Source organism: Mastacembelus armatus, chromosome 18, assembly GCF_900324485.2.
Source record: "Mastacembelus armatus chromosome 18, fMasArm1.2, whole genome shotgun sequence".
Classification (NCBI taxonomy): Eukaryota; Metazoa; Chordata; class Actinopteri; order Synbranchiformes; family Mastacembelidae; genus Mastacembelus; species Mastacembelus armatus.
Genome location: NC_046650.1, coordinates 8,495,807 through 8,639,985, shown reverse-complemented (window position 1 = coordinate 8,639,985; position 144,179 = coordinate 8,495,807). Strand labels below are relative to the sequence as shown.

The window sequence follows — 144,179 nt, the reverse complement described above, 5'->3', positions numbered from 1 at the left end:
CAATAAAGAAAACTGTGGGATGTAATTTATAATATATATCTGTTGTTATGCGTTTGCCCTGGTAAAGTATGACATCAGGGTCAGGAGCCTAATAAGAAGCGCTGAAACTGAAAGACAAGCGGGAGGGAGAAAGTGAGATAGCATTCCTCCTCAGCTCCAGGGTGATGAAGAGGTTAACCCAACCCCTCTGTGCTGTTCTCCAACCCGAGCAGTCCATCAGTCCAGTGCTGCCTCCTCCTGCAGCTCCAAACCCACTTTACGCAGCAGCTGAGTGCTGAACAAACATGGACACATCCGAACTTTAACGTTCAGGTCGTCTGTCTCCTCTCCTGGTTGCTCTGCTCGCCTTTCTCCTCCCGCTGAGCTCCGAAGGAAAAACTGCGGACGCATGGAGATCTGATTTTGCTCCAATTTTCGGTCAGTCGGTCAAATCTGTGGAGGCTGTTGTTGGCTGTTGTTTTGCTTGTCCCTTGGTTTAATGGTCTACTCATGCGTCGGGAATGCCATGGCCACTCCGAGCGCACAGCAGCAGCAGCAGCAGCAGCAGCAGCACCAGGATTATTTCAGATCGGTGAGCAGCGAGTCCACCACCTACATGATGGTCCCGGCCGGCGGGCCGAGCGGGACAGGGCGCAGGGAAGCGCCGTCCAAGATGTGGGTGGCGATGGTGGTGATAGTGGTGGTGGTGCTGCAGATAGCCTCCACCACCGGGCTCTTTGTCTACCTGAACATGTCCATATCGGAGGTAAGACCTGTTTCCACTCGCTTTAAGAGTTTGCATGCGAGTCTTTGGTCTACATGTGGGAAGTTGGGTGCCTTGTGAGAGTGAAACCATTACTGAGAATGTATTTTTTCGGGGGGGAGATGAAGCGAAACCTCAGTTAGGACTAGTGATCTTCGTTACTGACAGAGTCTTGGAGAAGTTTGCCGCCGCTTTCTGGCTTGTCAGGCGCTTGGGAAACAGCCTCGCCTGATAGGACTTGTTAACAAATGCAGTGCGGAATTCACAAGCAATCGAGACAGAGGGAACAATCAGTCTGTCTGTCCGGCAGCGTCCATCGACCTAAACAGGTTAAACTGCGTGCGTAAAGAAACATATTGGAGCCATTTGGGTATAAGCAGAACGCAATCTGAACCTGTAGCATAGGATTACGTTCTGCCTGAATACAGATGTGTGCAGATGTAGAGTCAAGCCGTTATTATATACTAAAGCGATTACACTGTTACTACTTATACTAAAACTAATACTAATACTGTGAAATGATGTTCACTAGGAAAAAATACTTGATGACAAGAGAACAGTCTTCATCTGTGATGATACTGCTCAGGGCAGGAGGCACAGGGAAGCTTATCAGCCAGACTGAGCCTCATAGCTGCCCTACTCCTTCCTCTGCTCTGTATCTGGTATCAAGGAAAAGCTACCTGTCTGATCCGCTGTTATGTAAAGACAGACACATGGTGCAGTTTGTCTTTTGATGAGGTTTATCGTGATAGGCATCCAGGTTATTCTGCAGAGAGCGTACAGTGTACTGTGTGTCTCCACATGAGAGCAACCATGTGTAAGAAGATGCCAAACGTGTGACACTTCACCGTCCGTGGTGGAAGTTGAGGCTCTAAGTTACACAGGTGTGGATTGTTGAAGTTGTCCATGAAGCACATGCCCTGCACCACAACAGAGGACGGTTTAATCCTAAAACACAAAACCTAAGCATCTGTGTCACACTTACTCAGCTGGGTAGAGACTGAAAAAGAAGGCTAAGAACAATTCCTCTCGGAGACGAGGAAGAATAAAAGTTATATTTTTTGTTTTCTTAACTAATTTCCATCCATGGTGCTGATATTTAGGTGCAGAGTCCTTGAGCTAACAGGACAAGACAGGGGAAACCTAGGCAGGAATAGTGTATAATACTATACACTGCCTTACATAGTTAAATCTACTTGAGATATAAGTACTTTTCTTTACTAATGATGCTAAAACTGTCTTTCACTCCTTTTTGGTGTAGAGACTTAGCAGGATAATCAGGAAAAGCACACACAGTAATCATATGATCAGTGTGTAGATAGTAGGTCAGTTTACATTAACATATTAACATGGAAACGGCAACTGGAATTGCGGTTCACATTTATCTGTTCACATTGAATAAGAAATCAGTACCCTCGCTATACAGGGTGGCTTTAAAAGATTTTGATAATACTGTATGTTATGGACCATTTTCCTGCTACTAGTGACTAGATACATCACTTGATTACATCAGAAATGAATCAATACTTTGATTAATGTATTAAATTATTAATTTAATTGGCTGATTTCAGTTTTTCTTTTCTGGCATGTCAGAGATTAAAGGAAATCCCAACAGGGGTGGTTCAGAGATGATACTAGACAGAGACTAAATAAAAAGAAAATCTTGAAGCTATGCATCTGCATGTGGGGAATCCCCTGGTTCTCATGTGAAGGCCAGCTATTTTTAATCAGGAAACAGGCCCTCCTTTGAATTGCAGTGGAGTTACACCCCATGCCAGCCTGACTAAAACAAAAGACGCTAAGAACAATACATCACAAAGAAGAACTCTCCAGTGTAGCCTTGGTGGTGCATCATTCACATACACATGTAAATACAGAAGCTCCTGGTACTGTGGGTGCAGGCCCTTTGTTGGCTTTTGTTTCTGTAGCTGTTGGATGAAGTAGCTTTTTACCAAGTATGCTCGCCAACATGACTGTTTCAGGTTCTCTTGCTATCTGAGGCTTTTTTTTTTGTATTATCTGCAGTGCAATTGGTATTCTGTTCATTGCCCTTCACTGGTCCACTCTATTATTGTTTGTGTTCACTGATCCACCCCCTGTGTGTGTGTGTGTGTGTGTGTGTGTGTGTGTGTGTGTGCGTGTGGTCTGATTCAGACAGAAAACTTTTGGTTAGTTTGCTACGGGTGTTTGAAGCTGTGTGTGGTCTGTTTAGCCTGACAATTCTCCATTTTTACAATGCACATCCAGTTTAGATTCACATCACATTTTGGGACACAATAGGTGTAACAATAGACTATAGATGGAAAAGGTCAAACCTACACAATATAAAACATAGTGAAATCAGGTGATGAACTGTCTGTCTGCTATACAGATGACCTCGCTTCTTTGGGGTTGGAAATGTGCAACTAAGCTTCTCGGTTTGGTGTTTAGATCATGTGAGCTTGTTTTTTCCAGTGTGGCATTTTTGTTAATTTTTCAGACATTTTAAAGACAAAACAAAAACAACTGACTGAGGAAACAACTGTGAGGTGTGTTAATAATTTAAACTATGGTTGGTTGCATGTGTCTTTGTTTTGTGGCATTTTCCTTTATTAGATAGTGACAGCTTAAGAGTGAAACAGGAGGCACGTGGAGACAACAGGGGCTGGACCTGACAACAAAAGTCCTTCAGCTGGCTTAAGCCAGGGACGCAGCAGTAGTATGGTATGTGACTTAACCACCAGGTCACACATTGTTTGAATTTTTGAGCTGGAATTACACAATCTCAAGTGTTTTGGCCTTCGTGTTTCCTTTAGCTCACACAGATCTGTGCATATCAAACTGCAAAACTCCAATAGTGCAAATGAGTGATGTAGAAATCTCATATTTCTGATGACTTGTTAGCAATTCTGAAGCATTTCCCCTTATTTAATTATTTGAGATCAACTTATTCAATATTTTTAAAAAATAAGTTAGCATAACAGCCATACTCTAATAATGACAGATACTGACAGTATTAATTGGAGTATTTTTACACACTTCTTATGAACTGTGCATGCCTGAGTCGCTCACTGGCTGCCATAGGGTCCAGTCGTAGGATCGTATGGCACTTTGAGTGGAAGCGAGCCATGGGATCTCTGACACGTTCACACCTCCTAAAAGCATCCTGCTACACAAACAACCAACACTTTCATTGTAAACACGCCCGATTCGGACAAAAGCGTAGACATGTAAGAAAATACTGCTGTTTGAATGTTAATGCCAGGTGATTAACCTCTTCACACACACAGCCGGTTCTCAGTCCAGCCTCCCTGTGTGGCCTCAGCTGTTGTTGCCAAGACTTTTCTGACACAGTGTAGGACACTGTGCTGTGGGCCAGTTGTTCCACCAGTACATAAATCTGCTGTATATTTATCCAGATTTTCACACTGGATCAGGTTTTACTGGTGAAGGTTAAGGTTATAGTTGCCATTCTAAAAAAAATGAATGGATGCCATAACAAGTATGGCGATGTGTGATTTGTGTTGAGTGTGTGGACATGCAACACGTGTGCATTACAGGGGGTTTCACATCTCAGAGGGGACTAGTGTGTTTTCTATGTGTATGTGCATGTGAGAGAGAGAGACATTTGAACTTTGACCTTTCCATCACACACACAATCACACGCTCATCCTTAATAACCAAAATTGAGAAAAAATCAAATAAAACACTACAAATATTTAGTTTTAATTCAGAGCTTCCGACATTAACCTCCCACACTGAACTGTGCTGCCAAAATACACAATGACCTCCCTCCATTTCTATCACACCTTCCTTCTTTGTGTCTCCCTGCCTGTCTTTTCACCTCCCGCCCCCCTGCAGTCTCTGTGTTATGGTTCAATTCCACGTGGGAGAGTCGAGTTACAGTCAGTTTTAGGGCTCGGGGGGGGGGGGGGGCGAATTTTTTAGGAGTGACACAAGCTGTTTTTCTTTTTTCTTTTATGAGGTAGAAGTTTAGCAGTTTAGTAGTTAGTTGGTCCTCTGGCAGTGCACGTCTCTCTCCAGATAAACTGGCCTTGGGCATAGGTCCAAAGTTTTGCAGAGTATTTACATATGGAAAGAGCAAGAGGGAAAAAAATGTGTCTTTGTAATTAAATGTCAGTTAAATTACCCACTGGCATTTGTGAATCACGGACACACAGATGCACCAATTCTGACCGTTTGTAGTCAAGAGGTATTTGTGCCTTGTAACGCAGAGTCAGGTATGTGATTTTAACCCCACAAAAAGGGAAACTTCCTGACCCAGTTTCCTGACAAGAAAGCAAAGTCTCTTTCATTGCCAGGTGATTTGGATGAAGATGAAAAGGAAAGGCGGGGCTCACAGAACAGAGAGGACAGATGAGAAAGTGTGCATGAGATTTGAAAGAGAAAAGTGAAAGGGGAAGACAGGAGGAGATACTGATGAGTCTTTTACTGGAAAGAAACGAGGCCCAGAAATATATGCAGTTTGCTGGTTCTAACAAATTGTGCAATATTATACTGACACTCAAGAGACAAACTAAAAGTCCAAAATGAAAGCAGCAGAGCCTGAGATAAGACTTTTAGTCTTTATGGGCCAAACTCCAAAAAAACTCTAAATTCTAAAAAAAAGCATTCATTTTTGTTCAAACCTCAGAGCCAGAAAATACATAATGAAAATGTTTTCACAAGAGAGAGGTCATATTATGCAGCTGACGTGGGTTTAAACCCATAAACCTGTATTTCAAATTCTAACCAAGTTCCTAAAATCCCCCAAAAACACAGTCAAACACCTTCACTGTAAAACATGAATTCAAATGCAGTCATTTTAGTTCATCATCACACTGTGGTTTCTGTGTTTTTGAGCCCACTTTGCAATGTTTCGGTCATAATCTTTAATCTGAATCTGTCCTATCTCTCTGTAGTGATAAAGGGCAAAACACAAACAACCTTGGTTTAACAGCATGTCACCTGAAAGCGGGATATTTGCATTCTCACGTTGGACTGCTCATTAGGATGTGGCTACAGCTGTGCGTGTGTGCACGCAAACAGCTGGTGCCGTGTTGTGTGTTATCACTTTGCTTAGTCAACATGGCATTAAAGTGCTGATAAAGGCTGTTCCTAAGATTTGAGGGCACAAAAGATACTAATGGGCTTCTGCTGGTAACTAATAGTAACACTGCTCATCTTTCTATCCACCTGATAGCAATATAGCATTTACCATCATTAGCTTCTTTAGTATATGTCATCAGATTTTGTAAAACCATCACCCAGAAACTCTTCATCAAACCACTGTAGTGGTAGAAAAGCGTGCACTTCCTCAAGCTTCCCACAAATCCTATAAAACCAGGAAGCATCAAACGCAACATTCCAGTCATGCTAAGTAATGGAAATAGCAACAAAGATATAAATAATGAGTTCCTTCTAAAAACCTTTCAGTGTGAGAATGATCAAATTTTTCTCTCGACCGTCATCACCACTAGATCTGAATGGAATAGAATTTTTCAGGCTAAACTAAGAAACATTCCCATGTTCCAGCTCCTCAGATATAAGGATTTTCTGCTTTTCTTTGCCCTGAGAGACAGTTAGTTGCATTTCTTGGTTTTTGACTGCTGGTCAGACAAAGCAATGATATTGTATACAGATGAATTTTGAAATTACAGGTTCTGTTATGGGATGGAGTCAAGTTTAAATATTTTGGCTCTAGTCGTGTTGTAGCCCACTGACACAGCAAACTAAGGGTGTTTTGAATTTCCCCTCATGCAAAAAGACATAATTCTGGTCCAATTTTCTGACTGTTTAATGTCCACACATTGAGAAAGTTATTAAAATGTACACAAAGGTCATTTTTGGAAACAGAGAAATTAACCATCTCATCAACAGCAACATAAATGACTGATATCCAAAATTTACATGTAATTAAAAAGTCATTATGACTTATATTGATAATAAGCCAGTATGTCTGCATGTGCGATACATTTTATTAATTGAGATATTATAGTGTTTTTATATATCGCTGTGTTCACATAGAAGCATGTATGTTTGTGTATTTGTGTGTGTGTGTTACCTGGTTAGCCAGTGGTTCAAAGGGTGGAAGCCTGGGAATTGGGCAGACGACTCTGTCCTGGCACAAGAAGGAGGGCTTATTAGTGTTAGTTGAAATTCTGTCTACTGCAATCTTTTCCTCCCTCTTGCTCTCTCTCTCTCTCTCTCTCTCTCTCTCTCTCTCACACACACACACACACACACACACACACTTCACACACACTCACACTCACACTCTTGTTCTCTCTCTGATATCAGTGTTTTGACTGAATCCAGTAACAAGACCCTCCTGTCCCTCTGTCAGCTCTCATTTCTGTTCCAATTAAACAACAAGGGAACTCTTTTCTTCGCTACCCCCTAATCTCTCCCAAATTATCTTTTCCATCTTTCCGCCCACTTTTATCCCACTTCCACAATAGCTGCCTCCTCCATAAACCTTAGTGTTGGCCGTCCCGTTGTCTCTCTCGTGTCTCATTGACTCTGAACAACGCTGCGGTTTTGGCCTTTCTTGAAAGCCCATTATAACCTATCATCATTGCTCTCATAGCTCAAAAACCCATTTTAAAAACGTATTGGTTGATGTTCCACTTCCTCTGCAATACACTGAGCTCTAGTATGAAACTAATTTTTTGGCTTTGTGTCTCATAACATAACACCACCTCATTAGAAGCTTGCAAGGTCCTTAGACATGTGTGAACGCAGGTCATCAGCTGAATCTATGACTCAGCCTCTGAGCTCAAATTTGGCTCAGTCTGTGGCTGCTGAATGGAAAACCCTAATAAGAAAAGAGGTGAAACTATGAATCTGTCAGGCAGCCCTTGTCCCCAGGACAATAATCCTGTATCTTCTGATCGAAGTTTTATCTGTTAGTAAAACAGATGTTGACTCAGTTCCTAGATTACTGCGCCACAACATCAACATTCGCCTGCAGCTTTTGTGGAAATTAGACATAAAATGAATGAATCACCAAACAGATTATAAAGAGTCATGAATTACTAAATGCCTGGGTCTTGTATGTTTTAATATCTCAGGTAACTTAAACACAGTATCTAAATTCAGATGTCTCTTGCAAGGATCTCAAATCAAACATACTGATCCCAAGATTTCCAACAAAGAAATGGTAACACACCGTACTTGTTTTGACAAAAATGACAGAAATCCTGTTTCCAGAAATAGCTACTGGCATGGCTTGGCCTCTTGTGGAAGAGATAAAAGTTATGCATAACTGTAATGGAAACATGTGTCCAATCTTGGATTGTGTTTTTCTGCAAACTCAAAAACACGGGATCCCAGACCTTGGTGCTTCCAAAATATTATGAAGCAGGAGGGACAGTCGAGAAACGTCTAGATAGAAGTTTAAAGGTTCATTAAGAAGCAATAATAGTTTAATCTTAAATTCTCTTTATTTCTTGGCTTGGTCTTAAAATTTTAACATCTTAGAGTGTCTCTAGGGACATATAATGACAAGAAGAAAAGTTTTTAGTCTACAGAAACCCAAGTACAGCTGAGGGTGATAGAAATGTAAGTAGTTTTGCATAAATTTTGTCATAAAGTATTGGACAAATTGAAATACTGACCTGATGACATGTTAGATGAAAATAATGTGGAGGGGAACACAAAAGTGATTCATCCATCCTGAGGGGCAAGTTAAAGTCTGCATACAATTCCCTGACAATCTACTGAATAGTTGTGGAGGTAATTTACTCCAAACTAAAAATTATGAACCCCATGGTGGCACTGGAGGAATAGTCAGGGGGTCACCAGAGTCATCAAGGTCCGACCACTGGGGACCATCAATGCCACACAGCTAGCATGGCTCAAACCTGGCTGAACCAGATCTTAGTGTTTCTGCCAGGATGTACAAGAAACCTCTCCAGGCGAATGTTTGGAGAGCTCATATCGTCAGCCATACCTTTCTGTAAGTTGTCAGTGGAAATGCTCTAGATTCTCGGAAAGGTGAAGTTATTGGAAACAACACAATGGAAGCAAAGATTCCCATAAGTTTAGGACAAACAGGTTTTTCGGCCTTCAAGAGTTGGCACATGTGCAAGTTGGCACCAAAGGCAGCATTCAACATTCATGACATCTTGATGAACACACTGCACAATTAGACCAGGTCAACAAATACGAGGCACCGGTGCAAATATTAAGTATTGTCACATTGGTTTGGCTTTGGAATTGATTAGGTTTTACCAAAGGCACCTGGATCGAGCCAAGTCACAACCAAAATGAGTACCATGCTACAAAGAAAATATTTTACTCCGAAAATAGCATGTGGGAGTGATCCTCTTGTCAAATTTATGTCATTAGGAAATGCTAAACCATCTGCACACATGCTGAACACTTAACCACTGCTTTTAATGACTTTGCATTGCTTTTATTTTCTCTAATGCAAGTGAACACATCAAAGCTAATTATATTGGTTGCATTCTTACAGTTAGAACCATTAAATTTATTTATGCACCTATGATTTCAAAATTTCTTAGAAAGCCTTTTGACGCACTTCCACTTCCAGGATTTGGAGCCTCGTGATCAGCAGTAATGGCAACTCATGATGAGACTTTTTCAAGCAAAGAAAAAAGTAGAAGGTCTTGAAGCCTGGCTAAGTTTATATGTGGTCTTTTTGGGTTTATCTGATGTACTGGCATGTCTAACAAATGTTTAAACTGTTCGTTACAGTTAAGTTTGACTTGGCAAACGTTGTAGAGTTTTGTCTCAAGTGCCAAGGTCTTATTTAAAAATCAAGCAAATGCAAGTTTCTTCAACTCTGCAAATTCATAATTGAAAACCCACTAGTGAGAGAACATCTACAGGATAATAGCTCAGCAGACCTGATCCCATTAGAAAATGTATTTAACCTATTAAGTGAGGGGGGAAAAAATGGTTTTATAGACGCATGTAAAGCTGTGAACTCTGTCATTCAACTGATGTCATTTCATAAATAATGTCACAAAAAGCCAGATAAGCTAAAAATGTCCTAGTTTAACCCAGAAGGAAGCTAGAATATAGTTCAGACTGGAAGAACAGGCATGTTGGGCTGTGTGAAAGTGCGGAGAGCTTGAGCATTCCCAGAAATCCACATTGTATTTACTGTAACAGCTGGAGACACCATCAAATACCAGAGCAGTAGCTACACTGCACATAAATAAATCCAAAAATAATGTCGCTGCACCTCTTCACCTCTTCGATGTCCAACCATGTTGAAAACTATATGAAGCACTGGTTGCATTTTAGTATCTTTACACCTCTTATGCAGCCATTTTTAAATTTTAACAATATAACATCATTCTAACGTATCCTGACTCTAACAGCCTTTTCAACCATTCAAAGTGCCCACTCTCTCTCTGAGGATGTCTGGACCCCACCAGTCACTTGACTCATATTTACTCACCACCTCACACACAAAAACATATTTATGCTCACATGCCCACCCATGCTGGACATGGCCACCCACAGGCACCTAAGTGACCCCACAGCAGCTCCCCAACCTCAGCTCCTTCCCTTAGCATTCTTTCATCATTGTGTATCCTTTGGTTAGTCATACTTGTATCATCTCTGCATGTAAATGTTCCCAAATACAACCACAAACCATAATTACATCATTCAGACATAGAAAACAACACTGAATTTGAAACAGATTTGCTAAAGTGGTTGTTTAACCTAATCACAGCTACAGTTATAATAATCTGAGGCTACTTCAGGTAAAATATGTCAATGATCTACAGCTGTTTGACCAATTTAGAGTGTTTGTCATGTAGCAACAATTACAATCAGTTGTGTCCCAAGTCCAGACACATTATATCAAAGATAAGAAGCCATCAGGTCCAAATGGACTAAGACACACACCCTCATTTGCCTCCCTTGGTATCCCATCATGCCACTCAATTATAAGACAAAGAGTTGTGCTTGCCAATTTTAGTGATGAAATCTTGTGATCACTTCCTGATACCGTCCTGGAAATGTTATTATTCACTGGGAATTACAGAAAAGTCACGTGGTTATATTGTACATTAACATGTCACATTGTAAACGTCACATCTCAGAACTATTCGAGTCCAACATCCTTCTGGCAAACTGCTGGAAATGATTAACTTCCCTGAACACACCTTATGTTTGCTTTGTGTGAGACTCAACACTTACTTTGTGACGGCCACAGTGCACATCATTTTTGAAGATGCAGCTGCTGAGAGCAGCTCGTTTGTCTTTCTTTTAGTTGTTTCTCTGTCTTTCATGTCAAGTCAGTCACCCGGAGTGTTTCTGTAGGTATGTGTGCACAGGTGGCTGAAACAAACTGGAAAGTCCTGACCTCTTTTTGCTCATTCCTTTACCTCCCTCATCCTTCGTCTATTCTTTTTCTTTTCTTTGTTCTTGGCCAGATTAGGAGAACCAGAAACTTAACCCGTGAAACTAGAGTGAAACTTTCTGATGACATCACACTTGCACGCTCTGTCTCTTGATCAAATCGAATCTTACAGCTCTTTATAACAAAACACTAACATTCGCAATTGTTCTTAGAGACAAAGAAGTTTAAAAGAAACGACCAGAATATCTGCAGATCCACCCTGCTCTTGTACGTCTTTATTTAAACTGGACCAAATCCAGAACAGCAAAATTGACAAAGAGAGGTCATAGTTCCACATCCAAACCCTGGGAGTGGTAATCTGCTGTCTTGCTGTGGGGTTGTGTACATTATCACGAACACTAGCACTTCCAGGCACGTGTGCACAAATGCATACACACAGTCCTGCATACACAAACAGAAAGGACCAGCCATAAATGTGCATTGCAGCTTGCAGGTAACATATTTACCTATGAGCACATACCAAGGCTCATTAGATCAATTACAGCATTCCTCGCCACAAAGAGCAGCAAAGCTGTTCACACAAACACACGCTGCACAGGACACAAAGGATGTAACCGCCTGCCGGTTAATGTCATTAATATCTCTAAGCAGAAGCAGACTATCTTCTGGAGTGATTTTAAAATGGACTGGATGGGGGGGGGGGGGAGCATATGTGAACCATATGAAGCGTTTTTATGTCTGTTTTGGAAGATGAAAATCATTACCTGAAGCTCATTATCAAATACCTCTTGTAAATGTGTACCAAATCCAGTTCATCTGCTTTGTTTTATGCTCCAAAATGGAAATCTTAATGGGGAATTTTGACTTCATTACCACGCTGTGTCAAATTGTACATTTGGTTTTACAGCAGTGTCTGTATCTGATGCCAGGAATTAATTTGCAAACAAAATGAATCTCACTTATTGGAAACCAGAGTTTTCATTATGATAAAGATCTGAGGAAATGTCACTGAACACACTGCACACGTGTTTAGCATTTTATGTCCATACAGTTGCATAGCTTCGTTTGCATTCTTCAAACAGTAATATGATTTGTTTTGATTTTGTGACATTAAATCAGCTTCTCAGTGGAAAAATATCTTTTTTATCTGCACCACTTTCACAACAGTGACAAGTCAAAACAACTCACCCAACAAGGCTCTTAGTTCCTGATAAAGCTGCAGACACACAGCAATAAAACCCTATTTCAACTGTAGCGAGTCCTATGTTGCGCTGGCTGTCTTGCCTGCACATGAGATTGTGTTATATGATCTGCATGTACTTTTGAGTTTGTTTTTTTTAAAGTCTCCACATTAAGACAAATTCTTGTTCTTTGATCACATGTGGTGATTGAAATCAAGATTTCTCAGTAAAGCTCCCTCCCTTGTCACTTAAAATGGCCCTTAAAGCTGCAATCAGAGGAGTTTTGAAGGCTGCATCGAAGGCTCCACTCACTGAAGTAGAAATACAGAAATCAAAGTCGGCTGCACTAAAGCAGTAAGTATAAAAGAAATGTGAGATAAACAGAAGAAATAGAATCTGTAATTCTCTTTCAGTGTTGCAAAGGGTCAACAAAATGCCTACAATTTGGTGTGAAACAGCAATAGCCCCTTAACACAAGATCTTTTTTGAAACAGTTTTTTTTTTATTCAACTCATCAGAAGACTGTTTTTACTGCACGCTGTTGTCCTTGACAAAGCCAACTCATTTCTACATTTTAAAGCACCTGCTGCTGTTATCTGAGGAAATTTACCAAGACTCGTCGTGCATTCCCTGATGACTGGTGTTTTCAAGAAAAGACAAGTGAGCCATTGAGAAAGGGAAGAGGAGGTAGAGTCCGGATGTTAAGGATCAGCTTTGGTCGTTTTAATCACCTTTAGGCCAGGGATGGGATATACTCATGTTTCATGATGAACACTGATTCGAGTTTCCAAAGATGTTTTGATTCGGCGTCAATTTTAATACATGTCTACCGGCTATCCAGAGCGGCACACTAAACCTAGCTAAACCCAAACCATCCACATATTCATTTTCTAACGTTTTAGTTGAAATGGCTCAGATTCTCCTGTGTTTCTTTTACTGATACAAACTGATGCTGGCATGTGAGGTAAGGCCAGGACGCATGTGGTTACATGAACCCATGTTATAAAGAGTGGTTTCTGTTCCCCAATCCTCTAATGGGTTGTGCCTTTGGCTCAGATTTAAAATACTCCCATGAAAGCTGTTGTGTATGTGTGCTGGGGGCTCGTAGGCCTCCTGTGGGGGAGTGCATGTCTTTTCTCTGCAGACAAAAACTTGGCCTCCACCGCGAAGTGAGGTAGAAACTCACAGATTAAACACTGCTCGTAACTGAAGTGGTCTTTACTTTTAACCTTGTACATACCTTTGTGTACGGTGGACGATGAAAACTGTTTGGTAAAAAGTGCCTGCTTAGAAAGCTGTTGGTCATTAAATGTATAGCAGCGATGAATAAGACAGCTTCAACATATAAATCAATGTCGGCACCACCCTGGCTGTCTGCCAACCGCGCTGAAGCCCCAAAGGGTTGATAAACTGGGAGCGACACACACACACACACACACACACGTTTCACAAAAAAGTGCAGACACACATGCATTCACATTAAATACCATAGGAAATCATGGGTGTAAGCCCATACACACACATTTAAAAGCGAGTACATAAACCGACACAGACACTAGCAAATAAAACACTTGAACTGACTCGTTCTCACCCTTGCACATACACGGCACACAAATACCAGAAGCTTGTTTCTCCTGCTTTAGGCTAAAAAAAAGAAAGAAAAAAAAAGACATGCACTGCAGTTTGTAATGATTGCTTTGGGCCAGATTTTTTTTATAAAAATATAAAAGTGAGAGTGAGAGTCCGCATGAACAGCCAAACTGACTCATCTTGACAGTAAAATTGCTGTTGCTTAAGTGCAAAGGTCATAAATCAACACCCACCACACAGCAAATACAATGCACTGGTGTTAAAGGCTATAGAGAAGACTTTCTCTAAATTAGTTCAGTCTGTGTTCTCACCAGGTCTCATAACTTCCAAAAACATAACCACTAATCATTATTAGAAAACATACAGTAATAAACAAAGTGGCATTTTTCTATTTTTATAGACATTTATTGACAAGAATATTAACCAGTTAGTCAAAAAATAATAAGCAGATTAATTAATAATGCAAATAATCATAGCTGCAGCCCTAGCCAGGACATTAAACCTTAGTAAATATCATTTTTATGTTGGCATGATTGTCCTTTTCTTTCTCTGTACCTGTGTTTACTAGCTTCCTCTCTGAAGACACATCACACATCAGCTTGACAATGATTTCCAACAGCACTCATGCTTGTATATTTCTGCCAGTCCCAGCTGTCATCTAATGTGTGGGCTGTGGGATATAGCTGGGTCCACTGTCCACTTACTGTGTTTTACTTTACCTCTGCACTTGTGCATCTACCGGCCTCTGTGTTTGGTGGAAAGTGATTTATGTGCTGTGCCTCTGATAATGAGGCCCTAGCTGTTATTTCACCCTGCTCTCTGTCTTGTCTGTTTCATTACAAAGGAGAGGAAAGTATTCTGAATTACAGCCAACTCTCCCTATGTGTTCGCCTTCGGTTTACATCCCCCAGCACACACACACACACACACACACACACAGAGGGTCGAGACCACTGGCTGGTTGGATTTGAGTTACGTGGCAGCCTTCTCCTCTTCCTAATCCCTTCAAATGAGAGTGTTGGACTGCTTAGGAACTCCCAGAGAGTGTGCACGCGCACACACGCACGCAGAGAAACACAAAATTGTAGCTGGGTTTCCAAGTGGTCCTCTGAGATATCTTTTTCAGGGTTTGTGTCTAGTGAGGGATCACCAAACACACACAGTTCCTCCACTGCACATACACACTAAGGACAGGCCACACACGTAATACATAATATGTACACACACACACACACACACACACACACACACACACACACACACACACACACACACACACACACACATACGTACACACACTACAGGGAGGGAACAGTGAAGCATTGTTCATTGCTTCCTGAGAGATTCGGCATCAGGATCATAGGAGCTCTGTCAGCCTGGACCCTTCCTCTGTCTCTCTCTGGAGCCCAGTCATCCAATTTAACATGCACAGCCATGAGAGACCACATGGATTCTGGCTTAAAAGGGACAGAAATTACATCAAATACACAAAAGCGTGTGCATTTGTATGTGTGTGTCTCTTCTTGTTGCTGTGATGATGATTTCCAAAAGCAAACCAAGGGGGACAATCCCAGTTCAGCTCTAGTATCTGAAGAACAATGGCTAGCCATAAATTATTAAAGTTTGTGTTCAGATGCCTAAAATAACATCCTGACAATTTCAGAAACATTTTCTGATGTTTTGCTCTTTTGACTTTTGGAGCTCTGCAGTTATATCACACATCAGTCTGACAAAGTGATTTGTAGGATGTAAATGTGCAGCAGACACTTAAAACCTAAAAGCAAACGGACTAGTAGGCATGGCTGGATATAGTTGGACCTTTATCTAAACAGGGGTTAGTATAATATATAGTTTAATATTAAAAAAACAATCACAAATCATGTTCTACCCACAATCCTCAACCAAACTATAATCAACTTACTTTGGTGTTTAGATATGTCTCCTAACCAACTACTTGTTACTGGTTAATGAAAATCTTTTCTTCAAGGATCAGATCCGAAATGATACATCAGGTATTGAGTTTAACACAAGAGTTACATCAGATCCTGTGTGTTTCAAATGTTCTTAGCATGTGTTAGCCTGAGTTTGGCCACTGAATGGACTAATTACTTAGGAGCCAACCAAAAGACAAGTCATCTGCAGAAACACAGTAAAAATACACCACTCAGGGGACCGGACGTGTGCAGGGACCAGAGGAATTTTTTACCCCCAGAGTTGGGAATATACGCTTTAAGAGGAATGAAGTGTGTGTTTTCGTTATAAAGGAACAACAGCACAACTGCAAAGCAGATTATGGACAATAAGTCCTTAACCTTTGCTTGGGAATTAAAAGGGAATTCATCATTTTGAGAAGTCATTTCTATTAAAACTCAAGAAGATATGATGTTTTTAGAGTTTTGAGCGCCAAGGCTGACCTCCTGTCAACTTACTGATTTATTGATATTGAATCATCAGGGCGTAACCTGTTCTTAAAATGATAGCTAACTGGGCCAGTGTTGCAATTTAGGGATTTGGCAAAGCAGAGTTGGGATTTGGCAGAGACAAACTGCTGTTAGGAACACTCAGGAGAGGGGGCGTCCTCTGTTCATGTTTAAAGCCTGTGAAGCAGTTCCAGTTGCATGCTCCCAGGGTATGGTAATGATGGAGAAGCTGAGCCCCCCACATCTCAGGAGGCATGCATGTCTCTGCTGGCCTCAGATTTTCCTCTCTGCTTCCCAACAGCTACCCTAAACCAAAAACACAATGCGGGCAGTAAACAACAGATCAAATCATTTATATTAAGATCTGATTTCAGTTCCTTGGCTTCAAAAGGATATTGTTTGGATGCAACTGTCAGTAATGAGAGGAATGGAAAGAGTGCCCAGCTAAAGTAAGGCAGCAGAGGTGCAGAATTTGTCCCGCACGGGTTGGTAGGATCAGGAAAGTAGCAGAAAAAAAAAGAGGAAAAAGACTGTGGAGATGGATCAAACTTGGGAGGAAGAAGAGGCAGCATGGCTCTATTAGTGATGGTGCTGATTTACAGTTAGAACCAGACACCACACTGTTCAGTGTAAAGGGGAACCATTACATTTCTATTAAAAACAGAAATGACCATAGTGAGAGGAAACTGCATATTTTCAGATGGGTGTAAATAAAGTCTGATATGAAACGAATTAGCTCAGACTGTCGCTAAATATGTTCAGTGTGTTTAAATCCAAACAAGCCTGAATCTTATTAAGCTGTTAGACCAGAAAGCATTTTTTTTAAAAATCACTATTGGACTGCCTTGAAATGTCACAGTCCACAGAGGATTAATCCTAATGACTCTGGTGATGCACAGTTTTCCCCGTAGCACCACCAGTTCAGAAAGCTGTAATAAAGTAAACATATGCAAAACTAAGGACATTCACATCAGTATTAACTAGTTGATACAAAATCAGTTTGGGTATTTAGGGGTTAAATACTGATGGATTTGGTAATCTATCATGGTTACTGCTGCCAGCACCGCCCTAATGTTCTTTGTTCCTAATGTTCCTAATGACATACGTTTGCCAGCTTGAACGACTATTACTGATACTGGCAGCAAAGCCTGCACAGCAGAGGCAGCAGGAAATCAAATTTCAAGAGTGAATTACAAAACAGCAGCAAGTGTGTCGTCCAAAGAAAGCTGGACTCAAAGGCAGCAGAAATAAGAAGTGGAAATATGGTTTACTGACTTTATGTTGAATGATATCTCGGTAACTCTCAAAAATTTAATTACGGGTCATTTACTATACTTGGGGACAAGATTTCCTCTTGCAGTCTCAACCTAGAGAAAAGAAATTATATCTTTATGGTAATAACGTTTCTCTACATAGCTTGGTATAGCCTCTGGCCTGGGCCCCATATACTAATGGACCATAGAGTTTAGTACTAATCTTGTTTTCAGCTCAGTGCAGTAGTGTGTGTGAGTTTTATCTCATCGCTAAGATGGACTGTTTCCCACAATAGATCAAACACTCCCTATTGGCCCTGTAGAAACTAAATGGACACGTGCATGTACATGCACAACTGCATGCCATGTAAAGTCTAATCTTTTATTCTCATATACAAAGTCACTCCACAATAACAATTAATCCTTCAACTAAAACCACCAAAGAAGGGAGTGTGTTTTGACAGAGGCGCCAGAAAGCACGAAACCTACTTTCACCCCCAGTCGCTGTGCAGAGCAAGCGCAGATCTACTCATGCATGTGTGAACCTCCCCAACACTTTAGCCAGTGATGGCTGTCATCGCACCCTCACAATAGACAAACTGTCTCTGCCCAGAGTTCACTGTCCACAGCGTTTGTTGGGATGTGTCCTGATCATGTCCAGCTGATCTACGAGGACCTGCCATGCTTCTTTTGTCCAACAGAACAATAAAAAAAAAAAACAAAATATGTTAAATAATTGACACTGAAGGGGAAGATTTGAATTATAAGCACTTTGACCTTTGCTGCATTTAATACATTTTGCAACTAATACTCCTGTATCTTATATGTACTGTAAGTTATCTTTGAAATACAGACTTTTGCTTTTTTATATTAATACACCTTTTCTGCTCATGAAGGACTTTTATGAACAGAAATTAGTGCTGAAGATATTCTGCAATAGCAACACAAAACTTTAGAGTTAAAAATAAGGTACTCAAAAGGGCCGCATCAAATACAAAATTATCGATTTATAATGTCTCAATTAAGTTTTGAATTAAATCAGGTGTGAACAAGTCCAGAGAAAGCTGAACTTCACAACATGAGATATTTTTCCTTTCGATTCCTCGCGTTAGAAAGCACAGCTGTTACAGTTTCATGCTTGAGCATGCTGTGTGCTGTTTACTGACATCACGTTACATAACTTCGAGATTTGTAGAGCATGTAAAGTTCAAATATTTTTTTGGAACTGAACCCCAGAGATGATGAAGCTGCTCAGCGTGCAGCTTTATGCGCGCAACAATTTCACATTATTTTATTCCAAATTGAAAACCATTCAAAGTTGACCTACATCAGGAGACACACTTATAGCTGGAATGTGCACCGACTGGAGCAAAGTGGTGCATCTAATTTGACTCATTCTGATTTTCCCTGAATAGTCATGTGAAGCCAATAAAGACATGAGTCATTCTTTTTGAGACTGGCCTATTGCGATGTGGCCCCATTCTTTTCTAAAGAACCCTGGTGTTTCCCGTAAGTGTCCAGTCCTTCCCACCCAGTTACAGCTAATTTACACACAGTCAGATACACACTCTCTTTACACCACTATCTTTACTAGGAAAGGGGAGATCCACTCATGCATCAACATGACTGATATGAGTAAAAAAAAAGAGGAGCTGATTAAGCAAGAAAAAGAAAGTGGGAAGACAAAGCAGAAAAAAGAAAATGCCAATGGGAGATAGAAGCCACAGGGGGGAAAAAACAAGGAATGGGTTTTATTAGAAAACAGAGGTCTGGTGGAAAGAAATTAATAAAAATAAAGAGAAAGGGTGAAAGAGTGCAGATCTGTAATCTCTACCTCCTCATCAGAGCTTGTTATAGAGTCATTAGCAGGGCTTTCAGACCGTGACAATGACAACCTCCCTGAAGGGTATACACATACACACACACACACAAATTTACAGCAAATCGCTCACTGTGCATTTCAGTTCTCAAAGACATGTTATTTGACCTGTTCTGCTCAAAATTACATGAAAACATTTGCTGCCAAACAGGAGGCGTAGCAAAAGGGAAAAGAAACAATTTCCCCTTCGCCCCCTCAGAGGATTATTTATTTAACTGTCTCTTATTAGAGGTCTTGATATATAGATGTGTGTGCACTCAGTTCGGTTCACTCCAGGAGAAAGTCTGCAATACCATGCATGTATTTAGTAAGTTAGGAAATCCAGCCTACCACACCAAAGTGTTTTGGTCACATTAGGTCTCAGGTCGTTTCAGTGAACCACAGCATGATATCTTTGTTTCATTTTCTTTCTCTTTCTAAAAGTTACTCTAAGACAAATATACAGGAAATATGAAATATGAAAACATCAAAAGGAAGGACAAACTGATGCATTTTACAGAAACACTTTGCAGGAACATGCTAGAGGAAACAGGCTGCCAAATGAGTTGATGCATTGAAAGTGCGGTATATTACTGAGGTGCAGAAAGAGTGATAGCACACGGGGGTTTGACCGAGCATCAGGAACAAATGATGTGGTTGAATGCCCTATGAGGGCTATAAAAATAAGCAAAAGAAGTGACGTTTGTGGGAGTTGACGGATTTTATGAAAGAGCAGAATATTGGCACCATTGCCCTTATTTGACCTTTTGAAATGTTCTAACCTTTGACAGATGTATATGTTTAGATTTTCAGCCCCTTTGTGTAGAATAACCTTCATCGGCTAATTGTGTGTTGTGTATATGTTTCATCTGTAGGTGCGTAGCCAGGGTGTAACAGAGGAGCTGAAGTGCCTGAGTTTACTGAATGCTCTGGATAAAGATCAGAACATCCCAGATCAGCTGGCCCAGCTCTTTGGAGAGCCCTGCATCAAACTGGCTGAAGGCATCAAAGCATATATTTCCAAGGTAAGAAGACAGAATAATCAGAGTAAATGCAAAGTTTCACTTCAAATGTATTTGTTTTGACAAAGAATCTTTGTTAGTCACTATTTATTTGTGATCCCCTTAAGCATAATTGTTTAGTAGAATAAATGGTTTTATAGTCTTCTGCATTATGGAATAGCCCTGTTGGTTTGAGTCCAGTCTTCAAGAATGTGGGTCCAATATTTTTCCAACAAATTTTCTAGTTTCCTGTGATTATTTTGGGAGGAAGCTTGCACATACACTGACATAAAGGAAATGTTTTCAGTAAAAGAGCTTTAAGGGCTTTTTAAAAGCTGTAGTCTGGATTAAATCTATTTTCCTGAGACAAGGTGAGTTTATTGTAGCAGTTGCATAAATCAAAAGCAGAAAATTGTAAATTAAATGTGCCCAACTCCACTGCTCCACTTCTACATTTAGACTTAATGTAATAAACTCACAATGTTAATGCAATAAATCCAGACTATAATCATTACCTCAGGTTTGTGTAGATATTAAGCTTTAATGAAGTCTGTTTGGCCAGCTCTGCTGACCCTGGGGTCAAAAAACAGATGGAGGGAACTGAGAAACTAACTGACTGTGGCTGTGGGACTAATTGGGTTTCAGGTGCCTAATGACTGTTTACAGAGCTGATTACTTAGATGAACACATAATGAAAGCTGGTACACATTTCTGACTTAAACTCTAAGACTCTGAACAGAAGATTCACAGTTTTTTATTATAATAACAGCATATATATATTTTCTTCCTATATTAACTCTGTGGCCTTAATCATCTAATTTACAGCCATAAACTCAAATGTGCTCTTCAAATAAACAATGAGACAGACGTCGAGTTACTGTAATATATGATGGACTGAGTGGAAGAGAATCGCTATTGGCAATGGAAATGAGAGGGGATTGGAAATGAGAGTAAGGCACCTCGTTTGTCTGTGTTTGTACGTCACACTGATGTACGTTGGCCGGCTGCTCAACATGTTGTCTACATTTGGCTCATTTTCTTTAAATTTAGCATCTGTCAGGAGGTAATTGCGGTTGCAATGTTGGTTTAGTGAAGTTACAGCAATGTGCCTGTGCCTGGCCTATGACCTCTCTGCCTGTGAGAGTGCGTGCGAGTATAAACATAATTTTCTGGTTCAGGAGTTCAACAATGTACCATCAAACTAATTTCTAATTGATAAAATCCTGTGTGTGCCAGTGGGTCCTTACTCCTTTTTGTGAGTCTGTTTTGCTACAGGTTCAGATTTATGAGCTCTAACGTGTGTTTGTACTTCAGGGTTTTGTGGCTCTGGGTGTATCTGGGAACATGTCTGTGCACAGAGAAGTCTGCTGTGTGTGCGTACAGGTGTTTGCATGCATTTAAATGAGTCTTTGGCTCAAAGCCGTTTGGCTTTGGTAGCTTTTAAACTGGTGGTTCGGTGGAGCGGTGCCAGACCTCGGGTAAATACACTTTAAATAAATACAGGAAGGTGCCCAGTCAGTCACCTCAGTCAGTTGTTAATGTACACGTGTCTTGGAACGACTCCTGTGGGTCTCAAACCTGCTTCCAGCCACTAGTACATGTATAGAAGAGGTGCTGGTGGAGGGATGGAGTTTCGATAGAGCCAGGGTACTTGTTTATCCCATCTCCAGTCTCCGTGCTGAGCTTGTGCCAGCTGGTTAGCTGTCATACACACGACAGTGATGAATGTTTTCATCTAACTGAAGGCAAAAAGCAAGTAAGAGCATTTACCAAAGTGCAGAACTACTTTTTTTTTTAATGCCGCTGCACCTTCTTTGCAGAGACCTTGGGGATAATAATAATGACTCAAATTCAAGATAGCTCCACTGTTATTTTGACTAGTTCAATTTTGCTTTCAGTTATTTATAGCTGAATTTTTATCTGGTAATGTCATAGTTTGTGATATGGAGAAAAGTATAATTAAGATATCTTTAACTGAGATTCTGAGTAGTCAAAACTACACTGAGGATATCTTGGATGTGAGTGTTTGATTTCACTTTTACTTTTATTTCACTATCGAGCTCATGTCCTGTCCCTTGACACTAAATGATCCCCCAAGGACCTGTGATTGGCCAGGATGCATGTTCTGAGGCTTTTACATTAAAACTCTATAAAAGCGAGACTCAAAAAGAACAACAAAGAAGAACAAAAGTTGAGAACCAAGGAGGCACTTCTCAATTGCACCCTGTCCAGACGCGAATACTCATTTATCACCTCAGCTTCATGCTCCAGCCCTCCAAACAGTCCCTCAGCAACACAAACATATCAGAACTTTGTTTATTTGGACCAAACTCAGCGACCTAACACAAATCCCTGGGGTACACACACACACACACACACACACACACACACACACACACACACACACACACACACACACACACACACACACACACACACACACACACACACACACACACAGAGTCCAGTCAACTTGCTTAAACCGTAGTGCTTTTATGGCTGATAACTTGAATCTGCAATTCACAAACAAGCCGCTGATGACTCACTGCTTCTCAGAGAAATACGTTTCATTTGTCTTTGCTCTTTCAATCCATCACCAAAACACTTTTACATTCTGTTGCTGGTTTATTCACTCACCATAGATTTAATTGTAGTTCCCCCTTTTACCCCCATTTTGTTTAGAATTTGTCACTGTAGTGTTAGAAATTGAATGGACTGAACTTGTGTGCTTGCATCTCACCCTGAAAAGATCTGTACCTTGCCAACAATTAGTATTAAAGAGACTTGTATCCATAATATCATATGTAAAATCATAATTCCATGATCTTGCTTGTTTGGCCAGCAGCAATTGCTATCCTATATAACTACACACACACACGTATCCAGTGTGAGTTCTGGACAGGAATATTTTAAAATTCCCCTCATACTTAGAAACTGTTTAATGAGAAAAAAGGACAAAATTAGGAGCTTCCTGACTGTAGCCTATGCATTGTTTAATATTCTAGTCTCTGTGTTATTCTCTAAGTTAAGTCTCTAAGTTATTCTGGACAGAACCTTCAGTTTCAGTTTAGGCTCATAAACACCTGGTTATACTTTAATACTAAGCGTTGATATGATTATGGTTTTACAATCTTTGTTTTGTATCAAGACAGAAATTTAAAAGGTCTGAAGTTGGGAGGCTAAAGATATGCTCACACATAAAAACACACAATAATAAAGTCTGAGTAAATCATGTTCCTATGACCCACACTCTGCTGCGGTAAGTAAAGTGGTTGCGTCTTGAAACATATTAAGGTCAGACTGCTCTCAGCTGTGGCTCGAGAATCCCCCGCTGCTCTCACACACACACACTCACACCCACACACACACCATCACTCATAAGCCCATTGAGTCACCCCACTGATATAAGTCATCTCCTTGCAGACACAGCCAAAAGGACTTTTCCCACTTTGTCTGAATGTCTGGACGCTCACAGTAGTATATCTCCAGCCCCCTCACTTCCTACCACCTCTACGCCAACACACACCACCGCTGTCCGTCTTTGTTTAAGCCTCTCATTCCTTTTCTCGAAGTCATCCCTCACCTCCTCACCCCTTTTCCTCTCTGCTCTACTTGTATGATAGAATCGGAGATTGCCGCTCCATGCCTTGGTGGTCCTCGGTGGACGGGAACAGGAATGTCTAGTTTTTCTCCGGTGTAACTGGAGAAAAGGCACGCATTTCCTGGTGACACGCATCCAAACAAATTTACATCTCATTACTCATTCCCAAACATTCACACATGTGGACATGTTTTACTGAACTAATCCAAATCCCATTATTGTCCATGCCAACACTTTGTGCCACCATTTTCACTTACTTCCAAACACAGCTTGAAAAGGATTAGCAACCAAAAAGCTGCTCAGTGGTTTCAGCGTTGTGGCTGCACTGTTAGCTGTGAAACGGCTGCTTGGTGTTCAGTTTCTGTCCAAGCTGATTGTAGAAGCCAACACCGTGTTTTGTTCTGCTTCAATTTGCGTCATTGGATTAAGGTTATTTTTTTTTTTTTTTTTGTTGTTTTTTTAAAAAAATAACTGTTGAGTTGAAAAGCCAGAAGTAAATTGGTAAGACTGAACTGGCAGACCAAATAGGCGCCGTCTCTTTCTTTATAAAATGCTTCGGTGAAAAGACTGGAGATCCAGATTCCAAACCACAGCAACAATCTATGTAGCCTTTTGTTGTACAGAGATGAATGAATAAATTATACAGATTGAATTATAATGTGGAACATATCCTTTGGAGCAGTCACAGCCTTAAAAAACTACCAATTGGGAGACAGAGGTTATGTCCTCAGTTCTTTTTCCATTAATGGGACAAATACTGAGGTGAAAATACAAAGCTTCTTAAACTGGAGTCATCTTCCCAGCACTTACGTCAATTTCCTCAGAAACAGAGCATCCAATGGCCTGAGTTCCCACCTCATCCATCCCCTACAGAATGTGTAACGTCATGACAGGACAACAGTAGCTGAGAGGTCTAGGAAGCAGCTTATAACCAGCTGACAGCACTTTGTCTTTACTGAAGATGGTAACTGATTTAGCCACTGATACACTGGCTGCTGTAGGTACATTAGAGGCTGGTGGGAGTTTTACTTTTGGACAACTTGGTCTTTTAAACATTGCTCATCAATTATCTTTTAAAGAAACCAATCAGTACTTGTATATGTATACTATACATACTAATGTATGCTAATACACAAGGCAAAAATAAGGTCGACTGTCTCGTGGCTCCAGCTTCATGTGGATGAACTTTCTAAGTATGTGGAACTATTCCTTTAACCTTCGGCTGCGATGAGCAGAAGTTAGTCAATGCACTGTAGTTGAGTTGGTTCACTTGGTAGGATCACAGGAGCAACACTGTGCAGCATCAAATGACAAATATAGGTCAAATTCAACTGCAGCTACTTGTAAAACCTGTTGTAGCAGCTTGGTGTATCTGTAAGGCATCTCAGCTACTTAAAGCCATTTGATCCATTGCTTTTTTGTGCAATGAGCTGAAATAATGTAACTTATTGTAGTTAAATAGAAATGCTAAGCCTTTGGTGCTTGTAGGGTCATGAAACAGTGAACCGTATTTATTGATTACGATGGTCATGAATCCAAGGCCGCCATTAAAGTCTAACTATCTTCATAAATGCAATAAACATGTCTAACTCGATAGTACGAAAATTGAGAAACCACAGACACAAAGTCACGGCTTTCAGCTCTGGCACAAAACTGAGTCTATCAAGTACAGCACAGATGCCTGGCTACACTGATAAACTGTGGTTTGGATGCACGCTCAGTCTTGCCTGCTCATGTCAGTCTTATAAAACAACAAATGACAGGCAGGGAGAGCGAAAAGGGCAGAGTATTAAGAATGAAGTGAAGAGAAAAGGATGGCAACCTAATAAGTGTGGAGGATGAATAGGGGGAAGCGATAGAACAGTTTTGGCTGCAGTTGATGTCCTGACACTTATATGTGTTGGCTCTGCATAATCCACAAGCACACAAACTCTATTGAGTCCAGTGAGTGATAAATTTTGCGAGTGAGGTCGACAGAGGAAGTTAATAGTGATGATATTGGTGTGGGCATGAAATAATGAAAATGTGCAGCAATTTCAGTCATTCACTGGAGCATACTGAAAGACATCCGGGTCAGCAGCTGGGCACAATGATGGCAAACTGGATAAATACCAGGGTGGAATAATAATACGTCAATGAATGAGAAGGAAAGACCGTATTAACAAACCCATCTGGACAGGAACAAATAAAAAAGAAGGAGATGAGAGACACGGAGGAAAAGTGGCGAAGCAGAAAATAAACATGTGGCTGGAGAAAGATGATTAAAGCAAAATCTGGTGACCTAGTGACAAAGAAAAAAGAAATCACAGTAAGGTTTTAATTATAAGACAATGTGGCGTGGAAAAATAGGAAAATTAAAAAGTTGTGCAGGGTGAGAAAACCTCAGCAGCTCTAAGTAATATCTGTCTGACTCCCAAATAATAATAATAATAATAACAATATCCACAGATATAGAGATCAGATAAACCTTATTGCATAGTATTTTTTCAATTTATATAAGCTCTCAGATTGAATTCATTCCCCTTAAGGAAGCCATTTGTTGCAGCCATTAATGCAATAGACTTCTGTAAAATCCAAAATGGAGTTTTAAGGAGAGAAATGAAAGGCAGATAATGACAGGAAGGAGAAGACAATAAAGCTGCACTCTTGGTTTTCAGTGCTTTTGGTCTTGATGAGCTCCCCATGTGGAGAATTCAGCTCCTCAGACCTTTGATCCTCTACTAGCATGTTTATAACATATATAAAGGGGTGCCCACTCCTCCTTGCACATGCACTGTTATTGCATTGTCTTGCGTGTGCACATTATTGTGAAAATGTTTTAAAGCAAGACAAGGCAGAGGAAGGGAGGAGTGGGATGGATGGAAGAGAGGAGAGAGAGAGAGTACAGGAGGATTTAGGATGGCATGTGTGTGACTAAGCTCAAGTCTTAAGCTTTCAGGCTGAAGCAATTTTCCTTCACTTTTCCACCCTGTTGTCCTCAGTTTAAAGTAAGAGACAAACTGCCACTATGTCAGGTCTCTGAGTCCGAGGCAGGGCTGGGTAACACATCCATCAACCTCACTTAAAGATCAGTGCACTAAATATTCCAGAGTTTTTTCCAGAGTTGGTGTTCAGTCCACTGTGATTGTTTCTCCCTCAAGCAGTGCTTCGAACATTTAGCTTTTGTCACATGTATGGCAGATAACCATTTGCAAATGGATAGCTGCTACAGTGGCTGAGCAGCAGATATTTTGTTTGGTTTAGGTCAAAGGGTGCAAGGCTCCTCTTCACTTGTTCACCATCGACAGCGCACGAGAAAGGGATTTACCTTTTGAAACAGCAACTGAAACCTAAGCCATGCAAGACTTATGTCTTCAAAGTTCGTTTTTAGGTCTTGGACACATCAGTTCAACAATCTCAGAGGTTTATTTCAGAGCTATTGTGGAGTTTTCAACAATATGACAGCATCATCATCATAGGCCAACATAAATGGACCTTGAGCTTGAGGGTGAAGTGTTTTCTGTCAGCAGAGGAGAATATTGTGTGCTTGCCATTGGCTTTATGTCCCAGTTCTCTAACAAGATCCTGTAGAGAAACAACCGTGACAAGGGAAAAATGAGCTGAAACAGTTTAATCCGAGCTCGTTGCAGCAGATTTAAGAGTCAACACATGCATAAACGTACAACTGCGATTATCAACCATCATCTTCAAGGTCACGGATGAAGTTCTAGTACAAGAAGACCTCCAAGTGCTTTGGATGAAATCAAAGCTTCTGAGTTTGCAAATCCACAGATCCACATCAGTGACCACCACACAAACTCCCTCTACTGATTTAGACCCTATGATACGGCTGAAAGAGCCTGATAAAGCTTATTACTTTCTTCAAGGTCCAGAATGAACTTAGATACTTAAAGAAACAATTTCACAACCTTAAACCACATATATTGAATATATTTAATTATATCATAGTGGTCGGGTAATAATCCGAATAATAAGCAGCCAGCAAAATGTGTTTTGTTGGCTCATGCTCGGGTGCATTATTTCTAATCAGAGGTCAGTTTCTGTAAAGAAAAAGTCCCACTGGCCCTACGCAGACACATTGTTAGTGCTGTACTGTATCTCTAAATCTGCTCTGTGTCAAAGCGGTGACGTCATTATCAATATTTGGCTTTGACTGCTGATGCAAAACAGCTGCTTTGACATCAGTGGTCAGGGTGTGGACAGATGCACAGCAGGCTTGAACGTTTTAGCCTACAATGTTAAATCGCTTTTTAAAGCTGAATTATGACTTGTGTTCTGCAATGAATGAGGCATTTGGCAATGTTCTGTTTAAGGGCTTTTTTTTTTTATTTTTATGAATCAATAAAACAAAGAATATGTCCTAGTCTTCAAGTCTGCTCTTATCTATCATCACACACAATGAATCAGTTCCTTTCAGCTCTCCGTCTGCTTGTCTCTTGTTTGCCATATGAAAGACCTTTGTGTTTTAGAAGGGCATGGTTTAAAATCAGTGCTAAAAGGTTCCTTTATTGAGGCAATATTCAAAGACTAATCTACAAATATCAGAAAGTTACTCTGCTGGAATGACCCCATAACACTGAACTATAATATGAATTCATAAAGCTCTAATAGAAGCCAAAGACTCAGAGACACATGACTCTAATAGTTATCAAACGGGAACATTTCTTTAAGTTCAGCAGGAAGCACTTGATTCTTAAATAACTCCTATAATCAATGAACTGTCCAAAATAAGCTTATATTGATAAAGGGCCAACAGCTCTCTAATGCCAAATACTTGACTATAGTTTATTTTACTGTCTCATTTTGTCTCCTTCCCTTTCTCTTCTTTAAGAAAAGTGACTGCCCCATATGCTTTTTGTAACGCTACAAAGGAGCGACACACACAGGCCTCATTACAGGACGGTTCGAATCATTGTCAGGAAAAACCACAACTTTTACCAAAGTCACTGTTAAGATTCAGCATATCTGAGCCAACATACATCAGCTACTTTTTCTGTCTGCAAAAAGTTTACATTGTTTGTTCAGATGACTCACAAATGTTATTGACCATTAAATCCCATAAATCAATCAGAAATATGCAATATTCAACAAACTGTGCTAATGGAAACAGAAAATATTTTGAAGTAGCCTGTTGACCTGTTTAAACATGACAGATGCTTTTCAGTGTCACGATTCTGGCCAGGTTAGTATTGGAACCCAACCCAAACTTCAACAATAATGAAAATAAAAAGTCAAAAGGAGGTCATCTCATTCTCGAATAATGACAAGGAGCTGGAGGGCAGCATGACTTTGCTGTAGCAACGTGGTTATTCAGACTGAAAAACACTTGGTTTTGTCTGAGGTTTGTTTTTATGCCAAAGAAACAAGTTGGCTTGTGGGTAGCACTTCCTTATCTCATTCTGCTCTACAGTTGGCTATTGAAAAGCAAATGTCAGTCAGTGACATGCTGTGTATACACACACACTGTACAGGGAGGTTGGAGGGCTGCAGTGTTGGTGATTTCCAGCTGATACACAAACACAAAAGACCTCTGTCTGGTGCTAACAACCCTCCCTCTCTCCGTCCATTCATCCATAAGGCTGAATTCCAGTCCAACAACCCTCCACTACCATTACTTCCTTCTAGACAGTACTTCATTTAATCAAGTAATACTGTTCTCTGGTACACGTTGTGGATAAATGGAAATGTACCAATGAAAACCCAGCACTTCCAGTTTTATTTTTTTCTGGGGTTGTAATATCGACTTTGACCCTTGGATCTTTATCTCGCTGACCAGCACTGCCAAAACATTTGAAAACCTCATTATAACAGATTTATTTGTGCGAGCAGTCTTTTTTTATAGAAGATAACATTTGGCCTTGAACAAACTGATGAGTGCTTCGCTTTGGAAGATCTGGTGTTTGGACAGTTTTACTATTCTTAAGAGTCATAAACAAATTCTCAAATTTTGAGTCACTGATGATCAACGATGGAGTCAAAGAAAAACTACATTTTTATTATTTGTTGTGAGGACGGTTGAGATTTTAAAGTGAAGGAAGTTAGAGAGTGGATAAACTGTAACCCCAGTGAGGAAAAAGAAGAGGAGTGAAAAACAGGAGAAAAAAAAAAAAAGTTAAGTTGATGAGACGTGACGATACATGTGTGAGCAATAACAAACATCAGGTCGGATTGCAACACACTGAGCTCACACCTGCTAAAGGGAAAGAAAATTCACTGTGTCTCACTTTGGTTTGACGGGGCCTAAACCCTGATTTGTTTTTGATTATTCTGAAATCTTAAAACCTCTACATTCATTCAGATGGTGACCAAAAAAAATTAAAATCTTCTCCAAATCAAAGCTTATTTAAAAACTGTACATTTTGGATCATTTACAGTCTAAAGATTAGTTTAAAAAAAAAACAAAAAAAAAAACAAAAACAAACATCTGTGTCTTCAGCTTTTAGTTTCAGTGAAAAACTCCACTGTAGTTTAGTGGGATAAACAGGCCCAGTGGTAAAACATATTGACATCTTTGCAACCACGTTGCAACCTTGAAAATGTGACATTTTGGTGACTTTTGACGAAGTCATGGTTTTATTACCACAATCAAGGATGTTTTTGAGTTTCTTTCCAGGGAAAAACAAAAAAAAACCCTGCAGCACACCCCCCGGCCGCTGAAAGAGCTTCTGTGAATCCTTAAATTGTTGTGTTCATGTCTAATATCATCTCTCGACCACACTGTCTCCTTGACTCAGACTTTTATCTCGATTTATTTATAGCCATTTGCTACATGTGCATGGACGTCCTGGACCGCAGTCTGCCTCTGCTGTCAGCATGAAAAATAAAATGGAGAAGTTGGCATAAACATGGCTGTGAGATAAAAGAATAAACATGTAATTCACATTAGGTCATCTGACTGAAAGCAGAAAGTCTGTAACCACGCTGTACGTTTGATAAATGGGCTCGTTTTGACAGTCTAAACAATAAGAGCTTGAGGCTCTCCACCTTGCGAACTTAGAAAGACTCAGCTGATTTACTTATATAAAATATATGTCCTGCTGAAAGCTGTGGTCTGTGAAGATGATTTACCACGAACTACAGCCAGACAGGTTTGGGCCAAAATGGATCGTAGTGTGTGTGTGTGTGTGTGTGTGTGTGTGTGTGTGTGTGTGTGTGTGTGTGTGTGTGTGTGTGTGTGTGTGTGTGTGTGTGTGTGTGTGTGTGTGTGTGTGTGCGTGCGTGCGTGCGTGCGTGTTTTGACCTGCCAGATGTACTAGATGGGTGGGGTCATTGGACAATGCAGAGAATTAAGACAAGTCTGTGAAAGTTATTCTGCAGATAAATCAGGGTTTTTATTGCGGTGTAACACTTGACAAACAGAAACAAAAGCTGTACAAAAGCAAAACTAATCTTATCACATCTATATTAAAATACTAGTCATTAAAAACACCACTCCACCTAAAAATACTGAAACTGAATAAGAGAAAAGCTTTGAAAACCCTGGTTTGTAACACTACGACGTAGATTTATCCTAAAAGCACTTAGACGCTTGGAAATAAGACAGTAGTTGTATTGTATTGTATGAACTGACCTCACTGAAGGAGCAGCTTCCTGTGCATTAAAATAACAGACCTAAGTTTAGTAATAAATTGTGATGATAAAATAAGAAATTACTCAACCTGAAGTGGCTGTATCATGGATACTGGTCAATATCTATGGTAAAAGCTCATTGTAATTAAATTCAAATGTCTTGTTAATTAAACTGCTCTACTCACAATTTAAGGAGGTATTGAAAAGGTTAAATGATAGTTTATGTAGCATCACAGCTGCTGACGTGCTCATCTGGAGGATCGAGTTTTGTACTGTAGGCCTATGAATGGTTTTGTTTTGAAATACACATCAGTCCTGTAATTATCTGTTTTGCATCTCTCAGCACCAACCGACGGGGTCGAAGTCCTTGCTGAAACGATAAAACTGACTGTAATTGAGATATAAGGATATGATGGAGGTTAATGTTTGCATTAGCATGCATCTGCATATAATCCAATACACAGAAAGAGAAATTAGCAGAAATAAAAATCAGCACTGATTACTAACATTTACATGCTTTAGTTTTCTAGTGACACGAATTGAGACTGAACTAAATGCAAATACTGTATGTTCCAATCAATCCTTAATTATATTTCTCACTTTGCATCACAGTTTTTAGTTTCTTAAGGTAAAAAGTGTCAAAAACTTCCGTCCAATCATATTTTTCTAATATCTTTAACTACACTATATCAGGGATATGACTGAGAAGCGAGAATCCCCCCCCAAAAAGCTGAAATAGCTTGACCTTAGTGTGTTTTTGCACTACACAAGACGTAACGGCACTACATGTCTTAGGGCGACTTTGCATTGATCGTGACCTACACCTAAAGGGGTTAGTTATTCATATTAGTATTTGCTCATGTGAATGAAACCTAAAACAGAGTGAAACAAACAAAAGGCTGAAGCTGCAAAACAACCCCGCCCCTGGCCTAGTTTCATGCTGTTTGTGTCCTTAGGAGTAAAAACCATGTTGTGAAAGAGATTAAGGGTGACAGACAGATAGAGAGACATAGAGAGAGAGAGAGAGAGGGTGTGGAAACTTCTTCCTCAACTACAGTTTAGTAGGTGTTTGTGTCTTTTTCAGTGAGAACAGAAAGAAACGTGAAGAAAGGCATATAGGAAGTTAAATACACATACCAAGTGAGAACTGATTGTTGTTTATAGTCGTGCATTTGAGCTAATAACCAAACGTCTCTCGTTCATGTGTGCCAAGTAAACTGCCCCTACACAACATTTGTCTGCCAGGAAACCGCCCCAGTGAGCAGGTCAGTTATCGGAGACTGGCATCAGGTCGGCCACTGGTGCGTCACCTGTCATAAAACCTTTCCAGCGATAAACCACTAATGAGGGCTCGGAGAGAGAGACTAAATCACAGTCAGATGGCTGTTCAGACACACACAGTGAAGGCCTGCATTACTAAAATCACAACATCCTTTTGTCTCTAAGTAATGCAATACATCTGACATCTTTTACATTTAAACAACTATACTTCTCAGTGTTTCTTAAGTAAAGTGGGAGAAAAAAATAATACATTTCTTGTTTGACAGACAAAACTGGTTTGTCACCTCGTCACCGCAACACCATCATTAACTGCTGTGAGTCTGCAGGTCTTCTACACAGCAAAGGTGCATTTATGGATGATTATTTTTTAAACCAAGGTCCACTCCCTGAAAAAGTTTTTCCTTTTACATTGCTATTGTTATAGTTTTCAGTTCTGTTTAGTCTACATTGCTGCTGTTTGTGGCTTTGTGGTCTTTATGAAAATATTAAAGTTAAACTAATTTGCATTTCAAGCACATGAATGCAAATTAAAATCTCAGAAAGCCTACAGTAAACCGGGTGAGTCTATTTTCAGTGACTATATTACATACAGAGCAGAATTTACTAGACAAGTACAAAGTAAAGTTAACTGTGCTGTAATGAGGCCCACAGCATTTCAACAAGGAGTGATGAGAAGAGCTGTAACTAATGAAAAACACCAAGAAAACCCCCATAATACCAGATAAACAACAGAAATTTGGAATACCTCCACTGCTCTTTTGGCTTCCTCCTCTACCTACATCTTATGTCATAGATTCAGTGAAGTATTAGATTATTAACCGTGTATAAGCCAGTGTGCCTCTTCAAGACCAGGCTGAATTGGCATCTGTTCAACAAATGCAATAAGGAAAAACATTTCTCCTCTGTACCCAGGTTTACTCAGCTGCTTTGAGGACTCAGACTGCCCCATGAGCCTGCTAACATTTTCAACAAGTGTTTTCAATGTAGATATCAGATCTCATTCTGACACGTCTGTGAACCACATATACATTAAATAGTCCATAAATAGGATCAGAAACACGTTTAGCTGGAGTACATAACTGGGTCATTATGGACTTACAGGGCATTGTAATATTATTGTGGCTAATTCAAATGCTGCTTTGAAGTTTTTGTCTTAACCTTTTTTTTTTTTTATCCTGTTTTACTTGTCTGATCTGGCAGCACTGGTTATTTTAACAGCTGTGGGATTTTAGAGCGTGATGTCGATACACGTCATTTTGGAGACCCCTTTCAAGACGCCACATACTCTGTGTCAACGCTACTCTTGTCAGAAATATAACAGAAGAAAGGTATGTTGCTGCCTCTGCTTATCAACTGGGCAGTGTGCCCTGAGATTGGCCTGGAACCATTTCTCACTTGGTCAATTGTTTAAGTCATTAATCAAGTGAAAACGCCGACGGTTGTTCATTCCAGCATTTTTAAATGTGAATATTTACTGCTTTTCTTCCTGACTTTGACACAACAAACTTTATCGGCACAGAAGTGCTTGGAGAATTACCTGAGGTCAGATTTTCCATGGAGCTGTCAGGCGTCAATTACTCATCTGGTTTAAGGGAGATTTTTAGAAAGGAAAGAGAGTGAAAGCGAAAAACAAGACACTGTAGCAGATTGTTGTTATAGGGCTTTCCAAAGTTCTTTAAGGCAGCAATTCACATACAAGCTCAAAACACACAGTAAAGTTTTAATTTGTGGTGTTATCACTGAAACTGCTGCCAGCTTCCAAGAATGACGGATATCTTATCAGAACCGCTCCCCCCTGACAAGGCTTTACCAGGAAGAACAAAAAAGCTGGTATATAAAAAACTGTTTACATTTTTCTCAAATCTACATATCAATCTGACCTTAGGCTCAGTCTGGGCTACTTATTAATCATCAACTCAGTGCTAAGGTGCAGCATTAGCCGTTAGTATTTTGTGTCCCTCTTTAGTGCTCATGTACTCAACCAGTTGTGTTTTACTGCGCTTTGCTTCCCTGAAATCACATGTGCTTGCACACAAAATGTGGACAACACAGACACACAGTGAGGAATGAGTAGCCTCTGAGACCACATCAGGCCTGATAAGAATTTGTCGCTGTAGCTCAAAGAACTACACAGTGTTGACACACTGAAACACACACACACACACACACACACACACACACACACACACACACAGCTAGTCCAGGCCTGTCTGGGTCGAGCAGCATATTAAAGTATTGGGTTGCAGCTACTGCTAATCTGAAGAAGAAAAACTCCTTCATGTGCATACTTGTCATCCTTTCACCCTCCTTCTTTCTCTCAGTCCTGTCTTTCAATGTTCCTCCTGTTCTTTTTTTCCACACTTGTCCACTCTGAATCTTCTCTGTGTTTTCCCTACGTTTTTTTGACTTCTTTCCTCCTCTCCTCTTGTTTCCCATAATTGCATGCCAGCTTATGCTCCTTGGTTTTCTTTTTTTCCCACCAGTTTTTGATTTTTGGCTCTGTAGTCTCACTTTTACATATTACCATAAAAACCAGCTGCATCAATTTCAAGTCCTGTCCATGAAGTAACAAGGACAAGTGAAGACGCTCTAATAATAAATAGATATACATTTAAAAACAGGGAGCATATATACTGAAGGAAAGGGGCATTTACAGTTCCAAGCTCAAATACTGTTGAGTTGCATTGTGGGAGGTGTAGCATCGAGCATTTTGAAGCTCAGTTCATACTCCTTCAAGTCTCCTAACCAAAAGTGTAGTAGTAAACTGTCACCTGCTGTGACATCAGTATTTGGGTTGTGGCCACAAATGCAACAGGAGGCATGTAATAGAAGAAACCCACTGTACCAAATTTTTTAAGATTTATTCACACCATCTGCTGTTACTGTCTGTCTCTCTCTCTCCCCTTGTATAGTATCTATTTTCCCTCTCTGTCTTATTTATAAGTCCTTTTTTTTCTAGTTTTTGGCCAGACACAGTATGACGTGAAGAAATCAGACTATTTTTGTCTCTGTCTGTTGTTCTAAACAGGGTGAAAGAGGAGAGTTCAGGGTTTGTTTCCTATTGTTATTGCAGCTGTTGACTTTCAAGTCTGTGGTGTTACAGGCTGCTGTAAAGCCCACACATTCAAAGTGCCCTAACGTTAATCTAACCTACATGCACGCATAGGAGGTCACGCTGCCAGTGAACTTGAACTTAGAGGCAACAGGCTGATTTACTGGAAGCAAATGCAGTGCACTTAACAAGGGCAAGAGTGTAATCTTGCCCAGCAAATCAATATGTGACAATCTCTAAAAACCTCATTAAAGGGCAAAGTCTACATATTTATATAGACATGACTTACTTAATGCTGTCAGAAAGCAGGTGCCGAAGACTTTGCTGCACATGAGGTAAAAGGTTGTGATTAACCTGCTGTCAGATGTACAGTTTTTATTGCTTAAATAACAAAGCCTTTCACTGAGTGGTGAATTCTGGCTCTTTTATGGCTATAGGGTCATGATCTGAGTTGAGATTAAGGTTAATGTTAAAGTCAGGGTTTCATTTATTCAACAAGCAACAAATATATAAAACCTTCCTGCAGGATCATGTTTAGTGTCATTGTGTTTTACACTGTGACCAAACACCAAAAATTATGCAGCGGATGCAAACAATACAGAGGGATGTCTATGAAACCAGAGAAAGTGAAGTAGCCCTAATTAAAATTTTTGCTGCCAGTTAGTTAAGTAAGACATTTCACCACCTTTTTACCCAGTTCAAATTTAAATATAAATGATATATGACATATTGTGGGGGCTCTACCTTCTTCATGTTCCTGCCAAAGTAAATTGATGAATCAGGGTGATGACCAGTTTTAAGGTTAGGGTAAGGGTTAGGCAAGTACAGATGTTGGTTAAGACTCTAGGAAATGAATATCTATCCACATGAAGTCGCCATTAGGAAAAAACAACATGCATGTTTGTTGACTTCTGAGAGTATAAATGAAGCGTTCAGATGAGACACTTTAGGAAAACCAAGATAAAAGCAAACATGTTCTTAAGCTCATTAGAGTTGAGAGGACATGCAAACAGCTAACATGAAAAGACATCATTCAGGAGACGTCCAACAGAGCCAGACATTTACACGACCTTGGCCACGTCATAAAAACCACCAGTGGAAGATCAAACACCAACAGCAAAGGAGACAAAGTCTTAGAAAACAGAGACTCCACTGAGAAACACACATGCATCTTTGACATGTCATCTACGCTGCATTCATTCATTCATTTGGACTCATTCGTGGGGAGCTATTTAGGCGGTGCATGACTCAAATGACCATCTCGACCTCCAACATATGGAACCTCTTTCCAGACTTTAGAGCCCAGACAGACGTTAGCTGTAGAGGAAGCTGACCTGCATCCACTTTGACTTCCACATGTTTTCTACATTTAACTTCCTGATCTGACATTCTTACACAAGCTGATATGTCACCCACTTTGGTGTGGAACATAAATGAAACATGCAACTTCTATAGCTGATTTCAGTCTTTAGCAATCCAACAGCTTTGCCAGTGAGGTTTTAGAACAACAGTAGACATGTTGATATTTTGTATACATGCTGTTCTGGAGTCACCCTGACCGAGGCCTATAAGCTCACAGTTCATTTGAAAAATCCCCGAAAATGTTCTCCTCTTTCCATTTTTAGTGTTCAACTGTAATTGCATGCAGTGCAGAAAATCTGTTGGGACCTTTCTCTCTCTGAGTGTGTGTGGTGGTGCTGCTGGTAATTTCCTGGACTTGAAAACTATGAGCTAGTGACAGACACGCTATGCTTAACAAGGCACGTTAGCATGCCTGGGTCCACACTCTGTATTTTGCTGTTATGCAATCCCCTTTAGAGTATATACGATATACACAAGTGTGGGGGTGGGAGGGGCATGGTGGCACTAGAACAGACACACACACACTCGCACTCACACGGCAAACCCCAGAGTGATCATGTCCAATTTGCAGGTTGGGTTGAGTGTTCAGTGCAGGAGAAACAAGTCTTTTGCCAACAACATCGTCATGGTTATATCTGATGACCATCAAAGTCACTAGTGAGATTAATCATGTCCAGGATTTTGGTGTTTCTGCACATTAATCAGTGAGATGTATATCAGTGGGGACTCCTTAGTCAAGCCACATCACTAGTAACAGGTGATTAAACCTGTGACCTCTAGATTATAAGTGGGCAGACATACTGAAATTAAAAAAAGAAAAGTAAAAGGAATGGAGGATGAGAAAATGTGTAAAAAAGAGAGAGAAGGACAATTCCTGAATGTGTGAGTGAAATAATCCATCTGTGTATCTGTGTAGACATGCACTGTATATATTTAGATGACCTGGCTCTATCTGGGGAAGATGAAACAGAGGCGGCTCATGGGAGTAAGGGATCACACAGAGGAGCAGGAGAACTAAAACAGAAACAGGATGGAGAATGACGTGTGCCGTCTTGGAGAAAAGTGCAGAACGTTATATTTTATTACCATAATGATCGAGGGAGGCAGGAGAGATACGATGGGGAGCGTGGGGGGTGGCCTGTCTTTAATTTAAAGTCAAACTTACCTTATTACATATCATTTTAAACTAAAACAATAAATTATCTCACACCCATTCAGTCTGCACACAAAAATGCACAACTACAAACAACCCCAAACCTGGGAGTGCTGGCTACTAAAACAGAACAGCTGGATAATAATTAATCTCACAAAGGTTCAGTAAAACTTTAAGCTGGCTAGAGCAGACACTTTAAACAACAACAGTCCTGGCCTTCTTTCTTCCATCAGATTTTTGACCCCTATTTTAATTTTTTCTTTTCAGGTGACAGAGAACATCATCTCCAAGCAAACCTTCATTGGTGAGCATCTCTCTCTCTCTCTCTCTCTCTCTCTCTCTCTCACACACACACACACTACAAACCAATCCATTTAGAGCTTTGGTTCTGACATTCCTTCATTTCCTCTCTTTCAGAAGCGAGAACCATGCCTCGCACTTTCAACAACTCGGGGTCAAAGTTCATGACCTCGGTGGCCCAGAGGCCGTCTGCCCACTTGACCCTCAGAGACACTGGCTCACAAGGTGAGGCATCTGTATGTCACCACTGGTTCAGGATTATTCCTCTGGGTCAAGGAATTTAGGAAAAGTGTAAAAAAAAAAAAAAAAAAGAATTTGTCAATATGTTTAATAATCTTTAGATACATTTTACAGTGATTGGAATATACCATATATTTTATGCAATAAGAAATAAATCCATACTATAATAAAATGTATTAAAATGTCTTTTAATTCACCCTAATCAGATATTAGTCTGTGCACACAACCTTTCATTTAAATTTTAGGTGTGTGAATCTTTCCATAGCCTTCAGGTTTAGGGAGCAGGTTGCCAGAAATACATGAAATTAAGAGGCAAAATCCATTAATCATGTAAAATCATGTAAGAGAAACCTAAAGTCACAAGCAACACTGGACTTGAACTTGGTCTACAGGGACCATTAAAGTTATTTATGTACATTAAGTACATTAAAGCTACTTAAATCAATAGTGAAAGGTTTAGTTGTAAATTAAGGGATTCTGTTTATGTGTGTCCACCCAGTTGTTCTTCCAATAAATATCACTGCCTGTGTGCCAGAGGCCTGTTTCTACAAGGAAGGCTTTCATGGCATAGCTAAAGGCCAAATCAGAGAGGTATATCATGGTGCACAGCAGTAAAACAGACCTTCATTAGGACAGTGTCATGGCTACAAATAATGGAGTGTGTGTGTGTGTGTTGTTAAAAACTTGGAATGTGTTTCTTTTTTCTTGCATGTGTGTGTTATCCAGACCAACATATCGTTTCATCTGAAACTGGCGTGCAAACTGAAGGGTGTTAACAATCTGGCAAAGGCTGCCTGATGCTATTTCCATTGACTTGACAAAGGGAAAGGAACGTGTTGTATATATGTGTGTGTGTGTGTATGTGTGTGTGTGTGTGTGTGTGTGTGTGTGTGTGTGTGTGTGTGTGTGTGTGTGTGTGTGTGTGTGTGTGTGTGTGTGTGTGAGAGAGAGAGGATTAGGGAAGAAGGAAGAGAGGGTGAGGTTCACACATTCAGCCTGGATTTGTCATAAGGAAGCACAATATTGAGAGGACCTTTGAGGGCTGACCATTGATGTCTCTTCTAAGAAAAAATATCTTACAAATGTGAAGGAAACAATAGCATGTTTGCAAACTACAGCATTTACACACACACACACACACACACACACACACACACACACACACACACACACACACACACACACACACACACACACCCCATAAAATTTCATGACAGAAAGAGCTGATATAATCCACCAGCCACAGCAGATTTTTAATATGTAGTAGTTACAGTATGTAGATGGGCCTGTATTGAAGGTGTAACCTGCCATTTGTAGACATAATGCCCTATTTTTTCTCTGCCTGTTTCCTTTTGAAATTTGTTTCTCACCAGTCTTTGCTGCTTCTCACCCACAGGGTTCCCTCCCTACCCAATCCCCACACCAGGTCTCCACCAGTCCTGCCGTCATGTGGTTCGCTCATGGGCCAATCAGAGCTTTGGAGCTCACCTGCACAACATGACCCTGTCCAATGGGAAGCTACGAGTGCCTCAGGATGGGCGGTACTACCTGTACTCACAGGTGATCAAATTGTACTTTCAGTACCATTATATTGTTTTAATATTCAGCCAACTTAAATAAGTGACTAATTGTTTAAGTTTAGATTCTCTATCACAGACACAAACCTTGATAGTGTGAGTGGAACGACAAAAACCCTCTGTTTTATTTTGACCTCTCTTCCCATCTTTCCTTATCTCTAGGTGTATTTCCGTTATCCGTCCCCTGCAGCCAGTGATGGAGACCAGCGCAGTGTCAGCCACCAGCTGGTGCAGTGCGTCTACAAGAAAACTTCCTACCCAAGCCCCATACAGGTAAATCCATATTCACAGGAATATTATGGTCATGATGATTGAAACACACTATAAACCATTTTTCTGACCTTAATTTTCCAGCTCCTGAAGGGGGTGGGCACCAAGTGCTGGGCTCCAGACGCTGAGTATGCGCTCCACTCAGTCTACCAGGGAGGACTGTTTGAACTGAGGGCTGGCGATGAGCTCTTTGTCTCCGTCTCTTCCCCAAACATGGTCAACGCTGATGACTCCTCCAGCTACTTTGGTGCCTTCCGCCTAGACCTCTGAGAGGAAAGGATGGAAGAAAAAAAAAACATGAAATAATAGATGGATAAATGGGAGGGCTGGAGACTGAGCTTAGGGCCTTTGAATATCCATTGATTGGAAAAAGGGTCATTTAGGCAGAGGTATGGGACGTTGGCCTGGATCTTGAATCCTGTGTTTGCTTGGTTGGATACATTGAAGGATGGAAGGATTGTGGTTTGAAGGTTTCGCTTGAACGACAAAACATGCAAGAGGACAGGGTGAAATGGAAAAGAGAGTGAATTTGTCCTCCGTACTCTCATTAAGTGAAACATAACCATCAAGAGCAAAATTTAAAGAGACACGTGCAATCACACGAAAAGAAATGTGAGAAGACTGATTTTCTGACGCTCATTGAGGAAGGAAATTGTGTTTTGGATGTGAAGTAGAGAAGTAAGCCACAGGAAAAAAAAAAAAACAAACATATTCTGGTCTTCTGATAGAACTGCCCAGAAAATTAGACCACCCTGCATCCCAAAATAACATGAGTCTCAGTGAATCTCGCACATCAATGACCTTTTAGTTGGAAACAATCGAGCCCTTGGATTTGAACTCCAGACCGAAGAATGTACATGCAATAAAAACTCTCCTCTGCATTAAACGTCAGGCAGAACTGTGAAATAGTGGCATCAGCAAATCAATCAAACCAAAGTGAAATTTTTTGGAATCTTACTTTTTTCTTTTTTTTTTTTTTAAGCGGGCCATGAGAATGAACTGCAGTGATGTTAAAAGTAATTCTTGACTAGACTTTAAAAAACACACTTGCTGTGGACTATCTACCTGCAACACTAGAACTGTGGATTTTATGCAAAGACTTTTTGGAAGATATGGATGGTCTCTTTGCACCAGACATTGTACAGTAACAAGACTGTGAGAGGCAACGCAAAGTGTCTTTTGAACAAAGGAGTCTGCCAGGAAAGGAGGGATGAAAAGAAGGAGGAAGAGAAAGAGACATTTTGTAAACAGCGGTAAGAACAAGCCGAGCAGAGGATTAAACAAGGAAGGAGAAAGAGAGGCTGCGGGGAATATGTAGTTTAACCAGTCTGTGTTGTTGATCTCTCCTCTCTCTCTCATTCTCCCCATTTTTCATGTTAAAAATTTGATCTATCTCGACTTTCTTGTCTAACCTGTGAAGCTGCATTCAGTTTCTTTCTAAGGATCAGTTACGCAATCAAGTAGAAGACAAACACGGGAACATTACGACAGATGCATGTGTAAATAGATAGGCTGCACAAAACAACATTTACAGTAAGCATGATGATGGTGAATTTCAGGTCAAAGGTAAAGGGGTTTCTCATCAATATTGAACTGTTTTAGATTTGGTTTAAAAAAAAATATAAGGTTTTTGAAAATCTGTGTTTCATGAAACTGTTGTTTCCAAAGTTATTTAGAGCTGTTTCGCCTTATACTTAGGACCTGCTATATATAATGAGCCAACTAGATGTGTTATTATTATTATAGTAATCATTAGGTTCTTGAAGAACATGATCTAGTTGGACCTTTAGACACCAGCAGCTACTGACCAAAAGATAAATACCTTCACAGTGTGGATGATAGTCCTCCTAAAACACTGGTAAATATGCAAAAACACATGCACACTGAGAAACAACCATATGCTGCGAATATCAAAGTCCCTCAGCAAACACAGAAACATTTTCAGAAAACGCAAAGCAGATTTTTGTAACAAACTGCAGCTAGAGAGGATATTCACAGACATAAGCCATGCCCTGACTAGCACACACTTGACCCCTATGTGCTATTTTATCTGGCATGCACATGTGCATACACAGTATACAGACCTACACATTACCGCACACTACATGCCTGTGCTCTGCAGACACACACACACATCACCGACTGGCACATCCAGTGTGAAGAAACAAACGCACTCGTAGTCTCACTCATTTACCCTGTTTATTATTTCCTTGGACAGTTTAACCTTTTTTTTAAAATATTTTTAAGACTGAACATCATTATTGGGTAACCAGTGATTTTCAGCTCCATTCAGAATTAATGCAAAAACAAAATCTGTCCCAGCTCAGCCAGATGGGTTCAGCAGAACCAGATTTCTCAATCTATGAAGTATGAACATTTTTTTGTTTTTTTATTTTTTTGGTTAAACTGGAATGTCCTGGACTGGCCAAATCTGTCACCTGACCTGATCACATGTTTCTCTTGCTGAACACCAGGTGAAATGCCAAAAGCAAATAAATAAAAATAAAATAAAATAAATCTGACTGCAGTGAAGGTCTGGTAATGTATTTCCAGGGAGAGTACCAACTGATGATTATTTACCTTGTCCAGTTACCTTCTGTTAACTCTCTTTTCTGACTGCATTTTAGTCTCAAACCCACATAAAATCTGATGTAGAAACAGAAAGAATTCTTTAAAAACACCACACCAGAAGTGCCCAGCTGTTTGTGTCAGGTCCAAACCCGAGACGTTTTCTATAATCATTTAGCGGCCCCCCCAAAAAAAAAAAGAAAAAAAAAAACACAGCTCAAGAAAATCAAATTTGACTTTCACTTATATAAGAGCTGCTCTGAAACCTCCCTGTCTCAAAGGTGATTAGGTAATTAAACTCAGATCAACTGGACAAACTATGGGACTGTAGTTTTGTAGTTAGAGGAAGCATGTGCAGTATGTGCTAATGTGTTTGCACTAACTATAAAACGCCCTACAAGGCCAATTTTATTCTATGAAAACAGACGAAAACAGACACTAATACTGTTAACAATTTGAATTACTGAATAATGGCCTTGTTTCATGCATATAAATGTTCTTGTCTCACTGTAATTACCTCGTGTGTTTTTTCTTGCATGTGGCTTTGCACAAAGGCCGTTACGGTGCCTTGTGAACCACAGATCAGTTTGTAACATTGCCTTAGAAATCGCCAGACCACAAGTTGGACACACGGTCCATCATTTATTGTCCGTTACAGCTGGAGAAGGTTATTGAGCAGCTCCCATCCAAGGCTCATGCTTTGTTTAGATTTTGAAAATACTCTGGCTTGGTGAACATAATTATATATTTCCAAGGGAGGTAAATCGCAAGGCTAGTTTCTGTGTAAAAGCCCGATTGTCCAAAAGCAACAGTTTTTACTTTGAAGAGGCTGGAACAACACCACAAACTAGCCACTGCTGAGATGCTGGTAAATGTAGCTCAAGCTGAGAGATTTGCAAGCCATGGTTTGTCAGCCATACATTGGAAATTAAAGGTCCCTGTGAAGGTTTTTTTTTTTTTTTTTTGTAATTTAAGAAATGTATTTACAGTTTCTCACTAAAACACAGCACATATCCTGCTCTAACAATATATAGTTTTTCTGGTTGAGGAGCTCAGTGAAAAAGACATTTACCTGCCTGAACTAGTTTCTACATTAGGCCCCTTTTCTGCTAATGTCTTAAAGTCACCTAACCTTTAGAAATTGATAAAAAGAACTCACTGATTAAATTCTAAATAAAATTATTTAGAATTTAATCATATTTCCTTCTTGGTTGTTCACCTCCTGGAAAAGTGGTTTAACGGCTCTTTGAGGCTCTGCTGAAACAATGAAAGTATTTCTTCTTCCACACCATCTCCAACAAACATCTGTGCCTTATGACATAATTGCCTGTATTAAGTTTGCTTCTCCCCTAAAAACTAAAACGCTTGTTGACTAGTGAAAATGTGTATTGAATTTTGAAGTCTACCCCCTTGGTAGAAGCCTAAGAAATCGCGTTGCAGGCATTGACGTGGACGAACATAACTGACATCCACTGACTATAATGTTGCCAGTTTTCGTCTGAGCACAACACAATAAAAAAAACAATGGTTGTAGCAGGATAAATTAAATTTGTCATGCCTATCAGATGCTGCAACTGAAGAACGTAAACACAAACCAGACCTCCTGGACTCTTATTTCAGAAAAAGAAGAAGAGAAAAGTATCACTAATAAATGCGCTACTATATCTGTGAGAATCAAAGCAGAAATATGAGGATAAGCCAATTTCCACACTGTGTATGAACTTTAGACTGTAATTGTGAGGGTATTATAAAGCGAGTGCTATTTAGTTCAGTTTCGACTGCCTAGGATTTCCCAGGTATTCCAGTGGTTTGAATGACCAGCCTTCCTCTTATTAGCCAACTGTCTTAATCTCAATATTACACCAGCAATTTCACACTTTTATTTATTTTCTAAGCATAACTAGACTTTGCAATACACTCACTATATTGTTTCCTGAGTTACATTTTTTGAAATTTGTACATTTCCTGTCACACAAACCACTCCTTCAAACACTGTCTATGAATGTAGATATTGTCCAATACATATCTTTTTCTTTCTTTTTTTTTTTAAAAAAAACTCCATTTGATACCACTTGAGGAATGTACATGTAAATTTCTTCTGATTGCCTAGTGCCTTTTAAAATAATGCTCCACTGTGGTATTCTGGGCTCAAATAAAGTCCCTATTGTCAGATGGAGGTGTGTTGAGTTTGTGTTTTAATAAATGGCACATTTAACAGAGACAAAAGGGGTTGAATTATTACTGAACAGATGTTTTGGTTTGTTCAGCTTCACAATTATAAGCAAACTGAACTTTTGTTGTTGGGGTTTTCCCTACTGCTCTAACTCTAGCTGTTAGCTCTAGCTCTAACATTTTAGTAAAAAGTGTTTTTTTTGTGTTTTGTTTTTTTTTTATGAAAGGCATGTTTACATATTTATATTATAATATATTAATATGGGACCCAGCTTCAAAACCAATTCAGGCAGCAGCTGTGATCAACCTAAAATTTGGCACCGCAATTATACACTGTGTGAATGGTTTTACTACTTCAGGCTTTTATACATGCAATAAATGTGCATTTAATCAATTTGCCTGGCCAAGAGGTTAATGTAGAACTAAGGCTCACTTGTGTCTTATGCCACATTCATGTAGGAATTTGCAATAATTTTAGCGACTGGTCGTAATTTCTACCCCATGGGAATCTGCCACGTCTGTAATTTGTCGGCTACAAGCTCAAGCACAAATTGCCTGCCATAATTTAGTTAAGACTGGGGTCTCTTGATAATTCGTATCCCGTGCAGACTGAACTCCCAGTAACTGCGTAATTTGGCTTTTGGCTAGATATTTCAGTCCTCATCTAGTTTCATACAGCAACACACGCAGGAGTGAAATTAAGAAATGTTTTGTTTTATAGCTCAATGTGAGTGCTGCACCTCAACATGGGGTCCAGTGTAGGGGGAAGAAGATCAAGTCATTAAACTGAGTAAAGAAATCTTTATCCAATCACTGGAAAGTATTCTCCCGTTATGTTTTTATTCACACATTTATGGCGTAGTCACTATATGTGTATATTAGACATACCATATACTAGAAACACCACATCTGTGGGTACTGTGCATGTTCTAGGTCATATTTTATAAAAAACAAAAACAGGTTTACATACATTCAAATTGCTTATATGGTTTGAGTTTGTTATTTCAGTTTCCATCCTGCTTTGAGTGATATGAACAGTACTGTTTTGTCTGGTTATGGTTATTGTCCATATTGTCATTTACCTATAGCTCTGTATTTCTTTACGTGTGCAAAATAGATCTTGATCTCAACTATCATACAAAAATAAAGTTTGAAGGATGGAAGAACAGCAGGAAGCAGCAGAAGGTTTGGAGGTCAAATCTGTTCAGACATAATGCTGTCAAACTCAATACACAAATTCCTATGAATCCAGTTGTGCGTTATGGTGGAAAAACATGAAGCCAGCAGCTGTGCCTCTGGACTAATCCCACTAACACAGCCCAGTGCTCTTCTTAACATCAGTGTGCATGTGCTTTGCCACAAATCTCACTCGCAGCTATACGACACTGACAGGTAATGCACCGTGACCCGAGCTGACCTTACTGAGAAGCTTTAGAGAGGGGGCCAAGGATAAGATCCTCAGTCTCCATTGCAAATTACCTCATAAATTAAAAGTCACTAAAGGCAGCAGAGGGATCATGGAAATTCCTGTATCCACAGCCACGATGACGTATTTTTTTCTAGAGGGCTCAGTGATGAAAAAAAAAACTCCTGCAAATCTGAGGTTATAGACGCCTGACAGGGTCAAAGTAAAAATCTACAGCAGGCTGTGTTTGAGCAGCCCTCCAAAGTCAGACAAATGGTGTCAGTACTTTAACCCAAAATGTATCATTTTGTACAGTGTGGGATATCACATTCAACTATTCAACTATCACTGTTAAAACTGCCTGGAGCAGGTTTTGACCACACCACTATGGCTACCGACCGAAACACTACGAGCATTATCCATATGACTGCTCAGATCAATGACCGTCTTTAGCAACGTCTTTGTTTTGGTTTGTCACAGAACTTGCTGGTCGTCTGTAGCACGTCCTACAGTGTGTGCTCCATAACAGATCAATGTCAGTGTGCAGGCATCTTCTTTCTGCTACTGGCAGATTAATTAGCATGATTTCAAACAACAATGTGGAGGTAGTGATGCTAATTAAGTTGTTTATAAATGCTATTGGTTATTAGGTATTTCAGTATAAAAAGTGTTCGTGAAGACTTGAGTCAAAAATATAAATTGGAAGGAGTTTAAAACTATTTTGCAATAAAAGAGGCAAGGAAAATACAAATGGAACTGAATAACAGCAGGGGCTTTTCCATTTATGAAATACAGCTTCCTTTGGAAGGAGGCCCTTACACTCACTAACACCTGTTGCCAATCATCAGTGTATACGACCCATCCAGATACTGGTATTCACCATTTTACAGGTTCACAAAAACTCAAATGAAGCCATTAAAATGAATCATGGGGCATTTTAGAGAAAATACTGGCAGGCTCATGATGAGCCCTGAGTGGATCCATACAGACCCTCAGGGCTAAACGAGGACAGTTAGTCTGACATGGTGCCGCTGACATCTGAGATTAACTCTAGTTTAACTTCATGCCCTGCTGATGTATGAGTGATATTAGCATGAACCAGAACCATGCACTGAAGCTACTCTTAGACCACTTGCAGACTGAAGCCACATGAAGAGAGGAAACAATTACAGTAACCTACGTTACTAGTCAAATGCTATTAAGACCATTATATTTACCTGTAATCAAAATTAGATTAGCAGCATTTGAAAAAGCTCTTGTTGGCATAAATAATGAATAAAGGGAGAATATGGTTCTCTGAAACTTAAAGGAAGCATAACCATAAGCATAAGTATGCACTGACAAGATGGTTTACTTATGGTCAGTGGGTAAAACCAACCAGTGATGACAGGACAACAACAATCCAAACAACTATGGTCCATGTTTCACTGTCAGAGATCCAGATGTGACTGAGCCCTAAAACTAATTTCTATAATCTTATCCTGAGTTCACTGCTAAAAAAAAAAAAAAAAAAAAAATTCTATGGGTACTGAAAATATAGAGGAGAAAACACAAAGCTGTTCTTATGATCTCAACAAAACTACAGCTACTGTGTTACGATGGTTATGGTATTGCCTCCACTACATTTTTAAAAAGATCTCTGATTCAGCTTTTACTGTTTACATTACTATATCTAATAATTTAATATCATTATCACATTTATTTGAATGTATGCAAGTTCAACCATCACCTCCACTTTATTTAAACCCATCGTTGGAGCGCAACAAAAGAGCCTTTCATTTCTGGACCCACACTAACATTTTGATTAATAGAGGTCACTGGTGACATATAAAACTTTATCAACTTTTCCCTGACCTACTGTGTTTTCATAGCAGTGTTAACAAAAGATGTATTAGCTTTTTTAACCTGACCTCCTCAATTCCAAAACACCCTTCCTGACACACACACACACACACACCACTCAGTCACCTACATACAGCAATCAACATATCAGCGTTTTCTTCATACTATACCAGCCTTCCCTACATCGCTCTTTCTTACGTACACAAACACACACCAATACAACACATCCATCATAGCGCTGCCACACACCCTTCATATCAGCAGTGCTGGCACTCTCCCCCCAGGTCTCCCGTATTACTACCCTGCATACTGTGTTTTCCTAACAGCCAGCCAGGAAATGAGTTTTAGAAAGCTGGAACGCAAACACGCACGCTTATGCATGTGCACAGACACACACAGAAAACCCAAAACATCCTGAAGAGACTAAGTGGGGCCAGACAAGCGCTCGACATGACAACCACGCGCACACACATACACACACACACTTTTTAGAAGAACAATACTACTGTTTCAACTCTGCTGCCCCGACTACCGGCTATTGGAACTGGGAATTTCAGAATCAGTGGGAGTGGTGCTATCAGAATACCTTGCAGGGCACCTAAACAATGCAGTTATTCCTGCAATAAAGCAACAAACATTATTAAGCTTTGATAAGGTCTTTAAAGGAGCCCTCCTTGGCACAAGGGGTTTGTCACAGGAAGCCGAAGGAAACAGCCTGTGGAGAATGAGAAAATGGAAAACCCTGTGCTTCAGAGTTGCTGCTTGTTCACACACTGTTGAAGAGGTTTGTGCTATCACAACTGATCTGATATGGCAAATGACGGGTGAGAACACACTAAGGAGACAGACAATCTGTAAACAGAACCATTTAATACAAATATCCCCCTAGAAAAATGCCCTTGGCAGTTAACCCTTGGAAATCTAAGAGCACCAACTGTGTGGTACGAGTTAGAGTAAGGAAAACTCTGAAATGGAGTATAATCTTTATAATGATCCCACTGACATGGTTGAGCTCTGAGGGTTTTGGAATTTAAAAAAAGTTTAACACTGAGCATAAAAGTAACATTATAATAAAACATCTGGCACATCACTCACTCAGAAGTGATAAGAAGCCACTATATCAGAGGGGGCCTTCAAAGACAGACACAGCAGAAAAAAATGTCTCTGGTAAAAAAAAATATTAACAGTGAAAACATCAAACTGTATGTTTGATGGTTATAATGGAAATATGGGGATATGGGGTCAAAATGTGACTGCACAGAGCTGTAGGAGCTGTAGTTACTTTATCAATCAATGACAAGTATAACAATAATCTGTCAAATATCAACTGGCCTTCAGCTTCAGCTTCCTAAAACATCCTTCTGCAGGGTGTTCTGCAGGATAAATAACACCCATGCTGTTAATGATCAGTGTGAGGGGAGAATGTCAGCCTTTTAGTAGCATGGTGTTAGGTAACCAGATGAAATCGACTTCAGGTTCCTGCCACGTCAGTCTGGTCCACATTATGGAAAGTTTGAGGAAATTGAAACAAAATATGAAAAATATGCAGCACACATGAAACTGTTACAGCCTAAGATTTCAGACACATTGGAACAAATCATATACGGTTCAAACTGTCAATACTTTGGTTTAATAGATGTTGAAAGCACGCTGAGGGCAGTGCCACAGTAGCTGAGTGGATTGGTCACGGTGGCACTGTTCATTAAATGAGTGACAGGCACGCCCCATTCTGCTAAAAATTAAGGCCACTGGTGGTTTCTGAAACTCATTGCCAGGGCACATTGAACTAAAGGAGGAGATACAGCCCTGAGGGGGAAGCTGAGAGGAGGAAAATATAGACTGGAATGATGAGTAACAGATGTTTTAATGAAAATATGTCATTTTAAGGGATCAGGATGAGTAAATAAAGAACAACAACAACAACAACAACAAAAAATAAATTCATTAATTAATATTTGATCATCGGAAAGGACCATAAGCTGCATGGTAATTTGATCAGTGCCATGGCAAATTTTACCAGGACCACGACACTCACCAAACCACCATGTGCAAAATGAACTCCATATTTATGTGGAAAACACAAACTTTAAACACCCTGCACAACCATATTAAACCCACCCCACATTCCTATAGAGTCACCTTGCATAATTCCCAGAATAGCACTGTCCAGTTTTAACCCAAGTAGAGATCTGACTATAGCCAGAATAACTGAAATCACCTCTGTGGGTAAGGCAGGGCTCATACAGGGAAATGTAAACAACTGTGTGCAATTACTTTAATGGCTGAATAAGAATTACACCGTAAAAATATAAAAACAAGAAATCAATGCAGTAATTGGGTATAAAACGATACTTTAAACACACCTATCATGAAGTTCATGCCTGCTGCAACGTTATTCCCCCTAATGTAATTAAAACATTACAGATCAACCAGATAACGTGAGTATGAACGCATGGTCAATCGAATATTTATGAAATATGCAACACAAGTTAATACAAAGCATTAAAATTTAACTCAGAGTCTCTCAAATTGTCCTAACAAATATTAGAAATGTATTGCCATTGTTCTGGATTTCATTAAACTGTCCAGATGTTTCTGTTTTTCCGCTCAGTGTGTGAAATGTATGTTTTATCATCTTGGAAATTTTTTTTTTAAAATCAAAACCTCCTGATTTTCATTAAGTAACAAAATTAAGCTTCGTTCATCGGTAATTTACATTTATTGATTTAACACAATTAAATTGTGGCAAAGGTTGGGAGAACATTTCTGTAGATGTTTGGCTGCATCACTGGACCCACAGAGGATATCAGGCCATGGGGTCATAAATCTGCTGCAACAATATTTCTACTATTTAGCTACTTGTTCTGTTTAAAATATTAAGAAGACACGTTCAGGGCACATAAATATAATTTACATACCTGAAACGTCCAGGATCTTGGCAGGCTGCTCATTTTGCAGATTTTGCTTAAAGCCCTGGTCCATAAGGGCTGGTCTGCAGCCAACAGACCCTGTCTACAATCCTTGGAAAAGGGACAGTGGTGGAAAAAGTTACTCAGATATTCTCCTTAAGTAAAAGTAAGAACAATGTACTGCAGTAAAAATATTCTCACTAATGCAGAATAGCTCATTTCAGGATAATGTTTATTATATTGCAGGATTTTAATTATGCTATGAGTTTGATGGGCCCTGGTAACCCAACAAAGGCACTCACGTCGTGTTGCATTGACCCCACAAGTCAAATACCTACAGTTTGCATGAACTTACATTTTTTCATGCTAGATAGAAGCTAGAAGCTGTAATGTCTTACCAGGAACGCATACTGGTGATTTAAACTGGTGGGGCTTTTTCACAGTAGGTGGAACACAGGTTTAAATGATGAAGTCGTTCTCAGGGTGCAGGCTTTGTGCAGGCTGGCTCACACCACATCACTGTTTACTGGGACTGAGCCATCATTAGCGTCATTAGTGACACCTGTGCTTCACCTGCGTTTCCACTAAGACGCCTTCACATGTAGCCTGTGAAAAAAAGGTCTGCTGTTCATTCTTATTAAAAATCAATACAACAACATCAAGAGTGGGGCAAACACTACAAACACTACCCCATGTAGATCCACATGACCAATGTTCAAAGGCAGAATAAATGGAATTTGTACAGAAGATAAATTTACAGAAAATCTCTCTCAAACATCTGCAATACTAAACCACATTTACAAAACAACCATCAACGTGACTAGCTGCTATTTTTCAAAATGCTAATATCAGCTCTTTTAATGGGCTTTGGTGCATGTTGGAAAAACACTTTAACAATATAAATCCATGGGAGGGTGAGATGAAACACTCCACATAAATAGATGTGAAGGTGAGATGAAAGGTTTTTGCGAAAGAACGGATGTGGTCATGTGTGTCAAATGTCTGGCATGTGTTTCGTGATGTTACAGAAAGTGCAGGGTTTCGCAGAAAGAGGATTGTATTGCAGCACGGGGACATAAATTGGCTCCGTCGCACTGCATGACCTCAAGCAAGTTTCCAGTGTCCGTGGAGAAAAATTACAACATGCTGTTCAGCAGTGGAACGCCTAGCCTGATTGCAACCATAGATCCATGTTTTTGGTGCGGAGGTTAGTGATGGCTGCCATTACTGAGGAATGGTCTCGACAGCTGACCCTCAGAAGCCCAAAACACAACGTGTCTAGGATTAAATCAACACCACCAGAGAGCATTTTATTTCATGTGGCACTGGTATATTTTAGATTAGCATCAGAGTATGTGTTGGCCCTGTTGAGCTGTTCTTTCATTTCCTACGTCTCTGGACTCACACACATTTTTCACCTCTTTAAAAGTGTGAGTCTGGTCAGTCTTTTTGCATTTTTAGATTTGCAGTTCAGTCACTGTGTTTTTTAATACCACTACTACAAACATCCAGAGAGGAATAGTCATAGTTTATCAGCCTTTCTTGACCTTCCCTTAAAATGGAAACAAACTGAGTTCAGCAGAGGTTTAAACTATTTGATTATTGAGAGGTCGATTCTCTAAAATTCCTTATTAAAATGCAGAAGGTCCAGTCTTTCTGAGCCCTCAAATCCCATTATGACATTAAGAAACTTAAATGTGTATTAGTAAATACTTTGGAACAAAAAGAGGCTGTTTGTAGCTCCAAGAGAATCCTCACTTGCCTCTGCAGTTCCCATCAGCCCTAATGAGTATTTCAGTACCTAAGCTTCTTTTGGCTTTAATGTTGTGTCTTTGTAATGAAACTGATTATGACATACAGAGCAAAGAATGTGCTTTCTCAGTTTGCACAGAAATCCTTGGCAGTGAATCAGTTTTTTGATGCAACACAGTGCCTTAACTTAGCAGAAAGCCCCAAAGCCGTTCATTCACATTAAAGGAATAGTTCAACATTAATACATACTGAGAGTGTTATGTGCTGCACTGTGTCCTGGCCAGGACAGGTAATTTCCTGCTGTTGCCTAGTAACTACCGTATACACATTTCTTCAATAAAGACTACTGTGATAAAAGCTGTGGACATCCATCCATCATCTATACCTGCTTATTCCTAACCAGGGTCACAGGGACCTGCTGGAGCCTGTCCCAGCTCTCTTTGGGTGAAAGGCAGGGGTACACCCTGGACAGGTCACCAGTCCATCACAGGGCCACATAGAGACCAACAACCTCACACACTCACACTCACTCCTATGGGCAATTTAGAGTCACCAATCAACCTGACATACATGTTTTTGGACTGTGTGAGGAAACCAGAGTACCTGGAGAAAACCCACACAAGCACAGGGAGAACATGCAAACTCCACACAGAAAGGCCGGGTTGCGAACCCACAACCTTCTTGCTGTGAGGCAACAGTGCTAACCACTAATCCACAAAAGCAGAATTAATCATTTACATCATCTAATGGGCTTCAGCTTGTTCTGCACATTAGGTATTGGAAGATCAGTGGAATTATTGTGTGGCAGAGCTGTGGGAGCCTCCACCCTATGACCTCAGGTGAGGCCAAGAGGGCAGTGAAGCACCACTGTGGATTGGAGGATTGGATTGCATTCTTTGAAACACACAACCAAATAGGCAGTGCTGGATCCCAAATATCTGCACAGGAAAATACAGACACACGTCATCTCTTTGCAGGCAACACACCCACACAGACGCGCAGCAAGGTGGTGGTGGGGGGTGTAGGATGACACCTTGAAATGTTTTTGCTGCATCGTAATGTGCACTGAGACAATGACAGGTCTGGGAACAGAATGATGACAGTGGGTATGAGAGAGAACCAAGTGAGGTTGGATATGTCGGAAGAAGATGGAACTCAAAGAAGGTTTAAAGAAAAAGGTGGTGGGGGGGGGTGAGAAAAAAGACAATTACACTTTGTGAAAGTACAACCGTTGTGTGTCTGAGTGTGTTTAAAGTGTGAGAATGCAGAAACCACGAGCAGGTTGGTAACTTGAGCCCCATGTGAAGCCTCAGCCACAGGAACTGAGCTCAAAAATACACTGAGTCATTACTAACTAGCTACAATGCACTCAACTCTCCCTAATACACACACACACGCACACACACACACACACACGCAGACACACACACACACACGCAGACACACACACACACACACACAGTTAATTCAGTGCCTGAGATGTGCACATGCAAAAACTGAATCCATATGCAAACATTAATCCACTCATTACAACAGACGTCCTCTCCCTCTTCTCTGCTCAAAATCAATTCTCACAGAGATTATGTGGCCAGAACTAAGCTCTGACCTGCTGTTGGAGATGATGAGTGACCACAGGACACCTTTATCCCCTGCAACATAAACACACACACACCCAATGGTTATCTAGACCTGAGCAGTGACTTCCTGCACATCAGAGCTGCAGCTAATAATCACATTCATTTATTTCAAGGACAGTGTGATAAAAGTCTCAGAAAAAACCCAACAAATGGGTCTTGAGTTATTTCTAACAAAGGTCCCAAAGGGTCCCTAAGCTTGGTGCTGGCCTCTTCTGGAACTTATCCATGATCTTTTGGCTCATTAAATAGTGATTGAGGCTTTTAAAATCGTACATTTGAGCAATTTTAGAGGCCCAAGGAAAACCTTTCAGTATTTCACAATAAAAGAAAATGTTGGAAAAGATTTTTCATTTGTTTACTTCTGACCTCCTCATGCTCAGTTTGTTAATGTGACCCCCCTGGAGAAGGTCCTGACAGCCAGGCTGGGAACTGCAGGTATATACTCACCAATGTTCTGTCTTCAGCAGCTTCTCTAAAAACACACCTGAGATGCAGGAGAGACAGTTATCAAGAAAATCCAAAACTTTCTGACACCAGGTGCCCCCTATCCAGTTCACGGATTGTGAAATCCCCTTAAATGTAATATAGACATTCATGTTGTTTTGGCCAAAGGAAAAGTTTTTGTCTTGCTGCATCCAGGCCATGAAATGTCAACCGAGATCGATGGTCCTGTGTTTAGAAACAAATAATGTTTGCACATGATTTCATAGTTATTAAATCAGAATTTCTTGACTAATTATCTGTATGTGGCTATTATTTACAATGGTTTTGGGGCTAACTGGATCTAATCATCGGCGATGATCGGGCCAATTATCTGAAACGAACACATCTTTGAAAGGATTATTTCTCTGGCAGAAACTTAAAACAATAAATCAGGATGAACGCCAAAACTAATTCATATAGTGGGTTTGTCTCACAGTGACTGTCAACTGGAACCAGATGTATCAATAAAGACATGACAAAATTCTGGCACACAGAGCACAAAAACAACATTCAGCAGGACACAACTGAGAATAGACTATTGTAATGTTACATCTGATTGTGTGCAGTCGCGCTGTATTAATTGGGCTAATTTCAGAGACGAAATCCTGGCTCTTCCTGGTGATGATCTGCCATTGGTTATGACCGCAGTAATTACATCTTTAATCAATCAGAACCAATGGCTGCAGTGTACAAACCAAAAGAAAAACCACTTCTTGTGTGACCTCCATGTTTAAAAACTTGCCCGAATCTTCAAGCCACTGACACTGGGACAGTAAAACGAGCCTGTAAATCCATCAGACTGGTTTTAAACACATAAGGGTACTATATAGACACAGGGTCATGGTGACACTGGTAGAGTATTTCTCAGAGCCCCAGGGTCCAGTTTTGCAATTTGTTTTAGATGGGTTTCTTTAGTAATTTAAACACTTTCGTATTTTCTTTGAGTTTTTCCTTCATCTAACTCGAAGGTCTTGACTCAACAAGGCTAGAGACCAAAACATTGAGCTAAAAGATGCTAAAGTGCTCAGTTGTGGAGAATAAGGTGATAATTACATACAAACATACAAGCAGTAATCCATTGCTAAGGCAAGAAATATTAATTATAACCCTCTTAACATACTCTACAGTAAATATCTCAAAAGATGAATAAGTTACCTCCACAAATTTCAACATCATCGGCTGCACAGAGCAGCTCCCTGGTCTGAAGGAGTAAAAGAAAAAAAAAAAAACTGCAACTAAAGGTTTATGAGTACTGGACTAAAAAATAACACAACTGACTCCCTGGTAGCAAATGGGGCCCAGGCATGCAGACCTGCTGAACCTTCAGTGTTAAAAATACTGCAGAATAATATTATTCTGTTCATGAGGATTACCAGGGAACTGGACTGTGATACAACATCTGAAACATTATGAGGTGCCTGTCTCCCTCAGGAAAACAGGCAGGCAGAGGAGCTGCCAAACTGTCCATGAGTAGGACACCAAATTCCTACCACCTCCAGGGATTTTGCAGTGGAATCAGATTCATTTGGTATCACATTATTCGGGACTTTTTCCTCCCTTTGTGTTCTTAATTGACACTGATATTTTTTTGAACACACGCCAGGGGAAACTGACTTTATAAAGTATTTCCTGACATTAACCAGGGTCTGATGGTATTTTATCAAGACTGAAGCCACTATCAAGAAACACAGAACCGACGAATTACTGTCAAGTGTCAGAAAATAGTTTGAACCTTGACAGTCAAACTCTCACGCTTGAGAGGATGTAACCAGTAACTGGTACTTTTGCTTCAACAATGACGATTAGAAAAGTTATTAAAAAAAAAGACACCACTCCCTTGAGTAGACTAATCATTACAGCAATCCCTAAGTGGACCTGTTTCTTTTAGGAAAATATATAATAACTTGATGTAAATAAAACTTCTAAGAGAAGTAATTAGTCAGATTACTGATTTTCAATAGATCTAATGTTAATAGAAAAAAGTGCAATTTAAAGATTCACTAAGAGCTTTGTTAAAAAATTAACATTACATGAAAAGGATCCAAAAAGAAAAAACTGAGGCAAAACACCCATTTTCATTTGTCAGTGAAATAATTTAGTGGGACAAACAATTTTACATTTACATAAATTATTTTGTGTCATGATTCTCACTTTTTGAATATTTTTAGCCCTTCCACAGCAGCCCAGAAATACTTAGATCCTTGCACATGGCATGACACCTCGTTTTAGTGTTTGTATACGTGTAAATTTTATTTGCAGATATGACGACTGACCATGTTGCCAATCTGAGAACTGGTAAAGGCAACACTGCATGGTTCCCAGGTTATATTCACAGGCCAAGTCTCATCTGGAGTGTCTATGACACAAAGACAAGTGTGCTGTGCTCCCAGGCTGTCATGAGGTCTTTATGGAGTGTAGGTATGTGCCGGTTTCAGATCCTCTTCTCACACTCCTGTACTCTTTGCCCCAAGGCTACAGGAAACCTCACAGACAGAGGGTGGGGGGGGGGGGGGTGTCTGAGCATCCATCAGCCAAGCACAGAGTGCTCTGTCTGGGCTCGCTGTGATGGCTGGAGGGCAGGCACGGAGCACCCTGAACCTCTCTTCATTTTTCCTGATGTCTTTATTTTCTCCTCCTCACCTCTCGTCTTTAACAGAGGATTATCTGCTCCGACCTCCTTTAATATGGTTTGTTCCTGGGTGTTGCAAAGAAGCAAGATGGCAAATGCAGGCGAGAGAGTTCAGAGAGAAGGTGATGTTCACTCCTCTGAGTTGCAGATTTCCCTCTCTCTGTTGAAGAGAGATAAAACAGACCAAAAAAAGCCAAAAGCAAGCAACATCGCATTTCTCTTGTGTATTTGTCCTACATCCTTCTGGGTTGAATCTGAAATTGGGGCCAGCAGTGTCAGTAAGGATGAGTCATTGTTTCTGAAAGCTTTTTTTTTTTGTTTTTTTTTTTTCCAGTGGTGCTTTTTCTTTCAGTTGGCTTTTAGTGAGAAAGCCAAAAACGCCTCCAACTTACAGAGAAAAAAAAAAAATCCATTGTTTTTAACCACCTGTGCAAACGGAGCTCGACTTATTTGGCTTCCTCTGAACAGCCAATACAGGTTGAAGAGGTAAAGGTGCAAGTCATTCGACCCTACAAGCTGGTGTCTCTAGCCCCTGGTCTACAGAGGACATGTTGAAAGGGAAGGTCGGAGAAGTTCAGTTGAAGAGGATGGAGTCTGGGTCTCTATTGGCTATCTGCGCCATGTGTTTCAGTATGTCCTTTTTAGTGATGATTCCCAGCAGCCTCCTAATGACAGAGAGAGACACAAGAGGGGGAAAAAAAGTCAGCAAAAAGCAGATTACTTCATATCATGCTTTGTTTGCTTCATCACGCAAAGTCAGAAGTGACAGAAAGCAGAATCGCACACATCCCTCTGAGGTCTGGCCTCATGTCTCGACACTTTTGCTCAGCTCAGTTTTATTACAGTCCCAGAGGGAAAGTGGCTCGCAGCAGGAGATCCAAGTAACATGAAAGCAAAGAGTAAACACAGACAGCGGAGGAGGAAAAACAAAAACAGCCCTGATCAGTTGAGGCTTCAGACTGGATGCAGCCAAACAAGTGTAGACTGGTTTGTAATGTACAATTAATAATCCTGCAACACTCCCAGAACATTGTATTTTCAATTCAAATGAGGGGCACATTATGGTGGGAACATTAGCTCATATTTAACATGAAAAAACATCCAAATTAGGAACAGCTGAGCTCTGCTGATTTAAAGTGCCACTTTAAAAAAAAGTTCTTCCCCTTACAAATTAAATAAATAACAAAATCCATCTATTTTCAGTTTATGGCTATAACTTGTGCTACTGTACATTATCACTTTTGGCCACAGTGGCTGTAATTCAGAAAACATCCAGCACTGCTGTAAGTTAAAAGCTGTGAAAGTGATCCTTCACAATCATGAAGTTAGTCAATCCAATGTACACCATCCTACTGCAGTAAAAAGTACTTTGTTACTCACTGTCTGCAACAGAAAACAGCCTCCGTCATGTAAATCATTTGTTTTTTATTGCAGAATTTTTGAAAAACTAGTTTAGCTTATTGAAGAAAGGATTTCGCTTCTTTAAAAAAGAAAGTATATATCTATGGAGAGTTTTAAATGCTTTATTCCTCATATGGCTTGGTGCTGGGAACCACAGACACAGAAGGGAAGTAAAAAAAAAATACTTAAAAAAAACTGACATTCATTATTGTCTTTTTATATGATTTGACAGTAACAAAACGAAGAATATCAGCAGCCCAGAGTATATAAAAATCAAACACATGACTTTTAAATATTTTCACAAGATGGACTGTTCAGTCTTTAGAAAAAGATCCAGAGGCCCTTCTGGAATCATTTGTTGGCGAAACAAAGCACAAATTATCCAACAGGAGAGACACTCCTTCACACATGTGAACCAAAAGATATGTGTGTATGTATGTGTGTGTGTGTGTGTGTGTGTGTGTGTGGAAGGGTTTGAAAAAGTCAAGAGTGAATACAATAAACATGAGTAAAACAGATTTAAAGGCTGCGAGGATGTTTTTATAATGTCTGTCATAACGTTCTGAGCAAAGATCTTCTAAAACTCCTGGTCGTGCAAAATTAATAGTAACTAAATTTGACCTGGCAAACTAAAAGAAACAAGTCGAAGGAGGAGTGTTTTCAAGCTTCCAGAAGAAATAGTGGCAAGTACATAAGGCTCCTGCTACTGAGTCGACCTTCATCAAAAAGATACAAACTACCCTGACGATAGTCTGGGAAAATACCTTTGTGGTCAGAGTGATGAAATTAACAGTATCCCTTTTACAAGATGACTGCAGAGATAATACGCTGCACTTCAAACAGCCCCACGGGCTTTCATCTGAGTGTGTCAAACTACTTCATCCCCAGACAGTGAGTGATTTGTCTGATTTAATGCTTTATGTGAAAAAAACAAAACTGTGTGATCAAGCAGACCAGGCAGCTTCTTTCAGCCATTTTCAATCCCTTCTTCCTTCTCATCCAAAGCCTTGTTTCCCCTTTTACGGGCCTCCTCGTTCTCATTTCCCCTGTGTCGTAAATAAAAAAATAAAGTTTCCATCTCGTGTCACACGTGGATCCACTCTGGTACAACCTCAGCCTTATAGTGTTGGCCGTCAACATCTGAAGCAAATATGTGCGAGTCCCGCAGAAGTAACTGTGCCTGTCAACAGTCTTGTGGCTGTCAGGAGTGCCCATAGGCAAGGCAGTGGATAAGCTTTCAGCTGCTCGTTTACAGCAGGATGTTCTGGTGGAGAGCAGTGCCTAAACATATAGATCCAAGCTGAAAGACACGTTTGAGGGTTTTGTCGACAGCAGCTGATTTTCATTCATTGTCTTCTTTGATTTGGTTTGAATTACCACCAATCCACTTCACCCATAAGCTGCACACACTTCAGAGTTCAAAAGACAGACATTTAACAGACAGGGAGAGCAGGACTGTAGATGCTATTCAGTTGCATTGTGGGAAGTATAAGCTCCAGCATATTTGACACTTCCATATTACACTTGCTGAACCCCATGGTTGAAGCCCTAACCTCTGCCACACTGCCTACTCTCTCTTTCCTAATGTCTCAATTTTTCTCCGCTGTTTTAATTTTACAGTGTTACCATGGTCTTGTCTCTGCATTCACATCGTCACTTCTCTTTATGAACACCAGATCCTCAGTAGCTACTTAGTCCACAGCCTTAGAAAAAAAAAAAGCTAGTTAGACAGAGGCTACAAACTCAATAAATAAGTGCCATAGCTTTGGTTAATGAAAGCATCCCCAATGAAAAACAGTGTGAGTGTGTGTGTGTGTGAGAAAGCTGCAATAAGCCTGAGTTTGACAGTGTAGGTAACACACATTCTTTCTGTCTCAAGAAAATATACAAAATTCAACTTCCAAATCCCTAAAAGCTGTGTGTTTGAACACGTCAGATCTGTATCTGAACATCTGAGGTCCGTATGTGTGTGTGTATGCAAAACGGACAGCAAGAAAATGAAGTAGAAAAATGAATGAAACACTGACATTAGATTTATTCTCACTGGGGGCATCTTCTGTGCTGGTCCGTCTGAATGTGATTCTCCAGAGTAGCATCATCCTTTCGTCTTTACACAGACAGATATAAAGTGTGACAGACAACTGGACTGTGTGAAGGGTTCAGCCAAGAAGGTTTTGGTGGATCTGGAGAATGGTTTGGTGATGCCAAAAACTAAAGTTGTGGCAAATATCTTTGAGTGATTGAAACTGATGAAACACAGCAGCTTTAGTTTTCATCCATAACCAGTTTATGTCACGAATACTTTATTACTCTTTGCAGAGCTCAAATGACTGGTGATGGACATTGTTAGTTTAAAGTGACACTCAAATGTTTGTCTTCCATCATCACAACCCCAACATGTCTTGGGTTTGGACTGTGACAAGGACACATACAACCATCCTCCTCTCAGTTTCCCAAACCATCCATCAAACATGCCCAGATCACAGGGAGCAGATTTGACTGAAGAATATAAAATACAGAAATAGCAGGAAATAGGTCAGAAACTACAATTAGAGAACTGTTTTTCCTGCCAGATGCCAAATACAATCCAACTTTTGCTGATGTGTCTTTAACATCTCCATAAATTCCTGTTTAAAAAAACAAACAAAACCTATAGATGAAAGCCCAAACGCCACAACATTAACAACTAGATCATCTAAAAGGGGTTCTAAAAACGTCCACAGCAAATTTCATGGTAATGAGGTCACTGGGTCTTGAGAATTTTCTGTACCATCTAATACGACCCCTCCCTCTGTTAACAGTCTTCATTCTAACACCTGCGCCTCTTTGCTTTTTCTTTAACACATGACCTGACGTTGGAATGACCTCTGGCTCTCCTACACATCCACCTCTCACTCCTCCATGCCTCTGCAAATACAATTTCCTGAAGATATCTCATTTTAATGTCTATAGGAGTGGGAGGTGTTTACTCATCTTTCTTTTCATCTATCAGTCCATTCTGCCTTTCTTTTGTTGGCAAACATTCAGCTTTTCAGATTTTTTTTTCCCCTACAAAACATTTGGCGTGTATGTGCATTTGAGTCTCACCCGTTATGTGTAACTAGACACTGGCGAAGCCCCAATTTCCTGAAAATATCCACAGTGATGTCCATGGGTGTGTGGTCGGTGACCGTGAACGGACTCAGGTCCATAATTCCTCTGAGGCGGAGGGGAGGTGGTGCATCAGGGGCCTGGGAAGGGGCATGCTCAGTGAAGACCACCTGTGAGGCGCTGACGATGCCTTCCTGGCGCTTCCGTGCGTTATCTGAAAGGAAGTGGATGTTGACATTTATTATCTAGAGTGTGTAAGATAAAAAAAAAAAAAAAATTAGATAATTTAAGAAATAGAAAAATGCCAAGCAAAAATCAGACTTCTTAACGTTAATATTTTCAAAACTGTAGCTTGGTATCAGATAATTTCAAATAACTTTACCAACAAAATACCCTGTGATGTATATTAAGCCTTGAGCTAATGTTTTTTCCTATTGCAGTGTATAGCAGTCCTGACCTATTGATATGAGCAGATCTCTTCTGAGAGCAAATCCTACAAGCCTCTGGGATTCCTTTGAGACGACCACAGGAAAGCCACTGTAGTGTGTGCTCTCCACCAAGGCCTGAGGACAAATAAAACTGTGTGTTATATGCAATACGGTACAACATCTACAAATCCACAAGACCTTCTTTGTAAAACCAGTTAACAGGTTAATTTATCTTTATTGCAATCTACACATTTTGCTTATATAGAACCACATAACATTTCCATATTATTGTGTATATGGATCCTTTTGTTTGAGTTTGTGTAATTTGTTTTGCCCAATATGTGTTTGTACCTCCACCTCCCCTACAGTCATGCCCTCCTGCGTGAGAACAGCCAATGCAGGGTCAGACCTCCTTGGCCTCATTACATCCACAGTCAGGCTGCTGTGCTCAAACTCTTCTTTAGGCTCTAGGAACGGGTACCCATTCAGCCTGATATGAGCCTGCAGAACAGAGATGAGTAAAAAAACAAATTTTCAACCTTAATCTCTTGTATTGAAAGCACATTGCAGCACTTTTCTATGATTATATATGCTTTTTGCTTGTGTGGAGCCAGTGGGAAAGTTTGGTCTGTATGCTTACTGGTTGCGGATCTTCCTCTTTTATACAGCAGAGGCTCTAGACACAACTGTCAACAGCAATATCACATAGTAAACAACTCACTTCATAGATGCCCTCTCTTCCAAAAGCATCCGCCACCCATTTGCTGGTCATGGTTGCAGCCATGAGGGGGACGATGTACTCTAGCCCACCAGTCAGCTCAAACATGATGACTACCAGTGACACCGTCATTCGAGTCACTCCACCTGGAGGGAGACAGATGGAAAAAGATTTGAATATCCTAGAATAGACATCTACAGTTGACTCAAACATGACTCAAAAGACTGTCTGATTCATATGAACTGAGTATGCAGAGGAGATTACAATCCAAAATGTAAGTGAAACACTTAGTAGTTGTAGTTCAAGGCAGTGGTTCACCTCTGAATCCAATTATAATGGTCTTCCTCGGATGCGGCCAGAAACCAAGGCTACAGTTTAAACTCGATGCCATAAGTTAGAACTGTGGGCTCCCTTCTCTAAGCAACTGGCTTAAGTCATCTCATTGTATTCTATATTAATTTTGAAGGGACGGAAAAGGGATGAAACACAAGCTCTCTTTTGATCACTATTCAAAAGTGCAAAATGGAGATGATTATATATACTCTCAAAATTGTTCCCCGATGCCAATTGTAGAATAGTTTTAGACAAAACATTTATTAACTACAGTCAAGCATAAAACTAGTGGTAACTAATAGATAAATAAAGAATCCCGTGTTGCCTGTTATACACCAACTATGGTGTATACTGTACATAACGTCATAGTGTCTTATAGATCAGATTGATGACAGCACACTTGTGATTTAGGCTCTAAATGGTCTTTGGGGAAGTGCTGTTCCACTTTAATAATCTTTGAAAGAATTAATGAGGAAATTACAGACAGATCAAGTTCTACTGCAGTAAAAAGACTAAGATCTTCAGCTTTGCTAAGTCTGATGAAATCTACTCATTGCTCGAAGCGATTTTGACCACCTCCCATGATCAAGTTCTCTTTACAGCACCCATCTTTGAAAATAATCAGGCACATGTCCTCACCTAAACATGCGGCAGCTCCAACCATAGCATAGAGCCCTGGTGTGATGCAGTCTGCTCCTGGTGAGCACCACCCTTTAAAGATGAACCAGTCGTGGTTGTAGTAGGCCAGCTGCTCCATGCCGACACCTAGCAGCCTGCCAGCTATGGCTCCAATTGCCATGCTCGGGATAAAGAGACCAGATGGAACCTGGAGGAACAAAAATAAATAAATAAACAAAATAGATGGAGATGAAGAACGTAAGATCTAATGAGCTGTACTGATTCTCTCGGGTCACTGCAAAACTATACACAAAGTTACGAAGATTTGAAGAATGTGTTATTCGTGAAACAGACTGTCCACATGACTAGCACACTCCGGAAAGGTTAACTGGATGCTCGTACAATTCACAACATATCTGTGGTCATTCTTAAGATGCAATGTTGTCTAGAATTTGCTTTTTCTAATACACCAAACCAGCTCTCCTTGTTCACGTCCTTTCTGTTATCCTCGACGGGGTAATTTAGTTGTTTGATAGACAAAATTCCCTGTAAAAATGAAATATTACTAATAATAATTATTCATTGTTTCAAGTGTCTGCCTGGTAAGAATTTTTCCAAATCATATAAACCCATAAGCCTCTCTCTCGCTCTTTTTTATTTTTTTTAATCTAACAACTGGATTCTCCGGTGAGACACAGATAGTGAGTCATCTTGCTGTGACTCAGCATATAAATAAGGCAAAAAGCTTTAGGGGTTCAATTATATTAAATCTGAAAGGCAAATTAGGTGAGATCAGCGAATGAAAGTAGGACACTGCTATTCACTGGTTCCAGACTGTTTTTTTCACGTTATGTTGCCAAAGTTGCATTAATAAGAAACTAAAACCAACATCAGCCAAAAATTCCTTATCAATGACAGTGGTGACACTTTAACCAGATAGATACCAGTGTTCGTTACAAGTATGTACAACAGTGACCTTGAAGATAAACATGTCAGAGAAACACAACTTGCACTGTTTGCATGTGTGTGTGTGTGTGTGTGTGTGTGTGTGTGTGTGTGTGTGTGTGTTGCTCGACTAACCTTCATGCCAAAGGTAATCACAGTGATCAGCATCTTGAAGACTAAGGCCAGTGCCAGCTGCCACAGAGCAGTGTAGAGGCCTTTTCCTGCTGGCCGGTCTGCTAGGCTGTTACCTGCACCTGTGTCTGATGTGTTTGTTGGCTAGAAAGTGTGTGTATGTGTGAATTAAAGTAAGGGAGAAATAAACAGAGATGATTGAAAGAGACAAAAAAAGAAAGAAAAGAAAAAAGTACAGACACATTGAGACAGGTAGAAAAACAAAAAAGACAAAGTATATGAAATTACTCAGCAGGCTAAAATATTTAACTCGTATAAGATCAACACCTAGGTGATCTGTAGGAATCAAACTTGTGCACTTGTTTTCTCTCTATGGAAATAAATCGATCTCATCCATTACTACACATCCAGTCTCTACCACAAACAAAGAATCAACACACAGCAGACCTGTTTGTAGCCGCAGAGCTGGGAGGAGTCAAGCAGTGAGCAGTCGTTGAAGAGTTCAGAAATCAGCTCAGCTCCGCTCATCCTGGTGTAACTGTTTGGAAAGGCAAGCACTGCGGTCAGAGCAGCAACCACCAGCACCTCAATGACAGGGTAGTGACCGAGACGAGTGGATTTACCTGGTATAGAGTCAGACAGACACTAGTTAACAGGAGTACTGGGATGAGAAAGAAATGTTGAATGTATAAATTAAACCAACAAAAATAAACCGTATCAGATTTCTGTTTATGGCACACACACTCCCCTTAATTTCAATACTCACGTCTCCTGCACCAGGCAATATTGGCCCTGATGAACAGCGCCCCCCACAGGCCTCCAAATATTCCCAGTAGGATGAAGGGTGCCAGCTCCACCAGATGCCATGGAGCATGAAACTCCACATAGAACAGCACCAGACGGCTGTTTCCAAATGGGTTGATGGAGCGTAAGGTAAAGGCTGCGACCAGAGCGGCAAAAAACGACCGCCATAGAGTCTTCAGAGGGAAGTAGTAACTCACCTGGAGGAGAGAGAGGATTATGAAGAGCTTAAGATTTTACTGAAGATGGCTTATTAAGATGACCTTTTATTAGGCTTATGAATTATGTGCACCTTCATGCACAGTCACACATTCAAAAGAAATAGTGAACTGGAAAACAACTGAGATCAGTTTATATTAGTTCTGTTCTGTGGTTGTGGTAGTATATAGTAAATAAATAAAAATAAATAACAGTCACCTCTTCCAGGCTGAAAAGAACTCCTCCTATGGGGGCACCAAAAGCCACAGACACACCAACTGCTGCTGCTGCCGACAACACCTACATTCATAACAAAGACACAAGAAATTAAGTGGGTCTGCATTACAGTCCACTACAATAACTGACCTTAAACAGTGAAATGAATAAAAGCTAAGGATTTAAGTTATTATACAGCACATTCTTTATTGATCCATTTCATTGATCTGGCAATTGTGCACTTGTTGAATAAGGGATAATCATATTGATTATTATGTTGATTACACGATCCTTCATTACCTCACCCAAACTACTTCAGAGCATACCTCTCGCCGTTTGGCCTCATTCTTGCGGTATTTGGTGAACAGATGACACAGTATGTTAGCGCAGCAGCAGGCTACATGGACCAGAGGGCCCTCCTTTCCTAAACTGAGCCCAGAGGACACGGCTAAAACCAGGGTGATGGTCTTGATGATGAGGGTCCACTTCCCCAGGTAGCCACGGATGATGAACCCACTGAGGATGGTTTTGATCTGAGACAAAGACAAAGTGTTTGTATGTTCACATATTAGTTTGTGTGTGTAGAGAGAAGCAGGAAATGTTTGTGCTTATGTGTATGTCTGTTAGGGAGGGATCTGTTTAGATAAGCATGTGCAAGAGTATGACCAAGAGAAAACGAGGTGGAAAGGAAAACTGAGTTGGTGTTCTGAACATTTTTCTTTTAAATAAGTGGTTAGTCTTGTGTGTGTGAGCCCTCCAACCACTGTCCGACCTTAAAGTGATCAAACTGTTTGGAGAATAGGATTCAAGTTCCTCATTCATAGTGAAAGCATTTGTGTACAAAGGATAAGTGTGTTTGTGTGTTTTGATCTGTATTTATGAAATGGATGAATCAGTTTGGATATGTTTGTGCTCAGCTAGGTCTCCCACTTGCATTTTCATAAGGTAAGCAAATATTCAGCTTTTCAGTTCCTCAGAAACCTCAGTGAGACACACAGAGCGGAAGAGAAAGTAAACATCGACAGAAGGACAAGGTAAATGGATGCTGTAAGGAAATCTAAGACAGCAACAGCAGGACACATCTACATTTTTTAAAGATAAACAAACCTAAAGGAAAAAACTTCTGACACCAGATAATATCGTCAATTTAATATAGTGAATTTGGAGCAGCATTACCATCCAAACACTTGAAAAAGCAAACATTCCTATGTTTATTCCTGCAAAAATTTTAAATAATAAAACATACAAAAAACATGCAATTTATATGCAGCTAGAAATCCAGTCCATGAACAAAAACAATGCAGTACAAAAAAACAAATCAACAGTGATGACTGAAGCAAACAATGATGTAAAAAGAAATGAATATGTATAACAGAAAAGGCACTGTACACCTCTGTGGAGCTTTTTACAATACATAATTTTTTAGCATGTCGTCTCACCTCTGGTATTCCTGAACCACATGCATACGGAGCAAAGGCCCTGACCAACGTGACAGCCAGGAAAGAGAAGAGCAGAGCCCAGAAAATGTACATCAGGTAGTTTACTATGTAGGCAAACGCACCCTGCATGAGGACACAAAGATACTCATGAAGCAGATATTTATGGTTTCTCAACAAACGAAAATTGTCATAAAGTACATATGTTATTTTGTGTCATGACAGCTTCAAACCAGTAGATGGCGCCAAAGCACTATTTTGACTATTGTTAGTGCCACTGGAAATTGTGTGTGTATGTGTGTGTATGTCCTGTGAATGACTTGTTTTTTGTAGCAATGTTTTGTAACCCTGTTGTACCTCAGATGTTCCTGTTATGAGCTCAGCCCAACTCTGCCACTGTGGACACCGGTCCCTCTCCTGGAATGTCGTCTCATTGGATGTCCAGCAGCAGTGCTCATGGTTGAACCAAAAGCCAATGAGACACACCCCACCCTTCATGTCTGTCAGCCAATGGGCCGCAATGTCAATGCCACCAGCTAGAGCACCTGGAGGACAGGTTTGGACATTTGTAGGGGGAAGGATTTCATTCCAGCTGAACAACACGAAAGCAGAATTTTTAGTGTAGTTCTTCTGCCTCTTTGGTTAAAGGTGTGTTCACGTGCATGGCTCAAATATCCATCATCAAATGCCGTGGTCTTGTGCAACTTATAAACTGAACTCACTGGCTCAACTGGAAAGAAAAAAGACCTTCCTGGATTCTTGGCAATGTAATAAATCACCATTTACTTTAAAATATGTCACGCTTCCTATTTTCAGTGCTATGCTAGTGCTATTTTGTGGGCCTGCACCTGTTTTCAACACATAAGAATTTAATAAAATATTCATTATCCATCACAGATGAAATAAAATAGTGTGTGTATTCACTACCTGACATGAGTCCCACCAGCAGCATGAGCAGCCACCCAGAGAAGGCATCACTGACACTGTGTAGCAGAGCCACAGTCGACTGTCTGCTCTTATTTGTGATCTGGAAAATGAGAAGAAACGATCAATCAAAGTGATTAGCACCATCATTATGTTGTTGTAGGATCGATAGTGTTATCTCATCTAACAGGGCATGAAAACAGCCAACATAGTCCCAAAACATCCACTTCATCAGCTACTTTAGAGAATAACACAACCTTATGTGAATGAGTGGTGCAACAAATACAAGCACCAGGCAGGACATGAACAGCAAAATGTCACACTCTGCAGAAACAGAAGCTGTGGTGGTTAATGGTGACTGCTTCCTGTGAGAGTGCCCACAAACTAGAGTTTAGACAGTAGTTTATAGTTTATACTAGTTTATACAGACTGTCTTCTGTGATACTCCACATTATGGTCGTGTGCATCCTGTTTGCTTAAATTTTTCACAGTACAGCTGTAGCAAACTGAATTGCACAGACTTAAACCCCATAGAACATCTGGGGAGAGACCTGAAGATGCAGTTCACAGAAATTTCCCATTCAATCTGACAAAGACTGAGGAGTTCTGCCAGGAAGACTGGGATAAGCTGCCAAAATCCAGGTGCAAAAAGCTTGCAAGGAAGACTCAAAGCTGTAATTGCTGCCAAAAGGGGCTTCCAGAAGGTACTGAAATAAGGGTCTGAATGCTAATGTAAGCAAGAGATTTCAGTTTTTGTTTTTTAATAAACATGCAAGAATTTATACATTTCACTTTGTTGTTGTAAAGGCCCAAAAAGGAATTCATCCATTTAAAATGACCACTATACAAGAACGTGTGAAAAGAGAAAGGGTCCGACTACTTTCTGAAGCGACTGTACATTTGTAGTTTCATGAAGTAAGATATTTATTCATATGGTGCCAAATTTAACTTATGACTGCATTATGTTTTATCACTTTACCCCAAAGACATTCTTGACCTTGATTAAAGGTAAATTATGTAGGAAGTTCTTTCTGCTAAATAACTATGAGGAACCTTCCTTTCCTAAAAGCACACTCTGCTCTGTACCTCTCTGTGTCTGTCCCGGTCCTTGCTCTTCTCTCTGACCCAGTCAATGGTGTTAAAGTCTTCATAGGTGCCCACTCCAGGCACTGGGTCCTCCAGTGGGTCCACCAGTTTAGTGGGGCCGTTACCGTTCATGCCAGCTGCTCTGCTACTGCTATACTCCTCATAACCTCCTGGGAGGGAAAAATGGGGAACGACAAGGAAAGAGAGAGAAAGTAATTTGACCCACTGTCACACAAACACGCACTACTGCATTGTTCCTTCCTTACTGTTCTTTCCCATGTTGTGTTTTAGAGTTGTTCAAATTCTACCATATAAGTCACTTATTTAGTTTATCATACACAAAGAGCATGGACAATCACAGACACATACCAGCCCTGAGAAAGTGCCAGTGGCAGCAAAGACATTATTATTGAATGCTAAATACTATTGTTAACAAACAAAACAAAATGGAGAGAACAGTTACCAACAGAACAATGTGTTTTCATCTGAGTATTAATGAAAAACATAATACAAATGTAAATAATGCTGGTGGTGGTGCTTCCTGTCTGTATGAAGAAACAAAAGTTTAATGAGCAGGTTCTGAGAAAAGGGCAGACATCAATGTGGATCTACACACAACCCTACTGTACTGTAGATGCTGGACAAAATCACAGCCAGAGCAGCATGTTGGCTAAGTAACAATCACTGTGGAGGCCATCAAGTGTAGTACAACCACAAACGCTGAAATATGTCTCTTCACAAACATCATGTCACTGAGGGAGGACAGAGCATTAAAGCAAATGCATTTGCACATCTGGGCTGATTTGTTCAGCTCATTCTAAACATCAATTAGCTCCAAGAATGTTAAGGGAGGGTGAATAAAATGCTCTCTCTGCCTGGCACAGAGGCCCAGTCTCTTAAAATCAAATTCCCGTGAAATGCTTCAGCACAAAAAACAGCTACTGGGAATACAATAATGTTCATCTATGACTTTACTTAGTGCATGTTTTTATTTCTGTTCCATAACCATTTCCACTGAAATTGAGGCTGAGGTTGATACAGGCAAACAATTATATACTGTGATTTCCAAGTAAGCTGCACATTGTGGTTGTTTCCAGACAAGCAAACTGGCTGTTTTTCACATTTATGGGATATTTCTATAAATCAGACAAAGACAGTGGAGTCAGTATAAACTAAAAACCAAAAAGTACTACTAGTTCCTCATAACTGTGTGTATTTATCCATGTAGTATATATATTAATGCCTAGAATCTTCTCTTTGCGAGCTCTGTTTTGTGCTGGAGCCACTGGGCTTTAAATGCCTTGCTCACAGGCACACTGGCAGCATCGAAACCTGTCTTTACATAACAAACCTCTGTCTCAACTCACAACACATTCTACAAGGTTACAGGTCAGTATTCAGCTGCTTGTAATGAAAACTATGATGTAACAAAACCCAAGTCTTAACAAGTAGAGTGGTGTGACTGTGCCACTGCTGTAGAAATCAGACCTTGTAAGCACTTACCACTAAAAAACCAAGTGACATCATGGTTTCGGTTAAAATGAGCAGCCTTACATTCAAATGTGTGCAGTGACAGGCTGCAGGCCCCTCAAGGCCCTGTATGGAAATGAATGAATATTAAGAATGAATGGGTGGATGGAAAATGTTTGTCTGGTTTGGGCTAATTTTATCCATATTCTGCACAACTCCACACATCAAACTCTGCCTGAGAAGCATTAGAAATGTTTTTGGAGAAATATTTTGTTTTCATACCACAGAAGACCTCCAAGCCTAGATTTCCCTTTGTATAAACACAAGGGGCACATTAGCTCAGAAATTTTCAGCAAGCCATCTTATTTTCCTGAAGCTGTTTTTAACCCACTCATGTAAATCAGATTTAAATGCAGTGGCACATTCAAACATGCTGGTGTTACGTTCAGAGACAACACACAAAGTTCTATTCACACTGTCCTGGATGAAATCAAAACTAAGGTTAAAATGCTATTATCACGATAGTTACAACACAGGTTCAGCCAAGCCTTGAGAAAAGGCTTCTCACATAACCCAAACTTACAGACGGATACAAACATAGGAATTCAAAAAGGGACCCATGGGAGACAAAGTCACACAGAAACATAATTATATTGCCTAACGCACAAAAGGAAAATTTACTATAGATATCTTACACTTGCTCACCACTTTAGGTTAATTTCACTTTGTGAAATACATTGATTTCCACAAACTACCAAAAAGTTGTGTTTCTCTCATGCAAGCAGCAGCACAACACTGATCACATGACTTAATGCCCTATGGGTCATAAACAGTCTTAATGATTAAACTCTGCTGTGTTAAAGTTGAATAAATAACCAAAAACACAGTAAACACATATACATAGGCAGACAAAGAGAGACATGCAGGCAGATTAAGTGAAGGTGTTAAAGAAACGCATACAACTGGTTTCTCAAACATGATCTGTGTCAGCGGTCTAACAAGAGACGACTGCAGCCTTTCTCCAAGCCATCGCTACATTTAAAACTCACATATCTTTCATGACAGCATGAGAGCGGTGCGGCACACATCTTCAGCAAAGAAGAAAAAAAAAAAAAATCAACGCCAAAAAACAAGCTCTCTTTCCAAATCGCTCCCATTCCCAAACTCACCATTTTCAACCAGTTCCTCCTCATCCAGCTGCTTACTCCAGAACTCCCAGTTCATCTTTTATTCTTTTACTCCTGGCTCCAAAACACCCCAAGCTCAGTAGCCACAATCAGTGACAACTCAAACTGGACATGTCTTCCCTCCTCTGTACTCATCTAGGAAGTAAATGCTAACAGACCACTTTCTCAGTGGCCACAAAGCTCTGTAGATGATTGATGATTGGCTAATCTGTCTGAGAAGTAGAGGATGATTTGTCGAGCTGGTGGGGACTGTTTTAATAGGTTGTGAAAGCTTTTGAGCTCTCTCTGATTGGCTAAGGCAGGTCACTGTGTAAAAATGAGGTCTTATGTGTTTATTGGGTCTTTGACCTTTTGAATCTAGTGTGACCCCAGAAACAGAGTGTGTGAGATATACAGTGCTGTATAACAAGGTTAAGGTTTGCAGGTCATTTTACATTCGGTCAAGTTTGTTCTTGGGATGCAATAATTTTAAATATCAAATACTGAGAAGCTCTAATTCTTATTATATTTCCCTTGTTCAGAAGAGTAAATTTAGGATCTTTTGCTCCTAAATCAGATATAAGATCAGAAAAAAAACAAAACACAGTTCAGAAAATACATGTCTGTGATGAAATCCATTAAAATCAGCTAAAGGTGAAACTACAGTGATGTTAACCCTGCTTTGACCCCAGGAGAACTGTTTCCTTACTGTGTCTCACACAAAAGTTCTCCGTCAGGCTTCTCTAAAATATACAGTACAGCATATTTAAAGTAGATAGGGCTAAACCACAGGCAGATTCTTTGGACAGTGGTGAATGCTGCCATTAAAAGGTGGGGACTGAACTGTGGCAATTATTCTGCTCCTTTCTCCTCTCTGAGGAGTTGATAAAGTATCTAAAGTAAAAGCATCATTGACAGCAGAGGAGTGATGGGGTGTTGGCACCTATTTAAAAGGTGCAAGGATAAAGAAAACAGTCTCAAAACTACAGCAGCAACATTAGTATTGAGAGTGTCTTTATTGTGGCGTGTTTTAGCTTGGGGTGAGATGAAAACCTCTAGCAGAGAAGTGTCAGCCTCACAGTGACCTTTTACAGGAAGATCAGATAAATAGGAAATAGCAGCGGTAAGCTGGTGATAAGCAGCCAGAGTTTCTTGAAATATCACACTCAAGCATGTTAATTACTGATGGAAGGAACAAAAACTTTCTATACATTGAACAGGGGTGATGAAGCCTATTCCAGCATGCACAGTGAGAGGGAGTGTATGCTACAAACCAGACAGGTTACCAGACATCAACAGGGTTTACATGGATGCTAACGGAGTCTACGACGACAAAGATGTGCTAATCACCGAGTCACCATGCTGCCACTTTCAAAAAGAGCTTTCCAGGAAAACAAAACAACAACAAAAAAAAAAACAACCTATAACTAAATAAATAGATAGATAACTATATAACATACAACATTGTGGTGTTACTGTGCTTCAAACAAGAATCCTGCCTTTGATTTAAAATACCAAGAGCCAAACAATCGCAGATAAATTTCAATGCAAAATGGGTCAGCAACACAGAGCCCCTGCAGCAACAATGCTTGCATCCATCCAACAAGAGATGTCACGCTGAGCTCAGGACTCTGTGTGCATGTGTGTGTGTGTCTGTGTCCTGAGTGGAATCTTATATTTTCACAGAATATCAACACACACCCACTTGTAATTCTTTACAGCAAACACTGGAAATTTGACACACTCTCCTTGTCATATGACCGTGGCACCGTCTGCCAAAACCTACACTGTCTGTTATCTGCTGGGAAATGATTTGCACACACATGCATAAAAAAAGCTGATAGAAAGACACACAAACACACAGTCTCCAGTCAGGATTTGAACCTTGAACTCTTAATGCCCACTTGCCATGAGAATTGGCGTCTCACGTGACCCCCGGGCAGCTATGGACAAGCATCTCTGGAAACAAGTTAATACCATAACGTTTGCCAAGCTCCAAGTTTATAAATCATATTTACTGGGTCAAAGGAAATTGAATAAAGAAAGAATATGCATCGCTGTAGATAAAGTTTTCCATGTGTGGAAAGAAAATTTCAATATAAGGATATGATGCAACCGGCTTTACCCAGAAAGCAACTTCACAGAAACCTGGCTCGATGTCACAGGAAAGGCAGCACTTCTGAGGAATTTTTATCTTGTCCTTGATGTTTTGTTGGACTGAACCCATAACAGTGAGAACTAATGTGAAAAGCTTTTGAAACTTAAAAATCTCATTATTCATCATACATATCTGCACCGATTCATACAAGAGCCAAATCTTTTATTACTACAAAACCTGTGTTTAAACCTGCTCTAACAATATACTTTACCATGAAACTAACGCTGCACCTTATTCTGAATCTAAAAACTTTATGAAGCACAGACCGAAGTGTGTGTGCAGCATTAAGTGTCCTAACATACGGACACTTGACTGCTCGATCAGATTCTAAGGCTTATCTTTTCATATCTTTTAGGCACCATTCTTTGGTGCAATAGTGTAACTTTTCCACACTTTTTTGCATGACATGAAAATGATTTGTTTCGTGAAGCAATACCTGAATCTCAGTTATTTACGTCAATAGGGCAATATTGATCAAACTGGAACTGGAATTGCTTCACTGATCAATCCACAAATCAATCAGAAAACAGAAACCAACACAAATTCTCTGGTTCTTGCAGCTCTGAATTAAGAATCTTTGGCTTCTCATACTTTTAGGTCACAACCCAAAATTTTAAGGACACAGGCAGCGAAAAAACATCTTTCACCTACTAACATGTATTGTCTGTATATCTATATCCTGTTACATAATAAAAGCACATCAGTGACATGTTTCTTCATTAAGAAATGTATGGGCACTTTATTTAGCAAAGGTTATTACTGGCAATGACACTTCACAGTTTCTGGAAAGGAGTTCCTGTAAGAGAGAGGCCACTGCTCATGCTCTGGAACATATTTTGTATTGTAAACAATCGCCGTTTACACTAACAGAATACTTGTCAGCATGATATATTCATAGTTATGTTGGTCTTTTCATTAGATATGTTAAATCACCATCACTGTAGGTTCTGGGAAATTGTGATCCACTTTTTGACACTGTATACACCAAGAAAGCACAATTTGCAGCCCCATTTCAAATAATACATAAATACACCTAATAGCACATTATATAAAGAAAAGGTTCTGATAATAACATGTAACATGGATGTTATATGTTATTATCCATGTTAGGACCAGCTGTCCTTTCCCTTTATTCATTTAACAATTTACTCATCTCTCCTGTACCACAGTTCCACTGCAGATGTGATCTTATGAAAGACACATTGTGGTATATTGGGGAAAAAACAACAAAAAAAAAAAAAAGCTCCACACTGTCAGGAAATTGTACCCATAGCTGTGACTCATTCCCTGTCAATCATTATATCCTGTTGTTACCACTGAAAGTCCACTGCCTACAACAGCAACACAGAGGATGTCATGTCAGAATAACTAGCAGTAAAATGCAATTGGCGACAGCAATCCTTATTGTGCAACAGTGGTAGTAAAGCAATAGATTTAAAGCAATTAAATACCCAGCAACAAAAACAGCAATGTAAGCAAACCAAGAAACATAACAACACATCATAAACCAGAAATCCAAGAAAAAGCAAATAAAACCCATCATGGAAGCCAGTTTACTCTATTTCCCACAGCACATTTAAGTGTAGTTTTTGTGTGTACATGTAAACTGATAGAGACATATTTAAGACTGTTCACTCAACAGTGTTAAGCATATTAACACCAGTGAACTATTGCACTAGTAACTGGACTTCAGTTAACAGCTGTAAATACAACATACATGTTTGCCCCTGTGTTTGCATAGTCTTAGTTACAGGTTTTGCCTGAATACATTTATATAATTATCATCTTGTTTCTGCACTTTTGAAAAAAACATAACACAGCGAGCATAGTCAGACAGCAGGAGCAGGCAGAAACTAGCTCAGTTTCTTTATAGCAAACGGTTTTATGGGAACCCGGGTTTGAAACCCATCAGGGGCCTTTCTGTGTGGAGTTTGCATGTTCTCCCTGTGCTTGTGTGGGTTTTCTCCAGGTACTCTGGTTTCCTCCCACAGTCCAAAAACATGTATGTCAGGTTGATTGGTGACTCTAAATTGCCCATAGGAGTGAGTGTGAGTGTGTGAGGTTGTTGGTCTCTATGTGGCCCTGTGATGGACTGGGGACCTGTCCAGGGTGGACCCCTGCCTTTCACCCAAAGAGAGCTGGGATAGGCTCCAGCAGATCCCCGTGACCCTAAATAGGAAAAAGCGGGTATAGATGATGGATGGATGAATGGTTTTATGGGAAATGTGGTCCTTCTATTAATCAACACAAAATGAGTAGGCGGACAGGATTACAAGGAGACTGGAAGGGGGATTAATTTCTAGGTATCTAATACATAAATCTATTCTGAGGTCATAAACAACACTCCCCTCATATTGCAAATAATGTGCATTATTACAGTGGCATTTAGTGGGTGACATCCATAGCCCAAACTCTCCTCCCTGAACAAATGAAGCTAATGAGCCCCTAAATAACAGCTTACACAAAGCCAAACAATTACGAGTGCTTCAAAATGACTTTTAAAAAGACTTGCTTGCCAACAAATTCAAATGCATGCTAAAGAGCAATTAGGGAACCCGACAACACTTGCCTCAAGAGGGCAAGAAAAGGAGGAAGCTGAAGTATTACACAGGCTGAAAATAAAATGCAAGTTGAGATGATGGTCACTAAAGGCTGATTACGACTTCAGACATAAATTAGAAGGTATGTTTTTGGTCTAAATTTTGGGCGTCTGCATTAACCAGCTTGAATCCTAGCTTTAATGATTAACTTGAAGGCAAAATTTAGCAGCCCTCATAACCAAAAACATCCTGATTTCCCCAGAGCCTGTTGCACAATTATAATCAGGCTGAGGCCGCGAAGTGAAGCACTATTGGATGGAACACTTTGCCACTCTAGTTTTGCTGATTCTTGTGTTTTTACTGAATCACTGCAACCTCGCTCTATTGCGTATGATTTTCTTTCACAACCCACTGTGTCATTTTAAAAACACACATGGTTGATAGTTTGGAAACGAGGCTGTGTTTCTTCACTCCTAAAAAGCTGACACAGGAAAAAACCTGTGGTTCAACCCAACTGCAGCAGCTAAAATACTGTCTCCAGGCTTTCTTCCTGTTGTAACCATCTTATCTCTACATTTACACTGAAGCAGAGGACGTGCAGCGGGTGAAGTCACAGTGACATCAGCAGTAACCAGGTAGGTAATAACACAGACCGACTTTTTGTAATAAATGGGAAATAGAAGTTAATACATCATCTTTGCTCATTGTTTTATGCAATGTTATTGAGTACATTTAGGGACTTATTTTAACAGAGATCTTTTGTTTTACCTAAAGAAAAGCACAGATTTTTACTAACATTAGACACTATATTTTCAACTACATTTAAATGTTTCTCAATGTGCTGCCTTTCTGTTTAGATGAGGGAAGAAACTCCTATCAAAATAACATAACACACTATCAGCAATTAACTTGAAATATATTTTTATTGTGTTTTTTTGTTTAGTTAACAGCAGGGAGAAAGGGCTCTTCTTTAATCCTTCCTCTGCAGTCACTTAAAGAGGAAGTACAGTATTTCCTAATCAATACCAGTGACTCAGCATTAATCCTCACCAGGAGCTGTGGCGTAAAAAAACAACTACATGCCTCTTTTCTCAAGCCACAAATGCAAATGGCCAAACTGTCTTCAAAGCACTAGTTTCCACGCTAACGTACCACCCTCCTCACTTTATGTTTCTGTTGGATCTCTGTCACTAATAAGCTAAACCGAGAAACCTCCACTGCAGAATTGCTGCAATAACGTTATGACAACAGCAGTGCAGCCATCCCTAATAATTTATTTCAGATATGTAACTCTCCTCCAGGCACTGCGAACTCTGCTACTGTTACTGGCCTTTAGGGGCTTGCTTTGTTAGTGTGAACCTTTGACATTGGTGATGACATCATTAGTAACCGGGCAGCCCTGGTGCAGCAACAGTGAGTACAAATGTCACTGATTAGAGGCTACTTCCACAAACACCACTGATACCATAAGTCACTTTAATAGTTGTTTATATATTTGGATGTGCAGTCACACCAAAACACAGTAAATCAGCTTGATGACAGAGTCGTTCTATGTGTGAAAGTGCTAGAGAGAAAGGCAGCATGTATTGGTAAGTGACTGTTCAGATGCATGCTGAAAAGTAATGGACACACACACACACACACACACACACACACACACACACACACACACACACACACACACACACACACACACACACACAGTAGGCTGCATCTATATCTTATCAGTAAACACTTACTTTGAGGGTGCTAACAGACACATGCTGGTACAAGCTATTCTCACATACAGCCAACATGATGTTTCTGTCAATAACACTAAGGTAATAAATAATGAAAAACATTATATGCATCTCCATCACCGACAAAAAAAAAAAAAACAGCTGCTTGATGAATAATATGAGAACAGTGATGTGAGATAAATACTAATGTGAAATAAACAACTGTAGAGCGGTTCTAGATTTAATCATTTCTGTGCCATGGCTCCACGTTAAACTTACCAATTTAGACACACCAGCCTTTGTAGAACAGATTATTGTTTAACAGAAGGAAATTCAGTTGATATGAATTCCTTTTCAGTTCAACCTTGGCATCTGCAGGTTCAACCCTACCTCCCCAGCACTCATCTAATGACTTACTGTTATTGTTTAACACACAAGTAAAAACTAAAAGACAAGTTATTTATCACTTACATTTGCTTCAGCTGTGTTCAGTAAAGCCCAATCAACATGAGCTGTAAAATTAACTCCGATTTATATCACAAATATATATCAGAAATTACATATTGGATTTATCAAACAGTGAAGAGTCGAACGCTGACAGAAAACGAGTGAACAGAAAGATGAGGTCTGACATGCAACAAAGATCTGCACCTGGAGTTGGACCAGAGATGTTGTGGTTGGTGCCTTAAACCTCTAGGCTGCTCCTTATCAGACATCTGCCTAAACACAGAGTTCTCCCAGGATATCATCTTGTCTGCTTTAATTATTTCATCCATTTTTAAACTTGCAGTGAACCAAGGCTGGGGACACACTAGGCGATTTTAAAATCTTTTTAAAACACTGGAGACCACAGACATAAGGACAGTTAAGGAGAGTTTCTGAATCGATTTTGAATATTACAATAGTCTGAACACACACATTAGATGATTCAACAAGACTCAGAGACCACACACCCGCTGCTTGTAGTAGTGATTTCATGTTGGCGACTCCACAGACATGAGATTTCACATAAACTCGCGTGACCAAATGTGATTTCATGACACACACCTTTTCACTGTTTGGCCCTATTGTGGTAACATTATGTCTTCAGAGAGTAGTTGATATAAGATCTCAGGTTGCAACATTTTTAATTAAAAGAACAGTCTTCTGTTTTGCATGTTATCCTAAATAAACAGAACATGCCTGCACATTCTCACTCAGACCACTGGGTCTGTCCTGCTGTAACTGGACCTTGTCATCGATCAGTGTCTGCGGACTTCACCTGTGCTGAGAGGAGGGTCGTCTTCCGTGGTGGAGAAGTCCAGCGTGGCTCCCGCAATGTCCACCATCTCGTCATCATCATCGTCACTGGGGTGATGAAGACCGTCAAAGCTCCCGGTGCAGTATCCGGGGTTCTCCATCCCTTCAAATCCTGTCCACAACACAAGAGGAGAGCGTCCGGTTGAGATCTGACCACTAGCTACCTACCCAACCACAGCTGCGGGGTGAAAGTCACTTTTAGTCGTAACTACCCGGGATCCTCTCGGTGGCGTATTTTCGATACAAGCTCGTCCAAAACTGGAACATTATCACCAAAACAGGCCAGCAAAGTCAGAGCTGCTACTGAAACGCACAGCCTCTTTATTTACACACAACAGTGTTTTATCAAAACAGACTCTTGGAAATGTTGAGAAACAGCAGAGCCACAGTTGGTCCTATCACCCCTTTCATAACACACAACACATCTCCACTTACAGGGAAGTTTTCGCAACCATTTCCGCTGCTTCTTTTTTTTTTCTTGCGGGTTTCTATTCTTCCTATGACTGTGCTTAAAGCGCTGGAAACAGCAGAGCTAAGGCCTCACAGAGGAAACCAAAGAAAAGCAGATTATATTAGCCCGAGTTAGCTCCGCAGTTTAGCCCTTAACGTCCACTTAAACCTGTCAATCAAAGTGAAAAAGCCCGGCTCACCTTAACGCGTCCATTCACGCCTCGTTTTACACATAAAGACCCGAATCGCCAACTTAAGGCCCCACTTTACCTGCGGGGGAAGAAAGCAGCCGTCCAGCTCAGGGAAGAAGTCTTGTGACTTGGATTTGCCCCGCCGTCGTCTTCGACTGTGGGCTGCTTATGTCAACACTAACGTTACTGGGTAAACTTAGCGCGGCGGTACCAGAGAAAACCTTCTGTCAGTCTCCGTCCCAACAACGAAAGGTTTAAAACCCAGGAGGTGTGCTTAAGGAGACAGGTATTTTATTGAGTGATACAGTAAAATTAATCGCTGTATTTTTCTTTTTTGCCACTTATACTGCAAACGCGAAGCTAACGCCAAGATACATGAAAATAGCTACGACTTCCGTTTTAAACTTTGGCTGTTGTCAAAGCTACTGTGGCAAATCTTTGCCACAGGGTACAACTCTACACAAATTACGATTTTAAACTCAATGACTAATCGTCATCTTAATGTTAAAGCCATTATGTTATAGATATACATGTATACATTTGTATTTATTTCGCCCTTCTTTTTTGTTGTTGTTCCGTTTTAATTTGAAAGCCAAAGGACTATATTTCCGGCGTAGCTGCCGTTGTCTTGACAACATCTGAAAACCAGGAATCTCAGTCGAGTCAAGAGCGAGTCGATTCTCCAACTGGGTTAGTGGAGCAGTTCGACTAATCGAACAGTTTTCTGATACTTAACTCTGCAATGTTGCTATTAAGACTGTTTAAAGAAAACAACAGAAGAAAACAGGTCTAATGCTCAAATAAAAAAACAGGTTTATTTGAAACTGACGTTAGGACTGAAAATGTTGTTTGAATTAGAGATATCTATCTGCAATAATAGCTTCTGCTACAAATTATATTAGTTAATGTTTTGTGCTATCCCAACTGTGTTTTGCTATATTATCTGTTACCTATGGGTGTCCACAAGAGGAGTTTGAGTTGGTAAGAAATTAAACATTAACATCTGGAAACCACATGTTATGTTGGTATTTATGTGACACAATTAAAGGTCTCTGTGAAATAAACTATGTACGTTGTTTGGTTGTTCCATTTAAAACATGTTCAACTCTATTGTTTTTAGTTCAGAAACCTGTGTTATTTTTCACTGGAACAGAAAAAAGCAGCTGGAGATTCTTAGTTTATATGTGCTGCTAACATGTGCAGTGGTCCATTTCACTGGTGTCCAAACAGTCAAACTGTGACACCTTGTGGTCATCTTGGTCTGTACAGAGTCCTGCTTCATATCTGTACAGCTCTGGTGAATTATATCTACCACTTTCCTCTTCTTACTGCGGTACCTCCCTTGATATCTTATTTCTTTCAGCACACCCGACTCATTCATCTCTGTCTCCTCTCCACCACTGTGCTCACTGCAGCCCAAGATAAACAGCCATCCACCCCGCCTCCCACTGTTTCTTCTTTTAGTGATTGTGTTTCCCTTCAATTCCTTTCCCGACCTAATAATAAACTCATTCACTCATTATTTTCTTGGTACAGAAAGCCAAACATTTTCAAAGCCATAATTTTCATCTCATTTATACCTTCTTTCCCCTTTTAACCCACCTAGTTGATTTGTTTCTCCTCCTGTTTTCTGATGTGGATCATTTCTGTTCTCATTCATGTCGCCATGTTTTGGCTTCTGTTCCTCTCAGCCTCTTTTTCCAGCTCTTCTTACATTCCCATCAGTCCTGGTCTTCAATCTAGGTCACGCAGAAAAATGCACTCCCCCACTAACTCAAAAATGCAGCTTCTTTACTTCTACAACAGCTGTTTTCTTTATTATCCTCCACCGCCAACTCCATCTGTCGCTCTGAGGCCGAACATGACTGCCTAAAACACTGTTCTCTCCATCCAGTTTGAATAGCACCCCTCTTTAAAATAGATGTAGTCTTCACTGAATGTACCTCTCTGATGAAAGATCCAGATATGTTATCATCTAGAATAACAATATTTTTTTTAGCCCTGTTACTCCCATCATCCCTAGAGGGAGGATGGGAATTGAAATAATTTCTCACACACAAACAAAGCTTGTAACATGTTTGTGATACCAAAAACTGACAGTTTTTTGTTAAAGTAATAAATATAAAGTTCCCAACTTTTTCCCCATCATGAATTAATCAGTTTGCTTGCATTACATACAGTGGAAGCTCGTCCTTGCCAAGAAAATATAATAAAACATGAAAAAGTGGCAGCAGTAATAAAAAAAATTATTAATGGGAAGTAGAAATAGAGAGATGCTAAGTCAACATTTTACACAATGTTCATAACCGCTGCAGGGCTGCATGGCCTCTGTGGATTCAAAGCCATGATTTTCCTGCTGTGAGACAAGAAAAATAAAGTCAAAATCTCACTTACTAACAAAACATTAATAGTAAGTCAAAAATTGTATCGCATAACTTTATCATTTTGACTATAGATCAAACCTGAATTAAAAAACTCATTAAAAAAATGTATACAAAAATGTATAAATCTTTATTTAACCTTATGGTTATGGGAAGAGAAACTTATCTCACACTGTCAAATTATTTCTAAGCTCCACAGACACAAATATGTGACAATCTCCATCATAAGAGCCTTGAGCTGGATAAGTTTAGGAACCTTTGATTCTCTTTTGGTTTTTATTGAGGTTATGTATTTTACATGTGAGGTGTTGGTTCTCAACAAGTGATGTGATATTATTGACTGTACTTTATTTTGTAATCACTATCTTTTTCTATGTAAGGAATTTTGTCTTGACTTTGGTGAGCTTGTCGTTTCACAAATTCATTTCTATCACAAGCACTTCAAACTTTCAACATCCATTTGTTAATCTTTTTGTTAATTTGTTAATCTTTAGTCACTACACTGGCTGCTCAACACAACAATCATTAAACATCAGTCTGTTTAAATGATCCCTGCCTTTACAGCTCGACTGAACAGTTAAAGCCGCCCCCTACAGATAATCACCAGTGACACGAGCGCCAATTTCCCCTGACATAGTTTCTTCACCGCGACTGTGCAGTTTCTGCAGACGTGCTGAATCGCTCTGAGTACTCCAGATCATCATCATCCGTCAACCTCCGTTTCCCCTCAGCCATATTTACTTCACTGTCCCACCACATTCAAACAACCGCATCCTCCTGAAGGGAATGGATTTCAGTGCTGGACACTAGACGGCATAAATCACAACACGAGGCATGAAGCTAGTTTAAAATACTATTATTATTATTTATGGTACTTTTTTCTTCATATGAGTGTTTCTGCAGTTACAAAAAAAGCTTTTGTAATGCATTTTACCAAAAAAAAAAAAAAAAAAAATCAACAAAAAATTGTAATACTTCAAAATTACACAGGAAAACGTGAACAGAAGAAATATACTCTCTTGCTGGTCTGACAAGGAACTTTTCTCATAAAGTCAGTGAGATTTCAGTCAGTTTAGAAAATGGCTGTTATAATACAAGAATACACAAAATATGTACATAACAGAAAAAAAACATAAGCATATATGGTTTAGGGTTGTTTGGTAGTAAAACAGCAGGAACCCTGTGAGAACAAAGTAAGAAAAAGGACAAACCATAGTGTAAAACTAACTTTTGATAAACTTTAAGCTGGAGATTTGCTGCTTCTTACCAGAACAGTTAACCAGTTAAAGATAATGGCGTCTCTGTTTTCAGAGGTGCTGTAGTTTCACTTAACTTCAGCAAGTCCACCTTTCAGCAGCCAAAATATACACATTTCCTGTTCCAAATCCCTCCCATCTCTTCTCGAGCTGCAGTTTTTGTGCTTTTAAACGTGATTTACTCAGTCAGCCACTGCTGAACTCAAATGTCCTGTCCAAGGTTTCGGACAGACGGTTAAACCGCAGGAGATGTTGGCAAGATCACAAATCACGAGACGTAGAGGGAGGTAAGGGCAGAATGCAGATAGCAGTTATTTAAATGTACTAGTGGAGTGTGATGGCAGATAATTAACATGAATAACAATGTGCCCTTGTGCTCAGTGTCTGTGAGAAAGGTCAGTGTTTCACAGAGTGGGAAAAACACATATCTGGTTATCTACTGAATATATTTTTAGAAATATAAGATACAAAAAAAAAAAAAGTTTAATCGAGTTTTAAACCAATTCTGACATTTTCTGAAAAATATTTTTTAACATATTTGCTGAGTGACAGATGAAAAGATGGATCCCACTCTGTGTGTTAACTGTGAACAGCAATCCAGCAGCTGGTTAGCTCAGCTTAGCATCCACACCTTTTGAAAACTTCAGAAATTTGAACAAGCTCAGTGTCCAAAACTGCACTCTCTAAACTCTCCTCGGGATTCATTGCCATCAAAATATACAGTAAAAACTTTGACTCCTGGTCTTTTCGATTGTCTTTTACAACCGATTCCAGTCATCTCAAAAATCAAACTCACTATATACACGTCGTATACATTATAAAGACGAGTGTCTTCTGTACATAACAGTCATTAGGTGACAGTCACACGAGTTGGTGGAGTCTCAAACTCCAGAGTGAAACACATTACAGCCATAGACATTACAGTAATGAGGAATACAAAAGGATATGAAGTTATGTTTGATAATACAGTATATGCAGATGTCAGCACGAGAAACTTTAAGTTTTGTTAATAATGCTGCAAACCGCACTTCACAATATTGACTTTAGCCTTGTTAACACAAACACAGTTTCTTAGGGGGAAGCACCGAATAAAATCGCCCTCGCTTCTCTGAACCGGTAGAAAAAAAAAAACAACACAAAATAAGCAGCGTTTCAGTGACACATTCATCAAGCAAAAATGTCTTTGGCAACTTAGTGTTGATACTGTTACTGATACTGAAAAGCAGTGTAGTGTCACGAGTGTGAATTTACAGTACAGTAAAGTTTCAGGCACAAAATGTAAAGCAGGTTTAACATTTTTTCTTCCTTACTGTGATCTCCAAAGCCAATACTGCATGAGATTTTCAATTCTTTTTCAAATTGGTTTCTTATTGTGAAACCCCTTCTTCCTGTTTGAGTCTTGGATAAAATTTGAATGAAATTTCTCACAAACAAGGATTTCAGTCATTCCCTTTTGCTTCCGTCAACGTGGATAATTTGTTTCTAATCAATGAGGATGTTTTGCTCTTCACAACAGCTGAGAGGAAACTGCAGACACTTCCTTCTTAGTGTTTATTACATAGCAGTAATGCTAGAGTCCAGTCTTTTTTTCTTTTTGGACTTGTGCCTCTTTTGGTCTACATTATGAGTGAGCTGTTTCAGCTGTTGGTTTGGTGCTGGCACTTTGAGATCTACATCTTTGCTAATCTTCGTCTCTGTAGTGTTTTTTTTTTTTTTTCCTATTGTTGTTAAAAATGTCCATACCCCATTGACATTCCCATTCCCATTCCCATACCCAGCCCCAGCCCCAGCCCCAGCCCCAGACTCTCCCTCAGCCCCCTCAGCTGCTCCTCCCCCAGTCGGATCTTGTCCTCCAGCTGCCTCTGCTCCACCAACAGAGCGGCCTTCATTTTCACGAAGTGGCTACGGAGAGAAGAAAACGTCTTAATATAACTGCAGTGTGTGTCAGACAAGGAATAATGTGTGAAGTATTTGATTCTTGAATTGTAATCCTCTGCTGATGTATTGCTCACAATGTTACCCTATGACCTAAATCTACTGAGGGAAATATTACAGTGTGTTGTGCTGTGTTGTACCTGTAGTCCCTGTGCTGTTCGGGGGAGAAACAGCAGGCCAGCACCCGGCTGACAGCCTGCTCTCTGCGGTCAACGTGGTCCTTCAGGTCCTGAGCCTCGGACAGCTGCCTCATGAGCTGACGCTTCTTCTCCAGCAGGGGGAGCTAGAGGACAGAGATAAAGCAAGGCATGAGCTGAAATCTTTTCAAAAAGCCTCTTACTGTTATGATTCTTCTTCAGCACACTTTTTAATTATGTATTACAGCTTTTTTAAATCTCTTAACTTTAAATACTTTATTCCTGCCATCCTCCAGCATTAATATGACACTAAAATTCGCTACAGTTAACAACAATTTAGAACATTTACAGCCATTCCTGTATTTAAGATCAGATGATAACTCCTTTCCTCCTCACCCTCTCATGGTGGTCAGTCTCAGGGTCCAGTGCGTCCAGCGTGGCCTCCACCCTCAGCAGCCTCCCTGACAGCGACAGCATCAGGCTGACCACCTTGTCCAGATCGCCGATGAACATGCTGAACTTGTCCACCTCGTTGGGCTTACACACCGACACCACCATGCTCTCCACCTGAGGTGGACACAGACACAGAGCTACAGATGACTGAAGTTTGTAGAAGAGGGGTGGCTGCATTTATTTTATTTATCAAGCAAAATGTCCACCATCTGACTTTTTATAGAATAAATGATTTTTAAAAAACAATCAAGTTATTATAATATAACAGTTGTAAGTTCTACTTTTAATAAAAGTCTTTAATGAAAGTTAAACAATTTCTTATTTGTAGCCCTAAAGTACTCAAAAAGTAGCAAAGTAGCTTCAATTTCCTGCTTCACTTTCACTGTAGGCAGTTTTGAGAAGCACAATGTTGGCGCAAGTAAGAGTCAGGTGACAAAATGAACAGCTGAATGAGTAGATGAGGTGATTCCCCACCTCCTCTCCCAGCTGTGCGTTGGCTCTGATGTCCTCCTGCAGTCCCCTCTGAGCTTCTCTCAGCACTCCAAGCTTCTTGCGGAGGCTCTCCATCAGCTGTTTCTGCACAAAAGGAGGAAAACACATCTGTCAGAGTCACATCATCATTAGCGCTAAAAATACAGCAAACATGAGGCAACAGCACCGGTGAAGCATCAGGACAGATGTGGTCTGTGTTACCTTGTAAGTGAGCTCGTCGTCCTCGTCCTTCTCTCCGTTATCAGTGAAGTCCTTCATCTGCGACATGAGCTGAGCCTTGGCCGCCGACGTGCTGTAATAGGACGAACAGCTGGAACTTGCGCCAGATCGCCTGGAGGAGGCACAGAGAGGAGAGCTGATTTTATTTACACAGAGATAAGACGGAGGCAAAGCGATAAAACAGACACAGGCATAAAATACAGTGATTACAGAAGTACATAAATAAGAAATGCAATGATTTATCCGGGCAAGTGAGACAAAAGAAAAACACGGTGCATATGGAAAACATCAAAACTCAGAACAAGAAAATAAAACAGAAAAGTCAGTTGAGATGTCAATAAGAACTGCAGGAGACAAACTAACTGCAAACAGAAAAGATTTGTAAAATACCCAGGGATGTAAAATTCAGATCTAACTGAAAGCAGTTACACAAGGGAGAAGCTAAAGGTCAGAGGTGACAAAGATATTGACATCATCAGTGCACCTTACTCACATACTGTCAGTCTGCAGGACACAATAGTTGTGTTGTTAACATTAACTAACATTAGTTGTAACAAATTTATAACGTCCCACCCTTCTTCTCCACAAGGTTTCCATGTTCATATGGTGTTTTATGTTCATGTCTTTCTGGCCTGTGTGGCAACAATCACCCATCAGGCACCTGTCTTGCAAAGATGAAGTGTTTGTAAACTTATCAGAGGGGGAAAGAAGAATATTGGCTGCAGTAATGTTCTCTGCAGAGGTTGTGGGAAAGAGGGAATGAGCTTAGTGACAAGAACAGTTAGGTTTTGTACAAATCAAATGGTCTGTGTAATTAATGCACAACGCACAACACACACACACACACACACACACACACACACACACACACACACACACACACACGCGGTCACATTTCACCCTCAGATTTAAGCCCTGTAATTCCCTCCTGGCCTCTCTCTCGTTACCTGTCTAAGCTGTCGGTGTTTTGCTCCATGGTTTGGTAGGCTCCTCTCCAGCTCTCTGTACCCGACTCCCCTTCACTGCTCTGGGGGAAGAGCTCCTCCAGACTCAGCCCCTCTCTACTGCTCTCCCCGGCCTCCAGCTCCTCCTCCAGAGAGCTACTCTCTGCCCTCGTCCTGCCCGACGGCGAGGCCTCAGAATCCGGTACGTTGTCGATGTCCGTCTCCACCACCGTAACAGGAAGCGCAAAGCACGGGAGCTCACTGGTGATGGGTTCATTCACTGCTGGAAGCTCTTCTTCCTGGAAATCATCTATGTCAGTCTCTATAGGGACGTCCAGGTCAGTCTCCAGGCTTTGTGCAGGGCTCGGGCTGAGGGTTGTCTCAGATTCTGTTCCTGGTTCATGAACCTTCTGTTGCTCGACACTCTGGAAGCCTCTGTTCATACACACCCGTTGCTGTTCATAGCCGATGGCAAAGTAGGACTCAGGAGGTGAAACCCCATCACTGCCACCATTTTCCACGGCAGGACGAAGTGCTGTGTCACTATGAACTCTGGGAGATGGGGCTCTCTCCCACTCGGCTCCAGGTCTCACATGGTGCTGTTGTTTGTGATGTCTTACTGTTATCCTGTCCTGGTTGGGGCTGTAGCTCGTGTTTGTGTCAGATAATCTGCAGAGACACAAATAATCAAAATAACTTTGTAGAAGAAAATTTAAATCAGCAAGAAACTGTTAATCAGTTACTTCTTAAAGCTATTTTTCAATTTAAGTAATTTCCTCATCTGAGTATTTTTCTGCCTCTCTCACCTGCTCACACCAGTCTCTGCAGCTGGTGGTGGTGGTGGTGGAGGTAGAGTTGACAACACCTCCACCTTCTGCTGCTGTCCAACAATCATGCTTCTAGGGTTTCCTTCACTCTGTCTATGGGGCGGTTCCACGGGTCTGAAGGCCCTCCTGGAGAACATAGGACTAGGTGGAGCGACAGTAAATGGCCGTTCCTGTAACTGAGTCTGGTAAAATGGGTGGTGCTCCTGCACTTGAGGTGGATTCTGAGGGGCTGGGGCGTGGGCAAATGTGCGTTCCTGAGTTTGGTTGCAGCTGCAGCGAGGGCAACCCTCCAACACTTCATGTCTCTCTGGTGGAAGACTGAAGGACCGCTGCCTAGATGTTTCAGGTGGTGGGACGTATGAGGTGGAGTGAGTTGTATAGTGTCCTTCTGAGGCTTCAAAGGAGGGATGGGTGGTGTGCGAAGCCGCAGAAGAACAAGAGGTGGAGAACAGGGTGTGGTGAGAGGCGCGACGGTGGTGGAACTGTTCCCACTTTGGGGGTGGGGGTCTTGGAGGAGGCGGTGTCTTCTTCCTGTTTTGCCTGGCAGTGCTTGAGGCTTCTCCTCCCCTAACGCCACCCGATCCTTCCTCCACCTCACTCAGTGTCTGGCTGGTTGCCATGGAAATTGATGGCGACCAGCGGTGGCTGCTGTCGAAGCGGAGGTCATTTTCGGACATGGCTCGTCCTTGGAGAAAGAGAGGAGCCGGAGGGGGACCAAAAGCATATCCATTTCGATCACTGCTGCTGTCATCACCTCGTCTGGGGTCCCATCGACCCCGGCTGGTGTGGTGTTGGTACTCACTGATGCTTTCTGGTTGTCTGGATTCCCGTCTCCAGCTGGGGTAGTCTCTGTGATGTGGAGAAAGTGGAATGACAGAAGAAAAAATTATACTTCTTTATACAGACAAAGGATCACAGAAGTACCTAAAAACCTTTTTCGTTTCAGGTCAAAAATGCTCTATATTCTGCCCAAAATCATGCATTCATGATGTTAAAGGTAAAGCTGGGTGGCCAGGATTTTTGTAGGGTAATCTCAATCCACTTCTATAAATCCACTTTAAGAAACAAACGCACTCAAAGTGGGTGATTTAGAGTAAATGCTTCCCTTTTGCATTCCAGTTTCACCCAACTGTTTCTGGCCCAGGTCAAACATGAGTAGAGGCCCATTCACAACCCATGCATGTCCCAAACACCCCCTACACACTAACACACAGGAATCAGCATTCAACCGCATATCATTATGGTCACATTATAAGCATAAATGATTGCTCTGCACACTTAGGGCTCATTATAATCAAATCACAGCTGAGCATGACTGAATGGGATTTCTGCCCACCAGGGCACAAGAAGTCAGGTCAGTAGATGAAGTATCAGATGTTTACATGAAGGTATGTGTCTGTGTTTGCACTCTGTGGTTACTAAAGGAAGTGGCTCACCTCTCAGTCAGGCTGTACTTCCTGTTGACCTTAGCTGTGTCCTGTTGCCGGGCAGGATACGTCTGTAGAAGAGATTTAAAACTGGTTAATTACACCTAGGGAATGAAGGAAGGCTTCAATCTGGTGCAAAGCGTTGCTCAGCACACTTCCCTGCTGATGGGAAGTCGGTGCGTTACTCCACCCTGCAATATACTTTGGTGATAAGGCTGATGGCGTGGTGGGTTTTTCTGCAGAGTTTTTTCAGGAGGAGTTCAGGCAAACTAGCCCTTTATCTGGCAGCCTTGTTTCCAGAGCCATATACCGTTTGTGTAACTGTTCAGATAAAGCTGTTTCTTGTTTCTTCTCATTTGTCTAACAAATAATAGGTTTTACTCATTATGGCTACAGCACAGGATATGTCTGTACAATGCATTTGGCCTGGGTTATTACCCCACAAGTGGAATTCTGAACAAACTCAATGCACTCTCATTGCTGCAGTTAGTACAAGCACACAGAGGTGGGGATAGGCTGCACATAGAGTGTGTCAATTACACACAGACACAGACACACACAGACACAGACACAGACACACACACACACACACAGACGCACACAGATTCCTATGCAGAGATATTTTTTGCCCGTCTGTAATGCAAATCCGAATGTCCAGTTGGTGTTTTTGTTGGAAAGGTGGGATGTGAGTTTAATATGTTTGGCTGTCACTTGCTGTCAACAGAGCATAAAATCCATTAAACAGTAACAACTGATAACTTTGTGATAAACGACTGTGGTCCACAAGTAACCGGATTCAAATCTGCACTGAAATTCCTTGTCTCTTGGCCTTAAGTAATGTAATACTTCTTTGGGGCCCAAATGGTGAATAGCTACAATTAGAACGTCTATTAGGTCAAATATCAGATTATATTTTTTGGCAGAGAGCAGCGACTTTATGAGTCTTTCTTTTTTCGGTTAAAAGAATTGAAAACTGAAATATTTTTGAGTTCTTCAGTGTTAACCTGAGTGCCTCTATACTGTTTAATGATATCCATTGACTATGATGAACATTTTTTGTTATTACCTGTCCTTTTGTAGCTCAACAATAATAGATAATGATTCAGCAATAATAAAATGCTTTTTCACATTCCTTGCATAACAGCTGAAAGGTTTAGACCAGAATTTCTAATTCAACATATTGAAAACTACCAAAATAACTGAAACCAACCCACATTCTGAACAAGAAAACATACACTGTGAATTTAATATACTAATGTTCATTATGAAAGTGTTTTATTTTAAGTAAGATTATATAGGTAATGTTTTCTGCCCTGACCAGGATAAAATTAATATCCATGTGGAAAAGTACATATTGCAATATGGAGATATAATGTTCATGTAATGAGGTGGGAAGTAAAAAAAAAAATAAACAGCCTAATCTAATAGTCTAATTTTGCCAAAAACAATGCAACTGAGCTATTTCTTAACATTTCTGAAAACACAGCTAGGCTTCTCGAATAAGAGCCCATTGAGTGATAGACCTCTAGCAATAATTAAATGTGCAGCCAGTTACATTTGATCCTTCCTGTGTCCAAAACACACACACGCTGGAAAATGAAAGCCTAAACTCCCCATTCCACTTGAAAGGGGATCATGCATGTGTGTCTGTTTTGTAGACGTTCACCTTAATATGTGTGTCTCCTTTGCATGTTAATCTGTGTCCCTCGGTATTAGGTCTTATCACACCGTTGTAATCAATCCAGCACATCTGTTACTGTTAAACATACTGGACGTTGACTGCAGCAGACATGAAATAAGAATTCAACGCACGGTGTTATCGCTGTGGCATCAAAGTAACAACCTTTCATTTGAAACGGAGAAATATGGAGAAGTTGGGGTTCAAGGCTCCCCTGAAGCCTCGACACAGCAATACACAATAAATACACAAAATCGACAAAATAGTGTCAAGCTTAAAACAAATTATGTACTGAACTGAAGATGCCTTTGCTTAAAAAACAAATGTGAGTTTAGTTTGCTCAGTGTTAAATGACAATAGGATGAAGTTTACAGGAGTTTCATAAGTTCAAACATTTGGGTTTCACCCCCTGGCAAGTAACTTGAATCACTTTGTGGTAAAGATGAAACTCAACACTGCTATTATCACTGACACAAGTGTCTGCCGAAGTTGCCCAATCCCCCTCAGCTCCATGAACTATTTCCATGACCTTCAGACTTTGACCACATGCAGGATGCAAGGTTCAACTTCAAACCAACTGTTGAACCACAGAGCACTTGGACAGAGTGGCCACTTAGTTCTAATATCCAAGTGTGGCTGCTCGACCCCTTTCTGGTGTGGGCTTAAAAAAACAAGACAGTTGGTCATTTCAGTTCAGTGCAAAAGCACAGTCTGATTTCAGCAAACTGCAAAGTTTATCCTTCACAGTGAAAGGCATTACATGGTTTCAGTGTTGCTGGGACACAAACTGTTCTTTAGCTCACCAAACCTGCTGCTGTGAATTGGTCTTGAGGCAGGCAGGCTTGTTAACATACTTGGCAATGCGTGCAATTAAAATGACCCTCAACAGGGTCGCTGCCTTAAAATAATAATGCTGCTAATACAGAAAATATTTATCAATAGTGTTTTGGTTGCAGGCTTTCCAGTAGGCTCAGTTGTCAGTTCTCACAATTTAACAGCTTAAAACATGATGATATTTTAATGTTTGCAAGTAAACAGGAACAATTTTAAATCTGGAGCACCCTGGTAGATAGTGCGGACATGCACCACAATGCCAGGTTTCATTTCGAACATTAGTTTGTGATTGGGGGGGGGGGGGGGGGGGGGTCAGATTCTGTTCAACAAACCAAGAAGTTGGTTAAGTTGAAGTATGAAGGATACCCAACTTCAAACACAGCAGCAATTTTTACTGTTTTTACAACACCTGACCAACTTTTTTGGTGGATGGAACATGGATGTGTTGATGCATATGGGTGCATGGCCTTTTTTGAGTGAAATGAGCGGTCTTACCTCTGTCGGTGTGTAGCTCCTCACTGCGTATCCACGGTGCCGAGGTAGCTCCACAGACTGAGAAGCAGTGCTGACTGGATAAAACGCTGATCGCAGGACTTGATTCTGGGTTTGGCTGTGGGAAAGCACCTGAAGGTTGAGCTGGAGGTTCTGGAAATTGTCCTTGCGTTGGAAGTCTGGATGCTTTTCTTTGATCCCAGAAACACCATAAAACTCTTCATGTGTGATGAGCTGAGTATCTTCTTCCCTTTCCTTTGCTCGCTCTCTCTCAAGCGCTTTCTCTCTTTCTTTTTTAAGCTGGTCCTTCTCTCTGGCAATCTCCATCTCTTTTTCTCTCTCCAACTCAAGTTCCCTCTGCCTTTCCTTTTCCCACTGTCTCAGCCTCTCCTCTCGTTCCCTCTCCAGCTGAATCTCCCTCATCCTCTCCCTCTCCATTTCCAGTTCCCTCTCTTGTCTTTCCTTCTCTTGTTGCCTCTCTATTTCTCTCAACCTTTCTTGTTCCCTTGCTGCCCCTTCCCTCTCCCTTGCTTGTTCCATCTCCTTCTCTTTCTGTCTGTCCCTGCTGGTATTCACAGACTGCCTCCTGCCCTCTATAGTGTTTGAAAGCTGGAAGGTTTCCTGCTGAAGTCCCCCCTGGTAGGAGTATCTCCTTTGGGTTGGATGCAGACTGAGCTCCTTTCCCTGGTGTTCAAGTTGGTTGGGAGGTTTTTTCTGCTTGCGACTTGACAGACTTGAGACATTTGACCCAGAATTGACTTTGCTTGTCTCCTCAAAAAACTTCATTCTTTCTGCAAATGAAAGGATATCAGACTCCTCCATTCGAGATAATGAAGAGCGACTGTAGGTAGAGCTGGATGAAGAGTTGAGGGGATAAAATCCATGCCGTGACTCTGTGACCCCTATCACCCTTTCATCTGAGGCTCCACACCGTCGGTCTGTTGGTGGTTCTGGTTGAAGTTTATGCTCAGGAGTCCACCGCCAGCGGCGGGCTTTGCCAGCAGGGGCTGGTTCCTCCACAACTCGGATGCCAACACCAAAGCTGGATACACCTGGGTCCAGGATCTGAATGGACCTGGACACTTCATTGTTTTGAGTGTAGGCTGTTGACTGAGGCTGAGTCTCCAAGACATCAAGGTCTGATTTATTTGAGGTGCTTAATTTCTTGGATGGTGCTGTGGTCCTGACATCTTCGGGACTTATAGGTGAGGCAAATGCCACTTTGGTACTCCTTTCTTGGAAAGACAGATCTGGGTCTGCCTCCTCCTCGTGGGCATCTGGACCCTCCTCATGGACAGTTTCCCCACTACAGAGCAAGCCCCCTGGGCCCCGGCTCCTCTGTAGCTGGGCCTTTTTCCTTTGGATCTCATTACGCAGGTTTGTAGCAAATCGTTCGCTGCGACGACGGTTCCGTCTGTGGTTCCTTGATGAGTTTGATTTCTTCATGACTCCCTCTCCTTCCACATTATCCTCCTTCCCCCCCCTATTTCTTCCTTTTTCTACTAATTTCTGCTCCTCCACCAAAGTATCCACACTTGCAGCAGCACTAACAGGCTCAAAATCTCTGTCCACTATTTGGTCAGAGTTCAACCTTCCATGGGTCGAGGACCCAGTGGGATCCCCCGGTACACTCACAGAGCGACCCCAATGGTGATGATGCTGAACTGGAGAGAGGGACCCGCCATTTACACCCATCTCTGTGTGCTTCTCACCAGAATCTCCATCATCACCATCCCCTTCCAAGAAAACAGATCCTGGGGTGGAGCAACGACTGCCTCCCCATTTGTTTGATGCAGTGTCAGTTTGGTCGTCAGGTTTTTGGTCTTCCCTCACAGGCCGGGTTGATGAATGGGACCACTGGTTGCTACAGGGGGACAAGGAAAGCTCAGAATTGTTTGATGGATTGTAAGGCTCTACTGAAGAGCTGTCACTGTTAAACTGCAGCAACTGAAGTTGTGTTGCAAGGAGCTTCTCAGGAGCGCTGTGCCGGTGCAGCCCTGTAGAGGAGTGCTTGGTCTGGGAGTCTATATGTGACAGATCTTGAACCTCCATGGAGAATTCTGTAGGAAAGAAGCCAGGACGAGATGAGGTGATGGGGTCTATAGAAGATGTCACTGGAACAGAAAGCAGATCTGAAGGAGTCTCTGAATTGTAATCCTTATTAGCACTAGTGTCACATCTACTATTTTTTTCAGTGTCTTTAGACTGCCTTTGGATATACTGTAAATCTAGGGTATCGGTTTTGCAATTCCCAGTTCTGTCACCTCTTTCTGGTGTAGAGATCCCATTGTGAATTCCTGGTTCAACATTCAGAGAAGAGTTGTTTTCATCGTAGTTAGAAAGACCACTGTCAACCGGAGCAGAGATGCAATGTTTGTTGGCTGCATTGGGGTGACTCCGGGTTGCCCTAAAACTGTCCTTTCTGGTTGGAGGCTGAGGAGGGTTCATTTTTCTCTCTGTTCCTCCTCCTCTGTTTTTTATGAAGTCAAAGTCTCCTCCCCTCCGCTCCTCCTCATAACAGCAAGAGGAAGGCCTCTCTTTTACCTCAACAGGCCTTGGTCTCGGTCTAGTGAGAGACCTGGATTTGTGTACAATAAGCTGACACTCATCTGGGGCCTCACCGGATGAACGCCCCAGAGTAGAGGTATCAGCAACTTCACAAGCTGGGCCCAGGCTCTGAAGGAGGTTATCCATGGAACAGGATTCACCAGGCCTTAGTGGCACTGTTGCGTAGTCAGATGTGTTTGAGCTGGCAGAGAAGGAGCTATAGGCAGAGTCTCGCTTGTTGTTGAAGAGGGTGGGGTCGACTGGTGAATTATGGGAGTCAGAGTATGGCTGCGTTGTGGGTGTCGGTGTATCTAAGCTCTCCATGGAGCCCAGGGAACTGCTTTGGTCAGTGGATGAGTAAGGTCTGGACAGCTGACCCCACTGCACGGACAAGTCACTGCAGAGAAATGGAGAAACAGAAGATTAATTTAAATGTTTCACGAGCATCAGCGATGCCTTTGGGGATAGTTCTTGAGGCAAAATAAACGACTGACGTCACTTTGGTCTCTGGGAACTTGCAAGAGGCATACGAATTACGGATATCATTACGATGTTACTCCTTGATAGACAAAATTGTTAATACTTTTAAAAACAATGTGTTTAAAATACTTCTAAATGACAGATTTTGATTTTTCTTTCTGACACAAGTACAGTATTTGGTTCTTGAATACAAAGTTTGAACTGTACAGCCAGGGAATCTGTTTTTTATCAGTCCTGTGCTGAAGATCCAGGGCAGTCCCATGTGTTTCTTTCAAACCATTGGAGAAAGCCTCTATAGATGAAGAGGGATTTCCTCCTCATCATTTCTGATTGCCTGGAGTCAAAATCTAAGTTATCCCCAGACTCCTCTCATCCTCTTTCTTCTTCCTATTTCATTCCTTGAGAATTCTTCATGTCTCATTCCCTTTACCTCAAATTTAGATTTATTCCAAATGACAAATGTATTTTGCAGTAGAAACCTAGTCACTGAAAATGATAGCACACAATGGAAACTAATTTGCTTTCTTTTCAGCTTTGCACTGATCACATGACAGGATGTTCACCGAATAACCCACTCATGTTCTTACAAGTACTAGAAAAATACAGTAATTTCCAAGTAACTTTAAGTCTGTTGAATCTATATAACCAATAATAACAAATCGTTATTTTGTTTTCTAGGGCTTTACAATCTTTACGCTATTATCCAGTGCTACCACTTGACTAATTAAGCCTTGATTAATATTAGGACAAACCCCAACACCTGGGAAAAACAAGGAAAAAAAAAGAAGAAAACTCAGCAAGAGCAACAGAGAACAAGACATATAATAAATATATATACAAATATTGTGGCTGACCAGTGAACTGCATGCATTCATCCACAAAGTCCTGGGTTTGAATCTTTAACCCATATGTTCTATTTCTTTTCTCTTTGACATGTAACTGTCTAGTAACAAGCCATCAGACCCATAAAAATCATACTAAAGGAGGAACGGAAAAAGAATTTCTCAACAATCCCCATTTCTTGGGACAACTGCATAAGAAAAAATGACGGAGTTATTTTCAGAAAAAGGAGCACTTAGGCAATCAGGACAGAAAAAAACATTTCACACATACTGGCTGTCGATATTAGTCCCAGGAGGCACTTGATGTTCTTGTGCTTGGTGTAAATCCAACCTTTAAAGTTCCTAATAAAAACCTTCAGACACTTTATTGTGGTATTTCTTTTTCCTATAAAAAGGAAAAAATGGTCACTTGTCCTTTTTATTTCTTTGCTGCTTTATTCAAACAGTGTGGAAAGTTGCCAAAGGATGGGTTACAGATGAAATACTAAAGGGCTCTTATATCTCCAGACTGTTTCTGTGGTATTTACGGTTTCATGCAAACACAGACAATGTAACTGTGTTTTAGAAATGAATGTATTTGTTTGGCAGTCACTGGTTTTCATTCATTTCTGTACAACATGAAAATAGAGACCTTTGCTGTTTTAGGTTACACTGTCCTCACAGTAAAAGTATTTCTAAATATTGCAGGTTTTTCATTGAAATTATCACAAACGAACTGGGACCAGTTATGAATATTCAGGCATAGTATTAGAGGGTGAATAAAACTGCCAGGTGTACTCTACTGTGTGTGCTACACTTAACAGTAATTTGAACAAAAACAGGGCTCTAACACAATGCACCAAGTGTGGTAAGTGGGTGGACAATGGTCATTGAACAGTAACTGATTAATGATTTAAGTCACTTTTCATAATGATTTTTGGTTCCAGCTTCTTGAATGCGAGAATTTGCTGTTTTTCTTGATGTGATGTTACTGCATTCACCTAAAAAGGTTTGGAAACTGCACAAATACTGGAATGGACCTGGAAAGACGCTAGTCATCTAAAAACAAAGGATGACTTTACTCTGAATAGTGGGAAAATATGTTTCATTATCTGCATGAGAAAATCGTCTTTTAAAGGAAGTGAGTCATGAATGAAAAAGAAGACACTGCTGTATAGATTTGACCTGGGCGGCAGAAAGAGGAAGAGAGGAAATGAGACAGGAGCTGGACGGGAAATGATGGTCACTCCTGCCTGATCAAATGGCAATGTGGAACATGTGAGCATGAGGACCAACACAAGCACACATACACAACTACGTAATGGGCCATGTACTGTAGGACGTGTATTCAGACTGGCAGTGTGTAAAACACAGACACATGCATGTAAACTTCACCAGCTGATAGCTACTGTGTGAGTATTGATGAACTTGAAAACTATTTTTTCCTCAAACACTCATATTTTGTCTAAGTGCTTACATAAAAACACACGCTTACTTAGTGCAGACTGTACAAAATGTCTCTCGCCTTCACACAAACACAGTTTATTGAATGTCTTCCTCTCTTTGTCCACATGTTCTGGGAGTCACATGCCATTGTCCAGAGTTATGCCGGGAGCTGCCTCCTCATCAGATGGTTTGTGTGTGTGTGTGTGTGCGCGCGCGCGCGCGTGTGTGTGTGTGTGTGTTTGTGTATGGGATCAGGCAGAAAAAACTGTGGGAATAAGAGACGCACACATACGCACACAGCTATCTAATCCACGTGTGACTATTAAATCTAATAGTGCTACATTATCTCACTGATTCTTATCAAAAAGAGAACAGTACAAGCCACTGGCCTAGCATGAGGCTGACAAACAAAGACATAAAGGCTATTTTTACTGTGAGTCAATACACAGACTGTGCAAACTTCCTCTTTTCAGTTCTAGCTGGTCAGTTGTGAGAATTTTCTGCTTTTGTTCCTCTTATGTGATGGTTAGGTGAAGGCAGTTTTATTGACCAAATGGTTAATTGATTAATCTAGTAAATGATTAATAAAAATGATGGCTGGCAGTATTCTTTTGGGACAACTGTGCTTAGGGGCTCAACAGACTATAAAAAAATCTGGAAAGAAAAAATAATAATAATAATAATTTTTCTATTTTGAGTCCACCTGGCCCCCAGAGACAGACAAAGAACAGGTCACCAGTGGGACTTGGTTAGTTATACAGAATCCACAAATAGACCATTGAGCTTCCTGCGTGGGCAGTGTTAACATTACAACACCAAGATGTCACCTGTTTCCTGCTGGCTTATAGGGACCAAAACCCCCAGCAGTGACAACATCCAATGAAGTCACAGGATCCCAGTGCATGACTCAAGTGTATTGTATGGCACACTCTACTTAGAGACTCGATTTTCTGTAAGAATGAAACAACCTAACTGACTAAAATTAGGAAGTAAGTCGAAAAGGAATATATTCACACTATTTCCCCAAATATATTTCCACTAACAGCTGATCAATTCCTGTAAGTACACATAAAAGAGAACCTGTTCACTGTTTTTCTTTCTAATCCAATGCTGCCAATGCAAACCGCAGTATCTGAGATTTGTGCATGCTTCTCGCTATCATTTTCTCTGTATACATATCTGCATAAAAACTCCCAGATGTAAAATCATGGTATATACAACACTTCTCTCTTATTTATTGTCTAGGGAGGTGGATCCCAAACTGAGGCGCATGTCTGAAGATGGGGTGCAGTCAGAACTGAAGAAACCCTCTCAATAATGCAGTTCAATCAGACATCGGTGATGTGAGTGATACTGTCTCACCTGTTGTCAGTTGTGTGCCAGGGTAGTGTGTAGGGGCCGGGGTGGAGATGCATGGCAGATGGAGGTGGTGGAGGGGGGAGAGGAGGGGAGTCCGCGGGGGGCAGGCAGGGCAGAGGAGGGGGAGATGGGGGAGGTGGAGGGGGAGGAAGGGGCAGCTCTGATAGCTTTGCCAGATGCCAGGAGTGAGGCCTGATGAGAGGGACACTGCGCCTGTGAAGATGAGAGGAACACAAGGGACGGTCGATAACAGAAGAAAATCAGCATGGTGTACAGCATAATGAGCTGCTCCAACACAAAGTTCATTATTAAAACAGGTGAATTAAGGTTGTCATTACATTTCCCATGTGGGCTAATGTAAATTCTGTGTAATTCCAGGTTTACCATCATGCAATCTCCTCCTGTTTCCAAAAAGGATCACAAAAGGAACACAAATTCTAGGCATCATGTAGTTCTTTTGTTTGCTTATTTATTTGAACAAAACAGTTTTAACCAGCAATGAGTGCTAAGATGACATCTTTATTTACAATCCCAGTTTTAAGTGTCTTACAAAAATCAGGGTTCACATAAAACTCAGACCTGCAACTGGTACATTGCCAACTCAAATTCTGTGGAAACGACTTCCTAAAAAGTTGCTTAGACTTCCATTTGGCTGCCATTAAAAACTCTAACATGTACAGTAAGTTCTCCAGTCTGATCTGAAGTCGGACATTCCAGTGTATCCCATGATATTCACTAATTCCCTTATACAGACTTCCAATCCAATATTGTAGCCAGATTCTACTCAACCCCCTGCAGACAGTGTGTATGTGACAAAGAAGAGAAGTGTTTAAGAGAAAAAAAATGCTAGAACCAAGAAAGAAAGAAAAGAAAGAAAGAGAGAAAGAGTAGCCTCCATGGTGGTAATCCCATTTTTTTGGACACTCCACTGGGAATACTGTCCCTGGATGGGAATACTGTCCCTGGATAGAAATAACTTTGTACAAAAATCTACCAGAATTGTTGATTTGAAATAGACTTAAGTCACAAAATTAGGGACTTGAGACTTATAAATCTGGTTGTTGTAAAACTTGACTCTGTCAAACCTTGACATCACAAAAACGTCAGAAACCAAAAACACGGACTACATGGTAAAAGTCTACTTTATGATTTGACTTGTCTCAAATGACGTGACACTTGACTTGAACTTATCTCAACTGCCTTTAGACTTATTTTGGACCTGTCTCAACCAAGACTTATCAATGCTCAAACCTGACTTAGACCTACCTCAGTTGACTGGAGACTTGGCGTGAGCTTTTTTTGATTGACATGAAAATTAACAAAACATTCACTTGTCATGAAATTGTCTGAGCTGAACTGAGACTTGCCTTGAATTACTTGAGACTGAATAAGACTAGACAAACTTGTGTTGGATCTATCTCGATTCATGTGAGCCTGGACTCTGACTTGTCTTGGCTCACTTAAGACTCAATTTTGACTCACCTCATTTGATCTAAGACTTAATTGGATTTATCTCAACTGCCCTGACTCTTGTTTTATTAAAGCTAAAACTTGATCAGGACTTGGCTGACTCGCTTGACCTAAAGTCGAGGTCACATCAAAGACTCAAATCAGCCATGATTTTTTTTCGATTAACATATGATGTGATTTTGGCTAGCCTTATTTAACACGCTTTATTTCCAACCTGGAAAGACTTCAACCTGACTTAGTCTTTGTTTTGACTTTGGACTACTCTCACAGAACGTCAGACTTAAATCCCTTTGTAAAAACAACAAAAATAAAAACTGGATAGTCAGGTACAACAAAAAAGACCTAATGTTTGATTTCAAACGACACCTCAAACTTAAAGTACAAAAATGTAAAACGAGACTATTCTGAGTTTTGCAGACTCTGAACATTCAGAGGTACAATTATGGAAGAGGAATGTGGATCCTGGCATGGAGAGGGAAAGGAAAGGACCGTTTGTGAGTATTATTGTTTATGATAAAGCAGGAGCAGGAGAACCATTTCCAAAACAAACACTCTTGTTTCCTGGTTCTGGCTCCTTAAGAGGGATTTCTATCAGAGCCCACTGATTGTTCAACTCTGCTGACAATGTCCTTAAATTATCCCCTGAGAAAGTTTATGTAGAGCCTGTTGTATGTGTGTAGATGCCTGTATATGTCTGTGTGCATGAAAATGTGTGGGAACTATCCAAACTCAACCAGACAAAATACCATTATCAAACCTACCACAAACATTAGCAGACCCCCCTTTTCACTACCACCTACTCTTTCTCTCCAAGTTTAGCTTTGAGAGATTGATGGCTATGAAAAACAAAACAAACACTGGTATACCAAAGTTAGATGGGGATGTCCTGGAAGCTAAAGAGTTAAGCAGTTCAAAATATCATGACTAAATAAGAATATCATATAGAAAGCATTTTCACTTGCAAGTCTTAGTAGAGATGCATGGATTTGGGGATGAACTGATGGGGATGAACTGATGTTTCCTAAGAACACAAGGGTGGCCAAGATGTAACAGAATCTGTTCCTTCAGTGGAAAACTTTTGTTTAGCCTCAAGCGCAGAAAAGCATCCACCCAGAAAAATGTGCAGTTTTAGGTGAAATATTCTATTTATCTCAAGGACAGAAATCAGAAGATTTGCTGCTACTTTGCAGCTCCACCAATGCCAGTGGAGAAAAAAAAAAAGGAAAAACTCTTTTCTTAGAGAACAAAGTGTTAAAAAGGCTTCTAAATCTTTTGTTAAGGGTTGCATTCAGCAACATCCACCGAGGCTCCATAAAGTCTGTGTCCCTTTCATTTATAGGACACAGGAAATTCACAAAGCACTGGCTAAAACTCTCCTTTTGGCCACAGTGACTAAAGTAGCACCTACAAAGGCCACTCTCAACTGTACAAGTTTATAAAATTATAAGCCTGAGAACTCCCTTGTTTTTGTTTGGGGCACTGTAATCCCCGCTGACGCCAGTAAATAGGTTCAGAGATGGAATATGTTTTTTGAAGAATTGTCTGTCATACAAGAGATTAACAGTCATCACAACTCCTGATGTAGAAACCAACTGTTGTGCTGCCATGAAGGTTAAATATGAGGCACTCTAGTCAGATTGGCAGCACATGGCGACGGCCAATGAATCAGTTTTTTTGTAAACAATGGACACAAGATGCGTAATGGTGGCAATAAAACAGAGTTGAGAAGAAACAACAGTAAGAGATGACAAGAAAAAGATCAGATGAGACTCAAAGGCAGAGAGAATGATGAATTCTGTCTCGCAGCTTCTGAATGAGCCTCTATGAAAGGATCTGCTGGAATGTCCCACTTAATGCTCAGAAATTGCAACAGCTGACTGATACCGCAAAGGTCAACGCGCATAATCTGAGTCACACACTGTCTCAATACAGTACAGAACGAATGCCAGACAAGCAGCCAGATAAACAGACTACGACTCCATACAGCCTGATGGATGTGAAACTGTTGAAATACATGACTTTGAGCGGAAAGGAAGAAAGAAGGCAGAGATGACTGAATTATTTAAAATAAAAGTACGTTTAAATGGGTATGTTTGTGTATCAGGCTGTGAGCGAGTGCATCATGTGCTCAACAACACCTTCTGGGTAGAAAACAAAAGCATTGACACTGATTCTTCAAGGAGCCAAACAACAAAAAATATAAACTTTACATTTTCCCTCACATGTAGGTAAGAAAATAAAGCTCTTTAATTTTTCAAACAGTAGAAAATAAGAGTTTTATTTTAATAATCCTCAATAGAAATCTTTTATGTGGTACCCCAACAAAGATGGCAAAAGATGCAAGACTTTCAAACGTACCAGACTCCAGAGGCTGAAGCATCCACAGTCAAACTGATCCCAGGTCAGATCCTAGCATCCCAGATAGCCAGAGTTCAAGTTTAGACTTGTGATTCTACTTAGGAAGCCTTAAAACCCACTCAGAAATCAACACACACCTCTTCTAATCCACCTGACAAATTTTCAGAGAAGAGTCAGCACCTTGTAAAGTGTCACAACTTATATCTTTTGCCCTCAAGCCAGTTGAGGTCTGCTGAGACAGTCAGATTCCATCCACAAGGTGTGAGACTTGGCAACAAGTGTAGTCCGAGTTGAGCTGATGTCCATCTGAAGTAGCTGGCAGATTCTGACCAAGAGGGACAAACCAACCAATGATCCTCACATCCCCTCTCCCTCCTTTTCCTCTCCTCCTCCCTCGCTCCTCTCACTGGAAGACAAAACATGGCTATTTCTCCCTGCTGTACTCTACACTTCTCTCTCTCACACCCCTCGCCCTCTCTCTCTCCGTCTGTCCTCATCTCATTCCTTCCCTGCCTCTCTCGCCCCCTCCTAGGCAGGATGTGTGACTCAGTGTGAGAGGAAGCATTGTGGAGGGCAGATAAAGAGGTGGACGGCTGCTAAAATAATACCCAGAGTTCCACGCTGTTATTGTTTGACTAGAGGAAAAATGCAGAGGTACTTCCTCCTTGGATGTGTGTGTGTGTGTGTGTGTGTGTGTGTGTTGGTGTGCACCTGTGTTTGCAGAGCATGAAGAAGAAATCGAAAAGAGCAAAGAAAGCAGAGACTGCTGGACAGACAAGGGGGCTTTTTCATTTTTGGCAGAGAGACGAGAAAAACAAAATGTGGTGAAAGAAGGGGAATGTAAGAGAGGATGGGAGGTCTGTGGAACAATTACAGACAAAAACAATGAGCAGGCGCAATGGATGACACATGAAACATGGATGAACAGCAGACAAGCAGAAAATCTTTGATTTTTATCAGTCATTATTGCTGAGATGTGTAAAGAAATATTATTCTAAGAGCAATGGATTTGACCACCTCACTCTGATACTGAGAAAAACTGTAGCTAAGTGGAAAAATAAAGCTTTATTAAAAGTGAATCAGGGTCAGCTGCAATTCCCTAAATTGGTAACGCTTTAGCAGCTCCACATGCCAGCTATTTCCTAATCATTAAGTATCTAGAAAAAAGCATGTAGATTTATAATAATACTAATAATACTTCATTTACTTGAACTGTTATGAATTTAAAGAAAAACGCCTTTGAATGAAGCTGAACTGATCACTTTCTATTAATTAGTATCAAATTACATGACACTTCCTCAGAAACTATGTGGAATCTAATTGTAATTTATATACCTCCAAATAAAATATTGCCATTCTAGGCAGGGAAAGACTAAAATCAGACAGTGTATGGAGAAATTAGTGGTTTCAGACAACGAGTTGACCTCAACCTACTTCCCCCATCACCACCACCTCATCAAAAGCTGCCAGTTAAAAGCATGAACACAACAGACAGAAGATGTGACAGTAGGATTACTTAGGGTCTGAGGGGATCCAATCAACACCACCGGGTTTCCTTCGAGCTGAAACTATAAAGGTGGTATTTTAAAAGGACTGCCGTCCCATTTTACAGACAACAGCCAAGTGTTTGATTTTGTTTTGACTGGATCATTGATTTAACGGTCATTATCTGTAGCTGTGTGTAAAACCTTTATCGGTGTCACTGTTTCCCTCATTGTTTTGACCAGACTTGATCCCTGTGGAGCAAACATCGAGAGGTGTGAGAGTCCGACATTAGCTGTGTTGAAGTTTAACTAAGCACACAATAGCAGACACTTAATAACATGAGTCTCTCAGTGGGCTTCAAAGGATTTCCTGGAGACATATATCTCCTGCAGACTACACCGAGATGTGCGTGTGTGTCTGTGTGTGTGTGTGTGTGTGTGTTATGTACATGCATGTGGTTAAATTCCTAACATTCTCCTGTTTTCCCTTCAAAAGGGTGAGAGGTCAACTATGATAGAAAGGCCAAACAACCTCACCTCTTCCCCTCTGCCCCTTTGTGTCTGCCTCTGACCACAACCTATTTGCTTGCATTATGGGGCACTACCTGTGTGTGTGTGTGTGTGTGTGCGCACGCTATCAGAAACCTGTTGTTTGCACTGTAGGCCCTAGTCACCCTTCACTATGGATTTCTCAATGGCAAACAAATACTTTTGGACATGCATTTAGTGCAGGTCAGACAGACACAGACATACACACAGACAACTGCTGCTGGTTAAAATGGCCATGTGCGCGCGTGACACACACCGTCACACACACACACAGCCTTTTTGCATACCAGGTAATCAGTACAGTGAGACTGCCCTCATACCAGAGGTACATGGCAGGAAGGGTGAAGTCCACTTTAGCCTCTGGAGCACAATGCCCTGTTTGTTTCTTCTTGATCCCCTAGATTGTGTGTGTGTGTGAGTGTGTGCGTTTGTGTCAGCGTGTAATTGGTACACTACTCTTATTTACTCCATCCAACTGTCTGGGAAATTTGAAGTTAATTTTTAAAAACCAAAACACCAATCAGAATCTTTTACACTGGTCAAGTTAAGTCATGTCAGAGTGGTTTACCTAAACTACAGTCAAAATGTTCTGGATAAAGCTAAAATGTGCTCCCTGTAACTGGAGCTGAAGCACTGAAGTTAGTGAAAGTGGCAGGTGAAACGAAAGTATAGAAAGTAGGAAATCGTGCCTAGTTAAGGTGTAAGAATTGGATGGCGTGTGTGAAAGTGCTAAGAGGAACTGAAAAGTCTGAGTAGGATTGTTAAAGTTGAGCATGCATCTTTTCAAAGCTTTAGCTGCTTGTCCAGACTAAAACGGCATTTTTCTCCCCCCAAAACACAGTTTACAAAAGAGGGTCTCCAGAGCGTGTAAATCTGAAAGCGTCAGCTTGGTGTTTCAGTGTGTACAGAGCAAACAGAGCTTTTCCAAAGCGGTGATGTAAGGCAGCCCAGTGAGGGTCGGGAGGGCTCAGTGCCAGTAAAGTTAAGACAACATGTAGTCGGCTCCCACTTCCTCTGAGATGGTCCGTTTTATGCATCCATACAGTCGAATACCCTTTAAAGAACTGGTTAGCTGTGGCAGGGTATTAATGTTCTTCACCTACTACACTTCCTAGTCAAAAACTTGACACAAAAAAAAAAAATAGTGACTAGTAAAGATTTAATTAAATTCATTAGTAGACACTACAACTCTGTGTTTGAATGAATGTGTGATTGTTATGATTGGTTCCTGCGTCGTTTTCCTTATCTCTTCCTGGTTGCCAAAGGGTAACCAATAGTTTGTCAACTGTGACCTCGTTCCTTGCTCCTGACTGTTTATTTCTTCTCAATCAGTCCTCCTCTTTGGTCCTTCAATTTCCTTGTTTATCAATTATTTAGCTCTAGAATGCCCATTTAATGAATGTAACTGCCTTGGAACAAAACTCTAAGCAGCGGATGGTGGGTGAATATCAGATTTCAAAACAAAAAAGGAGGAAAAGAACTTGCTAAAAGTCCTGCTGTGTTTCAAATCTGTCATTTGAGGTTGACACTGTGCAGCAAATTGAGCGCAACCAAAAAAACGATCTATTAAAATAACTGCAGTGTGACTGGAGGTTGTTCATATTGCAATGTCTAATCAGTTTTTTTAATCATTTATGCAGCTGGAATTCCTCCTGTCTCACAGTTTATTCAGTCTCCCTCCATCTTTTAACACTGCAAACCTAGCTGTTGATGGACTAAACATGAAAATGGTTGGGATCTGAAAAATCAAGATGAAAACTACAATATATGACTAATTTCACATATTTAACCAAGTGTTCAAACAGACTTGCTGACAGAACGAATCCATTTGATAATCATGTTGTTTATAATGTAAAAATATTAAACATTTCAACCTCTAAAAGGTGCAAACTTACAGATTTGAAACATTTTACACAGAAAATAAGGGAAAATGAATCGATTAATACTAATTAATAATGACTATTTGTTTTCTTACCAAGCTTCAGGGGTGAGGTAGGTAACTGGGTACAGAGGTTGTAGGGTTAAAGGTCATATCCTTATCCATATGTCTTAACATTACTGATTTAGTATGATGACACTTAATGTCCTGGTTCCTCTTCCGTTCCATTACAGAGAAACATCTTTTTAACATGTGTTGGCCGCTAGGAATTAGTGTGTATATGGCACAACCATGATGTCTCTGTGTGCGTGTCCGTGGGGGTGTGTGTGTGTGTGTGTGTGTGTGTATTGGGGGGGTCAAACCAGTGTCATGGAGTCGGACTTTAATGGGCCAGTTAATAAAAACCAGACAAGGGGAGACAGATAAACTGTAGCAGACCACACTCGTAGAGTATGGACACACTCGCCCACAAAGACGCTCACACACACATTCCTGCTCAGACACTGTACCTTGGCTGCAACTGATGATGATTTTCACCAGCCTAGTGATTAATGTGCTGAATACTTTGCAGATTAGCTGATTAATCTTTTGGGCAATAATTATCACCAGAAGTTCCCACAGCCCGAGGAGACATCTTGAAATTGTTTCCAGCCTTGTTACCAGTAGCAGGAGGTAGCAAAAAACAGCACTGTGCACTAACAAACAAACAAAGTAAGGGACTAGCTAGAGAACACAGAGGGGCATATAGCACCTACACAGTTGGGTATCTTTCTTAGGAGTTGACGGAGAGCAAAAAAGAGCAGAAAAATGACTGTTGAATTAATAACTGTTTTCATCTGTGTCTGCATAATGTGTACCTAGGCAACTTTGTGCTAACACATTCAACATATCAGTTTTATCGGACAAAATAAAAGTTTTTGTTTCAGCATTTTTTGGCCAGAGATTATAAGTATTGATCAGCGTCACAGCTAAAATTGTTTACTGCTAATCAGGCCTGGAACCGTGTGTGTGTGTGTGTGTGTGTGTGTGTTCGTGAGTGTGCGTGAGGAAGAGGTCTTGAGGAATCTCAGGAATGTCTATTGTTCAGTTTGGGAAGGAGTGATGGGGGGCAGACTATTGTGTTTCATGGTTCTTGGCACCACAGATCTCAGTCTCGTCCCGGTCTCCAGGGACCCTGTGGTACAAAAATCTAAACAACGGGATGTGTGTGTGTGTGTGTGTGTGTGTGTGTGCGGTTTTGCCCATTTGTCAGTCTGCAGTAAAAACAACCAAATGAATGTTTGTGTGTGTGTGTCTGTGCGCGCGTGTGTCCGAGCCCACAGGCCTCCCGCTAACAGTCAGAAACAAGCATCTACTATCATGATAAAAAAAGGCAGTCAGCATGTAGATGGAGAAGAGCTGAACTGTCAAAGGCTCAGCTCTTCCAGGAAAAGACGAAAAAACAAATGTTGCAAATGAGTAAAACCAAACAAACTGTGAAACTGAGCAGCTTTGAGGAAGAACTGAGGACTGAACCAGACACACATTATAGAAGAAGAAGAGGAGCAGAGTCGAATAGGTTATCTAAGAGGAATAGCCAAAATTTCACAGTATTATATAGTTTGTGCTATATTCAAATTTATGTTTTTTTCCCCAGACAAGACTGCAAATTATGAAGATTTTTCTCCCAGGAAACTAAATGATTTACCATTTAGAATTTACATTTAGTTTTTATTTTATGACTGAGTTTCCAGTACCTTTTTTATAAAAAATATATATATCACAAATTAATGTAATGTAAATTCATGCATAATGCATAATAATTAGTAATGTACAGCAACCATCTAGCAGGCTTTGGCTGCTTTCCATTGAAAATTGGAAACACTGAGAAATTGGATTAAGTTCAGGTAACATTTGAAATATTTCAATATTGAATCTTTTTTTTGGTACTTTAGTTTGAGAACTATAAAAAAAAATTTACAAAATGATGTTTGATATCTGATCAATGAATAAATAAAGAACATTATCAATCTGAGAAGACCTTCAGTAACTGACAGCTTTGACATATTGAAGATGTTTCAGTATGTAGAAAAAAAAGTAAGTCTGTTACCCACCCCTATGCACCGCAATGTTAACACAAGCTATTAAATATGAAACTGACAAAAGGCTCTTGTTCATGTTCAAGTCAGGGAACGTGGCAAAACATGTCAAAATCTTATTTCACCAAATACACAAACCCCAACTCTTTTCTTTTTCACCCACTTTCCTTGTTTCCATTCTTTCATCTCTTCCTCCTCCTCCTCTGTCCTATCTTTGGAAAAAATAAATGTTTAGTTAATGTGTACCAGAGATGAAAGACCAAGCCGAGATGAAAAAACTTTGTCATAAAGTCCTGTTTACTCCATCAAAACATCAAACATAGTATCAGGCTCTCTTGTAATTATCATTTTAATTTCCTCATGCTCACTCCTGCCACTGTGAGTGTTTCATGCTGCCACGTAACTTCAGCCTGCATCTGAGTCTGTGGGAGACTTCCTGCATTGCTGCCCTGTAATCTGACGGTTTTTGTTTTGTTTTACTTTTTTGCCCCCCCTTTTACACAATTTTATGTTTTTCTTTTGAGTTTGAGAGAGATTTCCTTCCAAAGTGAAATTTCTGTTGCTTATAAACTACATTGTTTCAGTGGTGAGTTTTGTAGGCAAATTCATATCAGACTCACTATGAAATAAATCAGTCCTAAAAAACAAGATGTTGAATAAATATAAATATAGAGGAATAAAACTTTAAAAATGGTTTTATAAACCTTTTGGCAAACAAGAGTTATAGAAAACTGCATAAATGAACACCTGCATCTAAAGAGCAGTTTCCTACTCCATCAGCAGCTACAAATAAACTGTTTGGTCTTTGTTCACATCCCATTAAAGTTGCTTCTTTTTAAACAAACATACACACACATTTCGCCAACGCGTTAAGCTGTACAGGAAGTAGGGAGCAGTAAGCTTGGAAAAGAACAGGAAATGATGCAAAAGTTGAAGAATGTCCTCCTGCCTTGTCCTTGCAGCCATTGGTCTTTCTACAATTGTGAGGACATTCATTGACATAATGCACCTCAAGCTTAACTGCAAAAAGCTAAATGCCTAACCTCAATCTTTACTTTAAGCCTAACCCTAACACACACACGCGTGCGTGCGCACGCATACACACAGAGTACCTGTGGATGAAACCAGTGTCTCTGAAAACAGGAAGTATTACAAAAGAAACATTTTTAGTTTGGGCCAACAAAAACATCCCCATTCTTCCACTTCCAGAAATATATCACAAAAATCATCACCCACTTAAAAACACACAAATAGTTGCAAAGAAAAAATACTGCTGTTAAATCACAGAGAGAAACAAAGGACACACGGGGCATCAAAGATAAAAAAAAAAAAAAGGAAACTATAGATATCTGATATTATAGAAGCTAAAAAAAATGCTCTTTTGTTTCAGGCTGATCTGGCCTCCACTTATTTGTTTTGACTGTATGGCTGCAACTAGCAAGTATAAAAAATGTTTCCAGTTGATTTTGTATTGAACGACTAATTTCTGTAGCTGTACTGACATGCATATCATGTAACATGCAGGTATGGACATATATGGTTCAATTAATGTTGAGATTATTTACTTTGGAAGCAGCACTTTTCCACTGTCACCAGTAATTTATATATATATATATAAAGAAAGAAAACTCAACATTTTTACCTTGCTATTCATAAGATGCATCTGCTGATGTAAACTAAGCTTCACAGAAAGAGATCTCAGAAGACTTAAGGATTGTTAGGAGCTGTTTGCATAAAGCTGGACATTGTTAGCAGTAAACCACACAGCAAGTTGCTGCTGCTGCTGCTGCTCTCCAAAAACAGCTTAAAGCCTGATGTTTGCCAAAGAGCATCTTCACACACCACAAAGCATTTGGGGTGTTTTGTCAATTAATGCAACTAAGGTCCAGTTTCCTTCCTAAGTTTTCTATTCATGTTTTTGTTGTCATACTTCACTGCACTTTTTAAAATATTGGATGTTTTAATTAGGAAAAAAAACACAATGGAAGGTTTTATAATGCTAATAAAGCATCAATCCTGAACAAATATAATGGACCCAAGCACAACACTGTCTTATCCCACCAATGAACCGCTGGGCAGACCAGTAAATTCCAGTGGTTTGCCAGATATAGCCTGGACTTCTTTAGGCCTGTTCTTCATTTTTACAGTGCAGGACAATGCTGCAAGCCTGAACTGTCTATGCTTTATTGAAAAAAAAATAGAAGAACAATAATGTGAGTGCTGTGGGGGGAAAAAAAAAAATCATCAACAACTAACTGACCACTTCTAAAACATACAGCAAAAAAAAAAAGAGCTATGAAACTAAATGGGAAACTTCTGAGCAACATTTGAAACTGGAAAGTTTATAGGAGTCCAGAGGTATGAATCAAGCTATTTTTCATTTCTACTGTTAGACAGCTCCTTATTAATATAATGGAACCCTATCAAATACAATACACCCTTTTATAAATCCAATGCAAGCCACCACATCACACACATCACATCTTCCCAAACTGAGTTGTGCACAAAAGCGCTATTTTCCAAACCTTTACTAAAGTTGAGCAAATCTTCATCTCTCTTTGCCAATTCCACATTTCCTTCCTCTGCATTTACATCCTATAATTAAATCCATTCTAGACATGTTTCCTTTCCTGCTCCCTCAGTAAAAAACACAATTTCTTCTGAAATGCTGTTACCATAAAATACAGTACAGGGGAACCCCAGTGAGTAATTTCTCAGTGTTTCCACGACAACCGTAAGAAATCCGTGCAGCGACGCTCCATCTCACTTTACGATAAGTGAGTTTTAAATCAGTTTAGAATAACAGAAAAGTTACTAAGTTAATTTCTCACACTTACTAACATACATGTACACACACTCACATACGATATTAAAACACGCCAGGTGGAGTCATTGAAATTTGGCACAAATGTGTGGAGGGCTGCCATCTTGGAAGACCAGCTAGTTGTAGCTTGATAAGAGCTTTTTTTGTTTGGTTTTAACACACTCACACTCAATGTTTAACAGGCTACAAATTCTCCACAAGGGGCACTGTTTATTTGTTGTCAGACTTGTTCTTCATATGCCAAAGAGCACTATAGGTAAGGAAAGTAGTTGCATATATGTTAATGTTTCCACCAACAGGAAAGGAAATTCATTCTTTAATATTAACACTAGGACATGAAATACATTTTCTAGCTTAGGTTTTTGAAATTTTTAACACCTGCATTTCAGATTGAAACAATCAGAGCAGTACAAACCTCCTACTCCTTTATTTTGGTTTTACATCATAAGAATACAAATACATCAAGGAAAATAAAGTCCTTTTTAATTGTGGTCCTTTATATAAAGACAGCATTGTATAAAGAAGCATTGCCCTTGTTTTTAATCTGCAGCTGCTATATCTATGTCTGCCGATGAATTAAAAATGAGTATCCTTATTTTTGATTCAGTGTGGGATAAGAGACCAGGGTTTTATTAGGTGTCTCACCAAAAGAGGAGCAGCTAAATAGGGCTGTGCCTAAATCTGAAATGTTCTCAGCAGTGAGTCACCAGTTTGGGCCAATAATCCAGTATATTTATTGGCCTCAACTTTGACACTAATTAAAAAAAGTTCAGCAAAGACTGATGCTGTTGATTAACTAACCTGTGTATTAATTACTAAGGGCTTTGCCAAAAAGGTTAATTGTGCCCCAAAGAAATGACTGTACCACTAAAACTTCATCACACAGGCACACAACCCAGGATTTTATATTCTTAATAACAACCTACTGACTCAGAAAAGAAACAGACATCCATCCATTCACTGTTGGTACGCCATCTGCGTACCAACAGTCCTCTTGTTTTACTAAAAGAAGTGGTAATGAGTTTTGGCTTTTGACTAAGGGTCTCTTTCCATTGCTAAAACTAAGCAGAGCCAAGTGTGCAAACGTGAGCATTTGATCATCCCTGAACAAGCTGTATGTGTGTGTGTATGTGTGTGTGTGTGTGTGTGTATTTTCTGGCAGCAGACTACTGCAAAACCTTCCTGAGGGTTCCTCTAAATGCTGTGACGTCACTGGCACAGAGTCAGGGTCAAAGTGCAACAAAGTCCCATTCAATATGTATGTAGAGCTTGGTGATTTGTGGCAACATGTCAGTCGAAGTGAGGTTGATTCATGTGTGTGACTATGTTACAGCACGTCAGGCAAAATACAAATCACATCTCTATAATATGCAGAATGAGAGTGATAATAATGTGGATGCAACTCACATCAAGAAAACTGCTTCATTCACACAAACTTCATGCATTAAATGTAATTAGGTTGTTGAATGTCTTATTTAGAAGGCCTTACTTTCAGTTGAACCCATTAGGCCATATATATTAATATATTTGGGCTGCCTGTTGGACAAAACTACCAATATGAACAATTCAACTGGGCTTCAGAGAAACTGTTTACTGTCTGACACTCTATAGAGTAAACTACAAACCATGTAATGAAGACCGAAATGTTAAAAACAAATATGATTGTTGGTTGCAGCCCTAAACTTTGTATCATTGCTGAACAGCTGACGTTGCTCACTTTGGAGAAACGGTCTTATCAGTTGACAACATCCAAATGAATGGATGACTAGAGAGGAACAACTGTTGGTTACATGAGTAGCAAATATGAGCACTTTTGCTCTCTCACACACACAGTCACACCCAAAGACACTGGGAAAGCCCCTTAAGTTTCAGACACTCACTACATACCAGACGCTGACACACACAGTGGATTTAACCGGGTGAGATTCTTAAAGCGATTAGCACTTTTACAACACTCTGTTTGTCCATCTGTCCTTGTGTCTGTGCGAATGTGCCTTTATACTGTACATGTGTGCAGATGCTGATTTGTACAGTACTGTATGTGTGTCTCCAACAGCATTAGAAAGGTGTCTGTCTGCTGAAGAAAACCCAGCAATGTTCTGGATGGCTGATCTGGTGTCAAATTCAGAACAAGATGTGTTGCTGCCAAACAGCTGTCTGATGTCTGCAAAGACTTTGTGATAGTCTAGTCAAGTCCAGTTGAGCAGAAAAATATATATGTCAGAAATGGAAAAAGTCATGGTTCCTTTTTTTTCTCTCTATGCAAAATAAAACGTTAAAAATATGATACAAACATTTGTGCTGCATTCTCACCTCTATCCACTAAGTGGCAACATCACATGTTAAAAAGGGGTCTGGACTTGGAACACTTCTTGTACATTAAGTTTTAAAAATGTCTTAAATAATTGGCTTAAAATATGTGTGGGGGTCAATAAATCCAGCAAAGAAAAACATGGAATATAACTCTTCCTTTTCAAAAGCAAAACTAAAAATTACAGTCAAGGTGAGAAGTGCTAAACTGGAAATCTCTGTTAGACCTCAGCCTCTCTGCGCCAAACAATTTAAATCTGTGTTGATAGGCTGTTAATCTGACCACAGATCTGCACAGCGGTCCATGACGCCAGCTGGGCCTTACTCTGCAGAGTGGCGATATTCCTGTCATTAGTTCTGCTTCCATAGCCAAAATACCGGGGAGGAGGAGCAGGATGGGGAAAAGAAATAATTTCCCCTGCTGTGTCAGCTCAGGTTAATGTTTAGGAAACAAACATTAAAGGTACACTAATCATTTTTATGTTAAGAATCGATCAAATGACTGACTATAATGTTAAAGAAGCTCATTGTAATAACAAACACATAGAAGGTGGCTATTAACTAAGATAACTGACAAGCATCAAATGACTTGAGAGTTGGAGATTGAGCGTTCCCTGAGGTGTTGGTGGAGACCAAAAACAGAGCTAAAATAAAATGAACAAAAGAGCAGAATTTGTTGAATGGACATAAACACCATGTAATCTGAATATTTATTTTGCTTTGTCTCTGCTGGATGGGTATATAGGTAACTGACCAGCATCTTGATGATGCGTTTTTCCTGCCCAAAGAGCCCAACTTTGAATTCAAATCCAAACTTTTAAGCTTAAAAGCAGAGAAAACGTTTTCATGTTTGTATGTTATTTTCTGATTTCGTGTTAATGAATTTTCTACAACAGAGTGCCAAGTTAGCATTAACTCAAAATTAAATGGCCACAATCGTGAGGAAAAAAAAGCTCCAAATACCATAATTTTCCTTTAATGATCACAGGAGTTCTTCACAGGAAACTGAAAAGCTGTAATTTATCTTGACAGCTTTTTAATGATTGATTCAGTGGCTTTTCCAAATGAAATACACACATCACAGTCGTCCACTCCTCTGTTCTCAGAGTTTATCAGCTTCCCTTCTGACTCCCTGAAGGTCAAAGGTCACTTCCTGCGAAACATTTCCTATCTGACAACGTTGCTTTCATGTGTGTCTGGCTAGCAGATTCTTAACAAACCAGGAAAGCACAGTCACCTCCTTCTTGTCTCGTCCCTTACCCTACCATTAAGGTGAGTCAACATCAAGACAACAAAGTGTCTGTAAAAAAGTGCAAAGACACTTTGGATAAACAAACACAGGTTTAGGAATAAAGCTCAAGTATTTACTTTAATTCATAAAAACTATTAGGGGAAAACATTCAAAACAAGCATGCAGATATGGCATGTACATGCCAAAGATTATAATGAATATGAGCTCTCTCCGATCGTATTTTACGTGGTTGTCAAGTTGTGTTTTTTTTACCTCCTGACTGTAACCTTCAGTATCCTGTACGATCCTTTGATGAGGATGAGAGCTTCCTGTCTGCTGCCGTAGAGGGCGGATCCATTTATGTTAATGAGCTCGTCACCCACTTTCAGTTTCTTGCATTTGGCCGCCTTCCCCCCATCCTCGATCTGGAGACAAAGACATGAATTGGTTGAGATGAAAGAGAAAAGTTGGATAGTATACAGAGAGACATTCAGATCAAGAATAAAAAATAATCGTAAGAATAAAAAAGTCACTCAAGGATATGTCCGCACTGCCAAGCCGAATCATTTAAAACCCATTTTTGTCAAACTGTCTCTGTCGCCATGGCAACAGCTCCCTAAAGAAGAGAATCTCCAAAACAGCCTGGACCAAACATCCCACAGAAACCCATCACATTCTTCTGTAATACACTGTGTGTGTGTCTTTGCCCCAGTGGTGAGTGCAGGTCACACAGTGGTGAAGCCTGTGTTGTTAATGCATTGTTGAGATATTTCATTACGTTTTTCAGGGAGCAGAGGGGTGAGACATTGACGGGTGTGCGGTGCAGTGTGCTGTGAGGTTTGACTTTAGCTATAAATCACATCAACACACACGAAGAAAGAAAGGATGAAAAACAGAAAGAGAGAAAAGGACACACACAGATGAATGGGGCAACTGACCGAACTACTGACTGGACCACCAACAGAAAAGCACCAGGGCCAACTATGATGGTACAAACATTTGTGGTGAATGGGATTGTTTTTTTTTTTTATTGTTTTTTTTTAAGTGCTTTAACAATGCAAATATAAACTAGTATATAACTGCAATATCATTTGGCTGAGGTGGAAAATTTGGTGTATCAATAAAAGCAAAATGTGATGAAGTGCAATGAAAACAAGCTTGGTGAACATATCATGTATGTGAACTATCCTGTTCTAAATAAGAAAATAAGAAAACTTGTACAATTTTAAACACTATTTTGTTTGGACAATCTACGTCTCACAGAGGCAGCCTTGTTGTTTTTAAGGTGATGGTCACCATGCCCCTCTGGTGTCTGAAAATTGCCCCATCTGGAACAAAAAACGTATTACTACAGTAGATATAAACCAAAATTGAAAACGGCAACTAATTTCCATGCAAATGTAAAGCAATATCAATACCTCAGAATTGGCAAGACCTCATGCAGGTTTTTCTAATCCAGTTAACTTGAGTCTGCCAAAACTGGGTTATTCAATAAGTTAAGAATGTAAATCTCTGTTCATATCAAAGTGATAAAGAATCTAAAGCAGGCAGTAATCGGTATTTTGTACCTATAGGAATAAATATTTAGCAATAGAGTTTGGTGTGAGTTTGACGTACCAATAAAGTTTTTTCATAGATGAGTAATGCCACTGGGACAGGGTTAAACTAGTGGTTTTCTCCTTTTACCTTCAGTAGATAACAAGTAAAGAACTTTCTTAGTCCAATGTTTGTAAGAACTTTGTACCTTGTCCCTCCCTGTCTCCAGTCATTCTTTGTTTTTGCTCAAAGAAACACATGTCATGGAAACAAGAGTTTGATTTTACAGTTTTAGGACTTTACACGACATACAATGGTGAATGCTATTTTGTGAGCCAACTCAAACATAAATAGAGATCTTTTATATATTAACTCGTGTTTTCGGCCAAGTTCTCTTGGGCCTAATACTGTCTTGAACTCTGTTCAAAGGTTAATATTTTAAAATTTGATCCTGTTGCAACACCACTCCAAATCTGGAAAAACCCCAAGCAGACGACCACATTTGAACTGTGCAGCTTTATCACAACTTTTGGTTTTGATTATAGTCAGGTTTATGTTTCTGAAAGCCCAACAGTTTCATATTTGGGATTTGTTGACATCTTTAAACATGTTTAGGTTAGACTGGGATCCAGATCAAGACTTGGCTGATGATTTGACACAGCACACATATTTTCTTAAGTCTCTGGTTCTGTTAAACTTTACTCTGACTGTTTCAGGTTAGTCACAATTAAGACCCATCCAATCCATCTTGTTCTTCATATTTGATTTAACCTGCATTCACCAATTGGTGTCTAAGTAGCACCAATGTTTCAGATACACCTGAAACACCTTGTTGGCGATTGCTTTATTTATTTAAAATAATGGATGAGGCAAAGAAACACATCATGTGAAGCAAAACAATGTGAAAAATGACAAAAAGCAAACTGGAGACAGCAGAAATGAAGCGATGAAGAAGGCAGAGGCAGAAAATGAAGAAATGATCAGAAAGGATGAAGAGCGACAAAAAGACCTAGGGCAAAAAGAAGCTACAACATAAGTAAATGAAAAATTTTATTTTCTATATCAGGACATTTCAAAGTGTACCACTGGATGCTGTGATTATTTACCAAAAGAAAACAAGACAAACCATATTTATCCACCACTTTCCTTAGTCTTCACTTGAAAAAGTTTCTTTTAGAGGTTTTATACAGAATTTAGCAGAAATATTGTTGCTGGTTAACTGAGTGGATATTGTAGCTGTTAAAATCATCACATTAAATAACATTATTTTATTTTATACTGTATGAGTCAAAAGTGTGGACACATCAATTAGTGCTTCTTGTGATTAGTGTGCAAAGCTGTCGTCAAGTGGTTCCTTTGAGAAATCTAAATTCTGAAACATGTTTTGCTTTAACACTTTTTGCTTGCTGAGCGATTCCACATGTGCTATTCTGTAGTTTTAATGTGTTCATATTTAGTTAAAATAAATATACAGTACAATTTACCATCTGCAGTAGAATTTAAAAGGTTATGTTGACTTGAAAAGTGTTTGGCTGCACTGCACACTGTAACACTGACAGGTCACATACTGTCCAACCTATTAGAGCCATTTCAAAATGTAAGATGGCACCGAAACAAATTCAGAGCTGCTGTTGCAGTCGGCTTTGACATGTGACCCAAACGAAATTCATTTAAACGGAGCATCACGCAGTGTTTATGCTTTCCGTTTCTATTTCTGTCATACTGTTCACACATGCCTGGTTTTCTATCTATAAAGCAATTGCTGATTATGTGCTGTACAAATTAAAGCATGGCCACACACATTCCAAAACCTCTGAGAACACACAAACACACTTATGAATTAACACAAACACACAAGGGCCTCTGGCAAGAGTTGAATCTATTTGACATAGTGTTTATGCTCATTTGTTTCTAATGAGTTTTGCATTATGAAAACAAACCGAAGGCAGAAATGGCTTGAGTGGTGGAATGTCTAACACTGCTTACAATCAGGATCACTGAGGAACACACACAAACACTGTTTAGTGCTTGGCTCTGCTAAAACTATCACTATACCACTCAGCTAAGCCGTTTTCCCATGGATAACAGAGGAGGGAGGGAAGAAGACAAGGTAGAAACAAGAAAGAGACAAAGTAAGAAGGTGATGAAGATGAGGGGAATGACCTTAGAGGAAAAAGGAGTCAAAACTTAAACGAGGAAGGGCAAAAGAAAGAACTGGGAGAGATGAAAGATGGGAAGGTGAAAAAAAAAAGAACAGTAGGAAAGTATGGTGACAGAGGAAGGGTGGGAGAGAGGAAAAGAAAGCAAATGAGGATGAAAATGAATTTTTAGTTAGACACCAAACGAACATTCCAGGATTAATGTCAGCAGTTCAACTAGATATTCACTAAAGAAAATGCTGCTTTAAGGTTATACTGTAAAACATCCTCTCAATGCTAAACACGATGGTGAAGAGTTTTTTTGTGAACAGATGAATGAATCAGTTGCTAAATGACTTGCTGCTCAGTGAGTGGCGAGCTAGAGATTTGGAAATGCGAAATGGAAACAAAAGCAGGGGAGGAGACGGCCCCGGGTGAGCAGGTTGTAATTTGCAAGACAAGCACGCACACACGCGCACACACACACAGACACACACCTGTGGCTTTTATATACTTAGCCCAGCAAGCAGGTATGTAGGTCATAATTAGAGAGTGGTAATAAGAGAGTTTATTATGGGAATAGCAGGCATTTGTATGTTTTCTGTGAGGGTGTGTGTGTGTGGCTGATGAAGTCATTAACCAAAGCTCATTTTTTGGACACAGGAGGGTTTAGAAGCTGTTACACACTGTGTCTACACAGAAGGTGCAGCATGAGCTGAATAGCAGATCAGGTGCTCAATGTGTTTCTACACTAGAGGCATTCAGCTAGTGAGTATAGTGTGTAAAACATGAGCCATTACTGCACCTGCATAGAGAGCTAGACTACCCAAAATAAAAGTGTATGTATGTCAGGATAAATATATTTGGTTTTGCTCTGTTAGTCAATAAAACAAACAATTTGATTACCTGTAGGTTTAGTAAATTATTTGTGATGCTAATCCCCAGCGCAATTCTATCATAGTGTGCTTGTCTATCATAGAGCTGCTTATATTGCATTAAAAACTGTTTAGTTGCTACTAATGAAGAACTGCACGAGATCATGGTGTAATAAATTGCGGTCAGTATTCAAACGTCAGTTATAGTCTGCAAAAAGACTAAAACAGCCGAAGGCATGAACTTTCCATACACAAGGACAGAAACAACTCTGGTGCCATTTTATCAATAGTGATTATTTGTCTCGCCCTGACTCCTTGTGATTTTTGACGGTTGATAAGGAGTTTTTGTTCCTTGTGTGTTTTTAATAAACCTCAGAACCACTTCACAGCTGTTTCTGTGTTGGTTTCAAAGTACAGTTTCACTCCAGCTTGACCTACAGGCCTGTGCTGTGTGTGTGTGTGTGTGTGTGTGTGTGTGTGTGTGTGTGTGTGTGTGTGTGTGTGTGTGTGCGCGCGCTATGCTACTGTGGGATGTCCAGACAGGGTGAGGTCACCCTAACACTAAGGAGATTGAGAAGAATGCTTTCTCTGTATATGCCGAAAACACACACACACACATCAGTCAGACACACCCTTTTATTTTTAGAATCGAGGAGTGACTTCATGGCCTTGGGTGTGTGTGCCCATGAATGTGTGTGTACAGTGGCATGGTGCCCGTCATTGTGCCCTGGAAAACATAGGCATCCCCCTGCTGGTCACAGGTTGTCACCACTCAGCCATCACCTGACACACACACACACACACAAACATCACTGAACAACAGCCTCTTTATCAAACACTGAAAGAACCAGCTCCAGCCTGAAGATCATTAACGGAGGGGTAGAAAACAATCCTGCAGCAGTGTGTGTGTGTGTGTGTGTGTGTGTATTTGTGCAGTTCTGACAAAGATTATTAACAAAGCAAACATCTGCACTTTAATGTTAAACAGCAGGAGTTACTCAAGTGCCTTACAGTACACATCTGTGAGATTGTTTGTGTGTGTGTGTATATGTGCGTGAGCATCTGTAATTCCAAGACGGTGCATAAACGCATGCATTTAAAACCTGGCATTACTGAAAGGTCGAGACAAAGAAAATGACATCTTTGAGAAAGTCCACAAGTGAACATTGTGTATGTACACCAGCACCACACAGCATGGGGCACTATAACACATAAACACACACATAAAGACACACACATGAGAAGATGCTAAAAAATTCTCAAAGCAAGCCCAGTTTGGAAAAAGATATACAGTGATTCAAATCTCCATTAACACACACACATTTGCACAAAAGACACAAAATGCAAAACCACTGGCAAGAAATAAAGAGAAGGAAACATGAAAACATGTTTACATGAAAACATCCAAAGAGCACAAAATGATGTACACAGGCCTAGGAAAGGTCTTTAAAGATCGCAGTCACTGTGTCATGTGTGTTGCTCATAATTGAGATGTGACTGTCTGCAGACGAAAGCACCCACATGCAGGTGCAGTACGCCATGCGACTCCTCCCACAACGCAAGCAAGTTGTCTGTCTGTTGCCTCTCTGCGTAGTTAGCTATCCGACATGCACATCAAAACGAGAAAAGAAAATCAGGCTACTGCAGTCTGTGTAACTGTGTAGCACTAGTTTGTTACTGAGCGGAGTCTGACTTCTGACCGTCAGCTCAGTGTGTCATGGGTTTAAGTGAAGCAATCAACCTGACAGGTCAACACAGCTCTGAGAACCTGCAGGAACCCTTGTGGCTGTGTGGTACCCCTGGACAAAGGTCCTGGGGGAGAGCAGGGGAACTCCCAGAACCGCCTGCTGCATGCCAGCTTTGTATTCCTGCTATTGCTGCCAGCATTCAGCTCCACAAAACATAACGCTTGTGTCTCAACTAAGAAAGAAATTTGGAAACAGTGGTCTGCAACATGGAAACATGGCTGTGGAACTGGAAGCTGATGCTGCCAGTTCTTTTTTGCAACCCTGAAGGTAGAGCCCAGTTCTCCCACATTTCCCATTTAGATGGTGTTTGCATTTAACTTAATTTCCACTGCTGGTATAAGCAGCCTACAACCACAAGTGTGAGTCACTCTGTGTTTGACCTACTCTGCAGAATGTGGCCTGGACTGTAACTGCAATAATTACTACATAAATACAACCTGTGTGTGGGAAAAGCAAGGTACCACTAACTCAGACTAGAACTAGAGGTTCAGTTCCCTCTGAAAACATCATATACCTTTAAAATGGACTTTAGGAGCTTTTCAGTCATATCACACAGGCTGGAGCAATATGAACCAAATGATGACCGTGAGAAGCCTTTCTACAGTGACTCAGTTGTCTACTAGCCAAGTACAAATAACTTGGTTGCAACAATTGTAGCTCAATATGAGGTTGCATTTATTCATCAAATACCCTTATGTCCTTTGAAATGTGAATTCAAAGCGGGGAAAAATACCTCCAGAACCACCAGCTTTTCCATGTGACTGAATCCCAGAATCAAATCCACCAAAGTCCTTTATTTAGAAAGTTTAGTTCGGTCTGACAGTGGGTAAGTCATCTTTCATGCAAGTACTGCAAATACTCAGGATTTGCTGTATTTGCCGTTTTATGTTATGATCTTAATGTCTTGTTTCTGAGGCCGTGGGTTGAGGAGTTGTGTTTTTGGCTTTTTAATTTATGCAATTTTCACTTATTGTGAACCACATGCCCAACATCAGGTTTAAATTAACTGCAAATAAATTAGTATAACAGATTATAAATCTAAACAGCAGTAGTTTCTCTAGAAGGTTTAAAGTTGAGGCACAATTAATGCCTTTAGAAAATCTGAGCTGGCAACAGAAAAACAGTAGAAATAAACATGAAAATGAAAGAAAAGGAAGTCCCCATGACCCCATCCATAACCAAATTAGGGATACTTACGAAAAACCTTCAAACCTAGACGTGAGTTAGGGAGTACAAGGAAATGCACATATGTGTACATGACAAATACGCTCTTTTACTCGTACTTCTCTTCATACACACACATACTCACACAAACTAGAAGCACACACCCTTGGTCAACCTCTGCCCTCCAGTCTGAGCCTTGTGAGGCTCTCCTCCCTTCCTCACACCCACGCTCACACAAGGCCTTCTTTATCAGGGCGGGAGGAGGGGAACAGCAGAGATGGAAAAAGAAAAATCTCCCACGCTCACACCAAAAGCAACAACAGCTTTTGGTGTGTCTTATGTATGTGTGTGTGTGTGTGTGTGTGTGTGTGTGCGTGCATGCATGTGTGCCACCATCTAGCTTCACTGAGCCCTGATGTTGCAACTGTGGTTGTGTTGTCCTCGAGCGGCCTTTCAAAGGAAACATTAAAAGGGAGTAAACAAGACAATGATGCCCCAAATAAAGAAGAAGAAGATCTTTCTGGATGAAGCTGCAGCGCTGTTACACCTGGAAGAGTGGAGACCCTGCTTCCCCAGCATGGAGTCAATTCAATACCAGAATGAAGGAGGTGGCGACAAGGTGGAGATGGAAAGGAATGGCAAGGAAAGGAGAAAACCAGAGAGGAGGAGACAAAGAAAAGCAAAGCAAAATGGAAAGGAAACTAACAGCCCTGAAATGGACAAATAACATCCCACCCACACTACACTTTTTTAGTTACTTCTGACTGCGCAAGATCTCAGCTTTCATCAGCAATTGGTCACTAACTCCCTGAATTCAGACTTGAAACCGCAGAAACATCCTGCGGGCTCAGTCACATGTATGAACACCAACATGCGAGTAAACACTCACTTCTCCCTCTCTCTTAACCGAACAGCGTGTGTTTTGTTTTACAGGAGGAATGCTTCTCTGTGTGTTTTCATTCCCCCGATCTGTCTGCCTCCTGTGGTTCGGACCGACCACAAGTTCAGACGGACTCTTCTTCGTTGGGATGGATCTCTGGCCTCCACACTGGCAGCTCGCACTCCATATACTCTTCTTATGTATCCACTCAGCTGCTCATCTTTTCTTTCTCTAGTGTCTAGGAATTACTATGAAAGAAGAGTCTTAAGTGATTTTTACAATCAAACTTATTTTCTCATTTGCAAGGCTACGACCCTGATATTTGCAGCTGATTGGTGTTACCACTCTGAGCTGTCTTTTTCTTAGATACTTAATAGACCAAACTATTATTTGATTCATGGAGAAAATTAGAAAATGAGTCAACACTGAAAATAGCTGTTTTTTGCAGCCATTTTTTTACGCACTGTCTGAGCAAAGATCAGTAACTTTGGAAAATATAAAAAGAAATGTTCATATTTTTGCCCTGCCAACTGATGTGTGCATTTCTCCACTTAAAGAAAAACTCAGTGGCTTTTTATATTTGTTTTTGATCCAGAATATTTTCAGTAATTGTTTGAAATGTGCTGTGGCCACTTTCTGGTGGGTCTCCTCGCTTGTATATTTTCATTAGATGCTATCCTAGGATGAGACTAAATATTTTAAACTCATATTAAAAACTCTCCCCCTCATGCATGGATGAAATGCCAAAGACTTTAGCAATACTAGACAAAAATGCCTAGTCCCCAACTCAGGGGCCATATAAATTAAGAAGAACACAACAAAGTCTACAGCATATCTCAAGTAAGGAGGAAAACAGGACAGTTACCTCATATATTTTAATGTTATGATTTCCTCCCACAAATACTGCCTTTCTAAAGTCTTTTATCTGAAAAACACTATTGAATCAAAACAGAAGAACTGAATACTAAACATATTCATTATTAAAAAAAATAGACATTAACATGCCACCCACATTGTTTGATAGACAGGTGATCTCTGGGAAGACCAGAGCAGAAAGCCCACTGCTTTTCACCAAAGATGTTCTTACCAGCTTAAGCTCCTGTAATGCCATTAAAATCTCACTTGATCTGAGAAAACAAGCTCCTCATTACAAAGTCTAAGCTGTCAGCCACATCAAAGCTCCACTACCCATAATGCTTAGCGAAAGGCATAACAGCGCACTACTAACCCCCGGCTGTGAAGAAACACAAACCTGTCAAACTTTAACCTTTAGCCATCATAGAGATCTATACATCATAAAACGTGCCCGGCCTCCAACTCCCATAATCCATCACAACAACCCCCATACTCACAGAGACACAAACACAGTTGAATACACTTTCACCTTTTATTCTACCATAAACCTCATTCAAACAATGACACTTAACCTTAGTCATACACTGAAGTGACAGTCACACACAAAGAAACAATACACGCTTTCTGATGGTGTATTTGCAGTTGTCACACACACACACACACACACACACACACACACACAGGTTTGTGTATATGCACATACCAAACTGGAAAAAGTCACTTTAGGGGTTGAATTGTTGCTCTAAAGGTTGATATGGGGATGACACAAATACACAAATGAAAACAGTTCAACTTCAAGAGGTTTTATAACAAAACTTTGAGGTTGCAAGATAGGAGGCGAACAGAAAACACACACACACACACACACACACACACAAACAACACACTTCTAATCTTATTATATTGTTTGTACTACTATGTTCCACTGGATTGATGATTGTTTTTAAAACACCTGAATGCACCAATGCACATCTGATGGCACAAATCACACACGTGAACTAAAAAATAAGGCTTTGATGGTAAAGGTAAATACTTTTTTTGAAAACTGGGTATGAAAACAGTTATTCAGCTGGTTTGGTCTGTAGATCAGTTTCAGCATATTGATATCTGCTGTATAAATGCAGTAATATAAGACATACACAGCTCTCAGCCACTTTCATTTTTACTACATTAACTGAAATCTCAATGCTGAGAAGTTTAATTTTTTTCTTATTTCATGGTTATTTGTCTTGCCATAGTGTGTCACTGTGTCTTCCCTCCACCAACACACACACACACACATACACACAAATAAACCCTGGAGTATGGAAACCATTAGATCCGGTGACCTGTGCTGACAATAGCAAAGGTTAAAAGGTCAGCGGCCTGGTGGGACCAGAGGCCAACTGGATTGATCCATCAATGTCATAAAGACTGTGTGTTAGTGTGTGTGCGCATGTGTGTAGCACTTTATCAAACACTCACACGCTTAAATACAGGTGAAAGATTAACTTCCAAATGTGCTCTAAATGACCTTAACCCTCTTGACTAAAAATCTGTCTCTCCCCAACTTTATCTCAGTCTCTGCTGTGGTTTCACAAATCAGAGTGATTGTGTGTTTATGTGATACACAGATAAGACAACATTGTGTGTATTTATACTTCTGCCTGATCAAAGCTGCTTTACAGGCTTTCAAACTATTGCCCTCTATTTTCTCTCATGGCTTCTATTCAAGTATTTTAAGACTCATAATGTGTCAAACTGGAAGAGCTCAGCCAAATTTCCAAATCTGTCATAGAGACATAATTAAGATTTGATCTGTTATTCAGAGACCATAATTTTTTGCCATATTTGTGCCAAAAAAAAAAAAAAAAAAAATCAGCTGTGAGGGGATTATCTTTGGTGTAGGAGCCTAAGGTGAGACCTAACATGTGGGGGAAGCAGGATCATGCTGTCAGTGTGTTGAATATTTGAGGTCTGTTGAAGCAACAGCTTTTTCCCCCCATTTTGGCAAAAGAAAAATAAATATTAGGTGGTTGGTTTTACATTTTAAGATACAGAGAAAATCCTTTGTGCATTTGAATTAATGAATGTATTTGATTATTTAAAACACACAGATTAAAAGCAGTTACAATGATCGAGGACAAAAAAAAAATCCCAGAGCATCCCAACATCCTGCAGAACTAAATTGTTCATGTTACAAGTATTTAATTAGTCTGGATTCCAGTACAGTTTTGTGGCCCACAATGATTTAAATGCTATTCTGAATGTTTTTTATCTTTCTGAAAAAAAATGTAATTCTAAAAAGACTCAATACCCCTTTTAATTTTAGACAGAGAGACACTGAATACTGATTACCGTCGGATTTAATCAGCTTTCAGAAAACCAAATCCAGCCAAAATCACTCAAAGCCAAGAAATGAATAAACAATTTGGGCAGGCTCCTCATAAATCCTAACCATGAAGAATGCAACACACCCACCGTCCCCTCTCTTCATTGCGCCCACAAAGTTTGGTTCCCCACTCAGAAGTCCCACTTCATCATCCCACTTCAGTGAAGAGAGAACATGAGGGAAGTTATGACGGGCAAAATCCCACTTAACGTTCCTCAAATGCACATCACTTGACAAGAACAGGGGGGAAAGATGAAAGAATATATCCGCCAGACGCCACCGAGGGCAGACAGGAGGGATGGAGAGAAGGGATGACAACGAGAGATGATCCAATACACAAAGAAGGTTTTGTGTCATTTTAGGCCTCAGACAGGAGTCGCCTTGCCAGGGTAGCCACAAGAGTGGACCACATTGCATGGTGGAATGTGTGTGTGCGTGTGGTACATTTTTTGGTTTGGGGGATGGCTATGTTACAATAAACTGTAAACACACAAACACAGAAACACACACTATTAGTGCCTATACCAGCCCTTTTCAATCCAACATTATAGCTCGGAAACTGCTTCTGAAGTGTTAAACATAATAGTTGCAGAGCAGCTGGTGGAAAAACTGGAACCGAAACCAGGAAAAGTTGGGATTAAAAGGTGGAATAAGTAGACTATTTAGATGTTATTCCAGCAGTCCCACTGGACAATATGAATGGGAAGTACATTACTTAACTACGACACCACAACTGCCAGCCAGTGTTTCATCGCTGCAGGTCAGGATTATTTTTATTACAAATTTATCATATCGTATTTATTGTATAATTTACAGTGACTTATGGCAGTAAAAACTGCAAATACAAAGATTAAACCAGAGGATGTTCTGCAGTTTGTTCTTGATTTTTTTTTTTTTTTTTTTTTGCAGTTCTTGCTTGAAAAATGACTGAAACAATTAAGTGATTACCCAAATAGTTGCAAAATATTTATTCACTTATGTGCAGCCAGGAAAAAGCGTGTTCCAACCCTTAGCCCATTAAACAATCACATCTGAAGCTTCAAACATACTGAGTGGTTTAAAGCTGTTACACCATTGAGTCCTACATTGATTTTTGAGGAGTTTGAGGACTGAACCGAAACAGCTTTAATTTTAACCATTTACCAAATGGATTCCAAGATGTTTATTTCACATCACATTTATCTAATCTAAAATTTACTTTAAGCTCCTGCTCTCAGTCTCAGTTTATTTGTTTTGCTGTGGAAAAAAAAAAAAAACTCCAATTAACTGTTGAGATCTCTCCATCGCATCAAGATGCAATTTCGGTGTAATCTGAGGAAAAAAAAACAAAAAAAAAAAAAACACATGGCTGAGGTGTGTGTGCATGTGTGTATGTGTGTGTGTGTGTGTTGCCCCCCAGGGAGAGTGTAATGGGATTTCTGAAGATGCCCAGTGTCTGACAAAAACAATAACAACTGCAGTGGCCTCAGGTCAAGACTTCTTCACTGGCAGCACACACACAATTTAACTGTGATGCTCATCTCACATGTATCTTAAGTATCTCCTCTTTTTCAATTTCACACACTACAAATGCAATAATAACAAAGCTGTGTGTGTTTGAAGGTCACTATACTACACAGACAGTGATTGTTATGATAACGTGCGAGAGCCTCCAGACATTGGCTAAAAGAAACAGCTTAAGGCTCCACTGATCAGAGATATACATTCCAAGCCCACCCCAACACACACACGCACAAGCACGCACACACACACACACACACACACACACAACTTCTGCCGTGAATTCTGGAGTTTATGTGAATATCACGGACTGTTTCATCTGCTGGGAGGCATCATGGTATCGTTATATTGGCAATAAGGTGCCAATTTAATATATAAGTGTGTGTGTGTTATTATTTTCCATAGAGCCCACTGTTGGCTGTATTGCAAATGTTTAGGCAAGTTCATTTTTATATTTTATTTTTGGATTGATGAGATAAAATTAAATGATTTTTTTTTTTAAATGATGCAGCTGCATCATGTAAACAGTAAATTGTTTATCAAAGTGTTGTATGAAATAGTCATAAATGTTTGCTTTGTGTCACCAAAGGACCAAAAGCCAAAGATACAACAGAAGACTAAAAAATAGCAACACATCCACATTTGAGAAGCAGGACTCAGCAACTTTTTGGCATCATTGCTTCGACTTGCTATGATTATCAAAAGTGAAGAGAATTTTCCTTTTCCAAGCTTTTCAAAATGCAAAACTGTATATAATTTGTTGGAAACATGAACACAACCATTCCTTCTGTCTCTCTCCTCAATATGCTCTATTGTGTACTCTCTCGCTACATATGTTTTTGGTTAGTTAGGACAGTTAGCAAAGCAAGTCAGGACAGAGGACATGGAAACACACACACACACACACACACACACACACACACACACACACACACTGTATCTCTATCTGATGGTATCCTCATCTACCCCCTGCAGCACAAACTGCTACTGGAGACTACCTTTACAGGAATGTAAGGAGTAACACACACTCACACAGCTGTTTACCAAGTCAGGACATTTGGCTGCATACCTTTGAACACATGTCAAAACACCCTTTCGTAAAATCCCTAGATTTCTGTTACTATCAACAGCAGTACAAGAGAAAAAGATTATCATCTTGATTTTTGTTGCCTGTTCTGGGCAAATCAAATTCCCGACTGCTCGCAGTCTGTAGGAATGCTCCCACAAGAAACAAGGCCTGATGTTCACAGCAGAAGAAGAAAAGCCACTTTCATTCAAACAGAAATGAACTGTTTAAACTTCTGTTGTAGCCACATGTGAGATTTTCAGTCTGAACTTTTTTAAGGTGAACATACGCACCAAGATGTTTCCAAATCCTACAGCAACAGAGGGCATGCCTAGTGACTTAGTTTCCATTACAACTAAATAATGATTTGGCTAAGAAGATCTTCATAGGGGACTAATCATTTAAAGGATTCTTTCAACTATTCTCTGTTGATAAATCCTTTAAACCCAAATCCCACTAGCCTGCTGAGTCAAGACTTGAGATAAAATCAGCCAAGACAAAAGTCACAAGAGTCTAATTATTCCACTTTTAACAAGGGCCTTTTAACAACTGGGCACTGTTACTGTGTTAAAGATTTAGTTATGATTCATGATATTTTTCTGGAACTTTTCCCAGATTTAGAATAAATCTTAATCTTCAATTCTGTATAAAAAGACCAATTCAGGTTTCTCCAGTTCATTTACACATCAGAGAGATGAAACAATTCAGCTGTCCATGATAATGATGTGATGTTTCTGTGTTATGTACCTAAGAACATGCAGCTTTAGGTGGCAGTACCTTTAATGCCAAAGCATTATTATCTTGAGAAACTCCAACTGATGCAATCACATCTGTGGGTGTAGAGATTAACCAAAACGCATTAGAATAATAAAGATAATGAAGCCTGCACACCAGTAAGGGCGTGCTGCAGTCCACCGAGACAGACTCTGACATGTACAGTCAGATATGCATTAAGATAGCAGACCCGTCTGGTCTGCAGAGGTCTGGTGGGAAAAAAAAAAACAAAAAAACATGCCCATGCATGAGCATTGGGATGCATCAAAACAACAGCTCTGAAAGGGTTAAAAACATAATATGAGTTAGATATTGATTCTTAAATGTAACAGACGCAGCAGTGAAAAAGGTCATCATCTTACTGCGACCTTCTTGGAGGTTTTGTCACATGGGAACACAGCGCTGCAGCGAAGAGACCGAGCGCAACAAAAAAAAAAAAAAAAAAAAAAAAAGACTGACGAGGACGCACAAATTCACAGAAATGAGTCTCCAGTCCATATCACCAGAGAGCTCACAGTAGATCATAAAACCACATAAGAAAGTGAGCTGACAGCTCAGCAGCTGCTGCTCTGTCAAACACAACAATGCAAGGAACTCACCACTTAGTCATCTCAATCCCATTTGACAGAAGACATAAAAGATGCCACAAAACACATGGGACTGACAACTGGTAGTGTTTTAAATGATAAATTACTCAAAAACATGCCTCATGTGTCTTTAAGCCTGTAAGCATACGAGAGGGTCAAGCTAATGAATTTCAATCCACAAGTTTTTTTAATTTCTGTATTTATATTCAAATGAATCTACTTTTGTTATTATTTTAATTATCCTCTTTGTTTTGTTGTCCCTTCCAAACGCTTTGAGGAGTTTTGAGGGGACATGTAATGTTAAACATTAAACTCTTTCTGACTGTTATGCTCCTGGAGGAATGTTGACCAAATGGCTTACATCCTTCTGCTGTCTCAGACTGGTGAAGCCACCCTTCCCCCTCCAGCAGTGTACATACTCTCAAATACACTCCCTGAAACATGGACGTCCTGAAAGGGCAACGGGCACATTAATGCACCCCGTGTGTCATACACACAAGTCCACATGTACCTGGCACATAGATATGATTAACTGTTCACTCCTGACTGGGAAGACACCCTGAGGCAGACCCAGAGAACATGCTGGGGGGAATGTATATCTCATCTGGTGTAGGAATTCCTTGGGATTCCCTGTGAGGAGTTGAGTGAGTAGCTGGGGAAAATGAGATTTGATCTCTTTTGCTTAAGGGGCCGGTAGACGCCAAAATTTTCAGACAGCTTCAGAAACCCCCCACATCGCTCCAAAATTAGACACAGTGAGAGACACCTCTTACTGAAACCAAAAGTTCGATCACCCTCTCTCTTGTTCCTCCTTTTTTCAGTTATCTTATTTAATAAAACACACTTTTGTGACCAATCTAGGGATTTTACAGTCACATCTGTCACGATCTTTTAACATGTAACGACAACTCTGCAACCTTGACGATGACTGGCACTCCATTAACTGGGGCAGGCTATGAGATGGGGTGTAAAGCTCCAGATAAAAAGCTAGCAAGTTCAAAACTATCACAATATCACAGGGACTTTTTGGCCAAATACAGCAGTTGACTTCAGGAAAGGTCAAAGAGTTTAAATATTTGGATCCTCTCGCTCACACACAGATATACTTGCTTGTCCCGCTCTCTCTTGGACATGAGAGTATTATGACTGTATGAAGCTGAGGTCCATATAGATACAGTACACCTCTGTGCGGACTGTAGGCTGATGGAAACTCCCTCTCACCCTCACTAAACCTAAAACACATTATTTCACATTATTATTATACACACAAACCTCAACTTTACCTCCTCTGTGTGTTTCTGTCTTTCTCCTCTTTCCCTCAAGGACTTAACACTTAATCATTTAACACAAACACTTTTCTGCACCACAGCTCCCTGTCCAGAGCTCCCCGCCTGAGCTACTTTATTGTGTGTATGTGTGTTTTACCTAGCCAGTGGTCACAAAACAGCCATAGAGGCCAGTTAGATTTTTATCTCCTTTAGCAGTCCCAGTCACATTTTCCCAGGGGCTTTGTTACTGTGTGGGACTTTGTGAGTGTGTGTGTGTCAATGTGTGTTTCCAGATGACTGAGCCAGGCTTTTCCATTCCCTGCTGTGGTGAATACAGATGTACACCGGCCAACATTTACACCACCACTGCTGCAACTTTTCAACAGCGTGGGTGAGAGACAGTGAGGGAAGGAAGGACAGAGAGAGAGAGAGAGAGAGAAAGAGCAGAGGTTACTTGTCAGTCGGCCTACTTATGCACTGGACTGAACTCACACACATACATACACAGACCACCCCCAGCAGAACACACACCAATAATTACTTGCAGTAATTCAAAGATATCCCAGCTCACCACCTGCAGTGTGAAACTGTGAGAAGAGGCCGGGAGGAAGCATCAGCCCCCACGACTTTATCTCTGAGGTCGAGGTCACGTCAAAATGTGAAAGCACACACTCAGTCTCTTTCTCTCTCATTCTCCCAATACACACACCTTAATCTAAAATTAATCTCTTTGATTAGACCTGCAGAGATAGCATTAATCTACAATACAGTACGTGTCATTCTGCACACAAATCATCTCACCAATATGATTTCTTTTTTGCAAAACAATCCATGAGAATGCTGAGATTCACAATCACATGCCCACAGTAACCCTGACGGAGTACGCGTCTGCCACAAACCTGACCATCTCAAGTGGTTTCAGTCATCTGTCAACACTTTGGCATTTTTCCCTTCAGCGAATGAAGTAACAGGAAGATGAACAGAGGCTCATTTGGTTGGGGATACCCCCGGGAACCCTATTTTGCACCCCTGTGCAGAACCCTTTGATTCCCCCACCTCCCCAAGTCTGAGAAGCCAACGTTAGATTATACAGTGCTTTGTATTCATAGTGACATCTGACAAACATCAACCAGCACCGGATATTTGCATTAGAGCTGGACAATAACTCTTATTTCTATAGAGCAGGAGGAGGAGCTGGAGGAGAACGGGCTGTGTAGATGTCAAAATACAGAACAGGGCGCAGGGAAAGGAGTTTGCACAGCTCTTTTAGACTTTAGTTGCAACTAAGTGACCACAGACAAGCAGAAGGAGAGATATGAGAGAGGGGGCAGTCGTACAATCCTACAAAACTAACCGCCAGTACCGTTGTGGTGGAAATGGAGCACTGCAACAAAAGCAACCTCACAAAATACAATTCCTTTAGGTAGTTTGACTGAGACGCTACACAAATATGAAGCCAAAACTGCAAACAAATACAGAAACATTAAAAAAATAACATGTCAAGTACAACACAGTGTGGTATATACTAACAAGTACATTAAACAAAGACAAATATTATATATATATTTTTTTACTATAATGTAACCTCACAAACAAAATTATTTGAAAAATGATCAGCAGATAAATTTATACAGAAACAAATCATTAGTTCAAGCTTGTGTATATTTCATGCAAAACCCTTAATTTGTAGAGTAACCTGTAAAAAAACATGTTATATCTAAAATATAGTGGAGTATGAGTACCATAACATGAAAATACCTCAAATGCCTTTAGCACAATACATGCATGACTGAATGTACTGATGTACATTGCACCACTGCTCTGAAGCAGCTCAGTCCATGTGATTGGGAAGTTTCACACATATGTCAGTGGAGATCATGTTGAGTGTTATGGTCAACCTACTTTGGTGATGATGAGCGGCTCGCCGTGCTCGAGCCCTCCTTTCAGCGTGAACCCCCAAGGCGCGCCCCCGCTCAACTGGACCTGAATGTGGTGGAAAGACACGAGCTGCTCGACCGTCTCCATCCCGTCTCTCCGGTCGGTTAGCCGCCGCTGCTCTCTCTTTCTCCCGGTGTGTTAGCCGCGCTGACTCGTTACTAGCTGCGGTCTCGGTGCTTCTCCATCACGGCTCTAATAACAACAATGAGTGGATGGAGCGATGTGTGGACGGAGCGAGTGGAAGAGGGGGAGGGCAGAAAGTTTCAGCTACTGTCAGTTAGTCAAAGTTTTGCCAACACCACTCAATTTATCGGTTTCAACTTCCGGTCAAGAAGTGTAATGCTAACGAAAAGTGGACGTTCGCAAGCTTTGCAGTTTATATATCTTTCCGTACTTCAGCACATATTTCTACATAATTCGCTTCATACCTTTAGACCCGTGTATTTCCTCCAAAACAAACAAGCATGTAGATAGCTTTTATTTCGACGACTGAAGTACATTTCCGGTGATACCTCTGCAGCAGCAAACTTTGGAAAACTTTTTTCCCAATTGTGGAAGGCAGACCCATCCCACTATTCTAACGGGAGCGATGTGATTGACAGAAAGATCGACCAATAGCAGAGAGGCACCGGCTCTGGGAGTGTCCAATCAAAAGTACTTGGGGGCGGGGCTATCAGAGGAACAACCACTGTATTGTACTGACATCAAGCACAGTGGCAACTACAGCCAAGACAGCAGTGGCAAAAGTAAGTGGCTGCATGGTCTGTTACCTGACACATGAAACTGACCATCAGATCAAACATCATAGGCTGGATTCATACAAAAGGACTGTGTTTCTGCTGTACAAATTATGAGTGTGATGCAGTTAGTTCATGGTGTGTTCACAGTAATGTTAAAATTGTGATCACAAGCATCCCTGGCTGTTCTCAATGGATACCATCTGGGTGAAAACAAAACATAAAGACTTCATCGAAGATGTCGTGTCCACACTGAAGCTCTGCAGACCTGCAGTTTCAGCCCCTGCACTACATGGAGGGCCAATAACAACATTTGGTATCACGTCCCACACATTTTTAAAGCCTTACCAATTATACCAGTCTATTTGTCTAAGACACATTCAAACATGCAATCACAAGCTGTTGCACATGTGACATAACATAATTTATTATTTTTTGTTTCTGTTATTTTTCTTCTGCTGCGATAATCACAAGTTTATTTAAGCTCTCAGAAAAATTGTTTATCTCTAATTATCTAATTGTCTTAATCCCTAACAGAGTAGAACCCCTTGAGAGTTTAACGTTTTATCAACATGCACAGAAAATGTCTTCAAATAGTTAAAATAAATGTCAGCAAAACCACCGTCCATATTATATAAAATTTAAAGCAAGCCAGCGTCTTTATACGATATCTGGTTTCACTTGTTGATGAAACAATCCAGAAACTGCAATAGTTACTTCAGGCTATGTAAACGAAGCAAGGCTCACAGCAGGGGTTCCATCTTATAATAATGCATGGATACTAGTCATTATAACAGGGGTTTTTTCTGTCTGGAATAAACTTTCAAAGTGTGTTTCTGCCTCAGCAGCATTAATAATCCTTTCCATTTTCTGTCCTTTGTCCCATGGCGTTTAGTTTTCCCACACTATCTGCGCTCTGAAATGATCAGGATTGTAGATAATCACTGTTGTGGAATGCCACCACACTGCAGCCCCACTGAGCTGATTGTGTGTGTGTCTACAGAAAGACCGAGCGAAGGAGGATAGACAGAATCAAACAGAAGGGGAGACAGAAGTGAACACGTCCAAACATCTCACTTTTTCATCCAGACCATGAAGAGTTTGTTTTGCTCAGATCAGACAACCTTGTTTCCTTCTCGGTGCAGTTTGTTCTCAGAAACTCTGAAATGTAATACCATAGACTTTTCTGTGAATGAAGTTTAAACGACAAAAAAATGTAGGAAAACAAAGATGTGGTTTCTATGCCATGTGTTTCTTTCATTTCTACCGTTTTCTTTTCCATTTCAGACCGAAACACAAACAGAATTCATCTCATCTCTACTCTACAACTATTCACTTTTACCAGAAGCCCAATGACCCCAGAAGGTTTCATATTATCTGAGCACAAACAACATAACAAAAACTGCAGAGTCTGCAGATGAAGCAAAAGTCTGGGACTTGTCTAAATAAAACGTGCTTTTGATCCAAAGACCAGCAGAGGAAGTAACAAGTTGTCTGAGTGCTGTAGAAAATTCATGTAATTATATATATTTTAAAATACTTTCATTGCATAGGTTTGTAGAAAAATAAAGTCCAGTTGGAAAATGTTGTTATTCTACCACATGATGGCACCAGTGTGCTCAACATTTTCCTTATTTACAGGTTACAGAGTTGTTTTTTTTTATGTCTGATCATCATGAAATGTGTGTACTTTGTTTTCTCACTTATTTTATGTCTAGACTGCATCGGTGTGTTTATGCTACAGGGGCTGAAATGGCCCATTACTGTTGCCACCTTAATACACGTCTGGACAAACATTTCTGGTCTTATATAAACATAAGTTTCAGAGTAGTTTTTGCAAAGATTTCACACACAGAGAATCAGTATTTGTAAGGCTTGATTGATAAGTCACGGCGAAAAAGAAATACTGGTTCCTTAAAAAACTATATTGAATAGAAAATAATTACTGAACACACTCTGGATATTAAAAACATACTACCCAAAGAATATTTGAAAAATGGAGGAACAAATACGAAATTATATTTAACAATGAGAACCGACGTGGCATTGTGGCATTATAAATACGTATAATTTGTCAAAATATGCGTAAAAGGGACAAGGTGCATTATGCCGCCTCTACGCACCTTTACGCACCAATCACGTGACCTTCTTGCGCTCCTATAGGAGGAGGCTTCCGCACATCCAAAGGGTTAATTGGGGTCACCGCCAATTTCAGGAAGCTGTCTGCTAGTTATGTCCGAAATGGGCAGGTGAGCCAGTGAGTCGCGCACATGGCCGTGCGGGGGATGGTTGCCAACTAAAGCCTGGGTGGTGGAGCTCGCTAGCACCAGAGGTTTTATAACCAACATGACGGCGACCCGCACAAAATACAGCTTACTGTGTGTCTGCGTCCTCACCTGTTTTATCTTCCTGCTGTGCTCCACCTGCGCTGGAGTTGTAGCCGGGCGGAAAATGGCCACGCTGAGGCGCAGCCGTCGGAGTCATCAGAGCGCAAAGCACAAAGGCCCGCACCACCGGCCGCTGGCGGACGAGCAGAAAGCGGACCAGAACTTGCAGTTCATGCTGAGTTTGTACCGGAGCGCGGCCGAACCGGATGGCAGGCCCAAACAGCACCGAAAGTTCGGCTCCAACACGGTCCGCCTCCTGAGACCCTCGGCGTCATCGGTGTTCTACCTGCCAGAGTCAAGAGGTACATAGAGGCCACTTTACTAATCTGTTTAAGTTCAGCCGAGCTCCGTATTCTATTTGTTGCAAACAGCTAAAATAAATGAGGATAGTAGAACACCTAACTGAGCAGCCGGCTCCAGGACTGCTAATTGATTTTAGTTGTGTGTCTGCAGCTGCAGCTCAGATAATGTGCGTCACCTGCGTCACTAACACTGATCACCACTAATTCAAATACCTTGCATTTTCTGATACAGATCAGATGGAAGCCACACAGGTGAAACAGGACCCTGCAAAACTACATGACTTCTCTCAATAAAGAAGCTTAATAGTTTTTGTCTGCCCACATGAATACTGAGAATAATTTAGACTCATTCAAATAGTAATAAGGCCAGAGAGGCTAATTTCATGCTTTGTGTTCCTCCATCTCTTCTTCAGACCACCACTACACCTTCACAGTACAGTACAAGCTTGACACTCTTCCCTCGGAGCAGCTAATCAGAGCCTCGTTCATCCACCTCCGCTCTTCAGCCTCTCTCTCCTCCAAGCCTTCCAGCGCCACCCAGGCCCCTGAGCCACCACGCTGCATGGCTCAGATCACCGCGCTGGGCAAGGAGAGTCTGGTCATCCTGGAGCCCCACGAGCGGTGGACAGAGACGGACATCACCGCACACGTCAGTGGACACGTTGTGCAGGGTGAGGACCAGGACACAGAGGGACACTTAACCCTCACTGCCCAGTACTGGTGCACAGAACCTGGGCTCGATGAAGAGGACAGCAGCCTCTTGTGGTGGTGGACTCACCTTGGAGGACGCCAGAGAGGGGAACCTCACCTTGAAGTTCCATCTCTTCTTCTGTACTTAGAGGAAGAGAGAGAAGTGAAGGACTGGATGGGGGACTTGCTGGGGGTTGAAGGGGAAAACATCATGAGGCAAATAGGGCAGTGGCACCCTTCAGTTCACCCCCGCCGTCGTCGCTCCAAAGAACCTTCATCTTCAGAGCCAAAAGATCTGTCGCTGGATGCACTGAAAAATGCCCCTACTTCCTCTTCCTCTTTCTCTACTGCCCCCTCTGCCTCCATCGTCTCAGACATCCCAAACTACAAACGTAAAACCAGCATGCCCAAGAACCGCTGCAAGCTCCACTCCTTCCGCCTCTCCTTCGACGAGCTTGGCTGGGGTCACTACTTCATCGCCCCGCCGGTGTACAACCCTCGCTTCTGTCAAGGCGACTGCCCAAGGGTGCTCCACTATGGATATCATTCGCCCAACCACGCCATCATCCAGACAGTCATCAACGACTTGGGTGTTGGGGATGTTCCCCGTCCTTCATGTGTGCCATATAAGTACATGCCTATGAGCGTGCTGGTCGTCCACAAGAAGAAGGTGGAGTACAGGGAGCTGGAGGACATGGTGGCAGAGTCATGCACGTGTCGCTAAAGATTTGGAGGACAGTCTTAAATGACTTGAAGATGCCTGGCACTGGGGAACAAAAAAAGACTGAATGGCTCATTTATATGAGCCAGAGATTGGAAGGAGGACGTTGTTGTGGTTTCAGATCTTTATCCCTGTTGAAGCACTTTAAAAGGCCAATGTGGGCTGTAATTGTCATAATTGTAGTGTAATCCTATGTGGCTGAAAGCACTGTGCATGTGACTATGCTGGTAGTTAAATCATGGTCACTAATGTGACTTTGAAGGAGGACTGGTACATTTTAAACCACTTGAGGGTAACTTAACTAATTTAAGTGGTAATTTAACAAAGCTAACTTTACAAAATAAAAAAATCTGGGTAACATGTTGGCACAGTGTGAGGTTATGGTCCTTTGGAAAAAAATTACACTGCTACAAATAATTTTAATGGAGAAAGGGTCGTCCGTGTTTGATGTAACTAAAGTCTTTTGAAGTTACATTTTTGCTGTTCTGTGATCTCAACTTTTGCATTTCGTATGTATTTATAACGGGAGGGGTCTCGATACTTGAAGTGCTGCTATTGGTGTGGAAAAAAAAAAAAAACACATTGAAGAATTGAGGTATAGCTTGTTGATTGTTAAAGAGAACAAACAAGTTGTAGTGTAAAAGAAACCAAATTTTATTATAAGTGAAAATTAATAAAATAAAATGCATATTTTCTAAAATGTAATTTCTTGCATTTTTTTTTTACATGTTTTGTTCTTTAAAGCCAGAATGTGATTGTTCCAAGTTCCTTTTAAATCTATACATTTGAGCCTGCATAGATAAGTGCTCAAAAAATGGGAATTTTTGCCCAACACCTGGACAACTGCATCACTGCATTGAGACCAATAGATGGTGCCCTTCACTAGGATTTAAAAAAAAAAAAGTTTGTTTCCACCAGCAGAAACAAATCCTACATCCAGCCATGGAGCCTAGTTTTTCTTACTACTTTTATAGCTTAAAACATGACAATCATATATAGAAATGTACATACAAACACTAAGTGTACATTTAAAGGAAAGTACAGCCTATGCATAATGTGTATTTATGTGTTGGGTTTGTACACAGGGAGTGTGACTACTGCAGTTACAATTTCATGGACCTTTTTTTTTTTTTTTTTTTTTTTTTTCAGTTTCTTGAACCTATGAAGAGGAGCCTTTGAGGAAGGTCATGTGAGATTTACACAACCCCTGACACACAATTCTAGATAACTGGTGTTTTTCCTTATTCCTGTACTGAACAAGCAAAGGAAGGTTGAATAAACACTTTCCTGATGTCCTGATCCATGCCCTCCTTTTTCTGTAATGTAGTGGACAGACCTTCAGTCTTTTTTATTTTGAATATATTGTGATCCACTAGTTGAGCTTGTATTATGTTGCTGGTTAGTAGTTTGTCACACTGACTAAGAACAGTTCTGCCTGAGAGCTCCGAACTGCAAAAGAAGCATCATTTAACATAAATATATCCACAGCAAAAAAGTGAAAGGAGTGAAAATGGTCTAACAAATAACAGGCCAAGCACAGAGAAGAGGTTTTAAGAGGTAAACAGTTACTGCTTAGCTGATCCCTTTCTGTTATTTCTTTGGCCCCCTTTTACAGACAGGTTAAATAACATTTCAGAAGGAATAAACAGAACTTGAATCAATGCTTAATTCCACTTTGACAACCAGCTGTTTAGCTGCTGACTACACTGTATTTTGCCTGACCATGTTATAAATACTGGTTTAAAGTCCAGCAGAGGGATTTCAAATGACCTGAAGCAGCCTCTCATGCTGTGCTGCTGGTTATGAGTTATATTAGTTACATTATGAGTCACATCCAGTTCCATTTTGGAAAGTAAACCTGACAGGTTTACTACATTACATTATCAATAGCACTTGATATAAACAAGGCTCAGTGTGTTTTCTCCTCTAGTCAGACAATTCAATTAAAGTGTCCCTAAAATGTCACCCTAGAGGATTCTCTTCCAAGATCCGGCAACCCAAAAGTTGTTCTAATTAAAGCCTTATAACAGTTCCTATATCGCCTTGACTTTGGCAGTGTAGTATCCACTTATGCAAAGACGTTGATGGATAAAATGCATTGACAGGATCACTTCAATTATGAATTATCATCCAGTAGATCATAGGTCACTAACAGGCGGACCGCGGTCCGGGTGCGGACCCAGAAGCCGCCCAATACGGACCCGGACCTACAGCCAAAACAGAATGTTGTGATTTAAAACCTAACGGGGCGCTTCTATTTCCACTGGCGCAGCTTTTTTAGACTTTACAGTAGTGGAAACGCACAGACCAATTGCATGCGAGTTGAGCCATCCCACGTGATACCACTCAGCCAATCAAGTCTGTGCATCCCAGGCGGTAAACATTACGACTCTACAGTGTAAACAGCGCCAGAGGCAAGTTACACATGAAATCAGCGTTGCTAACTTAACGACTTTGTCGCTATATTTAGCGAGTATTCAGACCCCTCTAGTGACACATTTTTTTAAAAAAGAGACTAGCGACAAATCTGGCGACTTTTTCTGGTGTTACTGGAGACTTTTTGAGACTCTGATGTGTCTGTACTACACCGTCCTTACACTTCTCAATTTGCCGCAGTAAGACGGCAAATCAGCTGCAGCCGCGGGCCCCTCCCCCGTCCCAAAGCCTTCACAGGCGGCCCAGTCCTCTCGCAGCAGTCCCCCCCCCACCAGCTGCAGTCACAGCAGGAAGTGTTCACGCCTCCGCGTCCCGACTGCAAATGAATCGCGCGTGCGATCATGTATGTGTGTGATCTGTACTGATGCATGGCATAATAAAAAAATAAAATAAAAAGTAAAACGTTCTGTCTAAAATAGATCACTGCATTTGACTCAAACAGCCTCAGTCATTTACAGCAAGGCAAATGTATTTAGTTCTGAGAACTTATTAACTGCAGGCCGTCATGCTACATTATATGGCATGAGTGTCCCTTATTCTGTCCCTTATTTCTTATAAAGAATCACAATTGTCTCTTACTTTCCATTTCTGAAGTTGGCAAAAGCGTCCATCACAATTACAGCATGTGCCATGGACATTATGCAAATTACGCGATGACGTCATTCAGCGACTTCTAGCGACTTTTAGGACAGCCAATAGCTACTTTCCTTACTGACGAGTTGGCAACACTGCATGAAAAGACTACAAAGAAAAAGAAAGAGAGCGATACATGTAGAAAACAAAGGGAGAGAAACTGTAAAGTGAGA

General features: G+C 40.4%; 4 protein-coding genes across 9 annotated transcripts; 2 read left to right on the top strand and 2 right to left on the bottom strand.

Moving 5' to 3' along the window:
* The first annotated feature begins 478 nt into the window (after nt 1-478).
* Nucleotides 479-43,568, top strand: tnfsf10l (TNF superfamily member 10, like). The gene is made up of 7 exons (XM_026320632.1): nt 479-745; nt 20,244-20,393; nt 38,655-38,691; nt 38,805-38,912; nt 40,324-40,487; nt 40,667-40,777; nt 40,859-43,568. The coding sequence occupies exons 1-7, from the start codon at nt 479-481 to the stop codon at nt 41,042-41,044; spliced, it is 1,023 nt and encodes a 340-aa protein (XP_026176417.1). The 3' UTR covers nt 41,045-43,568.
* Nucleotides 43,569-57,616: 14,048 nt separating this feature from the next.
* Nucleotides 57,617-82,094, bottom strand: clcn5b (chloride channel, voltage-sensitive 5b). 5 transcript variants are annotated; one of them, XM_026329035.2, is made up of 17 exons: nt 81,499-82,094; nt 80,811-80,960; nt 70,498-70,667; nt 69,415-69,514; nt 68,845-69,032; nt 68,491-68,613; nt 67,378-67,584; nt 67,055-67,135; nt 66,603-66,837; nt 66,284-66,459; nt 65,840-65,980; nt 64,781-64,967; nt 63,812-63,954; nt 63,442-63,591; nt 63,120-63,225; nt 62,660-62,876; nt 57,617-58,836 (listed from the first exon to the last, which is right to left on the bottom strand). In XM_026329035.2, the coding sequence occupies exons 2-17, from the start codon at nt 80,947-80,949 to the stop codon at nt 58,746-58,748; spliced, it is 2,454 nt and encodes an 817-aa protein (XP_026184820.1). In that variant the 5' UTR covers nt 80,950-80,960; nt 81,499-82,094; the 3' UTR covers nt 57,617-58,745. The 5 variants fall into 5 exon arrangements, with proteins under 5 accessions (XP_026184820.1, XP_026184812.1, XP_026184827.1 ...); XM_026329027.2 differs by having other exon boundaries at nt 81,569-82,094; XM_026329042.2 differs by lacking the exon at nt 81,499-82,094 and adding an exon at nt 81,284-81,406.
* Nucleotides 82,095-84,062: 1,968 nt separating this feature from the next.
* shroom4 (shroom family member 4) lies at nt 84,063-136,291 on the bottom strand. 2 transcript variants are annotated; one of them, XM_026328997.2, is made up of 12 exons: nt 136,065-136,291; nt 117,674-117,825; nt 101,221-101,430; nt 94,568-97,508; nt 91,570-91,631; nt 90,113-90,982; nt 89,310-89,975; nt 88,345-88,474; nt 88,126-88,227; nt 87,595-87,765; nt 87,202-87,344; nt 84,063-87,028 (listed from the first exon to the last, which is right to left on the bottom strand). In XM_026328997.2, the coding sequence occupies exons 1-12, from the start codon at nt 136,185-136,187 to the stop codon at nt 86,854-86,856; spliced, it is 5,745 nt and encodes a 1,914-aa protein (XP_026184782.1). In that variant the 5' UTR covers nt 136,188-136,291; the 3' UTR covers nt 84,063-86,853. The 2 variants fall into 2 exon arrangements, with proteins under 2 accessions (XP_026184782.1, XP_026184790.1); XM_026329005.1 differs by lacking the exons at nt 117,674-117,825; nt 136,065-136,291 and adding an exon at nt 105,046-105,500 and having other exon boundaries at nt 86,854-87,028.
* Nucleotides 136,292-138,544: 2,253 nt separating this feature from the next.
* On the top strand, nt 138,545-141,495 carry bmp15 (bone morphogenetic protein 15). Its single transcript, XM_026329062.1, has 2 exons — nt 138,545-139,526; nt 139,940-141,495. The coding sequence occupies exons 1-2, from the start codon at nt 139,184-139,186 to the stop codon at nt 140,938-140,940; spliced, it is 1,344 nt and encodes a 447-aa protein (XP_026184847.1). The 5' UTR covers nt 138,545-139,183; the 3' UTR covers nt 140,941-141,495.
* Nucleotides 141,496-144,179: the final 2,684 nt, after the last annotated feature.

Excerpts from the sequence above, each read along its gene's own strand:
- tnfsf10l (XM_026320632.1), top strand. The coding sequence starts at position 479 with ATGGTCTACTCATGCGTCGGGAATGCCATGGCCACTCCGAGCGCACAG. Across the intron at positions 38,913-40,323 it reads CAGAGACACTGGCTCACAAG|GGTTCCCTCCCTACCCAATC; the intron begins GTGAGGCATCTG and ends TCTCACCCACAG. Across the intron at positions 40,778-40,858 it reads CCTACCCAAGCCCCATACAG|CTCCTGAAGGGGGTGGGCAC; the intron begins GTAAATCCATAT and ends TTAATTTTCCAG.
- clcn5b (XM_026329018.2), bottom strand. The coding sequence starts at position 81,115 with ATGTTCCAGTTTTGGACGAGCTTGTATCGAAAATACGCCACCGAGAGG. Across the intron at positions 80,961-81,060 it reads CGCCACCGAGAGGATCCCGG|GATTTGAAGGGATGGAGAAC; the intron begins GTAGTTACGACT and ends TGTTGTGGACAG. Across the intron at positions 64,968-65,839 it reads TGATTACCTTTGGCATGAAG|GTTCCATCTGGTCTCTTTAT; the intron begins GTTAGTCGAGCA and ends TTGTTCCTCCAG.
- shroom4 (XM_026328997.2), bottom strand. The coding sequence starts at position 136,187 with ATGGAGACGGTCGAGCAGCTCGTGTCTTTCCACCACATTCAGGTCCAG. Across the intron at positions 101,431-117,673 it reads CTGAAGGTTACAGTCAGGAG|GCGCAGTGTCCCTCTCATCA; the intron begins GTAAAAAAAACA and ends TCATCTTCACAG. Across the intron at positions 90,983-91,569 it reads AAGTACAGCCTGACTGAGAG|AGACTACCCCAGCTGGAGAC; the intron begins GTGAGCCACTTC and ends TCCACATCACAG.
- bmp15 (XM_026329062.1), top strand. The coding sequence starts at position 139,184 with ATGACGGCGACCCGCACAAAATACAGCTTACTGTGTGTCTGCGTCCTC. Across the intron at positions 139,527-139,939 it reads CTACCTGCCAGAGTCAAGAG|ACCACCACTACACCTTCACA; the intron begins GTACATAGAGGC and ends TCTCTTCTTCAG.